The 144,179-nt window shown below is 29.1% G+C and overlaps 2 protein-coding genes across 2 annotated transcripts; both read left to right on the forward strand.

Moving 5' to 3' along the window:
* Positions 1 to 5,280: 5,280 nt before the first annotated feature.
* LOC107439052 (uncharacterized) lies at positions 5,281 to 91,586 on the forward strand. Its single transcript, XM_043047282.2, has 7 exons — positions 5,281 to 5,394; positions 51,515 to 51,618; positions 74,236 to 74,285; positions 81,530 to 81,663; positions 82,101 to 82,395; positions 85,900 to 86,100; positions 88,089 to 91,586. Exons 2-7 carry the CDS (start codon positions 51,543 to 51,545, stop codon positions 88,254 to 88,256), a joined length of 924 nt encoding a protein of 307 aa, XP_042903216.1. The 5' UTR covers positions 5,281 to 5,394; positions 51,515 to 51,542; the 3' UTR covers positions 88,257 to 91,586.
* A 7,339-nt stretch (positions 91,587 to 98,925) lies between these two features.
* On the forward strand, positions 98,926 to 131,070 carry LOC107439069 (cleavage and polyadenylation specificity factor subunit 2). The gene is made up of 16 exons (XM_043047283.2): positions 98,926 to 99,271; positions 102,081 to 102,245; positions 105,803 to 105,962; positions 106,519 to 106,624; positions 108,882 to 109,127; positions 110,005 to 110,093; positions 110,832 to 110,930; positions 111,318 to 111,443; positions 113,583 to 113,750; positions 114,781 to 115,088; positions 118,250 to 118,335; positions 120,088 to 120,365; positions 122,399 to 122,570; positions 126,537 to 126,589; positions 129,373 to 129,507; positions 130,835 to 131,070. The coding sequence occupies exons 2-16, from the start codon at positions 102,097 to 102,099 to the stop codon at positions 130,925 to 130,927; spliced, it is 2,268 nt and encodes a 755-aa protein (XP_042903217.1). The 5' UTR covers positions 98,926 to 99,271; positions 102,081 to 102,096; the 3' UTR covers positions 130,928 to 131,070.
* Positions 131,071 to 144,179: the final 13,109 nt, after the last annotated feature.

Genomic DNA, 144,179 nt, shown 5'->3' on the forward strand with positions numbered 1-144,179 from the left:
TAAGCTTTAAAGTAATTACTTATGTGTATATAAAAAGGAATTTTATAAGACATTATTACCTTTGTTGGAGATCAGAATCTTTTATCCTTAATTTTTATTCAAAGAAAAAAAAATTTTTAATTTATTTTCTTTCTTTATTTTAAAAGTTTTAAAACATAAAATATATGGTTAAAGAGAGTGCATCCATATTTAAATGACAAGTAATGAACTTAAAAGAATGATGCAGTTTCAGATGATCTCACATTGAAACTGAACTCCATTTAATGATTAAATTTTATGTGATTAGATCCTATTAATCAAAATAATAAAACTCTTTTCAAATGATTATTAAAACAATCAAGTGTCATGAATAACTTTTTGAAATACTAATTTTAGATATGGAGTAAGACATATTTATAAATATTACTTCTCAGTTATAACAACTTATTAACAGCTAGAGTGCAAGAGCCACATAAAAATACATTATTTTATAACTGGTAAAATAAAAATGTTTTTATGATTTCGCAAAATTTTTAGTATATAGCAGTTAAAAACAAAGTAAGTAATAATCTAAGGAAGTTATAAAAAAAGATATTATCACTGAAAATAAGTTTTCAGTATCATAAATCATTGTTTAAAAACCAATTATTGGATTAACTATTGATTTATTTATTACCATCCTTATTACGAAATTTTAAACTGCTATTCATTAGATAAAGAAATATTTTGGATTATCACTCCAAAATATTAGTAACATTTTAAATATTATTTTTTATGAAATCATTTAGTGTAAAAAAATCGGCATATTTATGAGTATCACTTTTAAAACTCTTTAATACATTGTAATTCAAAAAACTGCTCATTTAAAAGGCCTCTCATTATGTAAATAATTGAAATATTTGAAATACTCTGAAATTATTCAGTCCCAAAAAATTTCTTAAATTTTATTTTTTGTTTTTTTTACCAATAGAATATTTTTTTTAAAAAATATACCACTTATTGCATAAAAAATTGACATACTTATAATTACTGTAAAATTTTCAATATCCTGATTGCTTTTTAAAACACCACTTATTAGGTAAGCTATTATTTATCATTACAGCAAAATTCAAAATGTGATTATTTTTTAAAACACTACATTTTAGATAAACAATTAACGCATTTACAATTATTAGTCCTACAAAATCTCAGTATCGTAAGTTTTTTTAAAACACCTAAATAATAGGTAATCATTTATATATTTTTATATATCACTCCTACAAAATGTAAATACCTTAACTACTTTTTCAAAATAATTTTATAAAATTTTTTATTGAAAATTTTAAGGTTATATGAATGTTTAAAATTCGAAACTATTTTTTATGAATTAATTGCATGAGCTCAAGCTATTAAGCTATGGTGACTGTTGTATGCATCTTTTATGTGGTAATGAGATTGATCTATTTAAACACGTGGGATTCGTTGTAAATACAAAGAATAACTTAAAAAGTCTTTTCAATTTGAAAAACACAAGTTTGCAAAAGACTGCAAGAAAATATTTCCAGTGTTACAGTGCGGTTCGATCCCACTACATCCCCACTTCAGAGTGATATTGTCAGGACAACGAATTTACAGGAAGGCCCCTATCATTTATTGCAAGCAAAACAACCGTACATTTGTTAAAGTTACCAATGTATTATTCTTCCACCAAACGCTCTGTAGCGTAGAGGTGGCGGGTTCAATATAGTTGTGCTGTCTTTCTCATTTTTGTTCGATCTGCTCTTCAATTTGACAAAAGACAAACCATTTCTTGGGTACACGAGCTTGCATATGTGTCTAAACCAAATTTATTTATTTTTTACTCAATCAGGAGTACAGGGGCGATTGAACCCGTTTATCTTACTTACATCTTATTATCTCAGCTTAGAAATCGTAGCATTTTTAGTAAAAAGAAGAAACTGCTCGGTCAGGGAGACCTATAAAAAAAGAATGATTAAAAAAAATAAACCTTGTGTAACGTAAATTAAGATTCATGCATACAAAAAAAAATAAACATTACTACTCCAAGTATTTATTTATTTTTTTATCTTTACATATACATATACAGGCTCGTGTTCTCTTTACAATTTACGATATATGGGAAGACCTACTCAATCTGAAGAACACGTAGCTCAAATCAGAGAAAGATATTACAAAGATGTATCGATTGTAGCGTTGAAGTAGTGGGTTCGAATCCCACAATGTGACTAGATATATATGTTTGTAATATATTTCTCTATGAATATTTCAACCTGACTAGGGCTTATAAGCTAAACTTTGTAATGAACACACAGGCCTGGATCTGTATGTGTAACAATAAGTAAATAATAAAATTTCCATAAATAGATACTATAAAAGAGGCAGTGGGATTCGAACTCGCTACCTCGATGCTTCTATTTTATGAAAATGGGACAGCTGTGAAGTTAACCTACTGACTTAGTTTAGTTTAGTCCAGGCATTTGTATATTTACAAATCCACATTTTTTTAAAGGAAAATAGATGTTAGCTTATAGCTTAGATAAAAGTGAAAAGAACGAAACAACGAAAAACAAAGCCAACAAGCATTTATTCAAAAATTAGAGGTTATTAAACTGAACATTTGTGTTATCTCAAATTATATCGCTAAAAATACCAACTTCTTGGTTAAGATCGTCAAATTTTACCATATTTTCTACAAGACAGTATGTTAATAAAATAATTTCTTATTGTTAGTTTTATAAAAGAATTCATTACCAAAGCGTTTCGGCTCAAACTACAGTGTTTCCATCTACACAAATTTTTGTTACACTGAAAATGTTTCCATATTCTGGTAGTTTTGACCATACTTTTTTCTTAGTGCAGTTATGGTTCCCAAAAATTTGAAATTCAAGTTAGATGAACAATATGCCACTAATTGAATCTTAATTTTCATCATTAAATGTGTCCACAGTTGAAAGTTGAAACCACATTAAAAAAGTTATGAAATTTTGTGTAGGACATGCTCAGACAACGGAAATTTGTTTGAACTAATAAGAAACTAGTTTTAAACTTTGCCACTAAAGAGTGCTTTTTTTTTGTTGAGAATTACGCTTTTTGAACACATTTACAATACTTAAAAATTTTTATTTCATCGTAACGTGTTCAACATAACGGCAATCCTTTTTAAACGCCATCTGGCACCATGAAATGAAATGAATGTTACACAGCTGACAATATTATGAGAAATACAAAGCCATGTCGTGAATGTGATCTTTAAGACCAGGAAAAGTTTATGCATTACTATTAGATGCTTCAAATATTTCCAAAGTCAAAAGTTGCATGAATTGAGGTCTGGAGTTTTGGAAGGCCACAGACTACAAAAGGGAAGGTTGAATATACGCTCTACTGTTAAGAGATTTTTTAGGACATTTCAGCACAAATTGTTATGTGTATAGAAGCTCCTTCGAAATAAAATTGCAGTTGACTCAAGTGATTGCGTATTTTAATGAATTATTCTAAATTATGAAGAAGAAAAAAGTTGGATAAAAGAATTATTGTGAAGTATGGGTAGAAAGTATGTGATATCCGTCATGTATTTACAAATTTGCAATTCATTTAAAAAGGCGCTCTTACGCGGTGACATTTTGAACTAATTTTTCATCAGCTAAAACAAATTTCTATTTTTTCCTCATGTCCTATGAAAATTTCAAACCTTTTTATACACGTCTGTTGACAAATTTAAAATAGAATAATTTAATTAAAAATGAAATCCAGTTCATAAATGAAAGGTAAAGCTTGTTACTACGTTAACCCATTAGTATCCTGTTTGATGAAAGTTTCTGAAAATGTATCATTAGCACAGAGGAATTATTTTTCGATATAAAGTTAGTATAAATTATTTTTTAATAAGTATTCTCTTCTTTAAAATTTCATTAATGTTAACCTTATTTATGAAATGAATTATTATTGTTATTTAGTAATGTTATTTATGAAACATTAAGTTAAGAATATATTTTTGTTTTCCAGACTGAATTAAATTTACCTTTACTTCATGTCCAAAAAAGGTGTTACTTTTGTTTCATATATTTTTTTATTTATTTAGTAATGTAAATTTTAGTTTATTGAAGTGAAGATATTGAAGTAATGTTCCATTCCTGAAATAAAAATTTTTCTATTCAAATTTCCCCCGTAGTATTGTTACTTTGCAAATTTACAGAACTTCCCCAAAATGTCAGCACATTACCGAGAACAATCTTATTCCCTACATGTAAATTGTGATATTTTTCATCAAAAGAGATATTTTTCATCTATCCTGTTCAATTTTAAAATATGTCTTTTTATTATATTGCTCTAAGCCCTTGAACTGTAAAAATATCTTTTAATTGAATTTCGTGTAATTTTATGGTAACTTACCACTTAACAACAGCAAACGCAAAGAAAAACCCTCATTCCAACTCAAATCTTCACAAAATCTTATCTAGTTGGAAGCGGGTGTTTGGATTTTTATTGGGAAAGTACGAACTGAAATATGAAGTAATTTTACATAAATCAAATAAATAGAGTATAAATATAATTATTAGAATTTTATAGGAAAGAAACAACTCGAAGTGTGCTTCTTTTCTGAAGTCGACGATAGAGATCCACTTTGTAAAGTTCTCTTATTTAATTCACATTTATTTGAAAGGAATAAATTTGTTCTGTAAAATAAACTTTATTTCTGTCTGAAAAACCAAACCCAATTTGTCTATTTTTCTAAATATCTTTTAATCGAACTAAACGATTTAAAAAAGAAATTTGCTGTATTTTATGGTTACTATGGTTACTTACAAATATTTAAAAACATTTCACCTCTTTGGGTTTGAAAAAAATGTTCCTAAAACGTATGAATTTGTGTTTTGAGAATAGAATTCAAGCACGAAAAATTTTACTTTATTTACAATGATTTTTATTATTATTATTATATTTTTAACATCAATTCAATTTTGTTTAATAAAAGTAACGTGACATGGGGACACTATTGTTTTAGAAAATTGTTTTTTATGGTATTCGGTAGTAAAAATATTTTTAAAACTTAGTCATAGAATGTTGTATATCTACGAAGTTTTTAAGTAAGTTTCGTGACATTATTTTAATGTACAAAATATTATTGAAAACTTTCGAATCCTTAATGGTTTAACACAGCTTTAAACATCATGAAATAAAATGAATTCCATTTGGTTTGAATGCATATATTTTAAATGAACAGAGAGATCTTCATCCTCCTCCTCCACAGAATGTCCAGGTCATCACGCCCCTCCGCAGTTATAAAAGGGTTGACCAATCCACTCTTCTAAGTCCGTTTCATTTCCATCTCGAGTTCTCTAACCAGCCGGACACTTGTTTTCCCTCTTCTGTGGATTACACGATAGAACAAATCATTCTCTCGTTTTATGGATACAAGTGAGTATTATTTTCTTTACATTTGGCTGTCATTCTGTGTTTCATTTAAGGTTGTTTTCTCTTAATATCGATGATATCGTATTAATATTACGATGGGTTTTAGAAATCGTTTTCAAATTTTTAACATCTGCTCTTTCAATTAGTTTGTTTGTTTTTTTTTTAATTTTATCCAACTTAAAAATTGCAATGGATAGGGACTCAAGAAATGTCTTCATATTTTTTAATTTTTTAAATAGATAATCATTTTTAAGTGTAAAAAAAAACACAATTTTTTGAGCTACCGATTTTATAAATAATGCGGTTTTTAAATCATTTTGGAATTTTAAAGTTTTAATCTCTTATTTGGATTCAAAATGTTGCGCAACTTACAAACTAATTCTTTTAAATAACATGAAACCCTTCAAGAATCCTGTGATATTTTTAAATTTACTAAAAAAAATAGTACCTTTACAGTGAGAAACAGTTTGTTTTTTCAAACGATTTTACTGATGCTTTTTAGAGTAAATTTTTTTTAAAATTTTAAACATTTATTCTTTTAATGATTCATTGAATTCCACTCAACTCAAGCAGATTTTTTGTAGAAAACGATTCTTAAAATAGATAAATATGTGATAGATTTCATTTTTAGTCTCTCGATTCTAAATTTTTCTTTAAATGAAATGGATTGTATCAAGATTAATTTCTTTCGTAATTTTTATAGAAAACATTACGGCAGACTTTTCATGAGTTTGAAGATAATGGATAGGACATTTAAGGAATAACGATTCACAAAAATCAATACTATTTCTAATGTTTTATTTTGCCCTTAATTTAATATACTGAAGCAAAAACTTAAATTCCCGTTCCCATAAGAAATGAGTCGAATTTTAAACGAATTACAATAATTACATTATTCGTTCTTGTGAAAGAAGTATTTATGCATTATTTTTTGTAATAGTCTTCATAATTTACATAATGACATTTATTATCATCATATAAAGGTTTCGATAATGGTTTCCAATCTTGAATGACGTATAACTGTCATATATGAGGTAAATAATTCTAGAAAATGTCTTACTTCATTAAATTGAATGTTTAAAATCTAAAACATTTGCACAAATCCTCGTTAAAAATGATTTTTTTTTTAATTATAATAATGATATAATCGATGAAAAATGATTAGAGAATTACAACCAATTTTAGAACCAATTTAGTTTTGTAATTAGATACGATGTAGCATAACCCGTTTTGTTCAGTTAGTTTCATAGCAACGCCATGCCAGTGGCGCAAGATTCGAACACTTATTTTAACAATTTTATTATTAGAAAACAATAGTTTTAAATAATTTGATATTAAACCTGTGTTTAGCTATGTTATGCATCAAAACCTTTTTAAAACTAAAAATTTATTTTTTAAACTGATGCAAACCATTAATGCATTATGATGAACAATGATTACTAACAATTCTCTGATTTTACGATATAAAAACTAATTTCATATCATATCACTCCTATCATAATATCCTATCATAATTAATTCATCATTAAGAAAACTAAACAACAAAATTAATTTGCATTCTAAATTCTCTATTATAATTCAATTTTAATGGGAAAATAAACCAGTTTAACACCTTTTAAGGTTCCAGTAAATTTTCACCTCATTATTGACTGAGGTACCGATATTATGGTTCAAATTTGAACCAGTTTTTCTCAGATTGTGATGAAGAATATTATTCTATAATATTCACTTTATATTTAATCCTTAAAGTAAAAGGAAAATCTATGCATTTAATACATTATGCACTTAAAATTTTAAATAATCATTAGCTTATACATTTGCAATTTAAAATAATCTTCGGTTTATACATTTGAAGTTTATTGTAATCATTAGCTTATACATTTGAAATTTAAAATAATCTTCGGTTTATACATATGAAATTCAAATAACTATTGTCTCATACATGTGAAATTTAGAATAATTATTTGCTTATACATTTGAAATTTGAAATAGTTATTAGCTTATACGTTCAAAATGTAAAATAGTTGTTAGCTTATTTGAAATTTGAAATAATGATTAGCTCGCATGTGAAGTTTAATATAATCATTAGCTTATACATTTGAAATTTAAAATAAAAATTATGGTTTACGATTTTCTGTTTAATAACAAAACTTATATCGAAACTGAAATTTCATTATGGCTAAGTTAGATAAAAAAATTAATTACAATTTATTTTAAACCCAAAACTTCAATATGTCCTTTTTAATGCAGGAAAAAAAGCAAATTAGGATTGTTTAAAGTCAATTTAATTAAATGAGCAAAAAGTATATTTTGCCCTTAAATTCAATTTTTTCTGGCAACAATTCGTTTGTATTTTTTCATATATTCTGTTAATTTATTTATATTTTTTAATTATTTATTTAGTTTACTTGCAAACTGTTTTTTAAATCATTTATTTTAAGTATTAAAAGCCTTTTATTAAAGTCACTACAGCAATCACAAATATGTTAGATTATTGACATATAAAGTTTAAAAAAAAGAAGGGCAAGAAAATATGCAAATCAAAGAATAGCCAAGTGTCGTATAAGTGAGTTAGCTAAAAAGTGTGTTAATTAATCCGTGAATTAGTAAACCGATGAATTGATTCATTAATGAATCAGTGAATCAAAAAAAAATTTATTTATTTTATAACCGTTGTTGAACAGCTGACCGAATTTTCAAGATACGACTACCAACGTTCAACTCCGTTTCCCTGCAATTTTGAACCCAATCCAGAAGAAAAGGGAACTCCTGGATCAAGTATTGGGGGAAATTTACTTTCACAGAAGGCATTTTGATGGAACCAACCAGCATTTACGTTAATTGAAGAAGTAAACCACGAATCTCGCATGGTTAGTGTAACAGCAAGGGGCTTCTAACCCATAATCCGTCTACCACTGAGGATATTTTATGTCAGCACTGTAGTCGGCGAGAAAATCAAAGAAAAAAATGCATGATTTAGTGAATAGATGTATCAACTAAAGCAGTAGATCAAAATTTCCCTAACTAATATACCAGGGAATCCAAAATCGCTAAATTAGAGAGTGAATTGTATTAACTAACAGGCAAAATGGATTATAAATTACAAAAAACAATACAAACACGTTGTACGGATATGGGTGAACGTAATTTATTAAAGATATTTATAATAAATTAGAATATAGTAAATTTTTATCCACTATGGAAATGCTGTATTAATGCTGTATATAGCTGGTGAGAGTGAGTGTTTAATTGCTATTTTGCGTTTTTAACAAAGTTTTCCTAAAATGACACAGAACAGGTTTTATTACCCGATTGATACTGAAATAATTCTTCAAAAAAAGCAATGGTTTAAATAAATTTCATTTTAATTGAAATAATAGCAGCTGATATAATGATTGTATTGCTCATTATTAAAATTATAATAGTTCGGTATCTTTAATGATAGACTGTTGTTTTTCGTTTGAACTAAAGAACGATTATGTTCCTGAAAAGTTTTTAATATATATAATCTTAGCTTTTGAAATAAAATTGAATCGTTGTGGCTGCAGATTCAAATAAGTTTTTAGAAACTTTATCTTTATGCGATACCATTGTTTCAGATTCTCTAACTTCACGCAATTTAAATCATTCATTTTTTTCCTATCATTAATAACTAATTGTTGAATTGCAATGAATCGCGAAATGTCCATTTGTAAAAAGAAAGATCATAATAAACAATAGTATATTTTTTATTCTTGGCAAAATTGTATATATACAGTATTTCTTAGTCCTTGAAAAAGGGTTTATTTTCAGTTGTGATGGAAATCCCCTATAATCCATGTCCTTGAGGATAACAAATTGTTCCTAAATTTACAGTCATTTTTTCAACTCCTCACTCTACGGTAAAACCTTAAACTTTTTCAAAATAAAATTTTTCCTCTCATCTTTCTTTGCTGAGGTGTCAAACATTGGTTTAAAATTATGCTCCAAAATTAGAACTTTCTGAAGCAAGCAATAATAAAATCTCTGCCAATACAGATACCCTCTGAATTCCAACCATTTGAGATCTAAGAAACTATTAATGTGATTTTCATATTAATTTGAAGAAATTATAATCAACCAAACGCTCAACATTGTGCTTAGCATATTTTAATCTATATATAAAGGTTCATTTTTCATCCTTAAAAACTTTCCATCTGCAAAATGCAATAAGTGACCGGACATTTCCTAAGTGAGTAGACGTTTTGAAGCGTTCTAAGACATAATGGGGTTCAAGTTCGATGCAGCTTATATGTAGCTCTAATTTTAACCCTAATATCTCACTTCTTAAATTCGATTACAGAATACTGTGGCTGAACTTGAATGGAAAACATGATTCAGTTTAGCAGACAGCTTATGATGTTGCATGGAATTTGCTTAGTATTATAGTTCAGGATATTTACATTGCGTTTCAACCTTAGACCGATTTTTCTAAAACACTTTCTGTGCTCTCAAATACCTGGAATCAATTTCATTAGACAATACCGAAAAACAACAATAATTTAAAAATGTATCTTAAAAATATAGTTATAACACTTTGCATAAATGCTTTTTTCTCACAGGTACGATAAAAAAAATTTCTATTTTTTAAACTTTAATTTTTAGAGCTTATGTCACTTAAGCATTATCTGCATACTTAAAAATTATATCCATGCAATACAAGAATCTTGATAAAATATAATAAAAATGCAATACTTGGAAAATCTAATTAGAAATTATCTGTTGCACATTCTAATTAAACTAGCTGGTGACTGACACTTAGTTTTAAATTTAATTATGCTTAGAGTTCCTTTTTTATTTCTTAGCGTTTGAATCATATAGTTTAAAAGTGAAGATTTTTAAATATTTCTGGTGAATTACTGGAAATGAAGTTAACAGTAAGCATAATGTTCTTATGTCTAAGTTTTAATAATGTATATTATACATTATATAAAGTGCTTGCAATTTACAACAGTAATTACATTTATATTAACTGTTTACAAATTATTGGTTGTTTAAACAGTTATGTCTTTTATTCGAGTTACAGCAGAACTTGAATTTGCGAACATATTGTAAAGCTTAAATGTGTTTTCGTGCTTTCCCAGGGAGTTAATATTTTTCTAATCAAACAAAAACTAAAGCATAATTAGAGTAACTAAAATTGTAGAAAATTTTAAAAATTGTGAATAAATTACACTAAATTTAAACATTCGCTCTATTTATTTTGATTATAGTTATATTTTTTTATCAAACGCAGAGAAAGTAAGTTCGCTTTACATTTATTTATTTTTTTAAGAGAGAACTTTGTTTGTTTGTATACAAATCAGAATATTTTATATTTGATGTATTCAAAATGAGTTTTCTGCAAGTCGACTAAAGAAATTAAATTTCGTACGCACACCAATTATAGCATCCAAAATGTGTTAAACTACAAACAATATAATTTTAACTCCTAATACTGATATTATCTTCTGTTATACTTACATTTATTCTTAATAACATTCATTAAACATAATCAGTATAATTCTACGCTTTTTTTTTGCAAACAAATCTTTGATCTATTCCATGAATGAGTTTACGAACCGATATGAGCGATAATTATGATTAGAGCAATATCCTAATTGCAGAAACCATTTGGCAGAAAGAGAAACGAGAGCCGTCCTTGCGACGTCTGTCTTAAAAAACCAGTCTGGATCGTCGTTCTAGGACAAGCTGACCTCTCAGTTGCTGCGTTTTATCAATTAAGAAAAATGTGTTGGTCAAACAGATTAAGAGAAAGAGTTAGGAAATAAATGGATGCTGCCTTATGGACATTGTCTGCACAATGTCCATTCGTTAAGTGAGCTGGTATTAATATGAATTCATGGTTTTGGAAGGCTTCTTAAAATGGCGGATTCTTGACTTTTTCTGATGATAAAATGTATCAAAAGTTAACTATTTTATATAAAATATATTACAAATGAACATTTAATTTTTAATTATTTACAAATCATTGACATAAAATAAAATGAGTCTTATTATTTTGAATCACTTTGAAAGCTAATATTTTAAAGAGAGAAAGCGATCATAGTTTTTTGACCAAACAGTTTTCGAAATTAATTTCTACTTTTTTAATTTTGAATTGCTGTTTTTGATATATGTTATACTAATACAAAGAAACTTCTAAAGTAGCAATTTGTTAAATAAAGAATAGGTGTTCATTACTTGCCTTTTAGTTTTATCTATACACATGTAATAAAAACGATTTACATCTATAAAAATTATATTATGCAAAAATGAAAAGAATTACTATAATAGTTTAAAACTAAGAATTTGAAATATTCCACTTTAAATAATTTTTAACTCGTAGCAGATATATCACACAAGAAAAGGAAGCATTCCTGTATAAATAAACGTTTTCGAAAGTCATTTATATTTTAAGAGTTAAAAAAATGGAGTCAAAGTTCCAAGTTTAAAATGAATTGAATTGTATCAGTCAAATTGAATTTATCAGTTGAAAATTGTATTAGTTATTTGAAGTAAACGACGTGTTATTAGGACGTAATAAGTTTTGAAAAAAGATAGATACCAAATTTCAAGAATTTTTTTATTTGTTTTTTCAGCCAAATTGATAATACTCCTTATAAATTTCTCCTCTTCATTAAGGATGAGATTTTTTCTCGTGTTTCTTTAGTGAAATCAATATTTGAATGCCATGTATCAATGCTTTATTTAATTATCAACGATTTAATGGTGGGATTTTTAAAAATAGCTGATTTTAATCTGCATTTTAGTGAAATCAATTTGGGTTGATTTAGTCATAGTATGCCTGAGAGAGAAAAAAAAACCGCAATTCTCAGCTCCTTTTTTGGAGCATTCAAAGCAAATAACATCTGATCATATTATAAAATATCGACAAATGAACTTTGAAGGTGAGAGCCATTAAATTGTGCAGAATTAGACGGTTCTGTCGATGTGAAGCCCTTTTAAAAAACTAGCAATTTCAAAAACGGAGAGAACTAAAAGATTCACAAAGCAAAAGATATGATTTGGGGAACATCTTAGAATGATGGGAGTAGAGATAAATCATCGATCGACCCTCTCTGTTTGGAGAAAGCGAATGGAAAAGGCCTGCAGTAGACTGTAGTGCTGATTAAGAAGAAGATATGTTGTGCGTCGATCTCTTACATGCGATGCATTATTCTGAATTCTGTTATTATAAATAAATCTTAGTAAGATAACTCAAAGTATACCTTAAAACGCATTGAGTTTTATTTTTATTTTATAATCGCAAACGGAATCGTTCGATATGCCGACTTAAAACCCTTTAAAAACATTGAAATAAGAAATAGATTCATCAACTTATAAATTAATAAAAATTGAATAATTAAAACTTTAAAGTATTAATAATTCAAAGTATTAACTGTTTCAAAGTATTATTATAATTTCGAAATATTATAAATTACTTCGAAATATTTATAAAATGTTTTCAAAATATTTTTCATACAGCAATATTTAGAAAAATTTATTTCTTATCATTTTTGTTCACATTCTAGGATTTAATCTTAATGACTCGAGAGGGTGATCCCAAATATGCTAATAAATAAGTGCATCAGTTTGAACAGTTCCTGAAAAATTGAAATTTCGAAAAACTCCGATGTTTAAAATTCGATTTCTCAGGAACTATTCAACCGATTTTGCTCAATTTTCTTAATTTTGCTATGTAAAATTATCTTCCTTAAAATGATGAGAAAATTTTTATGTCTTACAAATCAAATTTTTTCGACCTTTATTAAATAAAATTTTAAAAAATTAATAAATATTTAAATAGAGTTGTTTTCTTGTTGATTAATCTTTGTATAAATGAATTTTATAAATGTGAGCAAAAAGTTTTCAATTTGCTTACAAATTTCTCGATATATAGCGAAATACGCAAAAAGTAAAATTATCATTAAGGGATCCAAACTTTGGAGCGCACTCCTGATCGAACTATTGGGGCCATATTTCCTAGATTGCGACAATCCCCTATATTTTGGGGTTCAGAAATCCGAATCCGTCAAAAAAAAGGTATGTTTATTCGGAGAAAGTACGCTTTTGTGTCTGATTACGTAACTTAAATTATTGTGTGCACTTATTAATTAGCATATTTGAGGTTACCCTCTGGAGCCATTAAGATTGACCCCTAGAACGTTAAGACCCGATCATATTCAGGGTGGTCCGTTTTTTCAGCTCACTGTACCACCGTTAAACAGGCAGATCAAAGACATGCCAATTAAAATATTGTCAAACAAGAATTAATACGATAAAACGAGCAGAAATACGGTAGAAAACTATTAAATACTGTTTAACAAGCAGATCAATTAAAATGAATTTTAAATTTTTGAATTTTCATTCGCAAATTCATTCCTGGAATCCTATTAAGATCATTTGCTTTTTATATCTAAAATACAAACAAATCTAGTGAAATAAGTTGCAAACTTTAATGTTGTTATTCTCACATACATTAATCATATAAATAATCATATACATAATTTTTTAGTTTCAATTCACTCCTGACAGAACAAAAGTAGCTATAATAAGAGTCAAACATTTTTGCTTTTTATATCTAAAACGCAAACAAATCTATTGAAATAGGTTCATTGATTTCTCTCTCAAATACATCACGGTTAAGAATATAAGTTTAAAATATACATTCAAAATAGGAAAAATATCAAAATAGCAGTGCTTTGCGCGACGCAAGTGCAAAATTTAGAGAAAAAAAATGTCATGTTTTCAAAACTGGAAAAGAATATTTCTCCCCATAACGCCGTCAAAAATAACATGAATGCAAAAAGTATTTATATTTCTAAGCATGCAAAATAAAATTACATACAAAGTAAAGAATAACCATTATCCACACTGAAAACTAATTTGAAGATAAAATAACTACTGCAGCGACTTTTTTAAACCTGGAGTCCATTTAAAAGAACATTCGTATTTTTTTAATGTAAAAAGAGGTTGTTATTACAGCTTTTGGCCTCAAATTCTCATTGTTTGATACTTTAAATCTTCTAGTGTTGCCATTTATAACTTTAAATAGTAACGAATTCTGCAGACGATTTATTTCCTTGCTAATAACTGTTAGAAAGAAATCATTAAAGAATACAACTTTCTTCTTTTTCTAAAAATAAAAAATTGTATTTGTATTGGATATATTTCAGCAATAAAATGCAATTTTTCTTTGAAATAATATTTCAGGTGTAGAAATCGATTATTAAATGTCTTAAGACAATACAAAATAATAATCGTCTACCAATGGAAACAAAAGTTCAGTTTTATTTCCTAATTTTGTTGTTTCTGAAATAATCACACACGATTATCATGCTTTCTAAGTAGAATGTAGGAATATTCAAAAATTGGTTGGAAAAAAGTTGGAATTGTAATCTTAGATTAATAAATAGCTTTACGAGTTTTACTCCCAAATGATATTTAAAAAAAAAACTCGAACCAGCTGCACATTTGTTGAACCGCTAATGGATTTCAGAAAAGATTCATTTGTAATAATTTTCATGCTATTGAAATATATTATTGAAGATATAACAAGTGTCATATATTACGTGATACTCAAGCATATTTCTAAGGACATTTTATTATTTTAAATGAAAACGATTAAAGCGAAATTTCTACGAAAAAGGATCAAATACATTCCTGAGAGATAATAACCTGTTGCAAAAGGAGAAATATTTTAGAATTATTCTAACGAAAGTATGCTTGCTTCCTATAACTTGCTTTTTAAAGATTCTAAGAATTGTATTTTTTTTCTCGCATATTTACTCAAAATGTTTTAAGTAATAAGTTAACTCATAATTTACAAACTCCTGCTTGAACTTTATTTGTCCCTTAAATAATTTTAGTATAGACTAATTTTAAACAAAACAATTGTGAGAAAAATGCGGAAATGGTGTACTTAAAATAAATTGTTTATAAAATTATATACATTTTTTCTAATTATCAAATAGAATTTCTAATTATCAAATAGAGCCAGATGTATCAATGACATTAAGTCTTGGATAATTAATATCGGCGAAAGAAATATTAAGAACAACAATTTTTATAAAATTCAACTTAAAATTTTTACTTACTTACTACAAACTATGCAATAATGAAGTTCATTGTGAAACAATGAGGTTAGTAAGAAAAAGTATGAAAATAAAAGTTTAATACTTTATTAAGAAATGCAATTATTTGTCTCGGGATTATTTAATCATAACTACACAAAATCAAAAATTACAACAAAATAAATTTAATAAATAAAGCATGCAACCTTTGTTGAGAAACAATGTATTAAAGTTTTAACATAAAAACTTTTATGTTTTTAAATTTTTTTTCAGTTATTAAGCTTATGAAATGCTATTAGTTTTATAAAAAAATTTAAATGTTTAAGCATTAAAAATATATATATATGCTAAGAATTACCCATTTTATACAATGTAAATATTTCAAGAATTAAAAGCTATTACATGCCATGAAATAACAATTAAAAACAAGACAAACATAAAGCAACAGACAAATTATCTACCTAACTTCAACCCTTTTATTAAAACTATTATTTAGAAACAAGTTTTAAATAAACACAATTAATGCAATTTGTGACAACATTTTGCACATCCATTTATTGTAATAATCTGCAGTTAAATATGAGAAAATAACAGCTCTAAATAAAAAAAAAGAATTCTATCCAGACGCAACAGAAAGAAGTCCTTTTTAACATGCATGTCAGAAAGCAAAAAGTTCTCGTGGCAATAATTACTCGCTCCGAAATATGATTTGGCCTCTTTGAGTGCATCACTTTTTGTCCCCAGGCAGTGTCTTCCGTTGCATACAAAAAGTCCAGAGTGACCTCCTTCATTCAAATCTTATTCTCGAGTGATTACGAACGCACTGCAATCAAAAGAAGCGGAGGAAATTTATTGAAAGTAATGAGAATAACGAAGAGCGTTAATAAAGTCGAAACCCTATGAATTATTCATACTACTTGGAAGAAAAAAACTAAATATTCAATTCGTATCTCGAGAGTGATATGGAAAACAACACGTGCATCTTTTAACAGTTTACAGTTACACTTTTTGAAACTTCACAAATTGCTATAACTGTATTAGTTTCTTAATTTTTTTTATTCAGGATCGTTTGCTTTTTTTTATATTCGTTGCATTTTTCTGGCAATATTCCTTCAGGTTTAGCACTATTTCAAGTTCCGTTCAGTTTGAACTGTCCTGCAATCTAGAAAACGTCTTATGGACAGAATTTAGAATTATGAAAGCAGCAAAAGAAGAAATCTGATCTAGAATTCTCGCGTCCTCTCCTTTTATTTAAAATGCAAACTGCGAAATTTCATTCGTTTCTTCATTTATTTTTTTCACCGAGATCGTTTGTCCTTTTTTATTGTAAGTTTTCTTTTCCTTTTGGAAACATTAAGATTACGGCTATTCCACTTTAAGCTTTACTTCAAATATTGTCCATTTTTAACAGCACTATACTTTGCGAAGTGTTTTGTGAACAGAATTCGGATTTTTAAAAAGAACGAGAGAAGAAATCTGATCGCTACTCATCCGTTCATTTTAAATGCAAACTGCGAGGGAGGTTTCAGAACATTTTCTATTCAACTTATGAAACGAAATATTTGTTTTAGATTTCAACTGTTGTTGTTTTTTTTACTGATACGCATTTAAAATTTAAAAAACAGCCCTTGAGGAAAATAGTTGGCTGAATTTTGCAATCTCTAAACTATCTCAATGAATAATTTACATTTTACATTTACACGATCAATATCAATGGAATTGGCTCGTCGATAAGTTTAAAAGTGGACGAAACTTAATCTAATAGTAATAATTACTGTTACAAACTGATGGAAGTTGAAAAAAACCTGTTATTCGTGATGCGAAATGATTTTTCATAAACAGGTATGATATTTTATATTTAGAGATACTTTTTAAAGTAGACTTAAAAGGATTCCCAAGAGATGATATTATGCTTAACCGTAAATACTTGTATGCCCTTTTGTATTCATAAAATAGATGTGTATAACAGTCTCTTCGTACAGCTTTATATAACACTGAGGAGAGTCATGTGTAAACATTTATTCATAAAACACGAAGAACTGACCATAAAATAATTCAGTTTCTTAACACAATCGCGCGTAATAATTTATGCGCATCCTTAGGTATATTGAACAAGGAGCTGGTTTATGTAATAAATAATTTTGTTCAGAAGTTTTGGGGCTCTAAATGAATGCGGCTAGAATGAGCAATAGTAGCAAATTGAATTAGACGAAAAAAACTAAAATAGGAGAAACATTTTCTTCATGAACATTTTGAAATAGCTAATGTAAAATTTAAATTAATTTTGCTATAACTTTTTATGTGAAAAATTAAATATAAGAAATTTTCTCAAAATTTGCGCGAAATCATATGAAACTTACATTGAAAAGTCCTATGACCGATTTAGGAAAAATAAAATAAATAAAGTGTGGAGAAGCAACTTCCAGATTTTTTTGGAAATGGTTTTTAAGATTCAAAATAATAAAAAAAGACTTATTCCTCTCTAATTAGAGTGTTTAGGGTAAACATGAATAAATTGTAAAAATTTCGAAAAATAAAAACATCTTTAAAGGATTATTTGAAGACGGTAAATTAGTTTAACTAATCCAAAAATTTTGTGTTTATACTTTAAGAATAATTACTTAAAATTCCTTGTATTACATTCCTTGTATTCCTTAAAAGTAATTACATTATTTCCCTTTCTGAAAATTGAGAAGATTTTAAAAGGTCAGTGTGTTCCAATTTTAATTCCAAATATTTTTTAACATTTTGAAAGTCATTATTTATAAACAAAACAAAAAAGTTTGAAATGGAAGGCAATAAACAAAGAATTTCATCAATGTAGAAACAAAAACTTAACTCGAAATAGAAGAAAAAGCCATTTCACTTTGAAGAATCTGTACGTAAGTGCTAAATATCCATTTATCGTGAAACATTTCTATTTTATTCTCTATAGCGATATTTTTATAGAGTTAATTGAATATGATATATATAAAGAGAGAGACTTAATGGAAATATGAATAACCTCCGAAGGTCCAAATGACCCGAAGAATTGGATTACATCCTCTCCCAAACGTTACAGAATGAAAAACTGAATTATATAATGTTCAACATCAACTCATTCACAATATATATTTTGTTAAAAATATAATCTAAAAATGTTTTAAATAAAGAGTTGACCGCCGATTTCTTTTAATGATTGCAATCAAGATTATTTTGCCAGTGGTTCAATTAATATGGTAATCAAAATGAACCATCAAATAAATTTAAGGATTTTTCTTATCTCTTTTCGTGTGATTGTTTCCTTCCAAGTATGGCGCTTGGCAGAAAAAGGAAATGTAATCTGGTGGGCCACGCCCGGCACGAAAAATAAGAATAAGAAAAAGAATTTTATGAAATCGTTTGAAAAGTTATTTCCTTTATATCTAATATCGTTTGGATGGATCGTTTTCGTTTTCTTTGTTTGAGAACTGGATCAAAATGAGGGAGGGGGAGGAATGATTCCAATCAATTCATTGGTAATGGTTGTAATTTTAGATCTAAATATATTCGAAAGTAAAACTGGTCTTTAAAATGCGTTATTGTTAGGGTTACGCTCCGGTTTTAATTAATTTTGTTTATTTCTGGATGAGCAGATTTAAAGCTTCATCAATTCGTTTCTAATTGTGATTTACAGCGTTAACAGCTTTTAAGAAGCCTCTTTACTCGAAAATGAAATTTGCAGGGATACAAAACTAGAGCTTTTGAATTAATCAGTAAACTAACTATGATTGTTTGCTTCACGCAAGGCTTTACTAAAGTATGTTAAAAAATATGAATGCTAGAATTTTTATCGAAACGCAAGAATAATACAATTATTTAATTAGCATATGCAGGCATAATTTATTAATACAAGAACTTATTCACATTTTGTAATATTTCAAAACATTAATTTACTTTGAAAAGTAAAACTTATGATTCACTCAGAAAAAAAAGGACATAGAAATGAATGCTCATTTGTGTAGATAATAGTTTCAGATGCCCAAATAGGTGAAAATCAAAAATTCCGTTGAAAAGGCTCAAAATTGAGCAAAAATATCTCAACATAGCTCCGGAACAAGCTTAGTTGAATTTGAAAATCTCGTGTACTCATTACTGAGCATAGTAACATGCTGAAAAATTGAAAAAACAAGTCATCTACATTTGTAAATCTACATGGTGGTAAGGTAGAAAAGTGCTGATTACCGATATGAAAGCATTTCTTATTCGGGAAATAAATTAGGAATGTGTCAGTATTGAGACCATTCAATTTTGAGCATGTCACTATACTCTCACTATGTCACTATGGTGCTTGTTTCAAACTTACTAAATCAATTATAACTTTTTCGCTTTTAGACCTATCAGTTTTGCAATAATGGTCTAACATATTTCATTCAGAAAATTTGGATGCAGATTATAAAGTTTTTTTTACACTTCTACACTAGAATAACATTCGCATTTAAATGAAGAAATTGACTATTTAAGAAAAACTCTAACATTTATAATTTTTATTAGATTTATATTGCTGTTTTAATTTCTTTAGTGATTGGGTATAAGTGCGCCAAAAGAACGGACCACCCTGAACAACTTTTGATCAAATGATCGGGTCTTCACGTTTTAGGACTTAATTGTTCGAGGTGGTGATTTCAAATATACTAATCAATTAGTGTTACAAAACCAGACCAAAAACGGAATAAACATTCCTTTTTTAGGGTGAATTTGGATTTTTGGCTCTCAAAATACAAGGGATAGTAGCAATCTGGAAAATAGGGTCCCCATAGTCTTATCAGGAGAGCGTTTGACCCCTTAACGTTAATTTTACTTTTTGCCTATTTCGCCATATCTTAACAAAATTTTTGGGCGAATTGAAAAATCTGGGTACACAATTATAACATTCGCTTATCCAAATATAATTCCATGCAAAAAAAAAATTTTAGTAAATATTTATCACTAAAATTATCAATGCGGAGTCATCTCAGAAACTGTTCAATTGACTTTACTCAAATTTTGTATTTTGCCATGTAGAATTACATACTTTTAAATGATGCAAAAAATTTTACACTTTACAATTCAAAACTTCTTGACCATTATTAAATAAAATAATAAAAATTCATCCGATATCAGAATCCATCGAAAGAAAAGGTATTTTTATTTAGAGAAAATACGTTTTTGTTTCTGATTTTGTAACTTAAATAGAATCTGCACTCATTCATTAGCCTATTTGAGGTCTCTCCCTTTAGCAATTAAGAATGAATCCTAGAACGTGAAGATCCGATCATTAAATCAAAAGTTATGTAGGATTGTCCATTTTTTTTTTTTTTTTTGACGCNACGCACTGCTTTTACATAGTGAATTGAAAAAAACTTTCCTTTTCACCTTGTTGTTAATAGTGCAAAAAATTTATATCAGGTAAAAAATAAATGATAAAAAAATGGAACTAAACTTTTAAATTTTTTTTTTTCATTCGCCCATCGACATTGAAATTTTTCTAAAAAAAAAATCTAATTTAACTCGATTTCCTTATTCTGGTACATTTCTTTTAATCGAGTCATTCAATCCCCTTTTTAATAAAGTTTAAAAGAAGCAATATTTTGTATTACATTGCAACCTTAGCGTTCTAAATACATTGAAATGCAACCCTTCAGAACTATGGATATTCAAGAAGCTTCAAATGAGTGATCTGTTTATTTATTAAATGTTTGCCCTTAACGCAAATTAGACTCGACGGGACATCAACTGACCTATGCGAGCTCAATTCTTATGCTTCCTGCTTTTTTATAAGAGCGCTTCCTTATTTCCACATAGTTCGGAAGATCAGGCATTCAAAATCATTAAAAGGCAAGTAAAAAACCACTTAAAATGCTTAAAATAGGTGTTAAAAAATTCGCTTACGAGTATATGTGTATATAAATGTGTTGAAACGCTCTAAATTTTATTGCCAGAAGTTATGAATTTTTACATTATATGCCATTTGTATCGTTAAGTCTGTTTATTATTCGTTGTTTTATTCATAAAAGATTTCACGGCCTAATGCGTGTGTCCAATAAACGGAAAAACAGATTTTGAAACCACTCAACAGATTTCAGGCCTTAGATTAGAGATTTCCAAAATGTTTTTTTACCTCATCTAAGACCTATGGAGTAGCTGAGGTGTTAAACTTGGCTGCAAAAAATTTTAGTGCATCTTAACACCAAAATGGAAGGCATTTACAGGAAAAGTGGTGTCGAGAAAAGCTGGAGATAATTCCTTAGGGTAATGAAAAACAGGAACGTTACTTTTAGTGTAAAAAAAAACTCCCTTTTCCCATATTTCCGGTGTTAAGTGACAGTCCTACTGTAACAAGTAGCAAAATTTACAGAAACAATACGCAACACAATATTCACAAATTCAAAATAGTCTGTGGCGCAGTAAAACTGTTATCGTAAAAATTAGATCTAACACGTGTACAATGTGCAAAATAAAAAACGGACCTCCCTGATTAACCTTTGATCTAATGGTTGGATCTTCACGCTCTTATTGATTTGAGGGGTTGACCTCAACAAGTGCACTAATTAATTAGCGCAGACAGCATTTTAAGTAACAAAATCAGACACAAAAATGTACTTTCACTGAATAAACATACCTTTTTTTTCAACACAATCAGATATCTGACCCCCAAAGTGTTAGGGGTAGCCACAATCTGGGAAATAGGGTCCTTACAATTTGGTCAAGAGAGTGGTCCGAAGTTTGAACCCCTTCATGTTAATTTTACTTTTTGCCTATTTCACCGTGTCTCGAGACATTTTTAAGCGAATTGAGAAATTTTTGCACGAAATTATAAAATTTGTTTATCCATAGATAATTATATGCAAAAAAATGAATATAGTCCGTATTTGTTACTTTTTATTACTTAATTATATACAGATCAAAAAAAAAAGTTTTAATTGTAAGGTATAAAATTTTTAACATCCTATTAAAGAATGTATTTTTACAATACAAAACTTGAGTAAAATGGGTTCCATTAGTTCCAGAGAAATAGGGTTTTAAAAATACGACTTTAGCAAAATCAGATTTCTCAGAAACTATTCGACTGATTTCGCTAAATTTTTGCATTTCGTCATTTAAAATTACATTCTTGAAAATTATATGAAAACTGCATACCTTACAATTCAAATTTTTTTAGACTAGTATGAAATAAAATAATAAAAAATATTAAATACCCACAAAATTTATTTTTCGCAAGAAACTATCTTCGGAAAAACAAATTTTATAATTGTGGTCAAAATCTTTTCAATTCGCTTAAAAAAATTTCCAGCTGTGACAAAATCCGCAAAAAGTGAAAATAACATTAAGGGGTTCTCTCTCCTGACCGAAGACCCTATTTCTCAGATCCCCAATGGGTCAGAAATCTGAATCCGTCAAGAGAAAGAAATGCATGTTTATTCCAAAAAAAACTTTTTGATTTGTCTGATTTTGTAACTTAAAATATTATCTGCACTCATTAATTAGCATATTTGAGGTCACCCTCTCGATATATTAAGATTGAGTCTTAGAACGCGAAGATCCACTCATTAGATCAAAAGTTATTGAGGGTGCTCCATTTATTTTTTGGAGCACTGTACAACAAAATTAGCACACGTAAGATAAATAAAAATTATAGCGTTATAGCTACCGGAAAATCGTTAAAATTTTTTTCATTTTTTAATTAAAATATTTTGCAAACTTTCAAATGAATGAAAAAATCCAAAATTGAAAATTTTAAAAACTTAAATAAGTCCCTTTATAGTCTGTAAACAAACAGAAAGAGTTTTTGGAAATTAAGGATATATTTTATAAAGGATTCTCGTCTTTTAAATTCTTTATTTCTCAAAATTATTTGGAATTTTTCAAAGTTATCGTTTATCATTTGCTTGTTTGTCTACAGGATGACAAAAACAAACTCCGTTAACAAATAAATCAGTAATTTTATAATAAAAATGGAAAAAAATTTGTTTTCTCCTCTCAATAATATTTTAGTTAACATCTGATAATCCGCAGCGCTTTTCTGCTCCCGGAAATAACAGGAAAATTTACAATAACAATAAAATATAATACACATACGAATCAGTTAAGCTACTTTACGATGCTATTTTATGCGTGCATTATTTATTATGCATATACACACTCATTACTTTAAACAAATTAAGTATTTAAATTTAGAATAAGTATATAACAGAAAAAATATTAAGATAAATTCCAACTAGGCCAAACAGAAGCTAATGTGTAGAGCCCGGATTTCGATGACCTAAAATGGAACTAAACNAATCTCAACTAATGCCCTTAAAAAATGCAAAAAATGCCCTTAAAAATGCAAAAAATGTCCTTAAAAATGCAAAAATTGAGCTAAAAATGCCATGCAATACTTGATCTATGCTCATTAAAGTTTGAAAAATACGTTTTATGTCCCAAAATAACAAAAAAAGGGAAATATATTGACTCCAAAACATTTTCATTTTGTATAGAAACTTTATTGAATATAACAACATCCATATCATAATATTACTAAATATCAGAATTGTATTGAATTATTAAATGTTTTTTGACATTTTGAAATGTGAACGAGCGTCTCTTGTCTGAAAGTAAATTGTTATACCTGGAGAAGCTTCTTTCAACGTCTACTGATGTTATTGGCGCGTACTTGAAAAAGACGGTCTCACTTACTGGCAATTCTTCTTCAATTTGAAAAGATGTTGCTTCACTTGTTAATATCCAAGAGATTTTCTTCATTGTTTTGAAGTCAGTGTTCTTCTCCAAAACTTTGTTCAATTTAGCTGCTAATCTTTGTCCTATCTTTCCCCTTGCTTCTTGCAACACTTGACTCACTACGTTAATATAATTTATTGCATCGCAAAGCTCCAAATCTTATTTCTCCAAGCTTGTAATTGTCGTGGACACAATAGCAAAGTTAGACTTTATAAATGCTAAGTTTCCTTCGATTTTATTAGAGACCAACACGTTCAACGCTATCTTAATTGATGCAGCATCTTCTGAATCAAAACTACTGACGATAGACTTCACTATCTTAAAATTTTCACTGAAGCATGCATCCAACCAGGTACCACATCGTGTGATTACTGGTTTAGAGGGCAAAGCTAGACTAGGAGCAAATGTTTCGAAACATTCTTGACGATATGGGGCTTTCAGAAAAATCTTTTTCGCATTTGACACCGGACTGTCTACACCAGAGTAATTTACACGGATCTCTTCGGCAACACGATGAAGTGCATGTGCAAGACAAGTAACATGAACTAGTTTTGGATAAAATCCTTCAATTGACTTTCCAGCTCTGACCATATGGCAAAACTTAGATGGTTTGTTTTTTAGGCACTTCTTCAAACACTACGTAATCTTTAATTCATCAAACTAATATATAATGAAAACTAATGTATAGGAGATTGCAGCTCACGCTAATGGCACCTTCCACTTACTAAGATACTTGAAATTTTGCTTAATCCTGTTAATATCTGCTCTGACTGTTAAGAGCACTAGCAGGAATAAACCGGTTTTAAACACAGGTGTTCATTTAAATACACAATTGTTAATTTGTGCTGTTGAAAATTGTGACGCACAGGGGTATATTTGAATACAATACACAGGTCTTCAGTCATTTGACTCTAACCCTTCACGAAGTTTTCAAACTTTATTTCTTATGCCTCCCCACAGTTTCTTTCAATAGAGGACAATAATAAATTCTTTGCTAGAAAATTGTAATGTTCTAAACTGTACAAATCAGAGAAAAGGGGAAAGTTGTGACAAAGAATTACTTCTAAAGATTTTATATCAATCAATAACATAATGGGAAAACATAATGGCATGCAGTTGGTATTGAGAGTTACAATATGAAATGCAAAATTATAAGGCAAATATCGGATTTCATGTAATAAAAATGCCCAAAAAAATAATAAAAATGAGAAAAGTTAACAAAAAGCTTAAAAAATGCTTTAAAATACAAAATACACCCCAAAATTTTTAAAAAAATGCCTTATAAATCTAAAAAAATGCTCTAAGGGACAAAAAATATCCAAAAATGCATCAAAATCCGGGGCTTACTAGTGTGAATTGAATATTATAAAATTATTTAATAAAATAGACAAAAGGTATAAAAATTAAAATACAATTATCCTTAACTTACATACACACGCAACTTACATACACACATTTGGTAAAAGTGGAAATCTGCTGCTGCATACGCTCAAAGTAACCAACTCTCGCCCATTTCGCACTTACTTGTAAACTATCGAAGTGGGTGCTTTCTAAAGTGGCTTATAAAAAGATAATTCCGTGTAAAAAATTATGTATAATAATTATTTTTTATCATTATATTTAATAATGGTCGAAGAATATTTGAAATATGGAAGGTATGCAATTGTTTAAACAATTTGAAACAATGTCATTTTAAATGACAAAATACAAAATTTAAACTCTATCGGTCAGATTGTTTCTAAGAAATAAAATTTCAGAAAAGTAACATTTTCATTTTTTCAGAATTTATCGACCCATTTTCTTCATACAATGCATTTTGACACTTAAAATGGCATGATTTAACATTATGTAAAAGTTTATATACCTTGAAACTGATCATTTTTGAAAAATGAATAAATTGAAAAACAAATAACAAGTTTAGTTTGCACGCAGTGTACAGTTAGCGGCTATACAAATTCTCGAAATTTATTTATTTGTTTTTTCTTGTTTATTATTTTTTTGGTACAGTTATTTATAAAATATTTCACTCAATAACTTTTGATTTAATAACCAGATTTTTGCGCATTTATTCATTTTTTGCCAAATAGATCGAGTAGTTTCAGACCTATAAAATTTCATATGAGTCGTAAATTATTTTAATCTTCATTTATTGAGAACTATTCCATTTATTTGCTTCAAGTTTTTTTTTTATTAATAATCGCAGAGTTTAAAATTGTTAAAAATGTGTATTACTTACAAATCAAAAAAAAAACGTACATAATTATTATTAAATAAACCATTAACATGTAATGAATAATTGTTTAAAAAAAACTATACTTAGAATTATTCTTGCATAGACGATATTTGTAATTTTATACACTTAAAATATTTTCGAGATATTGTGAAATATGCGAAAGATAAAAATGACGATAATGGGATTCAATCTTTTCTCCTGACTGAACTATTTTCCAGATATTCCCTATTTTAATGATCAGAAATACAAATAGGTTGAAATAAGGAATGTTTATTCAGAGAAATTACCCTCTGTTGTGTCATTCCATAACATTATTAATAGTGATTAGTTAGCACTCATTCATTAGCACATTTGTGGTTAACACATATTGAACCCTTAAAATGGGTACTTCTGTTTTGAAAATCCTATCATTTGAACAAAAGTCATTCGCTGTAATCTTTTTTCTTCATTTTTGCTCTCTGTACTTATTTAAACCCTATTTTTAAAGAGTAATCACACAATTATACTTTATAAATAGGGATAAATAAAGTGGGTGATCAGTAAATTCATGGAAGTCATTTCATTGCATTAAAATTTCTGTACATCTAATAACACTTTATTGTTATACCTACAAACCAATTTATGCAATTCAGCGATTAAACTTTTTCGCACTCTTCATGTCAAAATCACTTTTCGATCATAACATCAAAAATGAAAATATTTTTAATAGAATATGCAAGAGTGTTTCATGACTCCCATATCTCCTCTCGACAAATACATTGAGAAGCCCAGTTTCTCTTCCTTCGTTCATCAATATGAGACACGTCCGTTTAAGAAAATGGACACCAATGAGAAAGAATGTTTTAGAAAATATGGGCCATTTTAATGTTCAACCCAAGTTCAACAACTAAACGAGGAATTTCGTACTTACTTATTTAAACACTAAAACCAGCATTGCGGGACACTTCGGAGTACATTACAGCTTCGTTCTGACGGCAGCGAAGAAGTAGTTTTTAAAAATCTCGAATTGCACAACGTCAATCTAATATTCTTATTATAAATATATAGGATCCGTGAGAACGTTGGAAAAATAACTATTGGCCTGTAATAATTAAAGGAGACTAATTTATTTTTTAAATGTTATCATTTAGGAAAAATGGACGAATTTAGTTGAAATCCTTAGTTTATTCTTTAAATATAGAAAAATTTTAAAAGAGAAGCTTGAAAAGCAACAAATGTTACGTTGATTTTTTATATACGAATTTTGAGTGGTATCTAGAATGAACGATTTATATCGCTAATATATTGTAAATTAATACCCTGTCGGAGGGTTAGGGAGTGTGGTGCGGAGGTCTGGGTATCACTGCCACCCTCTGTGCTCCAATCTCGATAGTAGTAGTTGAGTGCTTGTGCATGTGCCAGTATTGTCTTCGGATAATCATCGATCACTAATAATCCTCAATAGTTTATTTTCTGTTGCTCCAGTGACTTTAACAACCAAAGCAAAACATTACTATTTAAGGTAATTATCACTTGACGATAGATAGTGCACTTTCTCTCTTTTTTTTTCCTTCTGCGTTCTTGCTATATTACTATTTTATCATACATTACTACTCGATTAAGCGGCTGTGGAGTGTGATGTGGAGGTAAAATTTTTACTTTTACCATCTCTTCTCCAACTTAAATTGTGGTTGAGTAGTGTGCGCCTGCGCCAGTATTGTATTCCAGTCCTCATTCAGGACAAATCCTAGACAGCGGACAATAGCTCATTTGTGTGGCTCTTCAAACAAGCCGAAACACTAGTACCCATGATCATTACTACAGGATGACCCACTTTTTCAATGAATTACCCAATTACTCTTTTTCTTATTGTTCTTTACTCATTAGCGATATCATTATTATATCCTACTACTCACGATCTTTACTACATCCATTCATTCACTTTATCCTTCACTTCCCCTGTTCTTTCTTTTTTTCTGTACTTCATTCATTAAATGACAATGATAAAAAATATTAAATCACGATTATTATTATCGGAAAATAAGAAATAACCCTCAGATTCACCGAATCACGGATTTGTTTTTTGTCATCCTGAACCCTTATTCATTCGCTATATCAATAGTTATTTACAATAACGGTAACGATGCTAACGTATTTTGCACAAGAAAAAAATATTAAATTATGGTTAAAAATTCATGCCAATAGATTAAAACTAAATTCTAATTCCCTTTACTTATATATAAAAAAAAATAATTGAAAGCGAATATTGAAAAATAAATTATCTGCATAGGTTCATATAAATTTTAATTGCTATAACTTTTTACTCCAAGTTCAATGGTTGATGGAGAATATTTTTACGTTCACTGTGAAATGAATCGATCTAATTTAGAAACCTAAAAAAAAATTGAAACTGTGTAAATAAGGAAAGTATATTCAAAAACCATATCCTACGAATCATAAGCAAATCTACTTTTCTCCAAGTAGGCCGGTTTCCGTTTGTTGATCGAGCCAGTTCCGCTCCGACGATTTTTAATGTCAGGGATTATCTTCCCTTAACCCCCCTCCTCTCTTCCTAAACGGAAGAAGCGAAAGTCAATTAAACGAAGAAAATTCCAATTTTCATTAATATTCAATAAACTTTGATACCCGGTTTTCGATAGACTGATCTTTTCGGATAAAGTTTAATTACATATCAGAGAAATATTTCTGTTCCTCGGAATGGCAACAGTCACGGTTGAAATATCTTTATTGATCAGTTTTGTCAAAAGGTGAGCTTTGTATGTAATTAATTTGAATATAATCGTATATTGGAGTAATACGCTTGAATTCTTAACGGCGGTTAAAATTAAGGTAAATATTTGTATCATTGAATTATCTGGATAATGAATTTAATAAGTTTCTGTTTATCTTTTGTTGAAATAAGCAATATTTATATATCAAAAATGTTAGTGAAAGATATAATTTTTTTTTCTACAAGGTAATCAATTGTTTGTTTTGATTTGGAAAGACTTAATAGGCTCTGTTATTATGGGCGTACCTGGCAAATACAAACATTGAATACAAACTTTTTTTAAATTTATTTGTTGTAAATTTATTAAGGTAAATATAAAGATTATTTAGTTACCTGATTAATTAATTTATTATGATTTTTGTTTTATGTTTATCATTTTTGAAATAAACTGCATTTTCAAATCATAGTGAAAGATCGTAACTTTTTTCTTGTAAAAATATTAATAATTATTTATAAATAAGTAATAAATATATAAATTACGAAAAACAAAACAGTGCTCATTGTATGTACAGTGAGCAAAAAAAAGACCCCCCTGAATAACTTTTGATCCAATGATCGGATCTTCGCGTTCTGAGACTCAATTTTAAAGGTTTGAGGGGGTGACCTCAAATATGCTAATTAATTCAATCAAACGATATTTTAAGTCACGAAATCTGACACAAAAGCATACTTCCTCTGAATAAACATGCATTTTTTGACGAATCCGGATATCTGACTGACCCCCAAAATATAGGGTCATAATTTGGATCCCCATTGTTTCGTCAATGTTAGTTTTACTTTTTGCGTATTTCGACATATGTCGAGAACTTTTTAGGCAAATTGAAAACTTTTTGCTTACAATTATAAAATTCATTTTTTTGAAGATATGAAAAAAATAACTTTTGGTAAATATTTATTATTTTCTATTATTTCATTTAAAATTAAGTATCTGATATTACATCTAATATAAGTATGTGATATTACATGGCTAAATACAAAATTTGAACGAAATTGGTTAAATAGCTCCTGAGAAATCGAATTTTAAAAAAGTCATATATTTAAAATTCAATTCCTCAGGAACTATTCAATCTATTTCGCTCAAATTTTGTATAATAGGACTGAGCACGACTGTCGCAGGATTTTTTCTTTTTTACATACAATATGTCGTATAAAATAACGTTGTTGTTATATTCATATATTCGTAGAAGTATACTATGTAAATAAAAGTTTTTGGTCCGATATAAGAATCTAAGATAAGCAGTTATACATCATTGAAATTTCGTTTACTTACAAAATGAATTATTGATAAGTTTTTGAAAATGAATGAAAAATACAATTTCAAACTACTTTTATATTTTAGTTCAAATTTAATTCCGATGATTTGAAAAACTTTTTTAGTTACTATTAGACGATAGTTTTTTATAACTAAAACGTACCAAAACATTTGTTTGCTTGCAGTTAGAGAGTCAGAAAAAAATAATATGTAAGAGAGACACCGATGTCCCATCTGCGTAAGAGGGTTAGCTTGAACTACAAAAATGTAGGTTAACACTTTTTACCCTTGTGATCTGCAATATCAAGCGATTATAAAACTGGTGTCAAGTAATAAATTTGGAAGAATTTTCAGAAATGAATGATGTTATTCAGGGTTATTCCCACAAAAGAAAACAAATAAATAGATTTTTCTTACACCCTAAATAATAAAGGAAGTTTCGTATAATTATCTCAGGTATTACACATTCTTTTTGAATAATATTAATAGCATCTACTATTCATGTATTTGCTTTCGATTATTGATTTATTATATCAACAACGGTGAAGTGGCAACAGTTAATCACTCTTTGATTTTTCCTCAGAATCAAGGATAAACTCAAATCTTGTTACCACGATCTAGTTTATCCTTGGCAGAACAAACCTTAATTTTATTATTCTTGTTACAGTATTCTTTCGTTTAGATTTATTGTATAAATAGCAATTCATTTTTATTTCATACCTTGAAACATGCATAAAATTCAATCTAGCTTCCATTACTAATGGGGGACTGCCTGCAAATAATGTCACGATTTTGGGGGAGGAAGGGAGTTAGTATAAATGTTACAATTTGTGATAAGGCCGAGAAAGGGGATAAAAAGAAATATGACATCACATATTTTGATTAAAATACGAACACTAATCAACTAATTTAATGATTTTATAGTATTATGCTTTTTCATGCACGTTTTATGCATTTTGTATGTAAACATTAAAAAAAATTTAGCAACTTTTTTTGAATTTTTATTGACTTCATTTTATATCCATAAAAGTCGATGTTGATTGAGATTTAAAATTAAAATTAAAAGAAATTATTTTTCGGGTATTAAATAACGCTGGTCATTATCACAAAATTCGAATAATCTCAAAAATTTCAGAATACTACTGTTTACAATTGTTCTTTAATATCAATTTTAATACTATTGAATATTATGTTTTGGTTGTAAGCCTTAATGTTAAACAATTTATACAAAATACGTAGTCAAATTATTATTATTGTTGTGTTTAAAAATTTCGCTAAAATACAAATTTAAAAGCAATATTTGAAATATAATCTGTAACGCTGTATTTCACTTCTAAACAGCAAATACATTATATAAAGAGACATAATATAGAGTGACGTGTGACACTTTGTCACCAGAAGGAGAAAATTTTGAAAAAAGGTGTGACATTACATATAATCAACTCCCGTTCTGTAAATCAAATATGTTCTTTTTAAGGAGATCTTCGCAGTCAAATTTTCAATAAATCAATTTTCAAATTTTCAATTATTTTATTTTCACATCAATCAACAATAAACCCGATTTCATATGCAAATTGTTGTCTCCTAAATTTACAGTTTGAAACCCACTATATGTGAGGGAACATATTTAAAGCATTCTTTACATAAGTCTTCGAGAGAGTTTGTTTGTTTGCTTCTTTTTTTTTCTTTTTTTTTATCACTACATATATTTTAATACTTCCAGCCTTATAATATTTATAAAAAGTACTTACTTACTTCTTTTAATAAAAGCTATGTTTTATTTCAAATATTCGGGTATTGATTATTAATGAAAAGCTTAAAATTGAGTGTTTATCTGCACTTGTTTAATACTCATGCATTTTTCGTTACACTTAAAAGAAATTCGCACCAAAAAAATCCCATAAAACTAGCATATGTAGATATATTTGAAAAATTAAGTGAAGTATATTATTTCATATTTGTAAAAGTTCATTATTTTTTGCACAGCTTTATTTAACTAAAATAAAGTTACAGTGAATCAATTGAATTGCAAATAGTCCTATAAAATATATAAAGCGGAACAAAATAGGCCTTTAAAAAATTTCACTCAGCATATACGTACAAAATTTGAGTTTTCAATTAAAAGACAAAAAGGACTTAGTTCTCTAAAATGGTCGCTTCTTCTTTAACAAAGATCTTAAAATATTGAATTTTGATGAATTTGGGATTTCATTCGATAGTTGTTAGAAAATAATTGAAACTTCTATGCTATAGAAACATAACTCCAGATGATATTTAAGGCATCCAGTTAGTTAAACTTTGAATGACTATAAACTTTATTTAACGACAAAAAGACAATAAATAATATTTATCATTAAAAGAACGATTCATCCTATCTAAAGATAAAAGCATGCTGAATTTTATTTAGCGATAAAAAAAACGATAAATTCAATTTAGCAATGAAAGAACCATAACTAATACTTAGCGATAGAAAGACGATAAATTCTATTTAGCGGTAAAATGACGATAAATTTTGCTTTGTAGTGGTGAAAAAATAATTAATTGTGCTAAAGTAGTGAAAGTCGAGAATTTCGATAGCAAAATTTCGTCCTCAGAGACAAGAAAAGAAGTTAATGAAACTGAATAATAATTATTATTAAGTTTTACTGAATTTTAGTAATATAATTACTTTAGCGTAATTATAACGAAATTAATATAATATGATGCAATTAATTATAATTAATATATTTATTTTGAATTAAATTTATTAGACTGTGAATAATAAATGTCACTAGAAAATTAATTTGAATATACTACACACATATTTAGAGGATTTTTAACACTGTAACACATTTTCATGCCATTGTAAATGAATCACCGAAAATCCTTGAACTCAAAAAAAAAAACATAATAATATTAAATGAAACCTAATTGAATTTTTATAATGTCATTAGAAAAGATAGATAACTTTTATAAAGTTCAAATTTCATGAAATTTCGTATTAATGAAGAAAGGCATTGTTTTCCACTCTCAACTAGCATCATTCATTTTCCTTGTTTGAGGGGATTGTCAGTCAGTTATTGCCGGAGGAGGTTAAACAGCATTTTCTAACAAGGAACTGAAGAGAGTTTCATTATTTATCATATTATTACTTGTGTTTATTATTTGTTTACACAATATCCATTTTGCAATAAGGACATATTTATGCCAATTTATTAATTGTAACCGCTTATGTTCTTCACATCGCTATTGTCACACAAACAAAAAACAATCAAAATAATTACATGAAATTTATGTTTTTATTGTGCTATTGTTATGTGCTGCGATTGCTGCGGAAAAACCCGACATGTTTTCATGTGTAACAAAATTTTATAATACAAATAATGAAAAGCATTTATTTCTTTTAAGTTTGAGATATTTTTGTTATGTGCGATTCACAAAATACCACTAGAGAAAGATAAGTCAGAAAATATTCACAAAATGTCACACAAACATCTTAATAACTTTTGATCTAATGGTCGAATTTCAACGTTCTAAGATTCGATCTTAATGATTCGATTGCATAACTGTGTATGTACTAATTAATTATTCCAAACGTTTTAATGAGTGACAAAATCCTTCACAAAAAAGTACTTTCTATAAATAAACATTCCTTTTATTCACCCTTTTTAAGATTTTTGAGATGATTTTAAGATTCTGATTTTTAAGATAGGTGCTATTGCCCGATAAACACTTTTTTCAGTATTCCCTACACTGATGTTTTTAAAAAGTTTAGTGCCATTGCCCGATATTCCTTATACTAATGCCTTTTTTACGTCAACTGCTAATGCTCGGTATACATTTGCCCCACTGTATTCCAAACTCTGTTTTTCCAATTCACTCCAATCGGATATCAAAATATCGAATAAATATTAAAATGGAAATGAAATGACACAGACGTAACAAATATTTCGGCCATTTACCAAAGAGACTGTTGGATTGTGGACATTCACCGGTGAGGGTCGACATTTTAGAGACTTTAATCTTTCACGGTAACATACGTATTTCTTATACATTATCAATCGAATTAAAAACAAATGTGATAATTTGTTTTTAATTTTATTTAATTAATTCCCAATTATCTTCAGAAATGAAATTAACTAATTGATCGAATAACCACTTACTACATGAAATTCGTATTAAACTGGTTAGTTTAAGAAATACAGATATGTAGGCATGCCAGTTATTTATAACATTTTCATAAAATATCAAAAGACAAGAACGTATGTCAAAGTACCTTTTTTGCTGCAGGAACAATTCATATTATTTCATTTAAAAAAAGTATGTTCAAAACTACCAAAATATGATAGAAATTCTGGCCCATAACACCAAAAATCGAGGTAATTTTTAAACGATGCACTTTGTTTTCGTAAAATTAACTACAAAATATGGTTATTTAGAATGTGATAAAATTTTATAATTTTATTTTTATACATTAGAGCATGTCATAAAAACAATTTATTCGGTTAAATTTTCTTTTCAGTTTTCTAAATGTGTGGTAATAAGAACTATAATTTTGAAGACAAGCATTTCTTCTAAACCTTTGCCATATGAGAATAAACCATTACTGTATGAAAAATTTAAATACCATATATTTTGGTTTGATTACCAGAGTTATGGGGGGGGAGGGTTATCGGAAATGTCTTTACAATACAGTACCGTAATTTTAGCGGAATTTTTATCTCCGTGTGCATTCAACTCGCAAAAAAACTTTAGATTACAATTTCACTAATTCAGAGAAATTTTAACCTCATGGCCTGATAGAATGAAAAATATTCTTAAATTGTCTTTTACTATTAACGTATGAATGATTTAGAATAACATTCAATAGCATCCCCAAACTCTGTGGTCAACATACATCACAGACTCGTAATAAAGTTAAAAAAATGTTTGCATCCTTTTATCCAATTGGATTCTTGATAACTCACAAAAGTGATCAACCCACTGAAATCATTTTTTTTAATGATAAACGATAAGTGATAAAAAAAAAAACTTTCTTCTATAATTAAGAAAATAATCAGTTTATGAATATCTTTAACGAATATAATTTTAAAATGCAATCACATATGTTTTCAAAGATTCCATTAATTTTTCACAAGAAAAAAAAATTCGTAATCATTTGACACTTCATTTTTTTTAAAAATAAATATAAATAAATTTTCCTGATTTTTTTTCTCAATTCCCACTATTTATTCGATAATGCAGACAAATATAAGTTTAGAAATTTTCTTTATTTTTTAGTTCTAAGGTTGAACGAATTTGGGACTTTTATATTTTTATTTTTAAAACAACAACTAGAAATCTCATAACATTATCTTTTAGTAGTTATGGACGCAAAAATAATAAATTGTTCCAAATTCACAAAAATAGTAATTTAATTTAACTGAGATCATTGTAGAATAACTTAAATCACATTTTTCTCACTCCAGCTCTTATTAATAGCAAAATTTGTCCTTACATTTTATTATGATTAGAATATAACAATAATTTTTTACCAGCTTGAAATTTCCTTAATGTTCAGAAAATTATTTTTAACGTGACATTTAAATACAAATATCTTACTTTGTTTGTTTAACCGAATTAAAAGTTTTCTTTTATTTTCTAAGCTACAAAGGCGAAATTAAATCAAATATGTTTAATAAAAAAGACCTATTTTTAAACGAATGACTCAAAACTTGCTAAAATACTATTTCATTTTTAGTGGCAAGCTGTAAATTATTAAAACCTTGTAACTTTAATAGACTAAATCATTCATTTGAAAATATCGTTAGCTCATATCTTTTCTAAAAAACATATTTTCTCCTAAGACCTTATTTTTTAAATTTATGAAGAAAAAAAAACTTTTAATCTAACAACTCACCTTGTCGACTGTATTATAAATAGAAAAAAGCGTTATTTCGGCATTTATAACTCTTCAATATTCAAACAACTACTCTTTATACCTCAACTAAATGCTATTTTCCCAACTAAATTGAATTCCTTAACTACTTAACTCTTTCTTAACTACTTAACTTCGATCGAATATGCTTCATAAGAGATCTTTTATCAAATGAATGCTTCAAAATTATTTAAACAATATTTTATTTTCAGTAACAATTGATGAACTACTAAAATCTTACCACAAACTTTCAACTTAAGAAATTTAAATTCATAAAAAAATGTCCATTAATAATACACATTTAATGTTTCTTTGTATTTTAACTGGAATATAACAAATGTTTTTTAATATTATATTTTATTTCATATTTAGACATTTATTTCTGTACTCCTATTAAATGCATTACATTTCATTTGCATAACCGGATTAAAACTTATTTTAAAGAACTACCAAAGTAAAGTTTAATCGAATTAATTTCATAAAAGATCATTATTTTTATCTTTAAGGTAATGTTTAAAACAATTTGCTCAAATTATCTATTATTTTGAACTTAAAGGGATTCAAAACTGGGCTTACTATTCCTCAGAATCATTTATTTGAAAATATGAAGGCATTTACTTTAACTTACATTCTTCTAAAACAAATTTCACTTGCTCTAACTCACCAAAGAGAGAAGATAAATTCTAGCAATTTGCATCTTTAGTTTTGCCGCAATTAGAATAAAACATAAATTGGGCAGCTTATTTATAATTTCTTCTTTCATAAATGCCTATAATGAGAGCTCCGCAATCTTATTTACTGATTAGATTTACAATTTTCCTTAACTTAACACTTTAAATGGTTTTTAACTGTTAACCGTGCCCTGAAAGAGTGATTATGATCAGCTTTTTTCACTCATTTATAATTTATCAAACAATTATTCTTTAAGCCTCAATTAAATACAGCAAATATTATATGCCGATCCAGTTTTGAAGTCCGATTTATTTCTTAATTACAAAAAGCAAAATTTAATCAAATATTTTGAATAAAATATTAGTTTTTCAATGAATACATCAAAACTAACTTCAATTATATTTCATTTTAAGTAGTAAATTTGAAATATTAAAAAAATACCTCTCTAGCCGTCAAAATCATTTATTTGATATAATCTTTAATTGCATCTTTTTAAAACAAAATTAACTTTCTCTAACTTACGAGTGAAAAATATTATTTAAAATTTTTCTTAGAATAAAACATATCTCTGACCATATTTTTTTTCTTTCATGTGCATATAATTATAAATACTTCCATTAAGAGTATCTTAATCTCATTTACTGATTAGATTTACTTTAACTTACAACTTTGATTTCATTTTGACTGTTAACCGTGGCCCAAAGGGATGATTATGATCAGGTTAGAAGCTCATTAGCATGAAGTAAAAACGAAATCTCATTATAAAAACATCTCTTTCGAGAATTAAACAATTGCATTATTAGTGGAACTTGTTATGGGCGAAGAAAATTTCATTTTCGACCAATTTTTATTTACATAATTGCATCGTTTTAATTTGAGAAATTAAATCAAAAAATGCCCTTGACACAAACATAACGGATTTGTAATCACCTTGGAATTGAAATAGAATTTTTTTTATTCCATGTTATCATAAAAATGAAATCAGCGCTTTCATGCTTTTTAACTGTACTGATATGTTTTGAACTCTGATATTATATTTGAGTTGGCCATGATGAAATCGTGGGTTCTTGAGGCTATAAGAATCAATCAAGCTTTGTGGAAAAGTATGAAACTTAATTCATGGGAATTTTTTTATTCAAATTTATATTTTTCTTATTATTATTAAACGACCCACTGACAACTGGAAATACGCAATCAACTATATGTTTCAATCATATTACATCAAAAAAATTTCAGTTTTCATAGCTATAACAAATTGAGATAGTTCTTAAATTTTCGTTTTACGTCATGAAACAATGCATAATAACAAACTTTTACTGCAACATTTACATTTTATTATCTAAATGCATAATTTCAATATTTTTCATCATAAAGCAATACATATTGATAACATTTCACAGCATTGATTACATGCATTGATCTCATAATTTATAATTTACATCTTTAAGCAATATAGAATGTTTCAAAGCATCAACTCCATTTTACGTGGGGGGCCAACTGTTTGGCTTTTCTTAAAACATTTTAAAGAGTTGTCGTAGACTACTAAATCCTTCAAAATGTTTGGTAATTTTGCCAATATTTTAAAAGTCTCCACCAAGAGAGAACGCGTTTCATATGGACTTTTGAATCCTTTTCTTGCAGTGGTGTGCAATATAAATTGAAATCAAATTTACAAAACAAAGAATTATACATTATAACATAAACATGGTACTACCACTAGAAGAAATTTTTCCGTAGAAAGTTGGCAGCCCTGATTTTACAGCATATAACAACATATAGTATTCGCAGCTGTATTTACAGTTTGAATCATGTAACATTTAAACACATTTCATTGAAACATTGAAAACAACATTGAAAACATTTTAAACACATAAAAATGAAATACAATACAAATAAATAAAAAATATATAAATAAATAAATAAAATGAAATAATAGCTGAATTTTCTTATGCTCGGCCAACCGAAAAGTACCCAAATTTTACTATGAAAATATAGCCAAAAGTGTAAATGTGTATACTGTTATTCAAAAAATAATCATTAATCTTATATATATNATATCAATTTCGAGTAATTTATTTTAATTATGTTTCTAATTAGGTTTTCTTTTCGAATCTCATATATATATTAATATATATATATATATACGTTTCTTGACTTATTCACTTTAACTATATGTAATAAAAAGAGTTATGAAATATATGTTGCTTGTCCCCCGCCCCCACCCAAACATCTTCCCGGTAATTCTATTAAGATTTATTTGTGAACATTAATTTTGCTTAGCAATCATTTTTTTAAAATAGCATTTAAAATTAGATGCATAGTGTTATTACAACAAATTTGGTGAATGCACAAAAGTAATTTAATATTTTCATTCACCAAGCAGACTGATATATTAAATACACAATATGAGCATAAAATTCTTAATCATTTAAGTAATCTCTTTACATCAATTTTGTAATGCAATCTTTATGTAATTTACACCAGAAAATAATAGTTGTAAAACAGTTAATAAATTGAGACAACAATTTACTTAATCTTAAACGTCCATATACAAAATTATTTTAAAATATTTTAGCAACTAAGTTGCCATATTAAAATGTATGGTATTATAGTGTAAATTGAGGATATATTGTTCATGGTAAGTTCTTAATGAAGTGCAGAACCGTTACCTTGGATTGGCCTGGAACTGGATTTGTGCAAAAATTAAGTATATTATATTAGACACTCGAATTTTAAATATAACATTTCAATTTCGATGACTTTTAGAGAAATTATTAATATTCAAAACAACTTTTATCCATGAATTTGCCAAAATTGGGATTTGCACATAGTAAAAATTTAAGTAACAAAAATTGTTTATGTAAGTAAACGCATTAACTTTAACTTTCAATTAATTCGAGGATTTTGCATAAAATTTAATTATATTAATTGGATATCCATTATTTTTAATCAAATTATGGAAAAGTTTGCCAATTTGTTTTTTCATGGGATGAATAAATATTACAACAGATTCTTTTAATTGAATTTATTTGATTAAGAATAGCATTTAAATAAATACTTTCAGAAATATTAAAATTCTATGCATTTAGTTTATTTATATTGAATTTAAAATCATTCATTTTTATTGAATCTCAACATTGCAGACATTTTCTTCTTTTTTAACGTTTAGATTCAAAAAAAACATTAATATCGTCATCATGATTTCGAAGCAACAGTAATTCCTCCTAATAAATATATATTCTTAATCTTCTAAACGTCACCTTCTTGAAGACGCTACAATAAGGCATATATCAAAATATTTATTAGAACCAACAGCACATTGAACACCACTATAAACTCAACACATGGAGCACAAAGCAAATATAGATTAAAGCTTATATTGAGGAATATACAACTCTTTTTGCATTGATTTGAAGAAGGAGGAATACTCAATTTAAAGCATATTTAGAGAGAATTTTATACATTGATGTGGAAATCTATGCTTTTATTTGAATAATATTTTCCTAAATAAAATTTTTAACAGCATTTTCACCGATACACAATTACAAACAGTTTAAACATATAAAATTTCACAATCTTTGTTGTAAGGTAATTAACAGCCACCACATAGACTGCTGACCTTAAAATCCTACCACAATTATCAAAATAAACATGATGGATGGGATAGGGTGCCCAGCTCAAAAATCAAAAGAAGAAGAAAGTTATAAGATAATAATGTTCGTAAGCATTCGCACAATTTATAGTAGTTAAGGAAGTTTCATTGTCATTTCATTTTCATTAAAAAAATTCTTTCGCAAAGGGGATAAAAGTTGACATCTGCTATGTAAACAATTTTGAACCAGTAAACAGTTTAAACCTTGAAAATAGTGACAACTGGATTACACAAAAGTCGTTTTCCACAACATCTAAAACCAAGGATAAATCCTGCTGAATTCCCTAGAATGTTCTTTTACAATGAAGTAGCTGCCCCCATGTTCGTAAATCAATGACAATAAAATTTATAATTAATAGTGAGATATGATACACATAAGAATCACTTAAGTTACTTTTACGATGCAATCTAAATCAAGAATCATACATTTAGGATGCATCTACAGAATAGTGTGTAAAATTAACATCGTAAAGTAAGCTCTGTGCAAGGAAACTGACCCATATATATTGAATTATTTTATGCAGATTTAAATCATTGATATAGAACTAAAAACATACTTGCATTTTATAACAGTTCATATGAGTAGTTTTACAAATAATTGACCACAATCAATGTTATTTTATGAATCAGTATATAGGATTGAAACTTATTTAGTGTGAAATAGGCTCAGTTCATCACTTAAATCCTATTATATCCGACCGAATCACATAAATTCTATCAGTTTTTCACCAGTTATGTAAATAAACCACCATCTTGATCTTGCATCTTAAAATTGCACAATTATTTGCCTTTAAACCAAAATGAATACGTTTAAAACATATCCTGGCCTCATTTTACACGTGAATTCAGTTGAATATTTTGAATTTAAATTTAATTAAATCGAAAAACACACCAACGAGCAACAGATTAGTTTATCAGATATTGGTGTTATGATTTACCTTTGAAGTGTATATTCAGTATTAACTTGAAATAAAGGAGTCATTCGCCCAAAGTTTTTCAACACCCAATTCGGATACACGACGTAAAAAGAAATTAGTTCAAAAATTAAACATAACCATAGTGCAGAAAGAATATTACGATGAAATAGAACTAGAACAGAAGAGGAAAGAAATTATAAAATTATTTTACACAGTTTACAGAACCTTAATGAAAATATAAATATCCTTATTGCACACATAAAAAACATGCATATTTTAATTTCTGTATATGAAAAGCAACTGTGAAAACGACCACAAACACACACCAACTGGTTGTAAACAATTATTGACGATATCTAAAACCCACCAACATTGGAGTTCTCGGAAGCGAAACTATTAAACGTATAATGGCGCGTCATCTTGGAGCAAACTTTTTAAATTTTAGGTGCTTAAAGCTTTCATACACCCTTTGAATGAATTGTATATAAAAGCTCGATTTGGTGTTAACTTAAAAAGTGTTTTTATATCACATAATTCTTATGGTTTGTTATACATCAAATTCGAAGCGATATGGCACGATAGTTTTTACAGTGTTTAAAAAATGATTTTTAATACCTATTTCTAATGCGACAACATTCTTAGAGTTCAAAAACTATACATTTCAGCGTGACGTTATTCTTCATACATGTTGTCATTTTATTTGTAATAAATAATTGCATAATGTAACTAATAATAAACAACTCATTTATTTTTAAGCATTCACAGAAAATGTGTCGTCTCCTTGACTTTCTAACCAATATTAAATTTCTTTTATGTTATCGGAATGTTTTATTTCCTCCCAGATTTAATGAGCCGTTCAATATTAATGTGAGTTCACATAATGTAAAACTTCTGAGCCGAAATAAAGGGAGTTAACGCCTCAATAAACTTTGAAATTATTATTGCCTTTGTATAAAATAATTCTCGGCAAAGAAATATCGAATGAATGCTTACGAACAAAATATAAAAATAAAAAGTAATAAATGAACGGCTTACTCTATAATATATAGATTTTGTTTTATATATTTTGATACGAAAAATAGTGATAATTCTTTTTGTAATCTATGTGACATTTATTTCGTTAAAGAAAATTGTTTGTTTTTAAATATTTTAAAATGAGTTCTTAAATTTTAGCTCTTCGTGTATGAGCAAATCACATGCATGAGGAAATTGTTGCCATTTTCTTTTTAATTTTAGAATCAGTTTATAAATGAAGTCAATCATTACTTTTACAACTATAAAAAAGTGATCTAGGTTGACGTCAATAACTAACTAGGCAATTTTAATTCTTCCCAATTATCCAAGCTTTTTCTTTTTTACATCTTCTTTAAACAAAAAATTCTTTCTACGAAGGTACCCTTAATTTCAATTTATTATAGTAATTTGTCTTTTTTATTGAGAAATTAAAACTATGCATCTTTCATCCCTTTCACTTTAGTTCCAAAGATGTAAATGAGTGAAAATTAAATAATTGAAGAAAAAAAATTTTGAATGAAAGGCAGAAATTTCTCCAAATGTATGCATAACGAATGCAATGGGTAGAATCATTTTTAAGAAATCAAAAAGAAATGTATAAGAATTTCCATTCTGTCCAGTTTAATTTTTTTAAAGTGAGGCAAAATGGCAACTCTCTCCCATCAAATAGGTGCAGCGCTCCACTACGGTATGAAATTTAACTGCTAATTAGACGATTAACTTATTGTTTTTCTTTTATTACTTCTAATACCCTTTCTCCGCATGAGGTGAAAAACTCTCAATAAATCAGTGCTGAACAACACTACGAAATTATGCGTAAGACATGAACCTACAAAACTAATAAAGCTTCTTATTTTTTTTTTTTTTTTGTCCTCGCTGGTAGTTTTACGTTATTAAATTAAACAAAACACGTTTTTCGTAGTTCAGCCCATTAAAATAACTGTATTCAGTATCTTTTGAAAGAATGTTATTACTCGAAGCTAACTCATGATGGTCAAAATTTATCGCAATGAAGCGATTTTTTCTCGTACTTAACCCGCAAAACACTTCTTTCCACATTTCAAGTTTTAAAGAAAGTTTTAAATTCAACCAAATATGCTGATTTGACCGACATTAGTATATTTGGTATTGAATAAAATATCACCAATTATCATAATACCAATAGTGCCCAATACTAAAATTAATTTAACACTCAATAATAGTTGGATAATTCTTGTGTCTCCTGAACCAATTAATACCATTTCTTCATTTATTTATTTTTTCAGTACTTAGTTTTTTTTATTTCATTTTTTAGGATAATATTTTTATTCTTATTAATGGATAATTATTTTTAAATTAATTAAGCAACATCGGCACTAAAAATAGTATTTCGAGTTTTTGCTTTTGGTCTAAAAGATATGATGCCATTTCTCCATTAATTATACTTTTTGGGATCTAGTTTATCTTTATTCCAATTAGTACCTTTTACCGAAACTAACCAATTTCACTCAAACCTCTATAAAAATGCTTGGATGCTTTCTCTTCAGACTTTGGCACTATTTGTCTTATCTTCCCAATTACAATTTGATATATGTAACTTAATTTCGCTCCATTTCTCTTGTTCTTAAATTTATTTCTACTTTGGTAAAATGCATATTCACATGCACCATTCACCCCTTTAAAACCAATTGAAAATAAAATACAGAAATAAGAGTTACTTCTTCAAAATTCTAAATAAATTTTCGATAAATTAATATTTTAGATTGGTTTTTTTTCTCTATCCATAGAGAAATTTAAACTAAAGGAAAAAATTTAACAGGAGTAAATAAAAATGCGCTTGAAACACTAATTAGAAATGCAATTTAAATATTTGGAATTGTTTCTCAAGTTTAATGCTTCTGCATAGATACACAATATGAAAAAACAGTAACATAAATTCAGGCAATATAATATTTATTCAATACTTTCAAATGAAATAAAGGAAAAAGAGCTCGACTTACAGCTATAAATTCTAAAGAAAAATCATTCGTTTATGCTATGAATATAATCGCAAAAAAGTTAATTAAATATGACAGAGATATTACATTACAAGCTGTTAACTTTTCAAATGTGTTAACTATTCAAATGTGAGCAGAGACTAAACGTTTACTTTAAATATTGCTTGAGGGCACGGCAGACCGTTGGGCGAAAAAAATTAAAAGGAGCGTTGTGAAGACAGCTCAGTACAATGTTCTTAGGCATTATTTATTATTTTAGATACTTAAAAGTTTAATAATTGTATAACATTCTGATATAAATTTCAAATGTAAATTTCAAATGATTTCCTGTTAGAATTCTAATTAAATTGTTTTGACTGTTATCGTAAAAATACTTCCAAAATAAAGAGTTATGCAAGTTTTAGCCTTTAAAAAGCAATACTCTTTTTAACCTTTTAAAAGCTTTCTCCCTTTAGCAGAAAAACTAAAGTTTTTAATAAGTTATAATCATTTTTCTACATTATTTCCTTTCTATTTCTAAAAAAGATTCAAAGCGATTGGAAATTGATAGCTCTACCATTACCCTTGCTAGTATTCATTTTTTTATTATTATTATATTAGTTTAATTCAAAGGATTACAAACAAAACAATCAGTAAGTACAAGTAAAAATAAAAAATAAAAATTTTAATTTTTAATGATATCAAAATCCTATCTATAGGTATCCTTCATAGCTAAATAAATTAAATAAAATTCAGTATGTTAAAAAAATTTTAAACTGAGTTGTTTTTGGTCTCTCCCATTTATAATGGAGGATTTAAACTTTCTGTCAATTTTTTTCTTTTTTTAGTTTCATTTTACTTAAGCAATGACTCGTTTAGTTTTTTTTTTCCTTTCTTTTAAGATATTAGACAAGATATAAGATAAGATATAAGACAGTTTTCAGGAAAAGTAAAAAAATCTTAAATTAATTTTTATGATAGTAAAATTCTGAAAAACACAATCTTTTTCATTGCTTTTTTTGGTGAAGAATGATGTTATATGAAATAAAACAAAACTTAATGCATCATTAAGTATAATTTAAGCCTTTAACTTTAATTAAATAAAAATTAAATAATTCTTAATAAATAAATTTTAATTAAGTATATGTTAGTTTTTTCTTAATTTTATTAATTTATTTTTAATTTGACGTCTTTTAGGAATAAAAAAACGTAGAAATTGTTAGAAAATTATGAATCTCACCCTATTTTTGAGATGGGCACCAAACACAGTGTCAACTAAACTTCAAAAAGCGAACTCTTAAATTATTTTGATATTGATTAATGCCCTGAATAGATTGATAAATTGTTATTGGAGTTTTTAAATTGATGTCAGAAACATTATAAAACAATACAGGGTACGGCAAGAAATAACCCGGACATACAAGTTTTAGCATAACTTTATTCAAAATAAATAAATTAACAAATTATGACAAATAATTATAAGAGTAAACTTTTACAATAAATAAATTTAATTGACTTCAAAGAGACCATCTTTTTGTAACGATGCAGAAGCGCAAACGCTTAATGTAATTTTCAACAATTAGCCGCAAGCCTATCTCTAATGATTTATCACTTTCTTGCCGAAGAGATTGATTTTTGAGAGTCCTCACTTTTATGTGTTTAAGTGTGCAGGTCCTAGACTTTAAAATAATTAACCATATACTGTAATCCATGTGATTGAAATCTGGTGAGAAGGGTGGCTATTCTTCCAATGATATCATGACTCATAGGTGGGTCTTTCACCATTTTTGTGTCTTTCTGGCCTTGTGGTAGATTATGGACAGAACCATTAATTCGCGGGGTGGATTGTCTCATTTTCATTTGAATTGCTCTCGTAGGTAACCAACAACGTGGTAAATGTCCAGCTTGTTTTGTTTTCTTCTTTTCGGCGTAGTATGAAATATGGAAATTATTATATAGTTTATCTAGGTATTGTATGGCAATGGTATATTCTCTTAGAAGAGACCATGAAGTATTGTTTTGTGGATGTAAATCACTAGGAAAAAAATCGTATTATTTCCCTTTCTTAAAGAAATTTAACTGTATAAATGAAAGAAAAAAAACTTTTACTTCTTCAAAAAATCTAATATTTTTTTCAAAAAAAAAAACATAATTTTTACTTCTACCAGCCCAATAGCCTTCTTATTAATAATATTCGATTCAACGGCCCCTTACCTAAAAAAAAAATTATGTAAGAAACTCTGGACAAGAACATTCCTAGAAATATCCTTTTCTCTTTAAAAAGCAGTGTACTTAATACCGGGAAATGAGTCTCACAGCCCTTCTTGATTATTGTAAAGAATTATCCGGTTATTATAATTAATGCATAGTTAAAACTTTATGGCTCTCTTAGTATAGAAGGCAAAAATAATCCACATGATATTGTACTATAGAATTGTGTAATCAAGTTTAATATGATTAACATTGCAAGATAATTCAAACGGTATTTTAGTTGAACCTGGACCAAACATATAAGCATAAGAAAACTGAATAGTAAACGCATTTTCCAATTGACTATTTAATTATCTGGCATAGAAAATTAAGTTGAATAGAAATAATAGATTAACTCGAATATTTCGTTTAAAGGTAATTTCAAATAGCGTTTAGTTCTTCCCCATAATAAACTCTAAAATTTAAAAGTAATCGATAGAACGATAAACCTCACCATTTTTTTTAATATTTAAGAAATGACTTTTTGAAAAAAATCTATTTTAAAAATGGATACTCGTTTAAAGTTTCGATGAAGTGTTAAAATAAAAATATTGTTACTCTCTTTTGCAAATTTCAAATAAAAATTGAATTCCGCTTTCTATGCTTAAGAAAACTGTCAAATTATTCAAATTTTTCCAACCCTATATGACAGATTTAATTAAACTTCTCGAAAATCATTAATTTTTTATGCAAAAGAAGGCATTATTAATGACATTCAAAATATTAAATTGTTTTGTACTTTCTTTTAAAACACCTTTACCTTGAAATCTGACGTTCAAGATAAAGAAAAATGCAAATAAAGCTCTTCATTTAAATTAAAGCATCGATTTAAAGCCAGACATTCACCTATTTCTTTTGCTCCAAATCGAGTTTTCTTTTACAATTTAGCAAATAATTAATTCTTTAATTATAATTTAACACATCTAAACACAAATGAATCCAATAAATCATTTAAAAAGGGAAATATAGTGAAAAATATTTTTAAAAGAACTTGAATTTTTATTTTTATGTAAATCAATGTCAAGCACATCCATTACTAGATTTTGGGAGGAAAATGTGTCAAAATTCGTACAAATGCACAAACGTAGCGCATTTTCTACCGATGAGATCGTACTTTTGCAAATTTTAAGCAAAATTTTCTCGAAGCAAGGACTGGGCCTGGAACGTCCCATTGCTTTTATTTATTTAATATTTATTCTATATTTTTTTTTAAAAAAAAGGTTAGCTTTAGTTGAAGCGGTTTTTTTCAGTCAAAATTTAATAATTTTTTGAAGAATCAAGGAGATAACTTTTTTTTTTTCTGAGAAGTGTTTTTTAACACCAAAAAAGATTTTCTATTTTGAAAGTTTATTATTTGATCTACCAAATAAAATGCTCATTCAAGTTATATGGATATGTTAATGGGATTCCAAAAATGACAATGTGTAAAGCAAATATTCTAAAATTTATTTGAATGCTGCAAGTTTCCAGTCTTTAACTAGTCCTGTTATTTTCTTCACTTCTATTTATTTTACTTCTTCTTCGTCCATTTCTTTTCTTTATTTCTATTTCCTCTTCTTCTTCTTCTATCTCCGTCTAATCCATATCTTCTATTTCATTTCCTTCTATTTTCTCTTTTGTTTCTACGGCTTTTTCAATATCATTATTTTCTCATTTTCATTCCCTTTCTTCCTATTAATATTATTCGATTGTTGATAATTTAAAAAAAAAACTGGAATAATTTAATGTTACAATGATTTTAAACACACTTTTAAAAAATGTTACTCCGTACCTGTTAAGGAATTGAGATTTTGTGGTTCCATTATTTTATTTGGTTAAACAAGACAATTAAATTGGAAATAGTATCTATTAATAAACTGCTGGAAGTAACGTTACTTTCAAGCAATCTAATGCTCGATGTTTCATCCTTTTATAAAAAGATTCACTTTAAAATTTCCTTCCACATTGTGTTCAATAATTAACAAGATACAGGAAGTTACAAATTAAATACATTAAAGAGATTGAGGACTACAAAACTTAAAAGAAAAACATAACTCTGGCTCACAAAAGCTCACAACTCCGCCAATCAAAGCATAACTGTAGTTTAAAAGTCCTCATCATCATTCTTTGGTGTGGACCTTCTTCATAAGAGTTCTTCACACTCCAATTTTAAATACATTGAATATAACCTTCCTCTATAGTGGATTGCAAATGGTTAACTATAAAAATTTGTTTAAAAAAATAGTTCCTATTAATAAATGCTTGCATGTGAATTTGACTTATTGAATAATATCTGGTTTTTCCTCGACTTCTTAAAATTTGGAATTGCCGCACACGATTAAACTTTTAAATATAGGCTTCAAAATTTTACCTTTAAAAAATGTCGCAATCCTATTTTTCACTTTCTTGGTTTGAAGTCTATGCTTTCATTGCATATGTTAAAATCGAACGGGAATAGTAAAAATAAATTCTTGTTATCCTCCATACCACTTGAGGTTTAACATCCTAACCAGTATATGACAAAAACGAAGTATGTACGTAGTAATCTTTACAAATTAAAATTCTTCGTGTGAGAAAATATATAAACGAAAATTTAAAAGCAATTTCAACTTGAGTATCAGATTAATTCCAGCAAATTTGTTCCTCGGAACACTGAATACATTTTAGAGATTAGATAACGATAAAAATGATAATCATTCGGGGAAAAAAGCAGGCATGAAACTGACCAAAAAGATAAATAACAATCTCATAGAAACAGTTTTTAAAAAAAAAAACTCAAAATACATCTAAAAAGTGACTGCTCCTTTGATTTGTTGCGACATTTCAATGTCGCATAGTTTTCTCATGAAGGTTTAATTTACATTATGGAAATCTTTTTTTTTTAATTCTTCGCTCAATTTTTATAATATAATTTTTTTATGAATTATTTGTTTCAGTTTCATAGGAGGTAATTCTAAAGCTCTTTTTTTTTCAATGGAATATCAACAAAATGTGTTTTAAATATTCCTCTTAAATAATATTTAAGTTGGTTGGTGTCGTATCCTCTATTGAATCATATTTCATGGTGTGCTTGAATAGTTTTTGTTATTTCTATGGCATTAAAAGAATACAAATCCTCTTCTGTGGGGTAGTTTAAGAGGTGAAGGCCTGCAGCGACTGCAGGGCAGTTAAAAACATGATATGGTGTCAGTTCCACATTAAGACAGTTGCCACAGTTTTGATATTTTCTAGTCTTATCTGTAGAAATTTTCATGTTTTTATGATGTTTTGTTCTTAGTCTGATGAGAGTAGTGGCTGTCTTCCTATCGATGTCAAGATTAGTTATTTGATCGTGGGCTTTGATTTTTAAAGGGGTGAATAGTCTTGACTTTGCAAAAGCATTTGCATCTGCCAACGTGGTTGGGATTGAATTTTGATTTAGATCTCTGGCATTTTTAGCCAAGGAATCAGCTATTTCATTGAACTCTATGTTCACATGGGCGGGAATCCACTGCAAGAAGCAATTTTTCCGGAGACGCTGAAGTTGTCCAAGTTGTTAATATTTAAGTTAGATTTTAAATTTTTAAGATGCCACTCTGCTGAAAATAAAACTTGTTATTTGAGTATTTCGCTCTTAATTATCAGCCCTGCAGCCGACAGCTGGTCCGCCTCACTGAACCCTTCGCTTCGCATATTTCGCATTGTTTTTCGTGTGTATTAATTCCACACTTCGCTGTCCCCTGATGCTTTCTGGTAAAATTACTTCCAATAAGGATTTTAAGAGGAAGGTTAGAAATCAGACACCTCGTCAGTGGTCAGCTGGACTATCGATACGAACTCACCTCTCCGCGGCTTCCCCATACCGCCTTTCTCGCAAACTGAATGGCCACAAGGGGACTAAATATACAAATGGGGAATAAAATGAACAAGTCATCAAAATCCTGCGAATGAATTGGGTTTGTATGAAGTCCGATGTTATAAGAAAGTCTGTTTGCAAGGCCCGTGAAAAAAAGGACCTCGAGGTCCATCCCGGCTAAGTGTCTGTTTTAAGAATGACCTAAACATTCTTAGAATTAAGGACTGGAAAATAGACGCCAAATGCAGAAATGCCTGTAGAAAACTTCTGGAGAAGGCCGGGGCTTACTTCGGGCTGCCAAACCACTGACGAAGAAGATTAAATAAATTATCAGCCGATCGTCACTTTTTTCGCCGGAAATGCAGCTCGTGCTTCTAATTATTTATTTTTTTAATATCTATGGAACTATTATAGATATTTTATGGAATTCTGAAAATTATTTTATGTCATGTTTGTTCCTTTTTTTTTGATTCAAAAATGAATCTTTTAATGATTACCATATTTTGTGAAATGTTTCGAAAGAAATTCCAGACATTGTAACTATCAACCGTTCTATTAAATCGCTTAAAATTTTCAATTTTTTCAAAAGTAGCCTGCATGTTTTTTTTTCGTTTTTTTTTTAAAAAAAAAATCCACTCTATGAAGTGCTACAACTTGTCACTGGCAATGGGTCAATAGAAAAATTTCCTAACTTTGCATATCTGCACGCATTCACCGCTTCACGACCTCGTCGTGATTTCCAAAACGCTTTTTAAGCGTTTGGAGCGTTTAGCATTATTCTGGAGCAAAATAAGGTTGAATTTTTTATCATGTTGTCAGAAAATAATCCTTGTTATGCTGATTCATAAAATTAATAATCTAATATACTAATTAATGCTTTTAAACTAACTAAATAATGTTGTTTCAGAGGCTGATGAGAGCAAAGTTAGGGAAGGATGAAAGGATGCAACGTTGGCCCGACGCTCTACTGGGTACTCGTCGTCACCGTCGCTCTCCTCTACACACACTCAAGTGAGTACTAATTATACTCTGAAAATGGAATTCATTTAAGGGGATGATTATACAAAATGGAATACCTTGATGCTTAATAGCGATTATTAGCACATGTAATTTGATGATGTTAGCGATTATTAGCACATATGAATGCTTGCAATTTAAATATTTCCCAGGTCAAAATTTTTGATGGTTTTCCATGGATGGTCTAACATAATCTTGATGGTAACCATTAATAATTCTCTCATGAACCATCATATTTTTTGATGGTAACCAACATAAATAACCATCATCCCAACGGGCTGATTTACGATGGTCCAACATAAGTAAAGCAACTTGTTTTGATGGTTTGTTTATGTTAAACCATCAGAAGTTTCCATCATAGTTTCTTTGAAACGAAATGTTGGAACTATCATGAACAATCATCATCCCAATGTAAGAATTCAGACTGATTAATGATGAGTCAACATAAAAAAAAACAAATTGGTTTTGATGGCATATTCCGGGGAACCAACAAAAATTCCCATTAAACCATCATGGAAATGTATAGTTGAAACCATCATGAACCATCACGGCTTCTTGGCTCATGAGAGTGAAACTTCTCCTGATGGTGAACCATCATAGAATTAAAGTATCATTTTCCATCATGGAGTGATGAAAGGCATATTAAAAACCATGAACGCATAATGGAAAATGTTGGAAGGTGGTGGTGGCCTTCAAATGTTGTTGAACCATCATGAATAGCACTGAAACCAACATAAACCATCAAAATGATTTTATGGGACTATTAAGAATTTTGACTTTTATGGTTTCGAAATTATTTTGCGCATATTAAAGTAAATTGTTCATGAAATCTACTAAGTTTTTAATATATACTAGATTTTTAACTTTTTTAGTCTATTATTCGATTCGTGTTACTTTTGTTCGATGACAAACTTATAATCAGTAAACAAGTTCTTTTCGCTTATTTTTCTTTATTGTCACACTGCCATCGGTTCCTAATACTACACAGATGCATTCCTTAAAAAGACGCTATACCGGGGAACAAATGCTTCATGACAAATTCCGTTTCAACTCCATTGGTAATTTAAAGTTTAAAGTCCATTAAAAAAAGAGTAAAATAGACCATGAAATGTTTTCAAAATATTAAAATGCAAACAAACTATGGAAAGATTATGCTGTAGGGAATCTATATGCATTTCGATATTTTGAAAAGAAACTGATACTTGGTATATAGCTTGGTTAATGGTTTACTCTAGGTTTACCCGAACTTACTTTCCTTTAAACTTTAACTTACTTATGTAGTTGAAAGAGAGGGTATTGTGCCCTCTTATTAAATGTTTGTAGTGTATTGATGATTCATAAACAATGTCTTCTATGTAAATGAAATCTTCTTTTAAGGGCACGACAGTCCTGGATGGACCCTGGTCTTGTCGGCAAGACTTTTCCAATCGTCTCTGCAATTGGTTATTAAAAGAACTGAATTGAAACATGGCCTATATTTGGTCTTTTTTTACTTACTGACAAAATAATTGCTTTTGCATTTTGCTCTAACGCCATAAAAGCCTGTTTAAGAGCATGTGTGGTGTGAACCTCTATGGCAATATCGTCTACTTAAGTATTTAAAGCGACTTACTTAAGATGACTCCCCTGGTGTTTATTTTAGAGTATCTTAATAACCTTTTAAAGAGCTATTTTAAACATAAAGCAAGACTAGCCATGAAAAAAATTTTATCTTCATTTTGATTCAAAATAGAGATGGAAAAATTTAAATTTTATTTTGGAAAAAAAAGAATCTTTATTTGAAGTACTACAACGTATTTTGCTTCATCTCTAATAGCCTGATGACACCGGGAAGAATGAAATATAATAATTTGAGAAATGGAATTATTTAAGTTTAGCTAATTGCGTTGGTATATGTCTTTCAGTTTTGTATTTCGCAATGCTGTTCAGTACTGATGTATTAATTGCTTACTTTTTCAATGAAGAATGGATATTCAACTAGTAATAATGAGACTACTAAATAGTAAATAGTAATAATAAGAGCTTAGTTCATGTAATTTTTTAACGTAATAAGTTATATTTATCGGAAACAAATTGTTAACTTCAACTTAACATTATTGGATAATACAGGCTGGAATGTTTCCCCTTGTGCTAAGAAATATGTTTACGAAAATTAATAGTACTACAGAAAAATAAAACAAAAATAATTTTGAAAAACACTTTATCGGTGTTTTGAATTCATTTCATTCTATTATCAATTAATCATTTTACAACTTAATCGCGAAGGAGTCCCATGGGGAATAATATCGTTTTTATAGTAAAAGATAAGAGTATCATAAATTATGTGTGAACATTTAATAAAAGCCGACATTATTTTTTTCATTTGTTTACTCTCTTGAATAGCTATTTATTTATCTAAAACATAACAAAACACAGTTAATTTACATTTTCTTTAAAAAAGAATGAAAAAAAGAATTGTGTTGCATCAAATATGTATAGATATATATAAACACAAAGAAGAATTATAAAATAAAATGAAATAAAATAGAAAATTTTTTAAGGGGAAAACGTAAAGGTTTTCTTCAGGACGCATTCCCTTACAGTAGTAAATGCGATATTTTACAATAAAAAATAATTATCCTAAGGAAAAAAATTAATCTTTATAATGCGTTCATGTCACTAAAAGCAAAAATGCAGTTGAAAATGAGTTTGAGATAAAAAAAAAATTAAAAAAAGAAACAGAAAGCAAACTTTCCGAAGTGGAGTAAGTAAAAATGCCTTAAAATATAAAAATAATATATATAATAAATATATTATAAATACATATATCTATATATCTTGTATATGTATGTATGTTTATGTTTATGTATGTATATGCATACATATTGATTTTTTTTATTATTATACGTCAACGTCACACTACATCGATGAAAATGTGTGTTATTGGGGACGATATTGGATCACCGGAGACATTATTGTCACCACACTTTAAATCGGAGACAGCATATAGGTGTTAATCAAGAATAAGTATCATTATTAATAAATGAATTTTTTTTTATATTCTCGGCTGTTTTATTTATTTTTTATTTATTGTTCATTTATTTTTCATTATTCATTTTTATTTATTTTTCATTCACCATTTATGTTTTCTTTTGGTGATTTTTTTTGTATTTTTCCCTTTTTTTAATTATATTTTTATGAATTTTAAATTATACTTTCATTATAAGCATTATAAGCGTAAATAGTTTTTAGGTTATGCAGCAATGGCTTGTAAACGTAACAATAAAGTTGTAATAATTGTGAAGCGTATGTAACATTTAACGATATTTCGTACGTGTTTATAATGGAAACAGTAATTAGAACCAATACATTAACTTTCGAAAACAAGTCTTAAAGTTGTATGATTTCCTTTCTTCACATTGTTGCGATTCGAATGTTCTTCCTAATCGGGACACTGATTAGATTATAAAAGATAAACAAGTAATCCATTCTTTTTTCGAAACGGATTCATGCAAATTAATTTATCTCTTGTTTTGTTTTTATTTATGGCTTCTTGTTTGTTATGAATTTTTGGATAAACTTAAAGAAACATTGCATATCTTACTTTGGCTTCAAATATTTTAAAGAGAAGTACTCGTGTAGTAAAAACTAAAACTTGTTATAAATTATAATATAATTAATTAAACATAATTTATTAATAGGTAATTATAATAATAAATAACAATTATTTATAATTATATTTAGAAATAAAAGTGGCTATTTTTAATTAAAATTCGCACCAAAAAATTTTAATTTATTTTTAGTAACTATAATTACAAATAATACGGAATTTCTTCTTGAGCTAGGTTTTAGTTCCTTACCTCAGAGAATCTTGAAATGGAAGTTGATATATTTTCTTAATAATTTTGTTTTATTTTCAAAATGAATTCAAAAATTTAGTTTTTTGAGAAATGAAATCATGTAGAGATATATCAAAATTTGTTTTCAAATGTCTCATAATAAGCTAATCCGCTCTAAAGTTCCCCATACTACAGTATAAATATAAATGTGCATCAAATTAGTTAAGCCAATAATATATAAATTAGTATAAAATTGAAAAATTCATTCTGAAATATTCCAGATAGAAAATAAAGTGAAAGTTTACGTAATACATGCGTAAGCCTTTTTTCCTCTTTAGTATATAAACAACTAATTTTACAATTAGAATCTTTTAAAAAGACATTTCATGGATACCTGATCACCAACAGCCCTATAAATAATCATGAAATAGACTTTAATAGATTTCTAATGGAGAAAAAATATTTGAAAATAAGAGAAATAATGAAAATTTAAGGTGAATTTTTGTAATAGTTTTTTATCATAAATACTAAATTCGGTTTTATTCTAAATAAATTGGAAAGGTAATTCATCAAAACATGTTTATAAGTCAAGTTTATAAATCATAAAGAATTTTAGTATCACCAAAAATAGGGGCAACTACTTTACTCCAAAGTGCGATGCACACAACACCACACAACACGGTACCAACTGCATCAGCAATTGGTACCGTGACAAATAAAATAAATAAAAATTTCTTTATGCTTAAAGTAACAAATAAAACAATTATACCTTTAACTCGCTTATATCACATCAGAAGACTTTCCCTAAACCTTACTTCTCTGAAAAGAAAGATAAATAGCACATCATTTAATTTTTACTTTACCATATTCAACCAAAACAGTCAAATAGCCATAAAACAATTATATTCAAACTGTTAAGTGTGAGAACAACGTTTATTGGTTGTTGTTTGTTTTTTCCTAATACAGTTTAACAACCAGATTTCTATCCGCGCCAACTAGGCCCATCTTAGCAATTTCATGCCGTGCAGCTGGGTGCATATAGTTTGCCTAAAGTAAAAAATCCCCTAGCCATTCGTCTGAACCCGTGGATGTGACTATGGTAACAAGGCATGACTATTTCAAGTAGGGGTGTGGAGTCAATGTTTAGAACAGGTTTTGGCTCGGTTCGGCGAGAGAAAGGGAATATTTTTCTTCGATCTATTGTGCTAGAATGTCTTACTGAAATGTGTTATCCTTGTTTCCATAGGCCATCAGACTTTGTGGCGAGAGTAGTTCTTACGGTAGACAAACTATACTTTAGCTGAGAAAACAGCTGGAGTAGTGAAACAACAAGAATGATCTTTACACTAACCCTCTTTGGTATTCACTAACACAAAGGTTTTTAATTACAATAAGATAAGAGTCAGTAAAATTATTCAACGCAAAGTATGAATCATCCATTTGAGATGCAGCACTAATTCTTGAAATAAAATTAGTTTATAAATCAAGCGTAGCAGAGTAAAACGAATACTGACGAAGGCTTAACAAAACCGAAGAAGATAGAAATTATTTAATACAGTTCACAGAGACTCAAAAACTAAAATTAGGAATATCCTTAATATAGAACCAAAACATACATATTTTAACGTTAGTTTCAGTAAATGTATAGAACGACAACAATCAGCAGTTGTATCTACAAATAATATTTAAACAATGATACTTCCGAAAACGAAAATATTTAACGCATGGAGTGCAAGAGATAGGGGTTAGCTTTTTTGCTTTTTAACTGTTTAGATTTGAATTCTTCTACAAACGTTCGATTTGGTCAACTTGGAAAAAAAAAATTTCGCATACTCAATATTTTTGGGTCGAACTTGGAGTACACAGTTTTTACATCGTTTTTACAGTTTGGATAGTACACGGTTTTTAGATCGTAGTTTTGGAGTGAAAATTTAAACTTATACTTAATCTAAAACTAATTTTAAAAGAAGATGTTTAAAAAATTAAACGAATGTTTACGTATTGCAATTGTCTGCCCTTTTTCATCTTTATAATACTAACTTATTTTTAATTTAATTCTAATTATTCAAAAAAAGTAGCATTCAATGAGTGATCTGATTTTAAAAATGTCATCATATAACGAAAGATAATCCTAAATGGATTTTGATGATCAATAATTTAAAAAAAACACATTTCTTTAAGCATTTTTTTTATTCGAATTCTAATATTTTGTACTTCTGAAAAATAAGCTGGAACTAGGATTCATCAAAACTTGTTTAGGCTCTTTAAAAAATTTTAGTGAATTTCAACACTAAGAAAGGTGGCAACTGCTTTACACCAAAGTGGTGCTTCATTATATCAAGACCATTCCTGAAAGCACCAAAAAAAAATTTTTACACAACTTGCTGCAAAATAGCCGTCACCGTTTTTAGTATTCAAAAATAATTAATAATTTATTTTTATTTATAATTAAGATACGATACGCATAAATGTCCGTGAAGTTTTTTTACGATACAACATAAGGTAAGAATAATTAACTTAAGATGCATGTCTTCAATATTTCTTAAAATTAAATTAGTTCGTTAATAGAACAGCAAAGAACGAATATTAATATGAATTTGAACTAGGCCCAACAAAACCCAAGCGAATAGAAATTTTATACAGTTAACAAATTATTTTATACAATTGACAAATTTAAGCAGATCTTCTTATGGGAACATAAATATCTTTATTATACAACTAAAACATACACGTAACAATTTTCATGATTATTTTGTCAAATCAATCCGAAAAAAAAAAAATAGAAACAACTTGGCAAATAACAGACCACAAACAATATTCACGCACAATCAGCTAAGAAAATTGAAATCACTTGGTATTAAATAGACTACTGTTCAATACACTAACTTAGTCCAACAAGGGGATTGAAATTTCTTCTCAAATGATCGACTTATGACCTTGGAACTCTTCCATACGTGCATGAGTCGATAGCTAAGCCTATTTAGGCTTCAATGGCCGCCTTCATAGATCGAAGATTAAAAAAATTCATATCTTCAGAAAAAAATTTTATAATTCAGTAAACTCACTCATTATGTGTAGCTGCAGTCTTCTGTAATCGATTAAGCCCCTTCTAAAATAAATAAGATAGCAATTTAAATTTATTTCTCAAAATTTATGGAGCGTTGAAAAACGGCAACACCACATTCTCCGGCTAGTTGCCAGACACGAAGAGGCATCGGACGTGTAAGCTTCATCAATTATTGGTGTTTAGATTTAACTACAATCCTTTAAAGTGTGTATGAACGCTCTATTCTGTATTCACTTAAAATAACACAACTTTGGGGGTTTTTTCAACATCAAATTCGGACAACACCGCAGTTCTAGAGTGTACGACGTAAATAGTTTGGCATGAAAAGTTTGTAAATTACTTAAAATTTTTATTCACAATCAAAAATAATCAGTGCAGAACATAAGAATAATGTGGAAGTGAGCGTTTTATATGCATGCGTCATTTTTTTATACAGTACAAACATATTACAATTTGAATTTTCTTCTAATCGTGGCTTCTGATGATGCCTAATGAATAAATGACCAAACATAGATCACGAAAAAGTGATCTAGAAACGGATTTTAAAACAGTTCTTGTTATTTTAGTATTTAACTTAATGAAAGTGATACAAATACTTAAATTTCACGGTTATATCTTTATAATGGTGTTTTCGTACTAATTTGGCTTTTCGAAAATAAATAAATCAGACTAAAATACGCAAACACATTTGAAAAAAAAAATTAACTATGCATCACGTGAAAGTTAATTCTTACAGACATCATATAGGAAATAAAAACGAAGAAGAAGTTTGTACTATATTTTACGTAATCATGAAACACATTTTGGATAGATGTCCAATTGCCAAACCAATATTTGAAAATAAAAAAGTATTTTATTTTTCTGATAAACTCCAACAACAACCCATTATTGTACTTGTTGTTGTAATTATTACTATTATTATTTAAAAAATCTATTAGGACTAGGATTCATTTATAAAACGCAAATAATTTTACGACAAAGATTTATTATTTCCATAAAATTTAAAAAATAATTCTCAATAGCAAGGAAAATAAAGGGAAAGTTTCTGTATAACCATTTTTCGTTTTATAGAATACAATAAACAACTTACAATCCGAATGACTTAAAAAATCACTGTTACTGATGAGTAACGTGATAAGTTAACTCATCACTATAGGTTATCATAAAATCTGATATATTTCTGATCAAAAAATAATATTTTAAACGTAAGAAAAATATTTAAACATTCAGTAGAATTTCGTAGTAGTTTTTTCATTATAAATTCAAAAATTATGATTTTTGTCAAATCAGTGGGATCTAGGATTCATCAAAAATTGTTTATAAGACGCCAGTATTTTGGTGGTGAAAATGTTTGAATTAAAAAACAAAACAAAAATCGACAACTAATTCTAACAAAGTGAAAGTTTGCTTTCTAACATACAATACAAACCCTATTAGAACTTAAAAAAGAGTCTTCCGATGATTGACCTGATTAACTGATCACAAAAGGTACTCATGTAATCCACTTCTCTTTTGTGTCACTAATTGCCCGCTTTCTTCTTGCTTTCCCTAATAACGATGGCGGCCAGTCAAAAAGATCTCAATCTGGGACGAATAAACCCTACGCACTCACTGAATTCGACTCACGTGTCGGATGAAGGGGAGTGGTCATCTCTTCTTCCTCTTGGGGGTACAAAACGATGGACAGAAAGGATTGAAACTGTGTCACATCGTGTATAAATAAAATACAACGATCCGTTCGTATTTTTTACTGCTTCTACAAAGATAAGATTTACGAACGCGGATTCGTTTTCTCGATAAATCTTATTTCTCAGTCGAAAAAATTTATATTTTTCTTGTTGTTTAAACACACCTTGTTGAGTTCATTGACTATTGTTAAATGATGATCATTTCTATTCTGGTTCTGCTCGACTTAGTTAGAAACAGGTGTGTGGCTAATCGGGAAAATTAGTTTTATTTTAAATGTATTTTATACGAATGTCAAAGTTATTCAAAATATCTTTTTTTCTTCTTACTTAAAAGGTAAGAAATTGAATTCAATAAAGATTTATTTTTATTAGTTATAATACAAAAAAAAGTTCAAATGTTAGATCATATCTCGTTATTTTTATAAAAAAGTTTATAAAAGGTATAAAAAAAACTGCTATGGATATTTTTCAAAATAGTAATGTTCATAAGTATCTGAAAGTTGCTAATAAATAAGTATACGGTTTATAAATATCAATAGCATTAATAATGATTAGTAATCATCAATAATGATAGTAGTGACAAGTAGGTATCGATGTGTTCAATAATTAGTAGGTAATAAAATAATTATTAAATATCGAAATGGATGATAGGAATATGTTTTCTAGTCAGTAAGAGCGCAGTTAGTAACAATAAATCTGGTTAATAAGAATCCATATATTTATTAAGGACATAGTTGATTAGTATCTATATGTTTAGTATGTTAAGAAATAATTTATCAGTACCAATATGTTTGGTTAAAATCGATATAGGTTGATAAATAAAGATATGTTTAGTTAGAATCGATAAGCTTGATAGTAATGGTATTCTTTTAAGTATTCATTTGGTTGATGTGTATCAATAGGGTTGATAAGTATCAATATGGATGAAAATATGAATATGATTGATAAGTATGAATACGGTTGATAAGAAACAAAATGGTTAAGTAGAGATATGTTACACATTCATATAGCTGACAAGCACCGAAGTTGATAAGTATCGATACACTTTATAAGGAACACTATTTCTATTAAATAACGGTATGGTTAATAATTTTGATCTAGGTAAAAATAAATTATTTCCGAAACCATTTAAGTATTTAACAAAATCAAATTTCTTAAACAATGTCATTTTTAGTTGCTCCAAATATTTCTCTATTTAATTCTACTCATTATATAGTTATAATAAGAAATAAACTATTACAAACTGAAGGTAGCTAAAGAGGGAATTGTTAATATTAATTCTCATATAAATTTTTTTTTAATTTTAAAATAAAATAAATGACGTTATTTAGGAAAAATTTAGTACATTTACTTAGAAGTTTTCTTATTTTAAATAGTAATTTGTTTAAGATTAAGAAATGTGCACTCGTGCCGCTGATGGAAAATATAGTAAAAAAGAAACTCTTCTAAAGAATATCCAAAGCATTCAACGAAATAAATGAAAACAACATTCGGTGATGAATAAATATTTATTAAAATTGACAAGAAATAAATTTTAAATGTCAATACCATTTTTAAGGCAAATATTAAGTTTATGTTTCCCTATAAAAAGAATTTCATAAAATTATGCACATGTTTTATAAGACTTAATAGACGCATTATTTTCTCGATATCTCGAGTTCAATAAATAATCATGATATGATAGTTATGAAAAAAAACTTCTTGTAGAGAAAAGTCAACTTTTTTTAATGTTTTAAATTATCCAAAATTAAAAAAAAAACTTCAGGACAGATGAAATAATCAGTTTGTTTTCTCAATTATGTAACAATGATCATTTAATTCCAGCGGAACAGACGTTAACTGTACTAAAGGTTTTTAATGACATATTTTAATTAAGTTTTTAATTTGTTATTAAAAAAACATTTTTTTTTTACTTTTTTCTCACTAAATTAGGTTTTTAATGTGTCTTACTTAATTTAATTGACTTTATGGATTTAGACTTTAATGGATGGGATAAGACTTTATTAGATTTTAAAAGACATATTTTAATTTAGCTCATTTTCAAAACGTTATTGTTCCTATTTTTACTTGATATAGTGATTAAACTACTTGTTTTAACTACATTTGTAGTTTATATAATGTATATTTTCAATACATTCTGAAAAGAGTTGTTTTAGCATTGAACCGTAATATTAGTACTTCAAACCATAATACTATGTAAATTTGCTACAATGTTAATGACCCGTTCAATTTGGACTATACAAGGATGAAAAATATCGGGAAAATTACCGTACTATATAACAACAATATCTCTAGTTAAAAAATATTTTTTTTTTAAAAAAAACAGAACTTAGCAAATGTAATAACATAATTTTGTCCAAAATATACGTATCATTCAATTGATAAATTTTTTTGTTTCTATCGTTACGGTTTATCGGAAATACTGTCTTTCAAAATTATAGTTCTTATTACCACATATTTAGTAAAACATGCAAAACTGAAAAAGAAACTTAAAAGAATAAATTATTTTTATGCCATGCTCTAAGGCATGATATTAAAATGACCAAAGTTTCCAATTTTTAACACATATTAAAAAACTATATTCTGTTGTTAATTTTTCCAAAACCATTACCTAAGCACTTCAATAAAGAATATCTTGGCGCTTCCATAGAGCCAGAAACATGGTAAATTTTACCATATTCAGATAGTTTTGACCCTACTTTTTTCTCAGTATTGTATCGCAATAGTGGAGTGGAATGTTCACTGTATTTTGTGTGCAGCAAATTCGCTCGATATTTTTGTTCAACGCTCTCCAAAATTTCGAACAAAGTTTCAAATAGGTAGCATAACACAAAATTATAAGCCTACTTAACATTTATTTCATTTAGACTAAAATAGGCTAAGCAACAAAGAGAATTTCTTGAGTGAGGAAAGGAAGATTTTTTTAAGTAGGGAAATAAAAGATTAAGAAACTTATTTAGCAATTATTTAGATACATTGTTTAAGAATGCTTTATGTCCAGGTTCTGGCAGATTGCATCAGTTAACGTAACTAGGACAACTAAATTAGAAAAAAAATGTATATATTATCTTAAATTGAATGCTGTCAAGTATGTGTAACGAATCGCAAGGTTGTTTCGTAATAGAATGTTTTTAATTGTGCATAAAAAGTATATGAGGATCCATAGAAGAACATTCAAAGCATCCTTCTTCAACTCATACTAAAATGTTTAAATTCTGCGAAACAATAAAATGATAACAAAAATCGTTTGAGGAAGGAACATAATGGAACTTCTTTCCACAGCTTTTTGCATTGACGATAATTTTAAGTAATATCTATTCGCTATTGTTGTATAAATTGGAAATTATGAATGTAAAATAAACTTGATTAAAATCCTTTTGTTTTATTCTACCATCGTTAGTTATCAATTGAATAACGTAGAGAATTTGAATAATAAAATAATACAATTACTATTTAAAATAATAATTCATTCCAAAACCCTTAAATTTGTTCTAAATCATCCTAATTCCAAAATATACTTAGTTTAATGCATTTACTGAACTTCCTATTCACTGTTCTTTATTTTCAAAAGAATTTATGCATAATTCAGTGAATTTAGTCTAAATACAACCGAGATTCATTTTAAATTCAATTTATAATATACATTCTAAATTTGCTCTAATCCAATGCTAAACCTATAATGTTATTCGGAAAAATTCATTAGTCATACTTAACTTTTATTCATACTTTATATTTACTTGAAATGTCCTCCATTTAACATGCTTATCAAAACTCATATTCATTGCTTGTTATTTTTAAACACTATTACTCTATAATTGTCTTACTTCATTGTTAAAATGCCTAAACTAAATTATCATGCTCAGTCCATTCTTAATAAGTAATTACAATAAAAAAAACAACCTAAATTTATATTAAAATAACCGAAATTCAATCTGAAAAAAAAACATGATATCTAAATGTAATCTTTAAATATCATTATTTTCATGCATTTGCTAAAATTAAAAAAAAAAATTTAAAACAAAAATAAAAAAATAAAAAACATTTCCACTGCTTTTTAAACTATCAGTCAGTTTAAATTCTTTTGCAACAATAATCCGAAATTTGTTGTAAAAAGAACTGAAATTTAATCTAAATATTCAAAAAAATAATTTCTGAGTCTATATTAATTTATGATTTTATTAATTAATATACCGTGTACATTTCTTCTAAAACTTTCATTGAATCTATCCTTAATTCATCCTTAAAATATCCCTATTTAGTACGTTCAATAAAAAAATTAATTCTATACTCATTATTCTCTAAAACTATTTATTGAAATTTTTTAAATAGACGGTGGAAGTTAAAAAAAAAACGTTTTCTATTCAATTTAAAGATGGCTCTTTTCTGGAATTGAATAAAGAAATCCGCTTGACAACAAAAACGATTTATTCTAAAACTTTTCTTCGAGTGATGCAGTGTTGTCCTTTCACAGCCATAGATTACAAGAAAATGACACAATGTGCGTGACGAGGGCAACTTGAGGGTCACTCTTAAGTCACCTGACCTTCCGAGATTCTTATTTGAGAAAAGTGCTTTTCAATTTTAAAACATTTCTTCCATTGAAAATAAAACTCTAAAGACTATATTGTGTTATTGGAGGAACAAAAGTGTATTTTTGTCGAAGGGCAGAACAGATATTATGAATGACGAAAGTAATTTCCACCTAGAATTTCCCCTTTTGATGCTTGAGATAAAAGAAAGGAGGTATTCTTTTTGAAAGAGAGAATAATTATAACTGCCTATTGACTCATTAATTTTAATAGTTTGGTTTGACTTTGTGATGAGCGGCGACCTTTCTTCATAAAAAAACACTCTTCAACTAAACACAATCCTTACTACATACAACTCAGGTTAAATTACCAACCTTCTATGGTAATGATATTTCTGGATTTAAAAAAAATCATGATTTAATAATATCATGACATAAAAATCCTTTTCTCGACTAAGTATTCTTTTCAGATTTACTAAATGTGTTAAGAATTATAATTTTGAAAACCAAAATTTCCACTGAACCGTTACCATATAAACGTTAAAATTGCCAAATGAATGGTTTAAATACAGTATGGTTAATAACTGTATGGTAACTCAACCAAACTGTAATTTTATAACCGTCATTGAACAGCCAACCCAGTTTTGGGTTTACAGATACAAATGTTCAATTCTCCTGAATCAAGCCTTCGCGTCGGAACTAACCCACAACTGCGTTACATGGAGAAGAAAACCACGAAAACCTCCCACGGTTAGCCTGAAGGCAAGGGGACTCTAATACATGATATATCTACCACTGAGGATAATTTTCGTCAGCACTGCGGCGTGTCTTGTCTAGTTAACTATACACTAGATTTAGTTAAGTGCCACTTCCCGGTATGCCCTACATCAATATTTTTTTTAAGATTCAGTGCCACATGTACATTGAACCGGTACTCCGAACACTGATGTTTCTCCTAATCTGTCCTCAGAAGATATTAAAATATCGAATAAATATAATAATATCAATGAATAAATTAATATCTAATCACATATAACAAAGATTTCGGACATTTGCCAAAGCGACTATGTAATTGTTGGCATTCACCGATGAAAATCGACATTCTCTTGATTTCGATCATTCGCGGTAACATTCATGAATCATGAGTTCCTAACATGAGGATACAATAATCTTAAAAACTTAGGTGAAACTAGAAAAATAAATAAAAAGACAAGTTTTTTGCTTTAACAACAAGAAAGAAGAAGCTATATAAAATAAATGCTTAATTTATTTTCTAAACTTACTTGAGGTATTGAAAGAGTTTTATAACCATTTCTTTATAATACAAAAGGTTTACAGGGAATTTTATTAAAAGCGATAGTTTAGTTTTTTTCTAAAAAAATTACTTCAAGTTTTACTTACAACTTACTGATTAAAATTTATATTTGAATGAAGAGTCATACAGTTTTTTTTTCATTAACAACACTAAATATATAATTTTTTGTATCCCTGCTAAAAATGAAATCAAACACGAATGGAATTTTGTTTTTAAAATCTTCCGAATCATTACTGAGGAAGGTATGGTTGAAAACCTGCTTGATTATTGCAGAAAAAAGATGAAAGTTGAAAGGCGGTCGTTAAAAACACCTCCAAGTTTCATAAGGCAGTCAAATCAGTTTTATGTTTTTCACCTGTCTTTTTCATTTGTTATTCATTGCATTTTGGTTAAGGTTTTTGGCATTTTCTTACTCTTCACGCAAAGAAAAAGAAAATTAATTCATAATTTCATTCTTGACAAGGAATTTAAAAATATGTATTAAGAGAGTCACAGCAAATTTAATGCTTTTTTTAAAAAAAAATAATAATGCTTTAAAGAAAATCAATACTTTCTTTTTGCACTTAAAATATTTTTGCCAATTTTTTTAATTGATAAGTAATCAATAGCTGATCTAATAACACATAATTTATCAATTTAATTTTTAATTGATAAGTTATCAAAAGATTTGTGACAGTTTTCGATTAGTTGGACGCCAGTATATTAGCAATTTCTATTTATTTACTTGAACACAAAAAAAATAATAAACGCACCCAAAAATTGTAAATTTATATGAGCATGTATTATGAAAGATTAACTATGAAAGATTAAAATGAAAGATTAACTATATTTTTTTCATTTATTTTTTCTGCAACTTTATTTTAAACAGGCAGATGTTGAACATATATTTAGTTTAAACTGCTTAAAGTATTAATTCTCATCAAGTGTAAGAAAAGTTATTTTGAGCTTGGTGACCACCAAATAATTTTAGATATCAAAAGAAACTTAAATAATAGATAATTTATCAAATTCATCTTTAAGAAACTGCGAGCATTAAAAATATCAATCTTTTTAATGTGTATACTTCTTTCCTTCATTTTTGTCAAATATTATAAAAATATTAGTTAGAAGTGATCAATCTAGAAAAAAAAGATATAATGTTTCAAAAACAATAATATTTTATTTCCTAATGCAGACTATTTTTTAACAATTTATTCAATTATTTTTAGTTTTATTTTGAAATGCCTTAGAATTTTATTTCAAAATTTCATCAACTATTCCGTTTCTGCTTGATTTTTAAGTGTTCAAAAGTTTTCTTCTTTTTTCAACTATACCATCTGTACATTATTGACATTGTTAAGAAATTCAATTAAAGAATTAAATAACATTCAAACTCACTTTAAAGCATTAAATAATATACGAATAAGGATTAAGATTGCAGTTAGCAATTAACAGATTAAGTTAAGCTCGTGATTTAATCCGCACACATTTTCTCACATTTCAAATGAGTGAAAAGGAAACATTCGGTAAATACAAGGAAACATTCTTTTAACAAGGAAGAAAGTCTCTCACAAACTGAGCTAAATATTTATGTACGAAAAAAGTTAACTGTTCTTAAAAATATAAATAAGCTTTTTTCATCTATTTTTACTTTAGCTATTCAAAGATAGTTACTTTTTTTAATTTAAGCTTTGACAATTGTGAATTTTCAAAAATAAATTTATCATAATTTTTAAAGAAAATATGAGCAAATAATTCTAAAATTCACAAATTTTTAAGGTCACTTAATAATTTTTTACTCATAATTTTATTATGTGTTGAGATTATGTTAAATAATTCACCAAATGCGAAAAGAATAAAATTCTGCAATTTTAAAATCATTTATACAGTAACAGATTAAGTAAAAATTAAATCTAAAATTAAAAGAAGTTAACTTGCAATTTCTAAGGATTTTCAAGATGTCTAAATAGTTAAAATTTTGATATAGTAATTATGATTACAATCATCATTTCAATAAAATTAACGTCAATTAAAATTATAATAAACATTAGTTACAATTATAACAAACATTAGTTACAACTATAATAACAGTAAAATTTAATTGTAATTAGAATTACCCTAATTGTTTTTAATATTAAATCAGTAAATATTTTAGTTATCAGCAAATTTTTTTTTATGATAAGACTAACAGCAATGTTTATTAATATCAGCATTAGCTACAATTACTAAAGAAGAAAAAAATTTGCATTTATACAAATACTTGATTTTGCTTAATTCGAATCTGGGGATATCAAATCTGAAATTGGTTTTACTCCTAAAGCTACAGATGTCTTTAAAAGACATATTTTGTCTAAATTAGATCGAAATGGGAAAGTTTAAAAAGGTTATATATAACAGTGGGTCACGTGAATGTTAGGTCACATTTCTAGGGACATGAGAACACATAACCGGGATTAAAATTGCATAGGAATTCATGCCTGGAAACGTCAACATACGCGGCTGGAGGTGCCATCCTAGTATCATGAAGTACACGAATAAACAGCTAAAGATCAGCATAATGTTTTTAAACTTGTACTTCTCAACAAAAAATAGATTAAAAATATCATTTAAAAAAAACTATAGCTTGGAGAGAAAAACCGATTGCAGATTTGAAATCAGTAATACGAAAGTATGTCAGACCTGTTAAAAAATCTCATGCAACAGAAAAGTGTTCACTAGTGTTATTAACAAAATAACTTTTGATTGTGTGATTGATTAGCATAGAGTTGATTACAATATAAGAATTATAATCGAAGTTTATTTTAATTATAACCAAGGTTAGCTAAGTTTATGTTGATTATAACTAGGAATATAATGAACACAAACTTTAAATACAACCAGTGTAAATTTTGTATTTTAATGAGTCTATCCATTAGGGTATATAACTTATTATAATCAGTGCTATAAATAGTGTACTCATAAAACAACCATTCAAGTCGTTAATTTAATACTCCTTAGTTTGATTTTAACNCACTTTGGGAAACACTGCATTAGGGTATATAACTTATTATAATCAGTGCTATAAATAGTGTACTCATAAAACAACCATTCAAGTCGTTAATTTAATACTCCTTTAGTTTGATTTTAACTGGAATGACTCTGCGGAAAGTAATATATTAATGTCGAAAATACGGTCTATACACGTTACTGTAAAAAATATGCAAATATTTATTCGTAAATTTTGCACAAATTTCTAAATAACTGATGCATATTAATTTCTTCTCAAAAACGCAAAATATCCATTAGGTTTTAAATGCAGTGCCACGAAAAAAAAGTTAGTTATTGTAATGTACAACTTTTGTACAGATAATTTGTAAGCTAACGAAAAATTATGACACTTTGATCTTATGTGTTGATTATGATTATAATTTGTATTAATTATATAAAGATACAAAACTAATTTTAAATTATAGTTATAAACTATAATAATTGCAATTAAACTGGTGTTGGTTAGAATTGCAATAATAATTAACGCTAATCTTAATTGTAATCAACATTAATATATTTATTGTCCATACTGATTACAATTATAACTATCCAAAAACCCGTTCTTCGTAAGGAGAGATTAACTAATAAATCAGAAGAAATCATGAACACAAATGAAAGGGAAAATTTTTATGAATCCGGTTGCATCAACATGGGTATATTTAAATGTAACAGAATTGTTTCGCTTTAATCTTAACATAACGCATTAGTTTTGAGTATATTTTCCTGATTTTCATTTCAAATCAGACAGTGGTAAATTGAATAAGGAAAGAAATTATTAGTCCCATCTTCTAGTAAATCGATAATAAAATATTTTGGATACCACTTCTCAGTTTCATTATAGGTTCCCTGAAAATATCCCTCACCATTTTGTTCCACTAGGCTCTTCAATTAATAAAGCTTAAATAATTTCAATTATTTTATTTTATTATTTATTATTATTTGTTGCCCCTCCTGATGGCTTTACGTCATTAAATTAAGCAAAACACGTTTGTTTGTTTTTTTAGCTCACCCCATCGCAATAGAATTTAGCGGCATTTAGCATCACTTAGAATGATGCTATTGCTAGCAGCCTTATTATAATTGTCAAAATTATACAAAGTACTTATACGAAGACACTTATTTTCTACGGTTCCCCATAACAAATTCCCCATTATCCTTTCCACCATTAACTTTTCTTTTTAGTGCATAGCTTATTTTTTTTATTTCAATTAATTCATATTACAAACATTAATGCAGCGTCATTAGCGCCAATAATAGTATAGTATAATATGCATATTTTTTTGGATCCACTAGACAAATGAGTACTTTTGTTCTTATTTTTGCATAGCTTATTTCTTTTATATCAATAGCTTATATATTAGAGCATAGCTTATTTCTTTTATATCAATAGCTTATATATTAGAACATAGCTTATTTCTTTTATATCAATAAACATTTATTAACTAAATTAATTAGCATCGTGGGTCGTCAATAATAGTATAGCAATTTTTTATGTTTCTCCTAAGCGAATTACTACCACTTTTCCGTTCATTTTGCCTTTCAATACGTAACTAATTTCCTTTATTTCATTTATTGTTGCTTTTAAAATATTTACTTTTATATAAACAAGTTTTAAAAGAATTACTATAAGCAAAACAAGCACGTGGTATCAGATAACTTTAGAAATATTAATTTGGTGACACTCATGCTACCACGTTAATTCATTGAATTTATCATACACATCGGAAATACTAAGATACGTGGTCTTTTTTGATCAAATGAATCTATAAGCTAGCAAATATCACTAATGTTATCTTTAAAATATTTGGAAATATATAATCATTTATAGTTAAATTTAAAATAACGCTTATCTAATCAGAAAATTCCATTTTGTTTTTCGCTCATCAAAAGTTCGTCATAGAATGTTCTAATGTTGACAACGACCTTACTCTTATTTCGAAATATCAGTTTGGCAAATTTCATCTCTCTCTGTCGGATGGTTTAGGAGTCTATAAAGGATACACAAACAAACAGATGCGACATTCATTTTTATATTTATAGATTAAGCTTGATTAAAGTAGTTATTAATCTTCATTATAATTATAATTAACGTTGATTATAGTCCTAGTCATCTTTAATTTTCATTCCGATTGTAATCAGCATGTTTCTTTTTACTTTGCATCAATTAAAATCAACATATCGGCAGACCAACAGCAATCATTATATTTTAGATTACACATTATCAATACAAAATAATATTCTGCAGTGAAATTAATATAATTTCAATAATTTTGTAATTTGTGTTAAATTCATTCTCAAATTTTTTGAACATTTTTTACAGTAACGTGAAGATTACTGTATTTTAAACATCATGTGACATCATTCTTTAGAATGTATTATTTATCCAAACTGTCATTTCAAATTCAGGTTAAAATCAGAATATTATGTATTAAACGCATATATGAGCCTTTTTTTTTAAGTAACCCATATATAGCATTGAAGCTCTTCAGTCATCAACCTTTTCCGACAATTGAGCGTGAAATTGGAAGTTTTACCCACTTTTTCAAGAAGAAAAAAAATTGACTCGAATATTAATTCTTCTCTTCCTCTAATTTTTTTGGTAATGCTTCGCTCTTTTTTTTAATCGTGCGTATCTTCTGTTGCTGAATTCGAAGGTTTGGTACACATTTCTAGGTAATTAACTTTTTGACCTCCCGAAATATGGCTTACGGATCTTTGTGGATGCTTGTGTGATTTGATGCATGTAAAAATGTGCCTAAATATAGAAAACTTATTTGGTTTTTGCGTATCTACAAAAGTAATTGTATTATTTTAACACGTATTTTCTAACGTTTATCAGATTTTGATTTGACTTCTCTCGTCATTTGTATTTTTGTTGCAACTCTTTTGCAATACTTTTGGACAACAAATTAATCAAGTGTTTTTCCTTAGCTCTGTCAACTTTTTTCTTTTTTTCTTTCTTTTTTTTGCAAATTATTATTTACGTGAAACATAAAAAAAAGATTTTTATCTTTTTCGTAATGGGTAAAGAATACTTTTTTAAACGAAAATCTTATAGATGTTTTTAAAATGTTTCGAAAATTTAATGGTGTATTCTAAACTCGAATTTGTCTAATGAGTGATTTTAAATTACCTTTTTACCTCTCAGATTAATTCCAATTTAAATCCATACTTGCTGTAAAGTAATCCACTCTCCAATTAATTCTCACTAGTGTTTTATGAAGAAAAAATGTCTTCACCTCAAAAATCTTACTTATTAAAATCATATTTAAGTGTAAAAACGTTTAAGACTATAGATGTGCCCCTTTATAAAAATGACTAGCACCTTAACTTACGAAAAGTATCTATAAAAATTTAATAATCAGGTAGAGTATCCATTTGACAATAGAGTCGAATCGCAGTTTCATTTATAGGATGTTAAAAACCATAAAATATTTGCTGATAAGTAAGAGAAGAATGATTTGAGAAAAGTAGAAGTTTTCGGACAGTAAGAAAATATGTATGTCAAAAAGTATAATTTGAATTGAATGGTTTTTATGCGTTTGGTGATTAAGGTGAAGAACCGTTTAATCAGCAAAACAGCATTAAAACGAAAAATATACTGAAAGGATCAGAAAAAATACTGTTACTTTTTACAATGTAATTACATATTTTAACATTTCACGCACATTATTAAAGGTATCTTTTGTGCCCGCTCTAAACATGCACACATAATCAAGTGATGCATTCTCACTTCGAATATATACAAGTCTTCTTACATACATTGTCACACTGAATTCAAGTATTTATAAACATTACATAAATCTATTCTAACATTTCTTACAGCAGAAAAGCTCCCATGTGTGTCCCAAATTATACTCAAATGTCCTGTTTGTTTTCTCAAATTAATTTCAATTTGCACTCCAAATTGATTTGAAATGTCTTATGTGTGTTTTTATTATACTTATTTTCCTTCTATAAGCCTTAAATATTTGTTTCCAATAAGAAAGAAATTTTCTTCTACTCAAAAATCCATGTCTCATATATACATTTTCAAAATGTTACAAAAGTTTCAACAATCCCCACGCGGTACAGAAACAATTTTTAATTCCAAAAACATTCTATTTTTCTTATTTCTTTTTTCTAACTTCTATAGGATGTATTTGAAATGTATTTGAAATATAATATTGGAGAAGCATACCGTTCTGTTGTGTACCCTAATAGGTGACGCGTGCATCGCAACGAGCACTTGTTTCGTGTCTCGATCGGCATTCTATAGGAACAACTGCTCTCAGTTGCAGTTGAGTAGGTAAACTGTACGGTCAGTTCTGTGCCTTTAAAATGTTCAAATTTAACAAATCACTTGCCATACACGAGATATGGTCAGTGATGCGTTTTCAGTCCGCGAAAAAACCTGTCTGCTGCATTCATATATGGGTAGATTTCTGAAGTTACGATTTGGGAAGTAGCGAAATTGTTCGCCCTGCTGGTAGGGAATTTTGCAACTCTATGACAATGATTCTCTCTGCAGCTCGGATCCCAGCTTTATTGAACTCTTTTGGCTGGGAAGTTTTGGACCATCCCTTCCTAAAGCCCAGACCTAGCGCTAAGTCATTTTCATATTTTCCGATATTTCAAACGTAATTTTGACGGCAATCACTACAACGAGCACGAATACGTGAAAACGGCCGAAACCTCTTGGTTAGCAGAGCAGGTGGTAAATTTGTATGAAGAGGGTATTCGAAATCTAGTTGCAAGGTATGATAAATGTTTAAGCAAGCTTGGCAACTATGCTTAAAAAAACGAAATTAAAATTTAAAAATAAATTTGGGTTTTGAAAATTTTATTTCGTTTCATTTTTATTCTCAAAAGGCCCTTACTTAAACAACCCTCGTACTTTGAAAATTGTTTTTCCAAAATATTCCATTTCATTTCATTTTAAATACATCATAATGAATTTCATTCCATTCAAATTCATCATGAATTTCATTTTTTGTGGAATTTAAGCAAATGACGCAAAATTTATTTTAAAAACTCTTAAAAATGAATATTTGAAATTAATTTCAGATCTATGCCTGAAAAATTGAAATGATTATATCGCCATCAAAGCAGAATACTGGGATTTGAATCGTGGAAAACATTTGTTACGCTCTTAATATTTGTTACGTTTTGAAGTTTTGTGTAATTAACTATTATTTATTTTTTTGCAGCTATGGCGGGTGCTATAACAGCTTTCAAACTCCGTAGGAATTTCACAGCTGTAAGTAAATTTATTATAATTTATGTTCATGCTAAAATATTTTTTTTTCATGTGATGCAACATATATTTGAAGCTAAACTGTAGGAAATGAAACTATTGATCAGAAACATTCGTATAAAGAAATCTAATTTCTGAACTGAAGGAATTAAAGTGAATCTTTAAATCTCAAGCTCATTTATGCACACTACTAAGCTACTAGGTTCGCTGCCCCTCACCAACCCCGATGATTGTTTCGTAATAATTATCGTCTCTTTGGCAGAAAACAGTTTTTCCACTAAAGCTAATATTAGTCACTTAACATTTATGCATTAAAAGGAATTCAGGTTTTCTTACCCTTGTACCTCCACTTCCCACGTATTGTTTTCCATCAGATTATTATTATTATAAATATTTAGGTGAACAGAAGTATTTTTTCGACGTAATCATTTTTAGAAATAACATTTATATTGTTATGGCATTATATTGTTCAAACAAATTTGATGAGTTCGCATGAGTCATTTAATATTTTCACTTACCAAACGGGCGGATATATTAAATACTATTTTCGCTTGCATCTCATTGTGCATGAAGCTGATCGCTAAGTTCTAAATCATTTAACAGATCTCTTTAACTGCAATTTATAACAGTATATTAATGTTATTTGCTCAAAAATAATAATTATAAAACGGTTAACGATATTGGACCAACTTTCTTTATAACTGTATCTTAAAATGTAGCGCAGAATTGCACTATAATAATAATCAAAAAATTTAAAAAGTAATTCTCTTAGTTTTAAACTCGTGAGTTAAAAGCGTAATAACAGTAGTAGAGGAAAATAACTTTAAATTAGGGATAGAAAAGCAATGCCTTCATAATTTTTATTAATTTTATGCTGATGACAACCAAAACAATCTGGAAATGAATGAAGAAAAACTGATCCTATCACCTGATTTTCCGGCCAATAAAAATGCACTGACAACGATGAAAAACTGCGACAATAATAAGAAAGGAAGTCTCCTTATAGAAATGAAACCTAAATGTTTGAAATTGTTACGCATATTACAACGCCACATTATCTACAATTTGATCTTTGTGAATTCGAAAGGTTCATACAACTATAATGTTTATGCACAATACTGAATTTGTATGCTTAGAGATAAATCTATGAGTTTAAAAGGCTCGCTCATATAAATGAATCCTTTTTTTTTTTCAATGCCCACCTCGAGAATGACCTTTCGTCATACAGGCATGTGAAGGGCAGATTTGTTGACCACTCTTTCAGGGGCATCCTAATGGTGAGCCAACGTTGCTGCCACAGTAAAGACAGATAGTATAGAGAAGAAATCATTCATGACTTGCTCGGGATTCGAACACGGAACCTTTCTGATGCAAGCCCAGTTCCCTGACCCCTACACTGGTCGGCTGTAAATGAATCCCAAGTTTCTTAATTTTTAATGCTTATGAATGAACCGATCTCATAGTCAGGAATAAATGCGTTCAAATGAGTCAGAAGCCCTTATACATAGAAAGGAATTTATAGAACGAAAAATATCAAGAGAAAATGTGAATCTACTGGTCAAAATCTAGTTTTTACAGAAAAGATTTCAAATTTTCATGTATATTGATGTATCTATAGGTCTAACAATCTTATAGATTGATATAAATCTATAATTTAGAAAGCTTCGTGCACGAACCTTTTTACCAAAAGATCTTATTTATAGCTTTATAAATGCATAAAAATTAATCTATTGATCTGAAGCTCTTCTGCAAAAGTCAACAACACTTAAACTTAAAACAAAATTTCTAATATATACATACGTTTGAATCTTTTGTGCTAAATAGGTAAGATGCTCTCATACACAAAAAAGAATCTATTGGTAGGAAGGTCTAGTGCATAAAAATTACTTTATAGATCCAAAATCATCATATATGAAAGTTTGAAATATTATCTGGAAAAAAAAATAAACTTACTTGCTGAGGATTTTAAAAAAGGGAAAATTTCTAATTTCCGATATTTGAAAATTTCTTTAAACTTTAGTTCAATATTCCACTAATGGTGAAAAAAATCAAAACATTTTTGCATAGTTCATATAGAATATGTATACACGGGAACCACATGAAAGTGCCAATCGAGCATAGAAAAATGGTTTTCAACCTGATTTTTAAAACTCAGTTTTAATAAATCCATGTTCTGTAGCTTTTCAGTCAGAATTTCAAATCAACATTTTTAGAAATATTTCGATAAAGAATGGTTAAATAATAATTTATTTAATTATTATTTCACCAAATTCAAATAAAGCTGTCAAATAACCATAAATAAGACGGTGTTCAAACCCTTAACTCTAAGAAAAACCGTTTATTAACTGCTTTCACCTGATACCGATAAATAACCAGAATTTTACCTTATGAAATCACTTAGTTCCTTGCACCTGACTACATATTACAGGCTAGAGGGCTAATCTGTCAATTTCATGATCGGAAGAACGGAGCGTCAGCATCACAATATTTAATTCACTCCCTTCAACACATGAAGAATTTCCAGTGTCCTTCACTCTCCAATTTGTGACCCAGAACTATTAGAATACGATACTCTCATTCGCGCATAAATAGCGACAACACAAAGCTGCTTAACAAGAAAACAACTCTGGACTTTCCCAGTGCTCACGATTGATGGCACCAACAGATAAAAAATATAAGCCACATTCCATGGCTCATTTGACAAAACACAACTCAACCTAACACCAATGTCCATTGCATTGCATAAACCAACTCCTATGTCCAATTAAATTTCCCCATGATAGTTGTAAATGAAATAAAAAACCATATTGCTTTGTATTCATGGTTTTTAACCATACTAGCTGTAAACGATTTCAAAGACGTAAAAGTAAAAAATAATGTTCTTTACTGTAAACTTTTTAGTTAATTGGCTGGACAGACTGCTACCGATAATTTTGCCGTAATTTTAGAATCAAAAATTTAATAGTGTACAATTCCTTTTTTTTTCTTTTTTTTTTCTTTGAGTTATGACTGTTTAAATAAAACTTTCTCTCTCTCTCTCTCTCTCTCTCTCTCTCTCTACATATATATACATAAATATANATTGATAATAAAAGCGTAACGAATGATCTATATAGAATTTTTAGATAAAATCCTTCGAAGGAATTATTTTTTGAAATATAAAAATCCTTAAACGCAATATAGATTTGTAATTACAGATAAACAAACAGAATATAGTAATTAATATTGAGAAAAGCCCAGGAGGCATAGAATTCACCAAACTAAACACAATCAACACCAATTTTGGTGGAAATGGGTTCAAAACCAGTGTTAAGAAGGAGGTCTCACAGTATAGAAATGTCTGTAATAGAAATCTATTCAAGGCTATCGAATCCGATAGCCTTTGAGGACAAAGTGTAGGTCAAAGGGTGGAGACTGACCGCTTTGCAGAGGCGTTGGGTGCAGCAAGTGCCGACGCACTGACCTTTCTGGTCAACTTCATCTCTCCATTTATTTGAGCGGCTGCGGGAACTTTTACTTTCATTAATTGATCCTACAATTAAATTTACGATTATCTGCATTCATTTCACAAAATAGAATTCGCAACATTTGCCTCCTATTTAAAACCTTCTTTTTTTGATAAAATAGGTCAAATTTATTAGCGTTCAGAAATGTACACTTTAAAAATATTTTTTGCTGTAAATTGTGAATCAAAATTTGTTTTATAAGGGAAAATTCTACTATGTTTAGGGAAATTTCTCCTGTATAAAAGCCGAGGGTAAAAAATCTGGTATCATCTGGGAGAATCAAAAATCGATGCAAAAGAGGTGTTTAGAATTTTCAACAAAATTTTCCTTAAACATTTTTTTTATTGTTGAAGACATGATCAAATGTGTGGCTACCATTAATATTTCGAAGGCTTTCCTTGAAGAAGAAAGAACTAAATCTAGTTTTTACGAACTCGCCTTCTTCGAAGATTTTTGAGTGAAACTAACCCGCATTTTTGTTACATGGAGAAGACAAACGATCAGTGGTTAACTCGATGACAAACAGACTCAAGCCCATAATAAATTGACCACTGGGGATTACTTCCGTCAGCATAATTGGTGGATGTCATTGCGATGAGATTTGAACAGCCTCACCTCTAGTAGGAGAGAAAGTTTCGGCCCCTCTATTTCAACTGTCACCACTCTGCAAAACAGTCACCCTTATACTATCTGCGAAATGAATAACTTTTTTTTTTCATTCTATTGTTTTTAAAGTATCTGATTTTACCTATTCACTTCATAATTTCAGTTTGATTTCAAAAAGCACAATTTAGTGTTTCAATTTCTCTACCTCATAAAATCTTATGTTTAAACTGATACGTTAAACTAATTTCTATTTTAAGATATATGGTGAAAGGGAAAAGATATCGCTTTATATTAAATTGTAAAGAACACCACTTTAAAGTACAATTTGTACATGACTCAGAAACTTAATAGTGAGAAGGTGTGTTGTGAAAACTGAAATGCAACTACAGAATTGAGTTTTTATTTGTTAGTAAATTTGTTTTCAAAAATTGCATTGCGTTCGAAATATTAAGTACTCTCTCTATTTATCTATCTATCTATCCATCTATCTATCTATCTATCCATCTCTTTTTTTGTGTTTGCTTTAAGCATTGATTATTTATTGTGGAATTTTTCTCTCTCGAGGGCTTTATTTTATAAGCTCATGCCTATACATTATAATAACAAGTAATACATTACATATACCTATACATTATATATACCTACATTATACAGCCTAACCCCGCTATAGTGAAAAACGGCTTATAGTGAACTCCCGAATATAGTGAACAAAATGTTCGGTCCCGTGCCTTGCTATACGAGTATAATGTTATTTTTTGCGGATATAGTGAACCAAAAAAGTGAGGAAGTTGGATATAATGAACTTTTTTCTGTCTTCGACTAAATTTTCTTCTTCAAAATAAATCCATATGCCAATTTTTAAAACCATCTATACAGGGGAATGTAGCGATAAGCATTTTTTCTTGTTTGCGTTTTTTATTTCACTTTCCCATCCCTAAACAAATCAAGCAGATATTTCCAACCCAGGCAGATGATGCACCTATAAAGTGTCAGTGGGATCAATATGCATATTCTGTCAGATGGAATGAGCAATTATTCATTTTTGGTCAAAGGGTTAGACATTAATCTGTGTTTATAAGGCCCTTATTTCAACACCTTTTTGCTTTCAGTTCAGTTAAAAAGAAACCTACAAACAAGTTACTTAAATTTAACTATGGTGAGCAGTAAACGTAAAACGTTCTCCATTGATGATAAAATGTGCATAATCAGAAAAATTGAAAATAGATGTATCAAGCTGATATTTGCAGGGAATAAACTATCCAAATCTACAGTTTGCAACATATGGAAAAATGGGCAATTAACAATTTCTGCTCACGAAAAAAATTTAGATGGCCGAAAAAAGTTGAGCAAAGCAGATCACAAGGATGTTGAAGAAGCATTACTGAAGTGGTTCAGCATTCGAAGAAGCCGCAATTTTCCAGCATCTGGACAAATGTCGATGAATTTGCAAAGCGATTTTGTGCGTCTACTTTTATATGCTCGAATGGTAGATTAGACAGGTTTAAAAAGCGGAATAACAGAAATTCAGGAAAAATTGTCGGTGAGTCGGGAAGTGTTTCCATATCTGATGTTGAGGATTGCTCATCAGCAAAAGATTATTCATTTTTTTTTTCTATACGCAAGACGAAGAGTCATAAAATATAACACAATTTTTTCTTCTACATAATATTTTTCAGTCATTTACTTGAATAATGTGTAATAAAAGGGAGGAGTTTGGGAACCATTTGTTAAATTGTCTGCGTAACGGATATAGTGAACTCCCGGTTATAGTGAACCGGTTATAGTGAAGGTTCACTATAGCGGGGTTTGACATATCTATACATTAAGCATACCTATACATTATATAGACGTATACATTATATATACCTATACATTTTATATACCAATACATTATAAGTGCCTAAACATTATAATGATTGTAATCCAATCTTATGCAACATAAAACACCGTAAATCTGTAATTTAGATTTCTTTACAATCCTGATTACAGGATTACCTTAATTATTCGTAATAGTAAATTACGACTACCATGAATCGTGGATCATAATTACTTTTAATCATGATAACCTTAAGACATGACAAAAATTTAATTTATAAATTTTCATTACTTTTATATGTAAGTATAAGTAATCAATATTAATTATACTAGTACTTTTCAGTTACTTGTAATCGTAAATCATGATTATAGTCACAATTACAATTGTAATCCTAACTTTTTATTGCCTGATATCGGAATTATAATTGTTTTCGTAAACTATGGTATGATGTAATCAAGATTAAAATTGATTGACTACTTCAATCATCTTTACATCTAATAGTAGAAGTAATCTAATAGTAGTAGAATGCTAGTAGTAATCAAGGTATTACAGAATAAAGATTTCATTGTAAAATTGTAATTATTTTTATAACTTGTAATGATTCATTATAATTGCCTGAAATCATGATTACTTTAAAAGTTATAGACTACTTGCAGTCATCTTAACTTTCTAATAGTAGATTACGATTGCTTGTAGTAATCAAGATTATATAGAATGAAAATTTTCTATAATTATGATTACTGTTATTGTTTGTCATGATCTATTATAATTACTTCAAATTATGATTATTTTTAATCGTGATCGCGGTTTTATTATGAAAATATCGCAATTACAATTGTATTCGTTAATTATTCTTATTTTCAATCATGGTTACTTGATTACTTTCATGCTTACATGATAATTTATTGTAATAAATCATAAATACTTGAAGTCAAAATGGCACAGAATTTTTATTTGTATTACATTTAATCACAGAACATAATGACTTGCAGCAGTGAATACTTACAATCAATATGTAAAAATATTTTTACTTCTAACCATGATTTAATGATTACGTAAGTTCTATCTTGAGGGCTGACCAAACTGGCGCGCATACGTACTTATATCTGACCGGGCTCAAAATTACATTGTTATAAAAACCGTCTGGTGCTTGATCCTGATTGGGTGATGTCTTATCATGCTTACAATTTAATTTTGTTCACTTCAAATCATGATGCAAGTAAGTAACTATTTTTAATCAATCGACTCTCTGATAAATGAAAGTGCTTGTCAAAAAAATACTTTCGGTCAACATGTCTTTATATCTTTTGATTGTACAGGTGGATAGATTGCTGAAACCAGAATCGAGCATTCGTATTCCGAGACGACTTCCGAGACCCCCTAAATTGCTCATCTTCAGAACGAGTACTGAAGAGGAGACCACCACAGAAGATTACACATCAGCAGATGAAAGGTATTTTACAATGCAGTTTCAAATAAAATACAGTAAAATAAAATTAAAATAAGCATCTTAGAAACTACGTTTTTCAATGTTGACTTAAAAAGACACTTTCGAAAGACCTGGGAGAAATTTTCGATAGTGATAAAAGTTGATTACAGAAATGGCGAGCCCTCCTACATACCTTTTTTTACCCTTTTTACCTTTTTAGCTAGCTTGAAAAACGTAGTTTTTAAAATTTTGCTTTTATTTTATTATTTTTCTTCTTTTTAGTTTTCTGCCTGTTAATTTTCTCAAGTAAGGTGCTGTTTTTTTAACCATGTCTTTGCACAATGAATTAATCCAACTTGGTACCGCTCTTTCGTTACTACAGATCCGAACGAATATTTGGATCAAAAGTTGACATTTCATCTTGCAATGACGTTTAACGTAACTGATTTTTTTTTCTTCAGCACTACAACAAGTGATACGTCAAATGACGTTGAAAGTGCTTCAGACAACAGCCTGTCTGTTGTGTGGCCATTGCGAGCTCGACCCGCCAAGAGATTTCGTATTCCCACTCCCACAACCCCCACGCCTCAATTGCTTCTGAAACTCCGTCAGCCAAAGCCCACGAGGCCTGCCATATACAGTTTGGACGGATTTGTGCCGAAGCCATCCATACAGAGGATAGTCTCCACAGAACCTCCTTTAAATTTCAAGAAAACTGATCTTCAACTTCTGTCCAGTATACCCAGAAGACGAAAGGTAAATTTCTTTTTACGGGAATCTTTCTTTTTTAACCACTTATGAATTATTAAAAACAATGGAGAACAACAGGAATTTATAACTAAGCGTTATCTTCATGTTTAACTTCCGATCTATACTCTATTATACGAAGAAGAGAGCGTATTGGCATATAGGTAAATGGAGTCCTAGCTCCCAGCGTGATCCTACATCAACAACGTCAAATTTCCTTTAAGGAAACTGATGAAAGAATTATAAATGTTGTTTCTTGCAGACGATTTTTTCTACAGCGAAACAAAAGTAAAAATTCTTTATCTCGCACTTGATTTGTAAAGGGCATGTCAGCATAAGACGGACCATTTTTAGTGGTCCAATCAAATCCAACGCTCTTGCAACGTCATATAACTGTTTTTTTTTGTTTTTTTTTTTCAAGAACAAATTTTTTCCTTATTTATCAAAATGTGTCGCCAAGTCTAGGATTCCAGTTTGACTACAAAACCATAATCTTTCTTTAATAGTTCTATGATATATATCGTAAAAGATAGCACACATTAGATTTCTGCCTCACGTGTTTAGCTTTTAAAATCTTTTATATCATTTTTGAAAGCATATTTATATCATTTGATAACGACATAAAGCGGAGCTATATGCAGTAGCGGATGATTACTTGAATCCTATACCGCATATGGTGTTTTCTTAACTTGTAACGCAGTATAGTAATACACATGGTTAAAAGAGGTTTTTTTTCTCTCTCTCTCTTCTCTTATAGTCAATTTACTTAGTAGTGTAGTGAGCTACTTTTTAAAACGAAATAGTGTAGTGAGTAGTGCGATAAAAAAAAACAATAGTTTGTAGCGATTCCTGGCAACTACTTTTAACGTTAGTTTAGTAACCAAAACATAGTTCTAATGCAACTAGTTTTTCGAATACGATTGATACAAATTTTTGCGGATCTGCTTATGGGCTCATTGAAAAAATAGCCATTATGAATGATAGCTAATTTATGATACCTTTCAATGCGAATGCACTCTTGAAGCGTTGATGCTCGTTGAATGGAAGGAAACCTATTTTCTCTGTAGTTTTTCTTCTTAATTTTTTAGAGGAAATAAAAGAGCAACAAACACTTGGACTATTAAGAATTAAACTTAAATTAAAAGAAAACTTGAACCCATTAAGAATGAGTCTCAGAAAGTGAAGATCTGAGCAATAAATCAAAAGTTATTTTAGATAATCTTTTTCTTTTTCACTGAACTCTTATGAAATATTATTATTATTTCAGTGAAATAGAACATATTTTCTCTGGAACCTATTTTTGATGCACTTCATTTCTTAGCGGAAATATAAAAACAATGAACAAAATTACAAATATTTGATAAGTTCCTAACAATTCTGAAATTAAATATTCACTGTCGAGAAAGGCATCATACATTTAAAGAGCAAATTCCCAAGAAAAAATGGTTAAAAACTGAATCGTGTGAATATGAATAATATTTTTTAATAGTTCCTCGCGTTTAAAGAAGACAGTTTTTTATTCAAAACCTTTTTGAATGTGGGTGTGGATCAAGTTCGCCAGTAAAGTTCCCACACTAAAAGTAACGAGGTATTGACTATATTTCAGAAGAAGTTTGTAAGTTGACTACAAAAATGGCTGCTACGTCTTTCGAAGAGCAGCTTTAAAAAATCTTATGCCAAATGCCTGACTGGATGTTCACGGAAATAACGCTGAAAAATATATTTGTATGTACATAACGCTCAATAACATTTTTTTTTTTCCTTTCAGTCTTGTCTTTTTTCTATGATCATTCCGGTACTATGAATTCACCACCTTCAGAATCGATTCTGATATTAGTAGGGGACATGGGGCTAAAGTGGACATCTTGAATAACTTTTTTATTTCTTGGTCAAATCTCCTCTGTGAGGTATCGTAAATTGGCAACACTTCTGCAGTTCACGCTGCGAATACTTTAATTGAAATCTGCAAAAGAAGGTTTGTTGGGGACAAAAATAGATTTCGAATTTTTTTTATCAACTTATTTCATTTTCAAAATTTAAATAAAGGTGATATAAATCCGTTATAAAGGATACTGCTTTTTAACTATTTTAATGTTAACTTTTGCTCTGTATAGTTTCAATCATTATCAATTGTTGATCAGCATAAGCAAACATATGTCTTGGAGAGGCTATAGTGTAGGTGGTGGATTTTTTTTCAATCAAAAGTTAGCAGGTTCAGTTTGTTTTTTTACATCGCAATGATATCAGATCGATACAATTCAATTGAAACTTTTTGACAACACTTCTCAATGAGAATAAACAATTTCGGGCTAGTCAAATTTTATTAAAAAATAAATAAATAAAATTAATAAAAAACAGTGTTATGCTTTGTGTTGATAGAGTGGAAGTTGTTTTTAGATTTGGAGAGATTATGATATTCTCAATTCCTAAGAAAACAAAAAGATGGATATTGTTCTTCTAATTATAAATCTTTCATTTTTCCAAAAAAGAAAAAAAAATGGTCAAATGGAAGAAATGGTTATAAACTTCTATCTCTAGTGACTAATAGAGCAAACAGGAGTTCATCTCCATACATATTTCAAGTTGTCATTTCGCTTTTTTCTTTCTTTTTTTTTTTGATAAAGTTTAAAAAAAAAATTTAAAATTGTGCATTAAATAAACCGAATTTAATAATGATTTTCAAATGTTTTGTTTCGTGCTCAAAATGTTTTCTTAGTAAAGTGAAATGCTCCATTACACTTTAATTAATATTTATTCTTCAATAAGGTTTAGGTTGAAACATTTTAGCTTTTCTAAGTTGTAATAAATGATAAGTTTGTTCACTTAGTGGTGATAAAAGCAACCTATTATGGAATAACATTTCAAGTTCAGACTTAAATCAGAATACAGGTTAAAATTATTGTTATAAATGCTGCACGAGATAAAAATTATACTTTATAAGGTCTTTTGACACATTTCCTCGCTATCTAACCTTATTTTTAAATAGTGTCCTTATCTTTGTAAATTATATTATAGTTGCTCTTATATGCGTTATTACGCAAGAAATAGTTCAACGAATGTGAAAAACATTGTTTGTTTAATGTATAATCCTAAGTTTGACAGATATGTTTGATTTTATTTTGTTCTGAGTAATATCTAAATTTTAATACCACAATTTATCGTCTGAAAATATTGATTCTTCTTGATACATCATGATATTTTTTTTTAAATTATACTTCTCTACATTTATTTCACAATACCCCAAATGAAATGTATCAATTCTCTCGATGATATCATATACGTTGATTATCTTTATTGATTATGATCACGATAGTATCGTCATCGATAAGACTCGTGACACTACCGCATTAGATATTTACCGTTTTCGATAACTATCATGTTTGCAATATGTATCGTAAGGAGTAAAAGTCACGATATATCGTTTTTTTTTTAATATCCTTAATACGGTGCTTAAAATATTAACATATTCCAATATATCGGTCAGCTATATAAGTATAATCTTTTTAATTCCAGATGAACCGCTATAGTAAAGAAGATGATGACAATGAATATGAGTATGTAGGCCGGAGGAAAAAACAGGTGAGCCGTTACACGGCCTTTGCAAGGAGAGGCGTCCCTGGAGAAGACTACCCTGTCTACAATTACATTCCCCAGACAGATTTCACGTGTGGGCCGCAGCCAGGCCTCTATGCTGACCCCTTCACCGACTGCCAAGTACGAAATCTTTTTTTATAGTTCATTAAGATCAAGAACATATTAAGTATAATCTTTTAAAGAATCTGAAAACGAAATGTACAAGTTTTCAGAATATGAAGGAAAAAAAATTTGTTTTTGGTGATGTAACCTTGTATTGCAAAATTGTATTGTCTTTTTTTAATTATTTTCTAAAATGAATTGTTTTTAAAATCGTGAAAAACTCGCAAAAGGGGGATCTTTAGCAATAAACTTCTAACTGAAGCACAATAGCAAATGTTGCATAAATTTACAGCAAATTGCTTAGTAGCATTACAGGTACCGTAGTTTCATCATTCTTGCTTGTTTTATTGTAGAAAAATTGCTACAATGCTTACAACGCCGTCGAAAAAACTTTTTCTTCCCTTTCATTTCCAAAAGACGAAAAGATTTTTTCATGGTGTTTACAGGATTTTGCAAAGTAGTGGCTTCCCAGGCCGATCAGTGCTCCCTAATACTCTATAGCGTGGAGGTAGCAGGTTCGAATCCTTCCGTAACACTGAATGTATTTTCGTTCGGTCTTTCTTTGAATTGTGCTATCTGTTCTTCAACTTGACAAGCTATATATGAGGACACTGCATATGTATGTGTATCCATAAAAAATAAATACATTTGCATTGAAGAGTGTGAAGATCTACTAAGGCTTTCTCATTAACGCTGCAGGGTTTTTTGTTTTATATTTACTAAAAGTAGCTTTGTGAACTTACTAGATGCCTCTTGCCTGTAATGCTACTAACAGTTTCTTGGTAGAATTACTAAAGAGGTCTGTGTGTTCTTTACTAAGCTCAATTCTGCAATACTATCTAAAAAGATGGAAACCGCGTTAATTGCTAGAAAAAGTCATGAAAGCCCAGTTTCTTAAAGATTTTCTAGCAATGCAAGCAGTTTTTTAATTTTTATTTTTAAGAGCTTAAACATTATTTTTTAAAGATTCATCCCCGAAATATTTTGCCAAATTTAATTACTATTCGTTTTTGCCCTTTCATTTTCTAGATCATTATAAGCCTTAAACACAGTATTTGAAAAAAAATCATTCAGCTTCAAAAGCGCAGTAGAGTCAAAAACTTAGACACTAAAATGACAGATTTTACGTGTTTCAAAAAAATAAAAAACTCAGGTTACGTTTAAAGGAGAAAAACAAAAGAATAAACTTTCTATAACTCAGAGTTCAAACCAAAAAAAATTTGGAGCTGTGATTATCTCTCAGGTAATTCATTGTAAAGCACTGAAGGTAGTAACTTCGCCTGAGAAGTAAATGCAGTCACTCACAACTCACTGCTGAGGGAATACCTTTCCTTTCCCAGAAATATTTAAGTAACACAAACAAAATGTGGAAGATAATTAACTGTTTTAAGTCTAAGTAAATGACCGATGCCAATTAAAAAAAACTACAATTAGCTACTGATGACATTGTCTGTAAATAACAAAAATCACTGCATCTTAAATAGCATTTAGTTCTTAATTGCTGAATCTGTAAAAAACGCTTAGTTTTGAAGTTTTATTTTATTTTATAACCGTCGTTAACTCAATTTTGAGTTCACAACAATCAATGTTCAACTCCGTTGTCTTGTAATTTTGAACCCAATCCAGAAAAAAAGGGGGATCAAATATTGGAAGAAATTTACCTTCGAGGTGGACTTTTTGATCGAACTCACCCATATTTGCGTTACTCGAAGAAGTAAATCATGAAAAACTCCCACTGCTAGCCTAACAGCAAGGGTACTCTAACCCATGATCCATCTACCTCTGAGGATATTTTAAGTAAGCACTGTAGTCGATGTGAGCCGAGTGCGGAATTTGCATCTCCCAGTCATCGCTGGGCTTCGAACACGATTCATCTCATTGGAAAACGAGCGCTCTATCTCCTGAGCCACCACGGCTCTTAATTTTTAAATTGTAATTACGGATTGTCTGTTTATTCCATATAATTGCTATTTTGTTTTGTGCAGTACTGGTTTTATATTTTGCAGGCATGGCACATGTGTCCAGGCGGTAATCTTTCTCCGCGCCACAGCTTCTTATGCCCGAATGGCACTATCTTCAATCAGAAGAAGAGAATCTGTGATTGGTGGTACAATGTGGACTGTAGAAAGCGTAAGGTCAGATCTCAGAACAGTCTGGGTGAATCCAGCTCATAGTTGGCTTCTTTTTTTGTTTCACTTTCTGATATGCCAAATACCAAGAGTTTAGAACTTTGCATATTTGAATTGTTTTATTTTACATATTTTATCACTTATTTGCAAACAATGTAAAATATAGTGTTGTGTTTGTTATTGTCAGAAACTATGCACATGTGTGTGTGTGAAAACTCGCTTCATAAGCTGTATTACGAAGTACAAACTTGTACTTGTTTGTTAGGTCATTCAGTCTGAAATGCCTCTTTTTTTTCTTCTTTTTTCTTAATTGACTTTTTCGGGAAAATGGTAATCACTGACCCAAGTAAATAAATTTTAATATCCTTTTCAAAAACCAATGCAAACAAAATATAGACCTCAGGAATCATATTTAATCCAAACCCAAAGACATTATCAAAATGAGACGGATCATTATCGAGTAAAATAAAAAAATCAATATCAAACGTACCTTTTAATACCTTTTAAGAAAAAATTCAATCTGCTGGTTAAACAACCTCCATCAACTTGTAACGTATATCTAAACAAAAAGAAAAAAGAAGAAAAAATAATATTTAATAACTTTTGTTCTAATGATTTTGTTTTAACTGACTAATTGTCAATCTTAGTAGTTTGAAGAATTTAACCCTCAGATATGCTAATTGATGAGGGCTAATATAATAATAGTGCTATTAATAAGTAAAGAAATAAAACACAAAAATAAACTTCCCCTGAATACTGTTATAAAAATTTACAAGGTAATAGTAGTTGCAACTTCATCCACAAGCGTTATTTTTCTAATGTTGTTTCAATATCTTCTTTAGTAAAGTGGTTTTCAGGAAATCTAATCACCGTTAAGTAAAGTCTACAAAAAATTTTTTTTGAAAGATAGTGTAGTTTCAATAAAAATAAAGACTTAAAATGTGCTATTAAAACATTATTTAGTGTATTAAAGTAGAATTAATTATCACAAAAGTTAAGCTAAGGAAATATCCAATCACATTTTTAAATAAAAAAGCTGGGAAAAAAATCTGTTTGAAGCTGTAAGAGTAAAAACAATAGCAAATTTAAATTAGGGAAAGCGCTAAACAGCTCCCCAAGAAATTCGTCATCAAATAAATTAAAAAAATTCTGTAATTAAATTGATATAGACCAAGAGAGAAACAGGAATGCAAAACAGGAGTTTCTTTAAATAACTGATTAACGAAGTGTAATTCATGTCTCGAAGTCCCATTTAGAAAGAATTAATATCATTTGCTGAAAGAAAGCAAAAAAACAAAGAGAAAAAAAATCATACCAAGGAAAAAGAATATTACATTTTAAAAAAACTTTAAATCGAAATAGAAATAAATAGAAAATAAACAAATAATATAATATTTTTATGTATTTTTCGTTTAAACTAAATTGAATTTCTATAAATTGAAACATTAATATGCAAATATTTAAAAATACACTTATATTAACTTTTCATTGTGGTCAATTTTTTCTGATTTTCAGATTATCTGTAGTTTTTATATTCCATACATATTTTTATTACCTCATATATTCTTTTAAAAAAAATTGAAATGACAGGCATATCTTTCTCAAAGACCTAACAACAAAAACGGAGAGAGAAAAAACTTTTGTAACACGAAAATTTTGATTTGGTTTTAATTTCTCTAAATGTTGTATATTCTATGAAAACTATTATTTATTTAAAAATTTATGGCTTTATTTTTGTTATCAATCGTCGAACAATTAAATAATTGACTTGACTTTAGAGGCAAATTCTACTCATTCACTTCTGAGACCCCCAATAGATTGAAAAGTAAGAATTTTTATTTTTATTTTGTTTCTATTAAAAAGTGGATTGTTGATGTAAAAATATAATTACATTTACCGAAGTTTTAAATGACAATGAAAAAATATATTCAACAGTTTTATGGACAGTTTTATGGCCTATAAATATTTCATTATTGGAGTCTAGGGGATTTGGTTTCACTATCAAAATGAGAACATTATAAAAATATTCTGCAATATGACAAAATGCAAAAAATTGAATTTTATCATTTCTTATTTAACAATCAAAAAAGGAAAAAGTTACTAATTTTTTTTAAATATTGTATCGTATTTATGAGTAATAATATGCATTGCACTAAATGTGTTAAGTACATATTTTAAAACCAGGGCTTCCCAAACATTTTTCCATTTGACGTCACTTTAATAATATTTTACATATTTAAGCTATTTGTCTGTTTTAAAAGAAACACGGTCATTTCCTTGGAATGTATAATTTAAAATTGAAACTTTTCTTAGGGCGCTTAAACTGTGTCTTTTTCATTTAAATTGGTGAAAGAACTACGAAAAACGGCCTTGCTTTTAGAGTAAAGTTCTGGAGAGTTGTTTCAAATGAAGCGGGTATTTTCTTCTGTTATCTACCACTTTAGCTTAAAGCAAATATTCGACAATCTTTTTTAAAAAAATTTGAAAATTACAAACAACGTTACTGCAGTAAAACATAGAATTTTCTTAAGACAACATACCGCTCGGCAAACTGTATCGAGTTTAAGCAATTAAAGTTACACTGCAGTAGCTAAAACTGAAATTGCTAGAAATTTATTATAAAAATACTACCATTATTCAAAATGACACCATAAAAATAACAAGAGGATAATTAAAGTATAAATATAGATTTTTAAATAGTAAATTTTGGTTGATATAGATTTTTAAATATTATATTTTGATCGATAGAAGCGTCTTCTTACTCATCGATGATCGCTTCATAACAAAATTATCTTAAACTCATTTTATTATTTTAAAACAATGACTTTTCTTTTCAAAATGATACTAAACACTATTGCGTTCATATGATGCCATCAAACTTCTTTTTTCCTTCAAAATGATACAAAATGCTATTAAGTCAAAATGGTGAACGTCTTGAAAAAATTATTTTTCCATTCAAAAGTATACTATTGTGATCAAAGGGTGAATACCAGTAAATATTTTTTTTTCTAGATGAGACTTAATTTATTATTTGTTATTTCTATTTATGCGGTAATAAACCTAAAAAAATATTAACTTTTTTTCTTTCGTCCATATCCTACCCATGAAAACTTTAAGTGTATATACTTTTAATTTATTGGATGATGCAATCTTGGTGAATTATTGCCAATCTCGAATTATTAACTTTTCATTACCTCAATAAAATTGAAACGTTGTAATTTCTTCGAACACACTATTGTTGTTATCGTTTGTTATTTTATTAAATATTTTTATGTTGATTATTGGTGTAACATTTGTACATATTTTGGTTGTGATGTTTTTTTATGTGCTTCCATGTTTTAAGAATATTTTCAATAAATCCTTTTACCTTTTCAATGAGTTTTTAATGTGTGATGGATGCTTTGAAGTAGCTTTAAGTATACTCATTATGCTGTGTTTTCGACTTATGCTCTTAAATTTTCTAAGGCCAAAAGTAATCGAGATAAATATAGCGTCTATGTAAGTTAAAGGTGGTGTAAGCTTCCTAAGATCACTCTAATAGCCGCCTACAAAAAAAAATCGGTGCCAAAGAAATTAACTTGTAAATGGTCGGAAATACCGGCGAAAAGTTAAATTGGATACCAGATCTTGTTAACAATAGGAAATGGCAGAAAGAAAGTTGACTATGATGCCACTGTTGAATGAAAGTTAACTATGAATGGAAAGAGATGCCAGATAAAAGTCAACTACCAAGCTATACTTATTATTTTGTAAATTGTTAGAGATACCAGAGAAAAACTATAAAATTAGACTTATTATCATGTAAAATATGGAGGATATAAGAGGAAAGTTAAATACGATGTTAGACTATTATTATTATCTTGTAAACGGTAAGAAATTCCACAGAAAAGTATAATAATACAAAGGCGTTACATTATTTTTATTTTTTTAAACTGTTCGAGATACCAGAGAAAAGTTAATGACAGGGACCATGGAGTAAGAGGGAAAAGGGGGCCCCTGATATTTTATCGATGAAGTCCTTCTGAAATTACAGTCCCTTCTGAAATTGCAATTTTTCAATAAATATTTCTTGTATATAAAAATGGGTTATATTTTTGTCTTAATTATATTTTTTAAAAATAAAAAAATAACTATTTCAAGAGAGCTTCAATATTTCCTTGGCGGGAACCATACCTTGCTCACAGGGCTAAAGTGAATAGAAGGGCTGGTTCACTCCTTTGAAGAAACCCCCTCCTCGCCAAACCTCCGATTTTCGCCTGTGACGACGGTGGCGCAAAGCTTGAGGTCTTACTTCAAGAACGAAGCGTTCGGTCTAACTAACTTCAACTAATATTGGAGCATTCATTTTTGTGACATCTTCCAACACATTCTTTGTCTCCTATAATGATTTTCTCAGTTTTGTGAAGAGAATTACAAAAATTTAAAATTATTTATGAAATGCCAGTTTGTGCGATTGCTACTTACAAAATTTCGGATAGAAACACAAAAGGAAAAATATAATTTTCCACGTGTTCCCTAAAGTAAATGAAAAACTATGTAAGGAATGGCTTCAACATTGCAAACGAAATGATCCAGTTAATATTAAATATGAACGAATATGCAGTAAGCATTTCTTAAAACAAAATTATGAAGATGATATGAGAAATAGTTTGCTTGGATTTCCGATTAGAATGATTTTAAAATTGCTTTAACTCTACCAAGTGCTCTCTTATGTAAGGGAGGATTAATTGTTCCTTCAGTGGAAGTGTGTCAGGAATTTGAGAACATTTTTCAAAGTGTGCATGGGACAGAATATCAAAAAGTGTCATCAACGAACTTATAAATGAATTAGAGGGACGATATCCCGCAGTGAATAAAACAGCAATACGCTTATTTTGCATTTCAGAACTTTTACAAGAATTCGCCATCTAAATTGAAACCGCCCAGCTACTTCAAAAAGAAAGACAGACGAAAAAATCAAAAGATGAATAAGTCAAAGAAAATAAAAACTTAAATGAAAAGTATAGATAATTAATAGTTAAAATTCTCCTAATTTCATAACGTAGCTTTCAATGTAGTTATTCCAAATATTTATTTTTTTAATTATAATTATTATAATTATTTTTTTAATATTGTATCCGCACGGATTTGTAGCGCCACCTAGTATAACTTGTAACACAGAGAGAGAAAGAGTGTGTGTGGAAGGAGAGCTGTAACGAGCTACAAAAAAGCTCTCTTCCAAATAATAATAAATAAATATTGTGAATTTACAGTCCGCTTATTTTCTGTTTATTGAGCGAGTTCATATTTACCTGAGCGTCGACAAATATAATTACATTCTTTTATTTTTTTAATATAATTATATTCTTATATTGCTTATAGATATTCAAATTTAAATGAATATAATATATATATTATATTCTCTTAAATTTAAATATCTATAAGCAATTGCAAAATTTCCAATATTTTAATGAACCTAAATTATTATTTTGTTAGAATAATTAGCTTTTAATGTTGTTTCCTAATGATTAAGCATAAACAAATTGCCATAACAGCATATTTTAAAATCAGGATTCCAAATTTGACCCAAATTTGCAAATTATTGTTATCGAACAATATGTAGCTAAAAAAGTGCCGATATGTGCATTAATTTTTTTTTTAATAATAAAAGTTAAAACTGAAAATTTTAAAACAAAGTATTTATAGCGCCATTTACGACAACTAGCAAAATATTTTTAGTAGTTTAAAATGATATTTAATTCAATATTTTGGCCAAGAAAATTCTTTTGAAAGGAATACTTTTCTATACTTTTGAAAGGAAATAATATGTTAATTGCATAAAGTTTGAAAGCTAATATCAAGTAAAAGTCGAACTTATTTTTACATAGAGAATGATACAAAGTTTTCATAATATCTTTGCTTGCGATCTCAGAGATCTGTGTGCAGCGTGACGTTATGAGGAGGGAAATCGTAGCTTCAGCTCTAAGAGCGGAATGAACTACTAGCCCTTCTTTCTTCTCTTTAGCCCTACTCGTAATTTCAAATATCATGGGGAAAAAACAGTTAAGAGTGAGGATAGAAAAGATCTTTGGTGTGAGGATAGAAACGGGGAATTTCATTCGAGATCGCAAAGCTCGAATGCGCCATCTGGGGAGAAGACCGGTTCCATGTCTGGACTCTTCCCTCTCCTCCTCTTCTCAGTTGCATAGGAATGCACTGCGATATTTTCCCCTTTCTTAATATTTCTCGTATTTAATTTAACTGTCAAGAAGAAAATTTCAAAATTCCCACAATGCTTTCTATTAGAATTATGTTTAATGTAATTTTCATTTCAATATAGTTTCATAACTTTAAAGATTTTGAATTATTTGAAAATCAAGACAGAAATTAAGTTAGTTCCCTCTCTTATGACTCTCCAATGCTAATGGTGAAAATTTGAGAAGTGTTGCCGCCATAAGTAGATAGTTCTGCTCTACATCACCTGTAGCCCATTTCGATTACTAATCACAGAAGAGTTCGAGCTCAATTTCGAGGGTTCAAACCTGACCGAGTGTGAAGATTTTATATCCAAGCCCATTACAGACTAGACATACCGCAGGTAAAAGCCTAATTTTATGGTCTCGCCACTCGGACTAAGATGTCTAAACAAGAAAATTAGTCATTAAAATCTTTTTTATAACTACCTGTCAAACAAAAGAACGAAGAGAAAAACTAAGCCGTTTAGAACTCCAAGATGACTCAAACAAAAATTGAAAAGAACGATCAATATCTTAAACTAAATTTAAAAAATTTACTAGTCTTAGCCTCACAAAGCAAAAACATCGAACAGAAGTTGCAGATAGCTGGAATTTTTTTTACCACATGAATATTACATTTTTTATTCTTAATAACTATACCAAAAGTTTGTTTTGAAGTTTATGAAAATTTTATCATGAGTCCGAGGATGCTCCTAGTCTTTGAATTATCCATGGAATCCTCTGAAAAGTTGGACTTCTGCCTGTTGGTCTGCATATTATTTCTCTCCTACCACCCATCAGAACTGATTGAGGCTTTCCCCGATTCATCACCTGTTGACACGCCCTCTGGAGACTCTCCCGTCTCTCATATGCGAATTTTAACAAATAGAATATAAATTACGAGTGTATTGCAAAGCTTTATTTTTCACTAACAAGGCACTTTTGATTCAAGCTGTTTGAAGTATAAACTACTTTCTATTCCTTACTGAAGGTATGCAAATACAATATAAAATGTAATAAACAATATTACAAAATGGTATATACGTACGCATTATTTTTATCGTGTTTGAAATAACATAATAGTAAATTAATGATAAAGGTACAAATTTCCTTTACTTAATATCTAAATTTTAGTTAAAGAACATTTACATTATCGTAAAAAAATTCAGAAAAGAATTTTGTTCGATGTTTTCCCTTGTAATGCCCTGTATATTTTTTGCGAAAACAAGTTATGTAAGTGCATGGTGTAGTTTTTTATGACTTATTCATCAATATCTGCAACCTGATTCCGATCTTCTACTCAATTTTTTGCAAGCAAGCTCTATCTCTAGATTGTGAGTATTAATATCTTCCTTGAGTTTAAGAAATTTGTTTCTGTATTTAATAGCTGATGTGCCAACGCAAATGTATTTTTTTTCTGCAATATGAAAAATTATTGTCAAATTTTGAAATATTAAATGCTTTTCTTGTTTCACCTCCTAAAAAAGTGTCTATGAATTTTGGTTTTGTTTCAAGTTTTTTCGTTAGTTAAAATTTCAGATACTGAAAAAACTGAAGTTACGTAAGTATTTCTTTTTTAATTTCAGTGAGAGAAGAAGGGGAGGAAAATTTATGGAAGTAAGTAAATTGATTATTTTTAGATTATTTCCTTTTCTTATTATAATTATTACAAAAAATGACACGTTGAAAATTCAAACATTAAATTAATTTTAATCTTAAATAAATCTTTAAATAAAACTACAGTTTTATTTTATTTTTAAAAAAATGACATGGTGACAGGAATGAAATGTAGTATAAACAAATAATGACAAATAGTTATATTTTAAGAAAGAAAGAACAAAAAACGATCCAGGAAAGGACCATAAGACCCAGTGAATGCTAAGAAAAATGAGCCAACACCTTTATGCAGCCACCACCTGAATGCACAATGCCTTCCTGACAACTTGGGCCCATGGCTACGTGGGATTTGCGCCACACTCCAACTCTCCCATCAGAACTGCTGTTGACTAGCTGAAATCATGACTAATTTAACCAAAATACAGTCTACCTGTGATCTAGGTCCCGCAGTGGACTGATCGTTAAGACACGGTTCCCAGCAGATCACCGAAGTCAAGCATCACTGGCTGCGGTCAGTGTACGGGTGGTTGACCAATTGGATCAGTCTGCGTAGGGACCAAGGATGTGCGGTATTGGTCCTCGTTAAACTGTGCTACCGTAAAGTGCTCGACTTCGCGAGCAGGTCGTTGGGCTACCGAAGCGGGGGTGCCATCCCCTCCGCAGAGGATCAAAATTGTGATGGCATGTCTTCGGATCATCCTCCGGGATGATTCCCAGACCGTCGCCAATAGCCTATTGTGCAGCTCTAGTGCAACGTAAATTAACAACAACAGCCTGTGATCTAGGGTTTAACCCATATGCATTCAGAACCCGAGAGGGGCGCTGGACGAGGTGTCGTGCTCTTAGTAAAAGCACTCTAGTCGATCTTCTGCCGGCATATCCTTTATTTCGCCACATTGTTTAAACGGACACATGCATTTCACGAACCACATGGATGCTTGCTGTTATTTCAAGTAATTTTATTTATCTGCTAGCACTAAGGTGACCTGGCGTTCTTTAATATTCAGAACAGTCCTCGAATTTCACTGATTGTCCTCAAAAATTTCTAAACTCTTTGAAATCAGAAAATGCTCCAAAATTTGAACATGTGTCCTCAAATTTCTCCGAAAATATTGCTGTGAATACGAAAAAAATCCAAAATGCTTACATTTTGTCTTACAAAGACAATAAACAAAAAGTGATGTTTCAAAACTGCTCAGTGATGAAATCAAAGTTGATGAAGATAGTTCTGCACATGGTACTAGCTATCAATTTTTAAAAAAAATCTTTGTGGCACACAGAAATCAATATTTTTCGTAAATGTGTTGAATTGTCCAATGCTCTCACATCGTAAAATATGTCAAGGATGCTCCACTGATTTGTCCTCAAATCATACTTTATAAAGCTAGCCACCTTTCGACGCACGCGTCAGCAGTCTCGGTCATTAAGTGCTGGCGGTCGGCCACTACGTTGTCCATCCATAGTGAGAGGTTATATTGGAAATGAGGTTATCTTGGCACACTCTAGGGATCTAGACTAGCAATGCTCGATTACGCTATCTGGATAAAATCCATCTCCCCCTTTTCTCTCAGTTGCATAGCAATTTAATACGATATTTTCCCCTTTCTTACTATTTTTCGTATTAATTTTGTCAAAAAAAATTTTTTATCTGCAAGATGCTTTCTTTTAAAACTATGTTCAATGTAGTTTTTAGTTCCATATATACAGCTTCCTAACTTAAAAATCTTTTAATCTTATTGAAAATCAAGTTCAAGACAGAGACAACCATGGATAGAGGGTTCTACTCTACGTCACCTGTAGCAAATTTCGTTCACCACAAGATCAGTTAAACGCAAAAAACTCGCCTTTGGATGGTTGACTGAACATTAACAATAACAAGATTCCTAAGACTGGCAGAAATTTAGAATACTTACGGTTGCATACCTTCGCTTATGTTATGCTTAAGTGGAGATGTGTGATCAGGCCAATATTCTAGGAAGTTTTAATGTGTGATTTGTGTTTAAATGTACTCGTAATTTTACCATTCATAAGAATTCTCCATAATTTATAAATTCCAACGTGTCGTGAGCCTAAAACAAATTTAACCAAATTAATATCACACAACATAAGTAAAGTGTAAGGTTTGCCATGTTTTGAGCTTTATCCCTTATTGGCTATAAAAGAGTAAAGTATTAATGATTGTTATTTTTTAAAAAGTATCATAGCATGCTAGCGGAGTCTTCCAAATTCATATGTTGTTTGATTCGTTGGAATTTAAACTAAAACAACGCGTTTTATTGTAAACTATACACGTATAATAAAATTGAATATCGTGCTTTTTCAAGATTAGGCTTAAAAATCAATCGAAAATGGTAACCCGGAAGTCTTAAGAAGAATTTTAACCCCTATCGCTCTCTGTGCTTCGTTTTACACAATTAACCATCCATGCGAGATTTGTAGAAAATATTTACCCTCTAAAAACTCGCCTGTAGATATTTGGCTGAACGTGGACATAAACAAGCTTTCTAAAACCAGAAGAAATTCTGAAAACTTCCGGTGCATCTTTCCGCTTAAGTTATGCTTACGAGGCGATGTGTGAACAAACTTAATATTCAAGAAAGTTTTGTTATTGTGATTTGTGTTCAAATTTGAGGGTAATTTTACCATTTGTAAGCGTTTTCTGTAATTTATAAATTCTAGCAGTTCGTGAGCCTAAAACGAATTTAACAAAATTAATAGCACCTCATAAATAAGGTGTATTGTTTGCCATGTTTTCAGTGTTATCCCTTATTTGCTGTATTGCTATAAAATATCTCTGTTTGTTAAATTTTGGGTAGCATCATAGCATGTTTGCTGAGTCTTCCCAATTTATTTGTTATTTTTTTCGTTGAAAGAAAATTTCTCCCAGAAGTCTTATGACGAATTTTGATCACTAGCGTCATCTGTGTCATCTTTGCATGGTCAACCATTCATATATCATTTCTTTAGAAAATGGCAACGTTCTTTTGGGCATCACTTTCAATTTTTTGATGTTTTCAGAAGCCGAAATTATTTTTTCATACGTGTGTGATTTGTGAATCGCTGTGTGGTGAACTGCATATCTCGATATTATTCGAAGTCATTAAGCATGTTTATTAAATTCATGGGTTAAACATATATTAAAAATGTTAAAAACATTTCGTATTCTGTTATCACCTCATCGGAAGGCTTAAGAAATAACTATTAATACCGAGTGTTGGCGTATTTTAGGTAAACATTAGTTACATTGTATCTTTAAAAGTGGCCGTAAAGAGAGTAAATGACGCTATCTACTTTATAGACTACAAATATCTCGATTCCTTTGATTGTTTAATGAAGAATGGTTGGAACTTAAACTCAAAATATGTCACGTGTTGATTACATATATATTTCGATTTGTTTACCGCTTGAAAGTTTATACCATCACCACACTAAATTAATTACTTAATGATACTTTGGGGAAATTTCCATATCGTGATCTGATGCAGAATAATCGCCAAGTACTTGAAAACAAAACATAAGGTGCCCAACTCAAGGCCACCCAAACCTCGAATTTTTTTTTTATTTATAAGAAGATAGAGAACTAAACTGGAATTTTTCACATTTCTCTGTAATTTTGAATGGTAAATAGCCTAGGAAATATTTAGTTGCACCAGAAACTTAAAAATTCCAATGCTGATTTTCCAATACCAAAAGTATTTTTTTTTTTTAATATGATAGGTATATATTATCAGTTAATATTTTAAAAAAATGAAAGAAAACTGTACTACCGGGAAAAAAAGGATAAATTTAATGTGTAGCAAGGGTTACCAAAACAAAATGTTCATCTGAAGTTAAAAATATTTTTTTAAATCTGAAATATCCATTTAGAAGTGCTGCTTACCAGTATTTTTACAATGGAAATGGAATCTAACCTATATCAACGTTGATATCTTAAGACAGATCAATAAAATTTTCTTATTAGAATGTTTCTTTGTTTTTTTTCTAAAAATTTTCAAAGTTTTATCAAATAGTTTTGATGTGGTAACAATGACATTAACTTTCTATAATATAGAGAGATTAAAAAAATTGCATAATCTTGTATGAAAAAAATCATAAATATAGTTTTTTTTTATTGCATGCAGTTTAAAATTTTTGAATATAATTTAAATGCATTTTGGACAATTTAGCAGAGTATTTTTGTCTAGGGTGACCTGGAGTAATTCCTGATGAATAAAAGCAGACATCTATTTTGTGAAAAATCTATTCAAAATAGAATTTTAATATTTACTGGAAGTTTGAAGCTATATGAGATGAGTCCTATACCAACTCTTATTTGAAAATCTAATTAGAATTTAAATTTTTAATGATCAGGAATTTCCCCTGGTCTTGATCATTTCTGGGGTAATTACTGATCACCAGTTTTTATTGTAAAGGGGCTGTTTGAAAATAATTATATAATGGTAATTAGCAAATACGACATCAAGATAAAAAAAAATATATACCAAAAAGATATGTTTAAGCAGCTAATGAAACGATTTATTTAAAAGCAAAAAAGAACGATTAACGCTTTAAATTTTCAAAAATCTTTGCATCCTGCCATACATTTTAGGCAATCAGCCAACTCATTCTCATGTTCTTCTGAAATATAAGAAAGTTCCCATATGGGTTACTTTTCCTGGATTTTTTAACTTTATTAAGGGAAAGTGTAAAGTTAAGTAAGGTATCTCGACTCAACACCTCTGGCAGCAGCTCTCACATTGAAATTTTCATTTTCAATCATTAAAAGAAATTCACTAATTTTGCTTTCTAGAAGCTTAGTATCCTTTTTAGGCTAATAATTTCTCACCATATTTATACTAAGCTAATTTATAAACTTAAAAATTATTCTAACAATGTACACACATAAAATTAAGATAGAAGCAAGATGACAAACCAAAAATGGTGTAAATCAGAATACAGTCTTGTATACAGTTAAAAACAAATTTTGTTAAAACAAAAATTCCACTTAATAAATATGAACTGTTATTTACGAAAAGACAATTAGCTATTTATGACCTATTTTATATACTATTTATAAGAAGAAATTACAATGATCAGGAATTACCCCAGTGATCAATAATTACCCCATCTGTAGGGGACAACATTTGATATAGTTTCCTATAATCAATTATAAAGTGTACAGTTGATGTGAAACAATTAAACAAAAGCTTACACTACTTTTATATCAAAGAAAAAGAAAATAACTCAAAATATTTATTATTAAGAGAAGGAAGGGGATCTTTGCAGAAATGTGCACATTTTGAAACCCATCTTTGAAATGGAAAATACAGAAAGCAGTTTAAAAGATACTTATTTTGTTAGATTAAACAAAAAACTATTATTAAGTAAATGTAGTTATACTTTAGTAAAGTGTACAAGCATTCTTGTCCATGTCTCAAATTTAAAAAAAAATAATTTTTTTAAAATAAAACTTAGGTGATCATTATTTACCCCAGAAACAGAGTGATCCTGAATTACCCCGGGTCACCCTACTAGTTTTTCTTCATGTATTTTTTAAATAATTACCTAGAAAATATTATTGAATAGTCAGTCATTCTCCTTATTAATTGATTTTATCTATTTAAAAAAAATTGGTTTGACATTTTATGTAAAAAGGAAAATTTGACAAATATGTATACGCGAATGTGACTAATGTGTTTAGCTCATAGTTTCTATTGCCACCTAGTCATCTCTTAAAATATGTTCTGATACTTTGATTTAATAGTTCTTTCATTTTAAAAAAAATATTGCTTTTTTTACTAATCTCTAGCTTAATTGATTATTTCCGTGGTGAAAGTACAAAAAAATGCTTTTCTTTTTCTAAAAAGCTTTCTAATTTCTTCATTTAAATATTAATTTACAGTCTTCAATATGCATACTGCTTATTTAATTAATCTACTTGTTAAACTTCCTTTTGAGAAAATGTAATCCATTTAAAATATTATCATATTTAAGTTTTATTTACTTTTGAATAATGAATTTTCTATTGATATAATTTCAATTCTGTTCTTCTTTTCAGAAATATATTCTTCAGGATGACCTCAATTATCAAATTACTTCCTTTGTCTGGAGTTTATAGTGAAGATCCACATTGTTACTTGTTACAAGTGGACGAGTTCAAATTTTTGCTTGATTGTGGATGGGATGAAAATTTTAATATGACTCATATTAAGGAATTAAAAAAGTATGTAGTTTTATTAAATTGAATAATATGTCAAACTTTTAGATATAATAAAATTAGAACTTGGAGATGCATGAGAAAATAGCATTCATTGCCGATCCAATGTTTGCATTGCCATTTTTGGGGGGTATCGGAAAACATGATTAAAAGAAAACATTAAAAATTCTTCTACAGTAAGTTCCATTTTTTTTTAAAAACTAACATGTTTTTTTGTATTTTAAAACAGCAATGATTATTTCTAGATAATTAAAAATGTGGATGTCTTTTAAAAAAAGCAGTTAAAAAACAACAAACAGCTGAATTGATTATTTATAGGAAATAAACATCAGAGAATGCATAATTAAAGGAAAGTTCAATAACTGAGAGATTTGACGTTCATCGATGTGTGATTGGGAGAATTGCTCTTCACACGCTCTTGAAACCTTTGATCCACCATCCTGGACAATGCTCTTGTTAAAAACGTCAATACATCAGAGAACATCCAAAGTCGCACTAACAACACCGTCAGCAAACTCTGGGACCTCATTGGCTAATCGTGGTCCAAACTAAATCGTGGCCCAATAAGAGTTTAAAGAGCCGTTATTTTTCCGATTTCGGTCCTATATAGAACTGTCTGATTCACCCAGTATACAACTAATATTGGCCAATTTCAACAATGCCAAAATTATTTTCACATCAGCTCATCTAGATGCCTTTTAATTTTGTTTTATTCATGTGACTGCCAATTCTCTTGTTAATGACATTAGTTCCTCACCACCTCTGTATAGTATGTGGAAATGCCTTCTACCCTAATTTGTCCCTCTCAGTCTTGTTTATCTTATTCTGTTTTTTTAGGTTTATTTTAATTCATCTGTGACTACTGAGGATTTTCTAGTTTTGTCTTTGTGGGGAAAGTGGTTGTCGAAAATGTCAACCTTCATCTATGAAAAGATACCTCAACATAGAATCGAGTTTACCTGTCTTATATACTAGTGAATTGGAATTGTATTTTTGTAGTGGTAGGCACACTACAGCACTCCCCCACCAGAATTATATGCTGTTGTTGTTGACATATGCCTGTTTTAGGCAGAGGGGGTGCGATTGTTCTTGTTTTCCTGTGGCGCCATCTATGGCTAAGAATTCGACTTCTGCCGCACTATATGTCGCACCCGTTTGTAGGACAGACCCTTTCATTCAGCCACAGATCATAATTTTGAACTGAGTCAAAGAATGATCGATCTAAAATCCATTACCCCCAGAGGTGTTGATTTGTTATGGGAACATGGAGGACTTTTGCGACTCGGCAGATTTAATGTGCATCAGTCACTTTACTACACGGGGAATCTTCGGCCGGCAGGGTTCGAATTCTCGGACATGGGCCCAGCGCCCTACCGACCCGGCTATCCCGGCCTTACCAGAATTATATTTGTGATGGAATTCGATGAACGGATACGACTAGTTGATTCATTGCTGTTTTGGGAGAGCTGTATTTAGATCACCATACTTTTAAATGTTGATCGTGACAGCTGTATTAAGTTCATGGTTGTGCGTATTGCCATTAGCAGTCGAGTGTATACTGGCCGACGTTGCGTGTGATCGAGACTGAGTAACAACGATGCAAGGTGGTAGATAATGTCACAAGTAGCTAGTCAACTGTTTAATGGAGACCATTCATCGAATTTGGCGTGTTCAAATCAAAGTGGGAATTTCTATCAAGCTAGCTGTGTTCACATCACATCCAAAGATCACCCATGTGGGGATCTCTGTTTGGGCCCGATTAACCTCTGAAAATAGGGGAAGCATAGTAGGATTTTGGGGCCCCCCTAACTTGAGCAAAAGAAACTTTTGATATTTTTCGCCCATAAACAATACATTTAAAAAAAAACAAGAACCATGTGAAAACTATTAGAACCTTAGAAAGGAATACAGAGATCTTATGCAATCATGTTGGACCCTTCTTTACGTGCTTTATAGTAACAAAAACATGAGGGAGTAACTAGCACATATGCTAACGAAATTTAAATATTTCACTAACTTAAATTATAAAATTACTTGTTGTTATACAAAAGGTTCTTTGCAAGATCAGTCTCTTTTTTTACACCAATTTGTTTACTAGTGGCAAAACAACACAAAATTCTAATTCCGCATAAATTATTGTTACTGCACCAGAAAAATCATACCAAATAATTTTCAAACATGAAACAAAAATATTTTTTGTACTAATAGATATTTAAAAGTCTTGTGTGTTTAGTTCAGCAATAAAAAACAGAGTCAAATTAAATTGAGCAGACATGATAGAGAAAAAAGAATTTTAAAAAGAAAAAAAGAAAACTCATAGGTTACCATTACATAGGTTTTTTCTCACTTTCAAATTCGCGAAATGTTCAATAATATCTGCAAATTATAACCTATTTGTAATATCACTCTCTATTGCTAAAAGGGCTAAACCACTTAATTTATTGTTTGAAAGAGTTGATCTCAACCGATTTTTTATTCTTTTCAATGCAGAAAATGAATGTTCACTAGTGCAGATAGTTATTGGAATTGAGAGCATTATTCTCAAAGTTGTCTCTACATTTGGAAAAGTATGTCCAATACCCAATGTTTTTATCATTTTTAACTTTTCAACAAGTTTTAAATCATTCACAGCCAAATCATTAAATTGCAGAAATTCATCTGCGAATTCTTCTTCAATATCATCATGATAAACACTCTGAAAAGCTTTTGCGCTTTTTTGAATGTTGTCTTCAGACTAAGTTTTTGTAGACATGAATCCAAACCTGGATTCCAAAAATAAGTATGCTGATTTTCTTTTTTCTAGTTCTGAAATAATTGAATCACAAATTACATAATGAACTTAAAAAATAAAATGTTCCCTTTCTAAAACATGTTGACTGTTATTTCCAGTCTACATATTCAGGGGTCTGTCCAGGCCAAATTTACTACCGTTTAGCGGTAGTTTCACAAAATACTTTTTCTTAAAATTTTATTTTTGTATCCCATAAGAAACAATAAACCCATATTTTTGTGTTGATTTTTTAATATTATTTTTTATTTTCACAAATTATGCCTGAATTTTCACAAAAAAAGGTACCTCTCAGAAAAACCTGGACAGACCCCTGATATTCTAAGCAAGTGAAGTTTTTTTAGTTAAGTAAAATCTCACAGTTTCAGTCTCTTCGGATTTTTTATTTAATTAGTTATGAATAGTTTTCGCATGTGATTTTAATTCGTTCATTTTATATATTAATATATTCATGAGAAATTTAAAACGAAGAAAATTTATAAGAATTTTAAATGTTTAATATTGTGATAAAAGTTATTATTAGTACTTTTTTTCTTTATATGTCAAATCCTCTTTTTTTTTTAAATATAAAGTGCTGGAATGTATCGTTTTAGTTATGAACATGAAATAAATCTTTACTGCTAATAAGGGAATTATCTAAAATGTTTTCCTCGAGATAAAGATACTAGGAAGGTTATTAAAATAACAATGACACTAAATCTGTAAAAGATGCACATTAATATAATGAAAAAAAATTTTTTTTAAATAGTATGATGTGTGTTTTATTTTCTTACAGGCATATTCACCAAATAGATGCAGTGTTGTTATCCTACCCAGATATTTTGCATCTGGGTGCCCTACCTTATGTTGTTGGAAAGTGTAATTTGGATTGTCCTATTTATGCTACTGTTCCTGTTTATAAAATGGGACAGATGTTTATGTATGACTTATTTCAGGTATTCATAGTTATAATTTACTTATTTATTGACCTTTTTTCTTCAGAGTCCCTGTCAAGGGACAGCTAAAGCTTTCTGGAAATAAATTTTTTCTCCTTTAGAACTCAGACAAAAAAAAAAAATTTTTAAATTATACAATAATATATTTATTGAAAAATAGTAATGTTAGTAAGGGCTGTGCCCTTGTCATTTATAAAATGTGAGAAGCCCTTTCTGACCCCTTTTCTGGGTTCAATGACCCTTGACCTTTGGAAAAAGTGTAGTTAATCACTCTATGGCTATATGTCTTTTAGTTTAATGTTACTATTATTATATGATAAAATATTAAATCCTTACTAATGAAAGATTTAAATAGAAGCCAAAAGATTATACGAATAATTTACATTATTTATTGTTGAAAAGGGGTAAGGCCGTTTTTCTTGAATACGTGTATTTAATTACTATTAATTTGATTAAAGTATTCAATTTATGCTTTTAATTTTAAAATGCAGTTATAAAATATATGCTGCTATCAAAGTTAATAAATATCTCCATTATAGTGTTCTCTTTTTTTCAGTCTCGTCATAATACTGAAGAGTTCACCCTTTTTACCCTGGATGATGTTGATGCAGCTTTTGATAAAATAATACAACTGAAATATAATCAGTCTATCAATTTGAAAGGTTTGTAAAAATGTCTAAAAGCCCTCAGACTTTATTACATATTTGTCTAATACCTAGTGCTTTGTTTATGTTTTATTTTATTTATTTATTTTTTTATAAATAAATTCTAATTTTTGCTTTTTACAGAGATCAGAATTATCTGATTAAAATCTATTTATTCTAAGTGGCCACCTACCTGGAATTATCAGGGAATTTTTTTACACTGGAAAAGTAAGGGAAATTTATATAAAAACCTGGAAAAATCAGAGAATTTTAAAGAAAAACTGGAATTTTTTTATAGATTTTCTTAATTTAAATTATTTTATGATCCATTATACCGACTTTTTATAAACTGAAATTTANTTTTTATTTATCTTAAATATTTCTAATAGATAACTTTTATAATTTTTTCTCTTTATATTATTAGTGTGGGGTAAACCACACTAATAATATAGCTACGTTTTTTTTTTAGTCTCTCTATTTGCTATTCGGTGCACTTTGTGCAAAAATTACATTCACATTAAACTTTTTTTATTAATTCAAAACAATATATTTTACATGCTGAACATATTATTTTCTCCACATCCAACTTGTACCAAAATGTTAAAAATTCAAACAAATATATATATATATATATAAAGTCCTGCTAAGTTAAAATAAATGTACTTTAATTATTTTTTCAATATGATATATTAAAAAAAATATCATTTTAAATAAAATACTTTACAATTTTGGTATATTTGTTGTATCCATCCTATACTTTATGAAAGGGGGAAAAAACACGTTAACCTGGAAATGTTAAGATTTTTACCTGGAAAAATCATTGAAATTTGAAACCTGATTTGAGTGGCCACCCTGTTATTATTAGTTTGAATGTTATTAGATGCCTACCAACTGTTAAATACAATTGATATTTTTCAATAATTGAAAGGTTGTAAGGTACCTTTCTTACCTTAAAGTCATGTGTTATGGCATAGTTAGTTCAGGACACATTAAAGTATGCTGTTGATTATGAAAAAATAACTTTTCTTTTATGTGTATGGAGCAAAACAAACAAAAATATATTTAAATGAATCTTAAAACTTGTTGATATTGAAAATTGTCTGTTATTATTCAAAGCTACTTATTTAAGGGTCATTGCTCTTCCCTTTTTTTGTAAACATATTTTGTATTTTGCTATTTTATACCCACTAATTATATTAACAGCCCATTGTTTTAAACTAGTCCTAATATTTCTCAAATGCTCGTTAAAATATTAGTATTTAGATTTTGTGTTTTATGAATATGTATCAAGAATTTTTTATTGTAGGAAAATATTTATTGATTCACTTAGTTTGAATATGATTTTTTATTTTGAAAAGTGTTAAAATATGTTATAACCATTAACTATATCTGCGTCATTTTCAACAAAAAAAAATCTTTGTAGAAGATTCTAAAGAGATTTAATAATTTTAAGTTTTTTCTTGACTGAGTTGCCTTAAAGGTGTGATATTCTTCATTGTTAGATAATCAAAATATAAATCTTAACTCAAAAAATTATATTAAGCATGTAGTTCGCAGACTGTTTGTTGGCATATATAAAAAGAAATTTTTTGGGTGTTAACATTATTCCTTTTCCTTTATCTGGGTGTTTGATCTGTACTAATTAAAAGCTGTGATAGATTTTAAACTCTTATTGACTTAAAATTCATTGATTTGTTTATTAATAGATAAAATAATATTATGAGTGTGAGTGTAGTTAGATAGGTGATGAGATTTCATATTTTAGATTGGGACCTGCTTTTGGTAAAAATGGACCCGGAAATTTAAAGGACCTGTAATTATCCAAGTCCATCTAGATTGTAGAAAATGATGGTGCAGTTTTTGCTTTTGTCGTTATATAAATTATCCTATCATCATCATAATATGATATAATTAACATTACATTGTTATTTTTTTAAAGCAATTTTAAATAATTTCTTCACAGAAAGGATAAGCAGGAATGTTTTTATAATTCTTGTGCAAAATAACACTATTCACCTTTATATTTTAAATTCCAAAATCAAACCTTTCTTGGGTGATATTTAATTTCTTGTAAATGATGGATAAAAAAAATTATAAAAGATTTGGTAAATATTTTTATCATTACAATAGCAAAAAAAAGCCTTTTTTTAATGAAAAATTGTTATTTACAGGAAAAAAGTATGGTCTGAAATTTTCCTATAATACATATAAAAATCATTCTCCAGGTTTCTCAAAACATTTTATTTCTAAAGACTAGTATATTTTAAATTTACAGGTAAGGGACAAGGCATTGCGATAACTCCTCTACCTGGTGGACACATGATAGGTGGTGCCATCTGGCGAATAGTCAAAGACGGTGAAGAAGACATTGTATATGCTGTTGATTTTAATCACAAAAAAGAAAGGCATCTGAATGGCTGTGTGTTAGAATCCATCACTCGACCATCTTTACTCATTACAGATTCTTACAACTCTACCTACATTCAGCCACGGAGGAGGTTTAGAGATGAACAACTCATGAGTATGTTTGAACTGTTTTATATCAATATCGATTTCTTATTTTAGTAGTTGAAGGGAGAAGGCTTATCATGAAAACAATTTATTAAATCGTTAGTGCACATTCTTTTTTGGAGACTATTTTTAAAATGTATCACAAATTTAAAAGAGTTATTTATGAGCATTCATTTCTTTAAAAATTTATTGTTAAAGGCACATATTAAATATTTGTTTACATTGTATTATTTTCGACTCGAAACACATTTTTCATAAAGTTTAATGGGGAAATGTTAGATTAATTATTTGATAATTTATTAGCATTCAAAACTAGTTCAGTGGTTACTGTTTCATGAAAGGGTTTTAATTTCCCCCTCCTAGAATTTCAAAAAATTTTAGCTTTCAGTATTTTTTTAGCATTTTGTATTACATCTCTAAATATTATAGATTTTTCGATTGTTTCAAATAGTACTAAAGATTTTCAGACAAAATACTTGTTTAGTATTCTAACGAATCAAATTTGTCAACTGAAGTCACAAATATCAATGTGCAAAATATGGAAAATTGCAATTGGTTAATTAAAAGGCCAAAAAATATTAATTCAAGTTGGTATCAATGCATAGTTACTAGTTGTATTAACAGTATTATTTTACATTTTTAACCAAACATTGGGTACTACAGACTTAGCTTTAACTCTGTGATAAGAATATTTTACTTTAATACTCTTCCCCAGTGTAATTTTATGAACAGCGGGAGGGGGGAGGTATAGAGGCAACTTTCCTTGTGATGTGCACGCTCATTAATAAGTGATATTAATGGAATGTCAATATAAAAATATTCTGGCCTATGCATTTTTTTTGCTATGTTGCTTAAATTATTTATATTCATATATAATTTTTTTATAGCGAATGTTCTCCAAACTTTAAGAAATGATGGTAATGTTATGATATCAGTAGATACAGCTGGAAGAGTTCTGGAGTTAGCTCACATGATGGTAAATGTTAACATTCAAATGATTTTGAAGTGATGAAAAGTTATTGTTCTTATATTTATTTATATGTTATTGTGCTTATTTCAAATTTTAACTTTGAAACTAACTTTCTAGCAGTTTCGAATATTTTAATATCCAATTCTTTTGTTATATTTTTAAATGAAAGTTTAAGAATTTTTTTTTCAACTTTTATAATAGTTAATATTATAGAAATTTAGTAATTGATTTTTTTATGTGAATTAACTAATGGAAAATATATTTCATTTAGCTTGTACATTTTTAAAGAAATAGCTTCTTCTTTAAACTTTTATGTGCTCAAAATTAACAATTTTTTGATGTCATCTTCTTTTATAAAAAGAAATCGTTGTAGGTACATACATGAAATACATACATATTACAATATTTTGTTCCAGAATTTTTATTTTTGATTATTGAATTTTGAACTTAAAAGCTTTCCTTTCTAAAATATTACAAATCTTTCCTTAAATAGGATGATTTAGAAACAAAAATAATGAAATTTAAAAGCTATATTATAGCATAAATTTTCTATTATATATGATTTAAAAAAATTGTCTTTGGGACATTAAATGATATAGTTGTGATTTACTTAAATTTAAATTCAATATGTATACTTCAGTATGTGTTTTAATTATATATATTTAATAGAATGTTTATTATTGCGCAATTTAAGGAGAAATGTGTAAAATATAAAACTTATGTTCCATAATGTTTTTTATTTAGGATCAGTTGTGGAGAAGCCAAGATTCTGGGTTGATGGCATACTCATTAGCACTATTAAATAATGTCAGCTACAATGTTGTTGAATTTGCAAAATCTCAGGTACATATCTCAATAGATTTCCTAATAAATATTTTATTAGGTTACTGTCTTTCTTTGTTTTGACTTTTGCTGGACACCTGAAGTTCTAAAATTATACCCAATTAAAACAATACGTAATTTGGTAAGTAATGTCAGTAAATTGACGTATTTGATGCTGTTGATCCACAGAACGTTACAATTTATAAAATTATTATTTTTTTAAGTTTATTCAGAAAACTTATTTAATAATTTATATTTGTGTTACATTATTATAAAATCTACTGATATAAATTCCATTTTGGTTAGAATAACTTTCAGTAAAAGTTTCAAACAGTAGAAAACTTCATATATAAAGTAATCACTGATGCCTTTTTTTTTTCTTTTTTAATGTTTTATATTATGTTTCAGGTTGAATGGATGAGTGATAAAATTTTACGTTCATTTGAGGGTGGACAGAAAAGCAACCCTTTCCAGTTTAAACATCTACAGCTATGTCATAGTCTTGGAGAGCTAAATAAAGTACCTGAACCAAAGGTAATTTTCAGTACTTTATGTCGTTTTACTTTTTGGTATTCTGCAACGTTTCTGTTTTCTTTCTCAGTATCTTTATAGTTGATCCCTTAAGTACCCTTTTTTTTTCTTCTTTTTTTTTGTCCATTTCCTCCCCATTTTTTTAACATTTGGTCCCTAACATCAGTTTAGATAATAACAAATAGCCAGCATGTACTCAGGTAAATATTTTATTTTCATTCTTTTGTCAAACAAAAATAGGATTTCTTCCACGTTTTCCAGTTTAGAGGAATTAATGTTGATTGAGTGAATTCTTGTAAAACTGTTTTCCAGTATAATTTGGTATTGGTCCAACACAAAGGACAAAATTGTACAAAAGCGCATTCAAACTTTTTTTTTCTTAGGTCATGCAACTCGCAAAGTTTTGCAATCAAATGCTAACTGCCCCCTTAAAAATATTCTCGTGAGTAGCAGTGGACCAAATGCTATTAAGACGAGAGTCTTCTGGCTGTACGAGAGAATGGGTCGTGCAGTTTATACAAAGTTCATAATGCCTTTTGAGAAGGATTAGAAACAATGTGACAAAATTACAGAGTTGGTATTTTTTTGACAGTTGGTTAGCAAGATGGAAATAATTTTTTCTAATTAGGAAAGAAGAATATAAAATGCATTCCTATTTAAATGACCGACTCACGTGAACGCTGAAGGATAGTTTTCAATATATAAAAATGTGGTTAGTGGAATGTGTTAATGTGAACAGTGGAAAAGTGAGACATAGATGTAAGTCTTCCGTCTTTCGAAAATGTCTGCGGACGGAAGTTGGGCTGAAATAAAGGGGACGGAAGAATTAACAGAAACGTCCAAGAACAAAAAAAATTTCTGTTCTTAAAAAAATAACTTTTCAATCTTTATTTTCTGTTGATTCGGTCCCTTTTTCTATAGTTCAAAATTGCTTAACATCCTGATTCGTATTCTTAATTTTTTCTTATGTTCTCATCTAGCTTACTTATTTATAATGTTTCCTAGATCGGGATCCATAATTTATATTATCATTGTGTGAGGACTCTCCTTTCTAAAATTTATGAAGGAAGTAAGGCTTGTCATCTATAATATTGCATGAGGTACTTGATTAGTTTAAACTTATACTTAATTTAGTAAAGAATTTTGTTCAAAGAATTCTATAGACATTTTTTGAATTTCAAGTCTATGTGCAGTTAACATTTTGTGATTGCAATATTATATCCGTTTTCTTTACTTTATGATTTACTCTGATCATATCCTATTCAAAGTTAAAAAGTAGTCAAAGTATGAGATGAAATAAAATATTTTTATCTCCAAGATGTGAGTGATTACGAACTGTGAAATTTCTAAATGGGAAAGTGAAAACTAACACTTAACATATTTCTAACTGATGATGTCATAAATTACCTGCCTCTATAGCCTTTTTATAGGATACTGAGAAAACTTTATGCTCAATAATGTAACACCAATAGTTACCGTATATTCCGGCGTATAACGCACACTTTTAATACAAAAAATAACATTGGAATCTGCGGGAGCGCGGTATACGCCGAATATAAAAAATTATGGATTAAAAAAATTTAAATATAGAAAAATACTTTTATTTTAAAGAAATAACATACCTTTACCTATGTACTTCATTGATTTTCGTTATTACATAAATAGTTCATTATATTTGTCTTCCGCTATCAATTACAATTATTAAAAATTTTTTGTATTATAATTACAATTTTTTTTGTATTATCTGTAAGGTGGGACCTAAACATGTCCCACTCTAAAAGGCTTTGTGGTTTTTTAACGCAACCAGGACGGATTTGCCAGATGTTTTTTACCCACAATTTAACACCATTTTTGTCCATCCAGAATCACATTATTGCTCTTTCAATTCTACCCTCACATATATGTCAAATTCAGTTCTTTTGTTTCTCCAAAAAGATAGGGAAAAATACTTTTTATTTACGATCTTGAAAGACGAGATATTGCACATGTACAATCCAAATTTTCGCGCGCGTTATACGAAGAGTATATCTTAAAATTTAAAAAAAGCAATTAGAAATTACGGGTGCGCGTTATGCGCCGGAATATACGGTAGCTTCTTTATTTTATTTATTTATTTTGTCTTGATTCTGTCACCCATTGTAGGTTGTTTTGGCAAGCATGCCTGGAATGGAATGTGGTTTTTCTCGAGAATTATTTATCCAGTGGTGTGGAAATCCTAAAAATAGTATCATTCTCACCTCCAGGAGTTTGCCAAATACGTTGGCCAGGACTCTTATTGACTTTCCAGAACAAAGAACCGTAGAACTCCAGGTCAGGTACCATTTCTGTTTTAAAGTGTCATTTAATAGCTTACATTTTTAAAAGAAAGTGTGAAAACACAGTGTGATTTTAAAAATTGTGAAGTTAAAATCCTGAGACAAAAGAACCATTGCTCCAAAAGAATTGAAATTTCAACAGTATTCTCCCAAAACAAAGGTAGTTTTTTTTTTTTCTTCTTTAGCTGTGATTAAAAAACTTACTGATTTATGTAAAGTAAAGCTTGTGTATGGAATGCATGCAGTGGTGATGAAAAACCCTGACACAAAGGAACTAAAATTTTAATAGTATTTTCCCAAAGCAAAGGGATTTTTTTAGCTGTTGTTAAAAAACTTACTGACTTGTGTTTAAACATATGAATTAAGTTTTGAAATGAGCACACGTATGACGTGCACTTAATGGTAATAAAAATGTAGAACAACTGGCACCTTGTGTTAATTTATTCTGTGAATGTCCTCACAATAACTACTTTGTAGTGAGACTCTATTATCAGAATAATGAGAGCAATATAAAGAATACTGTATATTTTGGTGGTTTTATTAACTTATATTACTTGACCATGCACGTTCGGCAGATCCACAACATCTATCGAGATACCCTTCACGCTGTTGTGAAGCATGGAGTTTGACATCTGGACTCTGCACATTTAAAACCTCTTTCATTAATTGAGTAGTTCATTACAAATGCCTTACTCTGTAATTAGATTTTCTCTGTCTTTTGTTCTCCATTGTTGATATTCTTAAATTATCTGTGCAAGTTTTTTTTTTTCCAACTACACCTAAAAAAAATTCCCATCCTGTTGAACTGTCAGTTCTATTGGATTATTGGTTTTCTTGTTACAGCGATTTAATTTCATAAGTTTTTTCAAGAAATCACCTGATATGAGCTTTTTTGATGTACAATTTTTTGAGAAAAAAAAAGTCTTAATTTTTCTGGAATCTAATTTATTCAGTAAATTTGTTTTATCTACTTAATAGTAAAATTCCCAAACTTCGTAACTCATGCTCGGGAAAAAAATTTTTAGATTAGAAAACGAGTCCGCCTTGAAGGTTCTGAGTTAGAAGAATATTTAAAAAAAGAAAAGGAAAAGGAGTTAGAAGCCGCCAGACAGCGAAGTGAGAGAGATGCCGAATTTGGAGGTTCAGATTCGAGCGAGGAAGACGAAGATGAACTGGAGGTAGACAGAGGCGGTAGCGCCAGACACGACCTCATGATGAAAATAGAAGGGAAGCAAAGGGGTGGAGGTTTTTTCAAACAAGCCAGAAAGTCTTATCCCATGTATCCTCTGAAGGAAGAAAAAATTAAATGGGATGACTATGGAGAAATTATAAAGTAAGATAATTATATACAGTTTTATTTGTGTTTCGCATGCAAAGCATTCTACGATGTTGAATGTTTTTCTGACTATTTTTCCTGATTAATAATAAAAGCTAAATTATGAACATTTGGGATTTTTTTTTCCATGTCTATAATTTGGTTGTGAAAACTTGCTTTGCAATTTTGTAACTATATTTCTTTTTCCTTTTTTGTCTTTCAAAGTAAAAAAAATTTTGACATGTTTCGTGTGCATGTAAAACATATTGCAGTTATTTTAACAGAGTGCATAACCTTTTTATAAAGTACTTATTTGTTTATTTTAGTTCTAAAGGCCCTCAAAGGTGCTTTTTTTATTGGGTGTTTGTAAAAGGTACTTTATATTCTCTTCTCCAAGCCAAAAGAATTTTTTTTCTACTTTGTTATGTCGATTGCAACAATAAATTATGTAAAAAGCATTGAGCCTTAATCTGTTCCTGTCTACCGTCGTAGATACCATTCAAAAGTACTGATCATTTTACATGATGGTTGAATTACTCTGGAGTCTGTATGCTCATGACTAGGCTGGATTCTTCGAGGAGGATTCTTGCACTCACAGAACAATCAACTATCATCATTTCAAATTTTTGTTTCCCTTTGATTAATGTGATTTAATAAGAATTGAGATTTTTTTTAATCATGAAAGCTTAAATGCCTGAGAGACCATCCACAAGTTATATAAAATAGACTTTTTATTGTAGTCTCGTTTTATCGGATTTCTTAAGAAAATTTTCTGAACTCTTAAGTTATTTTATGGCAAGGCAAGATTCTAAACAGAATTTTCAAATACCGTAAAAAATCTTGCGTTACAGATTTGTCGATTCAAAATTCTGTAATTGTTTTATCATTTGATTTAAAATTATTGAATAATCTCAAATTTGTTAAATAAAATTAATATAGGGAACATATAAAATTTTACTTCTGACAAAAATGTTTAGCATCATTGTCTTTTCATTTTAACATTAATGATTTTTTTTAATTATTTCATTAAACTAATACTGATCCAAATTACAAAAAACTTTAACAGAGACCATTCACTAGTTTTCATTTGTACATTTGTTATATGAATTTATGAAGACTTTTTTACTTGAATTCTCTAAACATCTCTATAAGTTCAATATGATCAATAATATTATTCTTGTGATGTTTTGTTAAGTATACATTTATAAATAATTTTTGTTGAATTCTAAAAAATTTTCCCTGTACTTTAAGTTTGTTAAACCAATTGTAATTTTTTTATTAAAATTAATTTTTTTAAATAATTTAATAAAATAATTATATTATTATATATGAAGAACTTCAAACATTAGGGGAAAAATTTAAAGTGCTTAAAAGGTGTTTGGTTTTTTGTTGAAAAATTTGCCCTGTTTTAAGATTACATCTTTTTGCTGATATTGTCATCCAGCCTAATATCTTTCAATCTTTGTGACCCTCTATCCAAAAAGGGTTGTGTTTCTCAGAATTGGTCATTTTTATTAAAATTTCTCTTTTATATATATATATATATATATAAGAAGAGAGTGGAATGATAACACATATCCAATCACAGAAGACTTCTGCTTAGTAACGCACAAAACAGCCAATCAAAATTGAGAATGCAGTGTGTGAAAAGGTAATAATTTTTAATAAAGCTGTCAAAAAATACAAAATACAAACTGACCTCAAACAAAACTCAGAGGACTTCGAATCAAATAATTAAGAAAACTCTACTATTACGTTTATAAAAAGGAAGATTTATTAGCTCAACAGCAAAATTATAACATCGCCATTCCAAAAAAAAAAAAAATCTCACACTTGCTACGTAAAGCTATAAAAAGACCGAACTATTATTTATGCAAACGATTATATGTGATTATTATGAACTAGACTTTATGCAAACGATTGTTTATGATGTCATCAGATGAAAGTGTCATTAACACAATATTATTCAGTGTTTATTAATAATTTTGAGTTGCAATGTAAAAAGATAGTTGTTCTAAAGCTTTATAATAAAATGTTTGTTTTGATAGAACGCAGTTATTTATTTTAGAATTCCAATATATTTTTATAGCTTTGATAAATCGGGTAGAGTTATTGGAAGCACGAATCAACACTCTCACTAAAAACTATTTATATTCCAAATTATCAAAATATATTGAACAGAGTTTACTTTAAAATACCTATATCTTTTATAAAAAATGCATTGCCGTGAATATCTTAGGCGATATCAACAGCGACATGATTTAGCTACACAAAATTAACTGGAAAATAATTGTAGTGCTATCAATGCGCTGCTAAGAAACGTTGAAAAGGTAAGACGTTTAAATGAAAACGAATACTTTGGTGTACTTACAAATACTTCTGATTGAAACTAAAATATTTTGTCATTTCACAGTATTGAAGTTAATTGAGCCATTACTTGCAATGATATTTGCTTTTGAAATATTACTTAGAATCAACTTATTAATATTACATGTTTTAATTTATTTGTAATTTTTGTAAAGTTTTTTTTCATCAGGTTTTAATTGTTTTTAGTTTAAAATTTAAATTACTGGGGGGGGGGGAGATAAAGCACCATATAGGGTGCGTCCGGCATCCTATAAGATCAACAATGATTTGCGTTAGGCTCTACCACGAGTGCTTCGTATACGGAGATTAATCTCCGGCTAATGCCCTATAGTAATGTGTTAAATAATATTGCTTCCTCGCTTTATATAAGTTTATAATGTTGATAATAAGTTATTCTGACATTTTACAATCCTATAATATTCTCTCTATGTGATGTTGGTGCAGAAAAATTGCCAGCTAATCTCCAGGAAAACAACTTTAAGTTTGTTCGCGGAGCGAACAAAAATTTAATTGCGTAGTAATTATCGGGGGTTGGTGAGCAGGGGGCGGAGCCCTCTTGTATATATATACATATGTGTATATACCTGCTAAAGTATATAAATTTTTTTTTTTTTTTTTNTTTATTTTTTTTTTTTTTTTTTTTTGAAATTTATTTAATTTTACCTATTTTTAATACTTATTACTACTTTACCTCACTTAATAATATGATGCGTTAAATTCTGCATACTTTTTCCCATGTCTATTGTGGTGTATTATTATACACTTACAATTTATATGTGTCATATATTCATGTCTATATTCTTGAATTTCAGACTTGAGGACTATATGATTTTAGAACCGTCAAATCTTGAAGAAGAAAACAAAGAAAATAAAATAGAAAATGATGACTTAGTACAAGGTATTTCTTTTATTTAATAAATTTATTTTTCGTGGATAAATAGCTGCAGTTGAAAATCCAGATTATTTCTGTAACCAAGAATTACTCAGCTAGAATTTCTAGAGCTAATCCACTCATATAGTGTTCATTTATTTGAATTAGAGGTTTTAAGTTTTTCCTATAAAATTAGGAATTTAAAAGAAAAAATTGTATCCTTGTTAAACAATAAGTTGTGTTCTATTAAAAATTATGGTGTATTCAGGGATGAGATTTTTCCGCTTTTTAGCTGATTTCCGCCTTTTTTACTTTTGTCTCTTGAATTTCAACTTCTTTTTTTATCAAAAACTCCAATTCTCTATAAGTTTCAGTTTTTTCTTTAAAATAAATAATACACCTTTTCTGAAAATTCAGCCGTAGAAATAAAATAATTATATTTCTTTCCGATTTTCAAAGATAAATATAAAATTCAAACTATCCGTAGCTGCCAACCATTCCACTTTTACGTGCAAAAAATAAGATTTTCCGCATTTTTACCTGCCCACCGGATGGCTAATATTTTCATGATTCAGAGGTCGCTGGATTTTTTTTTTTTATCAAACATCGATTTTCTTATTTACTTGATTTAAAAGTTGTGCATTGCGATTCTTATTTATGCAATTTCAATATCGTACATTGCAATTCTTATTTATGAGATTTAAAAATCCAATATTGCTATTTGTATTTGCGCATTTTTAAAATCCTATGTAGCGATTCGTATTGCCTTCAGTTTAAAATCCAATGTCGTGATTCCTTTATGAGGTTGTAATATCAAACTTTGATTTTCGTATTTGCACGTGATTTAAAAATTAGGCTTTGGATTCGTATTAACGCGATTTAGAAATTATGCATCGTGATTCGTATTTACGCGATCTAAAAATTTTTCGTCATGATTTGTATTTAAAGATTTTTGAAATCTAATATCGAGTTTCATATTCACATGATTTCAAAGTCCTAGATCGCTATTTGTATTCACGCGATTTTAAAATCCTCTATCGCATTTCTTATAACAGGTAAAAAAAATTCTTGAATTAGTTACTGTATAGGTGGCAGTTATTCTGTCGACGATTATTGGTGTATATATAGGCATTACAACATCAGCTAAACTGGATGAAAATATGTTACTGATATTTATGCTATAAATCATGTAATAGTATTCTTTAATAAAAAAATTAAATGTTAATGCATGTTCTCAGTAGTTGAGTGTGCTAAACTAGGCAGTAATAATTTACTCCTTTGTGACACAAGAAAAATATAACTTCCAGCTTTATTTTTTCAATTTGTAATTTTAATTTTTACTGAATGTTAAGGGTCGATTAAGGGTAATTATTCATATATTAATAAATTAATCCATAATTAATTTTATATCTACTCATAATTATTTATTATCTTAAATCGTCTAGAATTTATTATTAAACAGTTTAAAATGTGTGCCATTTGGTATTATTCATCAAATTTAAAAAGTACTTTTGCATAAATATGGTTTTATATTCATTGATTAAGCTCTCAATTTTATCCCTCAAAGCATGGATGGTCTTAAAGTTATTTACATAAACATTAGACCTTAGAGACAATGTCTCACCAACAATCAGGTATGCTTATCTAAATGAGGAAAGTTGCAACCAATACTCAACAATAAACTTTCTTTCTTGTCGTTTTAATAACCCTGATTTTTCAGCTTTTATTCTTTATCACAAAATTCAAATCTATCATATGTTTGGAATCTCTTTTTTCCAGATATTACAGAAGTCCCAACAAAGTGTGTTGCCCTAATGCAGACACTGGATATAAAATCTTCTGTACAGTATATAGATTTTGAGGGTCGATCAGACAGTGAGTCCATTAAAAAAATTCTCAGTATGATTAAACCTAGAAGGCTGATAATCGTCAGAGGGACTCCCGAGTCTACCGAAGCCTTGGTCAATTATTGCGTTTCCGGGGCTGTGCCCGGAAAAGTGTTCACGCCCCATTTGCTAGAGATTGTTGATGCAACCACGGAAAGTCATATTTATCAGGTGAGTCCTTATTTTATGACTTTTAAATAAACTTTGATACTTTGTTGAATGTAGAATTTGTTTTCAAGTTTTCTTAGGACTAAGATAAAACCTTAAACATGTATGGCATGGCAGTTTTGAGTTTTTATTGCTTTCTCTTCTCATGAGTGGTCACGAGAAATGGTGACCCTTGGCTAATGCCTAGAGTTGCCATTTCTTTTACTAAAAGTACCGTTCAAAATCCATTTCAACTTTTCTACTTTAGGAATTAAGTTTCAATAATAAAGAGTGAGTATTGCCATTTGAAAACTTTGTCACTATAACTGACCATGAGAGCTACATAATTGTTTTTAGCATCATACTTGATAGATCCATTCTTAATACGATCCATTCTTAATACATTCATTCTTACACAAAATTTGTTCATTCAAATGATATGCTTCCCAGGGGGTCATGTGAGCAAAGTTATTTTATAAACACCCTGTTTATATTACTAGTTCCTACAAATTTCCACTGATACATTTACATCTCCTTATTAGATTTTTATTTATTTCATAAAATGAATTTAAATAAAAGTTTTCATGTAGAGAAAGTGTTTTGTCACAATTATTGGGAAATATACTATTTTGTGGGAGAGATGGAAACACTGACTAAAACATGAGATCAAGTAACTGAATCAGTGTACCAGATGCACAACCGTCTTGAATTAGTGGCCACTAGAAAAGCAAGTTATTTAGTCATGTTGACGGCAAATACCATTTTTTTTTATAGAAGCATTAATGTTTGAAGCATATATTATATTTTCTGAAAATTAAATACTTTTGATCCTAAAAAATCGTTTTATAAAAAGATTTTTCTTTTTAGATTTTTCCTATTTATCAAGAGTTTATCTTCTGTTAATGCTCGCAAAATAAAAGTGTAAAAAATACATACAGTGAAATGGGCTCTATATCATAAAGTGATTATTTAAATGTGCCATTAGAAACTCGCACGCGGTAATAGTATCATAATTAAAATAACTGGATCATGTGTGAATGTGTCACAATAATCGCAATTTACAATTAAATCAACACCAATAAACGTAATAACATATAATAAAACTACAGAATTTTCAAAATTGCGTGTTGAAGTGTAGCAATGACTGCCATAAAAGATCAAAAAGTTATGAATTAAACGCACGATTTATATCTCACAAGTCGTGATGTCTTATTAAATGTATTGAGATTTTAAAAACCATGTGAAAATTAGTAATTATAGCTGCAAAAAAAAGTTAAACATTTCTTGAATTTATAAAAAAGGATCCAAAAAGTGATTACTCATATCCAAAATTCACAAATCGAAGTGTCATGTTAAAAGTATTGGGTTTTTTAAATCCACCTGGAACTTCGTAGTAATAACCGCTGAAAACACAATCGAGAAACAACATAGATCTACTATAGTATCTGGATGAATTAAGCACGTCAAAAAATATTGACTCAAAATTTCTGACAATTTTTATTTTATTTTTTTTAATTTTTCATTGTGTTCAGAAGCTAACGCAGACCGCAGCTCGTGCACTCCTACTTTACTTAGTTTTAACTTTGTGGAAAAGAAAGATAGTTCTTAAAAGTGTCTGTGTTCTGTCTAAACTCATTGAAGGTGTGTAAGGATATAACTAGTCAAACTTGGAACTCCTTTAAAACTTAAGAGGAAAAATTACTTGCATTACCTATTTTAATGTTGAACTATCACATTTTATATTTACTTCTCCATTAATCATTTTTCCTGATTTTTCAATGTTGTATACTCAAGTTTAGTTAACATTGAAAAAAATACGAATACTTCAATTTATTTATTTTTATTTGAATTTATCAGTTGCAAATTTGGATTGAATAAAGTTTTTTTATTACCTTCAAATGTAAAATATGAAACCTGTTTAAATAGCTACCCTCTGTTGTTCAGAAGTCAGTAATAATTATGTCTCTAAAGAAATTACATTGTTATTGGTTTCACTGCCCTGGTTGGGCCTTCTCAAAACAAAATTTCCAGACTATTCAAAATTTATTTACTTTTAGGTCAAACTGAAAGATTCTCTGGTTAGTTCGTTAGATTTTGTTAAGTCCAAAGACGATGTTGAACTTGCTTGGGTGGATGGAGAAATCATAATGGAGGAGGAGGCTGACAAAATAGTTATGAATAACACTGAGAATCCAGAAGAAGATGAAGAAACAGAAGATACAAAAAGAAGTAAATTATTTATTTGTTTTTCATTTTAAGTAATAGTTATTGACTTAAGATAATGAACCGAAATCGACTATTGTTTGTCTCAGCCTACGAACACTCTCCAGGGCTGATTGTGCTCCGGAAAAAAATCCGGAGCTAACCGTGATTCGGAAGTTTCCGGAGATCGAAGGTTCAGACGTTTAAAAAAATCATTGATCACAAAAGTTTCCGGAAATCAAATTTTCAAAGGTGGAACTTAAAGACACAGTTTATTTTATTTGTTTGCAAGGGTGAGCCAGATACTTTATAAGCTTATATTCAAGATTAATATTCATTTTTTATCAGTAAATAGTTATTATAATCATTAACTCAAAAAAGAAAGACATATTTGTAAATTTCAATTACTTCTCCAGATCATCATAGGTATGTGTAAAATTTTAAATGTATTTTAAGTAAACTAAGAAATATTGAGAAAAGGGGAAAAAACCTTGTTTAAATTTTTTTCTTTTTTTTTTTCATTTGAGTTGGACTTACAATCACCCGACTATCTCAATCAAATCGTCTCCATGCGTAGAGCTTAACGGATTGTAAATAAACTATTACATACCCTCCAATATTTGAGATTTTGAAAAGTATATTTCCGTGTGATTTTCAAATAAAGCAGTTTTTCTTTTTAAATAAATATAATATAGATTTAATATAAATTTTATCAGAACTTAAAAACATGACCACTTTACTATCTGACCTTATCTACCTGTTACGACTGGGAGATGTTAAGGTTTTGGCATCGCAATGTATCGCCACTCCAACATCGCTATATTTTGTTGCATCGCAGTGTTTTTGTACGTTAATGGTTTACATTTAGTACTGCGTAAACTCGCAACTAGTAAGTTGCATTTTTTTTTTTCAATGAGCATTGCCTTTTTTATTTCTCAATATTTAAGGACATGGATGTCTGCAAAATAGCGGTTAAGAAACAATAAATGGCTGCATTGATTGTAAAAAAAATCAGCAGTATTTGCACACACACACAATTAAAAGAAAACTATTCCATAACTAAGAAACTCAACAACACTTTGATTCTCAATCACATTCGGATTCATGTAGACAAAGTGATGAGTTGCGATGTATATGAAAGAAGTTAACGATCACTGCACACTTACAGAGGAAAATGATCTTCACGTGAGCTTGCAGTCATCGATGTGCTATTGGGAACAATGCTCAACATTGTGCATGTTGACAACAATGCCATCTATACATCGGGGAATATAGTATTCATCTCAGTAAATCATGATTTCTGGTGCTCCAAACATCTGTGGCGACTTAACTTAATCGTAACTGCGACAGTTACGATTAGTAACTGTCTCTGTCCTTCACCAGAAGAATCCTAACTGCCATTGTAGAATCACGCCCTGCTCTTGTTTCATATTTTCTCTTCTCATACTTAATACTAAAATGTAAAATAAATACTAATTAAATGTAAAACTCAAATCTATTCATCTCCTGAACACAACCAACCACCACGCATCCAATCGGCGATGATTACATAGAATTGATATTTTCCCATGCATTGACTTATTGCCCAGTCCTACTACCTGTTTAAGTTATTTATGTGTAATGGTGAACATTTTTTTTCTTCTGATTTATTAAAATATCACCTTTTCTACCAGTAGAAAAAAAATTTCCTGAAATTACGGAATTCCATTGTAGTTGGCGGGTACCTTATTGTTAACAAACTGTTGATGAGATAGGTTTGATTTATGATCTTTGTTAGGGCAAGCAAGCATATTTTACATATAGACGTGCGAACTCACCCGCATTTTGCTGTAGATTTTTCTGCAAAAGCCAAAGTTGATGTGAGGATATGAACCTCTTTTGCCCGACAACATCATTAGATAAGTAGATAGCAGAGTGAATTTTAGCACAATGGAAGAACTTAGGCAAATACAGCTGCTTTATAAACATATATTTGACACAAATTCAAATTATTTCATGAAAGAACAAGCTAACATACTAACAGCTACGAATCCCATGCCAGAACACGAACTCCTTTCTTAAAAACTTACATTGCAACTTATCAAAACAAAAGGAGAGAGAAAGCTTGACGAAGACTTTTAAACATCGAGATTTGGCATCATCGACCCATTATGAGCTACCGAGCATCTTGCATATATTATTTTACAAGTATGTGAAGAGTTGAATAGTAACTGGCTTCTCCCGTGAGGAAAGCATTCTCTCCTGAGCGTCGTTTGTTAGCACTTTCGATAAACATCAAAATTTATTACATCATCCTGTGACTTAACTAGAGGTAAACAAGGAGCATAGATTCAGCTGATTTGACATTATTAACATTGATATTTCCAACAGAAGTTTTGTTTTCCTTTCTGTAACATTTCATCCCCTGTTTACCAAACTACCAACTGACTGCATGTCCTTTTTTTCCACTCTTCAAAATTCACAATCCTATTTGACGTATAAAACTCACCAGATTCTTCTCCCTTTTCTTTTGTGTGAGTAAATAAATGAGATGTTGTCTGTGCCAAATTTCGAAGCAGACACTTGTGTAAAATTTCTTTCATTCCTATATTTGTGTAATTTTTAATTCAAAATATTTCATTAGAAGTGTCAAGTATGTTGCATAGCTTACCTTTTTTATCCTTCCTGAATTCTTGTTGAGGAATGTTAATTCTGCCAGGTTGGCACGTCTGTAGTGTGTAATAAATTTCATATCTATTTTAGGTAAAGTGTATGACAATTTGCGATTTTTTGGGAGAAAAACAAAATTTTAATGGAATTTTTTTAGCTAGACCTTATTTCCTTAAAATATGTATCTGTTTTTAAAAAACTAATACAGTAGAGTCTCGAAAGTTCGAGTCTCAGAAGTCCGAGGTTCCGCTTAATTCGAGGTGCCAAATTTGATCAGAAAAGTGCAAAAATCAGAAAATCAGAACAAAATCAGAAAAGTGCATGGATGAATCGAGAAATTTTCAAACAATGGTTTCTAGAAACACGGAAGGCATTGAGAAAAAAAAAATTTGCCTTGCAAAGCAATTTTGTTTTTAGATAACGCTCCATCTCATCCGGACGATGATGAGCTACGTTGAGGTGAAATCCGTGCTATATTTTTCCCCGCCAATGTTACAAGTTTGATTCAGCCAATGGATTGGAAAATTTAAAGAAAAAATATCGACACCGTTTGTTACAACATTTAGTTCAGTCTGATGATGAAAGTGTTGCGGATGTTTTGAGGAATGTAAGTCTGAGAGATGTTGTCTACTGGATAGCAGATTCTTGGGAAGAAGTTCAACCTACCACAGTAATTAAATCGTGGAGTGGACTAACTTTCTACCTGAATTGGTTACGCCTATTGAGAAAATTAATGATGATGATAGTGAAACAATTGTTTTGAAAGATTTGGTGAAGGAATTACCAGGCTGCGAAAACACTAATGCAGTTGATCTAAATGAATGGCTAAATAGTGACGACAAGCTGGAAATAACAGACTCAAGTATTATAGAAATGATGGAAGATGAGGAAGAATATGAAACAGAGGAAAACGACTCTCCGTTATCAGGAAAAAAAATATCTCATAGTGAAGGTTCTGCAGCCTTAGAACTAGCCTTAAAATATGTGAAACAGCAAACTGAAGCCACCCCTGCAGATGTTTTGCTTTTGAAGCGTTGGCTGACTATCGCATCAACAAAGAGAAGTAATATACTGACGCAACAAAGAATTGACAATTTTTTTAAATTGTAAAGAATCTTTTACATCATTATACTAAAGAATAAAGGATTTTAAGGTAATATGTTCATTTTATTTAATTTCATTTGTAGTTGTTAAAAATTTTCTATTTTTTCGGAAAATCCGAGTTTTCAGTAATCCGAGGTAGTGTCAGCCCCAATTACCTCGGATTTTCGAGACTCTACTGTACTTATTTCAATGCATGCTTATTTTTTCAAAAATAATATTTGTTTCAATCTATTTCTTTAGGTGAAAGTGAAATAGAAAAAATACCAGTTCTGCAGCCTTTACCTACAAGTCAGGTATGATATAAAACTTAAATGCAATTTTTTTTTTCTCAAATGATAATTTTCCATTTTACTGCTACAAATAAATTAATCTTTTTTATTTTTAAATAAAAATAGCCATCACCTATAAAGATGTAAAATAAAAAAGAAATTTCCGGGCTTCCAAACGGTTCTTCTTTTTTTTTTTAATGTTTTAGTTTTCTTTTGAATGAGTTCTAAAGAAGTGTTTCAACTACGTTAACTGCAAGGCAACTACAATATAGTTCATGTATCTGCAGTGTTTGAAGACATATATATTAAAATTGGTATGGAAACCACTTGACATCTTACCTAGCTTAGCTGGGTTGTTTGTGAGAATGTGGCTCTCTCAAGCTATCCGTATTTCTAGCAATAAGAGAATATAAAATTTGTGATATAGAAACTTGATCCTTCAGTCTTATCTCACATCTGAAGTTTTGCATTAAAATGTTAGTTTTCTAGAAATTTCAAAGGTCAACTGACGCTTGATTTCGTCGTGAGAGAGACCTAATCAAAAGTTCAATTGCAAAACAACTTATTTAAAGAAATATATCAGGGCTCCCACTGTCCTTAAAAACTGCTTAATTTTTATTTTGGAAAATAAAGGCCCTTAAAAGTACTTAATTTTGATACAAGGTTTTTAAAACAAAAATTCATTCTTTTATCACCTAGAATTAGACCATGCATTGAGTGTAAAGCATTTCAGAGAGACAAGAAGGGATGTGTGTGCATTTCCTTTCATTAATGTATTCTGCAATTTGCCTAGAATGATACTCTATGAGGAGAGTGCAGCATTCTAAGAGAAAAGAATAGAGTGTCGACAAGGGGGATACTGATCCTGGAAGAGATGGTGCTTTTTTTGGGGGGGGGACAGTTCTAAGATACCGAAGTAGAAAACCCACACTGACCTTCAAAATTCAAGAAATTCAGTTCTACTGGTAACACATGTGCTTATGAGAACGAAGTAAAACCCTAAGGAAAGAAGTATCAACAACGGAAAAAAACTTTTGAACTAGAATCCGTAAGGAAAACTATTTCCAAAAATCTTGAAGAATAAAATAAATGCAGATAATTTTCACAGTAATAAATAGCTATAGATTTATAATAAGTTTTAACATTTTTAAAAATTCATGATTGTGTTGAAAATTAAACAGGTCTGTAATAAACAGGGGTTGAAAAATCCCAGCCTGGGTTTTTGATGAAAACCCCAAGCTTTTACAAAAATACTTATATTTTTATTCCTGAGTATTAAATGAAAATGAATGATTTGCTACTAACAAGAAAGTAAAATATTTAGTAACTATTTATGACTTGTTTTGTTGCCTTGTAATTGTTTTTTTTAAAGTTTTAGATAGTTACGCTATTATTTTTATTTCATAAGGATAAGCAGATTGTTACTTAAAAATTTAAATCTTCTCAATTAAAAGATGTCTATTATTAATGTCTATTAGAATAAAATTCAATTTAGATTTTAATAGTCATTTTATTCAGTTAACATTGCAACTTAATGCACTTTCTTTTTAAATTTCTTTTCTACTCTACATTGCTTTGAAATTAGTTCATGTTTTTCCTTAGATTGTTTAGTAATATTTTGTGAAAATTCCTTATAAGTTTTGGTCGGAAATAATTTTATGTGAAGCTCATCACAAAAGTAAATTTAACACATTCGCTGTTTAGTAATAATTTCAAAATGGTAGGGTACATGCCATTTTCAATATGTTTTACTTAAAATTTTTCAATATTTTTTTACAGAACTTTACCTTATAAGGTGATATTACAGAATTACTTTATAATAAAAGAATACTACTTTCAGTTTTAAACTGTTCATTTGCGATAAAAATTAAATATCAAATTATAATAATAGTATGGAATAATATAAAGAAAGAAAAAGGATGATATAGAGATATTAATAAATGATGAAAATATAAATAAATTATCAGTATTTATTAGTTAAGGAACCTTATGAATTTTCTAGCCATAGGAATGCCTTGATACCTTTGAAAAGTCGTTTTGGACCCTTTTATTTGTATGTTTCACCTAGAACTAATAAAAAACATTGGTTCATAAATTATAAATCTTCTCAAGCATAATTGTATTTTAATTCTATAAAAAATTTCATAAAAATATTTATTGCATTGAATTTTTAAAAAAAATTAAGTTAAGCCTAATGAAGAAAAATAGTAGAATGATTTAAGTTGCTATTAGTATGGCCCGTTTTTATTTGAAATAGGACTTAATTTAACATGACATAGTTAAGAAAACTACTCCCATACATAAAATTCAACTTATTAATATTAATTATTTTATTATCTACCCTTATAAATGAAACATTTTATTGATAGAAAAGAATTTTTTTGGCGTAATTGAATATTTAGCTAGTTTGGCCCGTAGCTGAAGGTGTGATGCATGTTTGCTAGCGAAATATTAAAACTTGTTGTAATAATTTTTTTCAGTGTTTTTCTCCAATTTCTTTATTTACTTTTAAAAAGAAAACGTATGAAAAAAATTGCAAATCTGTTGCAAAATGTCATTAACCCTTAACAATAGGAAAAAAATTTTTTGAAGGAACCAGCCCTGGTTTGCAAGAATCGCCTAGTCCTACTTTAGCAATTATAATAAAATTGTTTTTTATTTGTTGATTTTTCTTTTAAGAAAGGTGAATAATTGAAAGTTTTCACTTTGTTAAATGAGTTAATATTAAAGAGTGTAGTGACGAGATTTGAAACAATGACTGAAATAATGTGTCACCTCTGTTTTATTAACTTCAATTTTTGTTTCAGATATCTGGTCACCCCACCCTATTTGTCAATGAAGTACTGCTTTCTGATTTTAAGCAAGTTTTGATGAGAAACGGTATAAATGCTGAGTTTGCTGGTGGAGTATTGTACTGTAATGATGTTGTTGCTTTAAAAAGGGTATTCATCCATTTTTCTTTAACATTTCATGAATTCTTTAAATCTAAAGGGAAGGAGAGAAGAAAAACAAAATATCGAAAATTTAAATTCAAAAAAGAAAAAAAGCACTAAAAAGTCCTTTACTGAGGCAGGATTGTCCTAAATGTTATTCTCCAATGTTCTGAATCTTGTTCAAAGTTGCAGAAATTAATATAAAGCAAGTGTGATGTTAATAGTTTATTTAGTTCTGGTGATAAAATCAGAGCATATGCACACCTGGAAAGTCATTGAACAAAATTTGTCATGATTTTAACTATTTTTTTAATAAAGATCATAAAAAGTCATGGGTTATGGTCCCCAAAAAATCTAATTTATAAAATGGAATTTATCCCCCCTTCTAATTTCATAGTGTTCTGATGCTGCAAATGTCTAAATTTGTAGCAAAATCTCCACTCATAGTCTAGTCATGTTCTATTAAAATATAAAATGTTTTTATCAGAAATTATTTTTTTATTAAAAATTATGGTGTTCTTTCAAAAAATGAAAGAACATCATTTCTAGAGTGAATTATATTTTAAACTTCTGTGATTTCAGAATTTTTTTATTTTATCAATTTAGAATTCTAGTTTAGGCTTTTTATTCTACACTTACTTCAAAAAAGAAATAAAACAGCTTTAAATAACTACCTATATCTGGCAGTATTTAATTATTTGCTTTTGTATTTTTTTCAGCTATTTTATTGCTTCAACTTTTTCTTTACTGTGTTTTTTAAGTTTAAAATCAATAAATATGAAGATGCAAAGAATAACATTTTCGTTATACCTATCATTTCAATTAATGTTATTATGATGCTTTATTAAATTTATTGTTGTGTTTTTCTGGAGAAAATAGTAACTTTGGTTAGTCATGAAAAATTCTTAGATTTATTCATGAAAAGTCATGGATATGAAAATCTAAAATGTAGCAGATAACCTGTGAAATAAAACATTTCAATGGTAAGATTACCTCATATCGTTCGTGTGTTTTATGTAAGTTAAATTATATTTTTTTTAATTCAATGAGCTGTTACATGTATTGTCACTTATTAATAAATGTATTTTCAAAAAATATTTGCTGTCTCGCAAAAACTGGTTGAGTCGATTTTAAGAAAGGTGTTTTTGTGCTTGTTTACAAAAGATTACATTTAAATTGATTCGTGAGAATCGAACCAAAAATAGCGCTGTTTTTCACAGCATATTTTGATTGCTATGTTATATTTGTTTTCATTTGTGAAAATGTTACTTATAATTTATTTTATTATTATTATTCATTTACTTTCTTTTATTTACATGTAATTTTTTTTTTCCAGAATGAATCTGGTCATATTGATTTTGAGGGAGTCCTAACAGAAGATTATTTCAGAGTCCGAGAATTATTGTACGAACAGTACGCAATTATATAGTGTATATTTTAGTGTGATTTCCATATCATCATTTGTAATTAGCATCATCATCATTATGATTTTATTTCAGGATGTAAATAGATCAACAATCATTCGTGTTCAAAACTGTATCATCAAATTAAATTATTTTTTATAGTTCTGTCTATATTAGTTATTATTCATTTTTATCCTCATTTTCTGTGTCTTGGCCATAAAAAAAATAAGCATTTTAAAAGTTACTGTTATGTTAGGTGAAAAGCTGTTATAATTACTAATACTGCTGTTGTCTTTTATAAATTAACTGCATGCATATAAACAGCATTAATGAAGGTGCTTATTTGTGCTTGTTGACACACTCATTCCACTAAAGAAATCGAAAATCTTCTTTTTTTCCCCCTATTATTATAGCTTTCTCTCTTTATAACTTCATATTTTAATCAATTATAGCTTTTTTATTAAAAAAATTGTTTTCATCAATTCAATCATTAGTTGAAGCAGAATTTTTTTTTTTTAAATATATATTGATCTTAAGGGATCACTCACTTTCAACGCATGTATGCCATACTCTTATATCACTACCCTTTGTGGTATCACAATTTTTCCATTATTTACTAATTATGTATTTTAACTAATGATTTCAAAGAAATCTGATATCGAAAATCGGGGGGCCGTTCACTAATTGTTACAAGCATATTTACTTGATTTTTTTAAAATTCATTCTGGTAACTCATTATTATTATGAAGAAAAAAATAATGATTTTCCAAATACAAAATTATTAAATTGCAGATTTAGACAAAATTCATTAAGTTTGGGAATCATTTGCTAATCTAAAATTTCTAGGTATGTGTGCAACATTCATGTAAGACATAACATTATGGCATGAAAATATTTATGTCGCCCATTATTTATTAATAATCAGGGATGTGATTCTTTCACGGATTTCCACTTTTTTTTTTCAAATTTTTCTCGCTAATTTCAGCGGAAATTTTTTTTGCACTAGTTAAAATATTTTATGAGGAATTTAGCTTTCCTCGGAGCGAAAGTATTGAAGTCTTCATTCCTCCCTTTGAAGTTTCTCTAAAAATCATTTCCTTGGGATAAAACTGGTTGACCTTTATACAGGGATGAAATTTTTCCGCTTTTTAGCGGATCTTTGCTTTTATCTCTCGAATTTCAGCCTTTTTATCAAAAACTCCGATTCTCTAAACGTTTCGGGGTTGTTTTTTTTTATAAATATCCCGCTTTTTTAAAAAAATTCAGTCGTTGAAATAAAGTAATTATATTTATTTACGGTTTTCAAAGATAAACAGAAAATTCAAACTACGTACTAGCTGCTATCCCTTCCGCATTTTTACTTATTTTAGCTATTTTCTCCGCTTTTACGCACAGGAAATAAGATTTTCTGTATTTTTATCCGTCCCCCGGATAGCTCGTATTTTCGTAATTCAGGCGTGAGGAAGAAGAAAAAATAGAGGTGGAATTGCGGTGAAAATATTTTCTCATTCAATTAATCTTGTAAATTTTTAGTTATTATGTCTAAACAATACAAACAAGCCTTTTAGCAGTCCCAAATCTAGACTCTGCAAATATCTCGATTCTTATTCACGCGATTTTAATATTAATCATCGATTTTCGTATTTACCTGATTTCAAAGTTTCGCATTTTGATTCTTATTTACGCTATTTAAATATCGTACATTATGATTCTTATTTACGAGATATAGAAATCCAATATCTCGTTTTGTATTTATGCATTTTTAAAATCGCGATTTTATTATCAAGCATTGATTTTCGTATTTACCTGATTTAAAAGTTGAACGTTGCGATTCTTATTCAGGCGATTTAAATATCGTACATTGCGATTCTTATTCAGGCGATTTAAATATCGTACATTGCGATTCTTATTCAGGCGATTTAAATATCGTACATTGCGATTCTTTTTTACGAGATTTAAAAATCCAATATCGCTATTTGTATTTAAGCGCTTTTAAAACCCTATGTAGTTATTCGTATTCACGCGATCTTAAAATCCAATGCCGTGATTCGTTTTTGCGATTGTAATATCAAACATTGATTTTCGTATTTATACGTGCTTTAAAAATTAGACATTGGGATTCGTATTCGCGCAATTTTAAATTATGCATCGTGATTCGTATTTACGTGATCTAAAAATTACGCATCATGATTTGTATTTTCGCATTTTTTAAATTCGATATAGAGTTTCATATTCACGTGATTTAAAAACCTCATATCGGGATTCATATTCTCTCAATTTAAAATCATGCATGTGATTCATATTCATACAATTCTAAAATTAATGATCGGGATTTATAATCACATGGTTTACAAGTTTAAAAATAGTTCTTTTTTTGTCAAATTTGTGTGTGTATATATAATTATATATTGATATCTATATATACATATATATTTATTTATTGATATATATTTATTTATGTATACGGGGATCTGTTTATTTTTTGGAAATTTGAGTCCGTTAACGGATCCTTCACAAAATAATTTATCTTTTAATCGGACCCTTCACAAATTTGTTTATCTTCATTATTGTTTTGTTAATCGAATAAACCCTTCCCAGGAAGGGGGGGAGGGAGAAAGACAGGTGTAAACGAACTAAATTTTGTCTTCAGCAGACCCTTCCTCCTTTATTCATCCGAAATTAATATTCAGCAGTATAGGCTAAATACCAAATATTTATGTGTTGCAATAGCTAATTTAGTAGCTGCAATTGCTGTTTATTTTTTAAAATTTAATTTTTTTTTTAATTATAATTTTACACTGTTGAGCATAATCTTGTGCATGTCTTAACAATTTAAAAATTCCTTGAAAAAGTTTTTTGCAATAACGGACCCTATTTGCACAAATTCACAAAAGCGGACCCTGGTTGAAAGAATGTGACTTAACGTTTATTTTATATTCACAAGTTACGAGTAATTTTTTTTACAAAAACGGACCTTTCACAAAATGTCTAGACAGATCCCTGATATTTATATATGTATATATAGATATATAATTATTCATTCAGTCTTGGATTTCCTCTTTTTTACTTTCTGACTACTCTCATCCCTGAATAATACGAGTTAGACGACATGAATAATCTGTAAAAAAGTTAAAATTCGTTCAAGTCTTATTAAAACCCTATATGCGTTCATGTGTTTCACTTTCATGAGTACAATAAATGGCTGAGATCATGATATCCGACAGAGGTCACTAAAGAATTACAGTTGTTGTTTTTAATTTACGTCGCACTAGAGCTGCACAATGGGCTATTGGCGACGGTCTGGGAAACATCCCGGAGGATGATTCGAAGACATGCCATCACAATTTTGATCCTCTGAGGAGGGGATGGCCCCCCGCAAGGAATTACAGTTAAAAATTTCAATATATTAAATTGACAGTAAAGGATAGAAAAGAATGATTTTGAAAACTAAGGTATAGCAGCACAAGTTAAAAACTGTTTAGTGTACAAAATAAACAAGTGTACATGTACACCTTGAATAACTTTAGATCTAATGATCAGATTTTCACGTACTGGGACTCGATCTTAATAGTTCAAAGAGCCTATGTCAAATAAGTTAATGAGTGAACACTATTTAAGCTACACAAATATTTTAGATCAGATAATCTTCGAATAAACATGTTTTTTTTTTTTCAATGGATTTGGATTTTTGATCCTCAATATATAGGGGTAGCCAAAATCTGAAATATTTTTTTTACGTAGGCTTATCTTTGAATAGACGAATTTTATAGGTGTGTGTGCAAAGTTTTCCATTCTCTTAAAACGTCCTCAAGATATGACGTACTGAAAAGGTGAAATAAGCAATGTATTTAGCCAGTCTCCAGTGGCATAAATAACACACAGGCGGTGCGAAGGGGGCTAAAAAAAATTTTTTTATTGCGCATTTAAGTTTTTGACGCGCCAAATCTGAATCAAGGTGTTTTCTCGGTCGTTTTTCCGGTTCTTTATTGCTTTGATTTACCAAAATTCAAATTTTTTTTTAATTCGACAAAATGATGATTCTGGAATTTCAGTAATCACCTATGAAGCTCTTTATGTGTGTCCAGTTTATATGCTTAAGTCTCGACCTATTTAATGCATGCATTTATACGAGCTTCGAAATGAATAATCACTTCTGATGTGCTTTATTTGTGTCAATACTATTTTCTAAATACTCTCTTTCTCTGGATACTATTTCTCCAAGTACATATATCTTAACTAAGTTTTGACTTATTCTCGTTTTTCCAAGTATTTTTTCCTACTGTTTTTTCAGCGCTTATTGCTACACGTTTCCGCATGATTTTGTAAATCCCGTTAGTTTTATTCTTTCATTACTACAGCACTCGAATCGCGCATTTGTCCCGCAGTGGACTGATCGTTAAGACACGGTTCCCAGCAGATCACCGAAGTCAAGTATCACTGGCTGCGGTATTAGTCCTCGTTAAACTGTTCTCGACTAAAGTGCTCGACTTCGCGTGCAGGTCGTCGGGCTACCGAAGCGGGGGTGCCATCCCCTCTGCAGAGGATCAAAATTGTGATGGCATGTCTTCGGATCATCCTCAGGGATGTTTCCCAGACCGTCGCCAATAGCCCATTGTGCAGCTCTAGTGCGACGTAAATGAACAACAACAACGAATCACGCATTTAAATGTGCAATTTATTTGTGTTGATTTCATCACAAATCTAAGAGTCTTATTTTATTTTGTTGTTCTTTCAGCAGTTATTACTACGCTTTTCTAAGATCTTGATATGTTTAATCCGGTATTATAACTTACGATTTCCGAATCGAACATTTTAATCAGCCTTTTTAACGTGCGTTATTGCGCAATTTCATCGTCAATCCAAGTTTGTTTGTTTTTTTCAGTTGCTACTAGTTATCTTCGATATTTTTAATTTAATATTATTATAACACGCAAAATAATTTTTTTTTTTTTTGTTCTGTTTTTGAACTTAGTTTTTAACTTTCAGATTTGAATCCGTTCTAAAGTTAGACATTCATAAAATCTCATATAATTCACGAAATATAAATGTCTCAAAGCAAAAAATATACTGAACTAAATGTTGAATCTTACTTAGAGCTATAACGCGTTCGTTTATTTTAAATCATTTTAGAGTTTATACAATTTCTTTAATTAAAATATTTAATTTGCATTTAAGTAGCTCTATAAAATATTTATCTATTTTTTAGTTTCATTCAAGAACATTCGAGTGAATTTATCTTAAAATAAACATTACTCTTCCCCCTATATTTATAATTATTTTTTCTTCACAAATCTGTTTTTTGAAAAGAATTAATTTGGTATTCTTTAGTTTTGAATTGACTCATTGTTAGTGGCTCAAGGAGAAGACCTCAAATATACTAATTAATTAGTGCAGACGATATTTCAAGTTATAAAATCAGACTCAAAAACATCTGAATGAACATAACTTTTTTTATTTCAACCGCTTCGGGAAATCGGGACCCCATAGTTGGATCTGAAGAGCACTTCTATGTTCATTTTACTTTTTGCGCATGCGAGAACTTTTGTAGTGAATTGAGAAACTTTTGCACACACTTATAAAATTTATTTATCCAATTTAAATACTATACAATAAATAAATTTTAGAATATATTATTATTTTATTTAATAATAGTCAAAAAAATTTGAAATTTAAGGTACGCAATTTTTAATATTTTAAAATATGTAATTTTACATGGCAAAATATCAAATTTGAGCGAAATCGGTTGAATCTGACCTGGGAAATCGAATTTTAAATATACGATATTCTTTAAAATTTTATTTCTCGGGGACTAATCAACCCATTTCGTATTTTGCCATGGAAAATTACATACTTTAAAATATTGCAAAAAAATGATATACCTTGCAATTCAAAACTTTCTCGACTATAATTAAATAAAAAACAAATATATTCCATGATTTATTTTTTGCTTAGAATCATTTTTGGATAAACGATATTTATAAGTATGTGCAAAAAAAAAATTTCAATTCGCTTTAAAAGTTCTCGAGATATGGCGAAATTCACAAAAAGTAAAATGAATATCAAGGGGTTCAAACTTTGAACCACTCCTGCCCAAACTAAAGGAACCCTATATTTTGGGGGGTTAAAAATCCAAATCCGCCGAAAAAAAGGTATGTTCATTCAGAGAAGCATTTTCTTCTTCTTAGCATTTTTGTTTCCTATTATAATTTTTAAAAATTTAAGAGAGAGCGTATTAATAAATCTTGCAACAGTATCCGAGCGCCGTTTGATTACCGGTCCCAACTGCCACTGGCTAATATTTCTAATGATTTATATTAGATTATTACCTCTAAAAGTTTTGTAAGTCAAGACTTCGGTTTATAAATCGGTACGAAAAAACAAGTGCAGTTGAAAAGAAGAGTGTCAACCCTTGTTTTTAAATTTATAATACTGAATTAAGTTACTAAAATTTCTAAATTACATTTTTTATTTGTAATTTTAATTGTTATGTAACTCTTAAATAAATAGAATCNTCCTTCGGTTTATAAATCGGTACGAAAAAACAAGTGCATCGTTTGTGCAGTTGAAAAGAAGAGTGTCAACCCTTGTTTTTAAATTTATAATACTGAATTAAATTACATTTTTTATTTGTAATTTTAATTGTTATGTAACTCTTAAATAAATAGAATCATCAACTTACAATGTGCACTGTCACTTCCTTTAAATGTCCTAATTTATCAATAAATGTTCTGAATTCAAAATTTTGTTAAAATTATCAAGAAGAGCAAATTTCTAAGAAAGACTTTCAAAAAATTTTAAAATTTATTATAATGCCATGTAACAAAATGAATCTTTCATATCGTGTCGAGTATGGTTATTAACTTCCTTTGTTGGTGACTCTTGATTTGATGACATTCTATGTTGTAGAAATCTCTCTTTTGCCTCTTCATCCCTACGTTTTTAAAAGGGAAATCGTCGTATTTTTCTACGACTTAACGATTTTCCGGATTTAGACTATTTTCTTCTCCTTTTTTTATAACAGAAATTTTTGTGCAACTTTTCAAAAAAATTCTTACTTTTTTTTCTCTCCAGTGCAAGTGTCATTAAAACTATCATCAATCGTGTATCTGCGAATCCGTATTTTATTCTATAACCGTCGTTGAACAGCCGACCCCATTTTTTGGGTTTACAACTACCAATGTTTAACTCCGTAGCCTTGTCATTCTGAACCTAATCCAGAAGACGAGGGAATTCCCGGATCAAGTGTTGTGAGAAATTTGCCGTCGTTGAGGACTTTCCGATGGAACTAACCCGCATTTGCGTTACATGGAGAGGGAAACTATGAAAGCCTCTCATGGTTAGCTTGGCGGCTGGGGGACTCTAACCCATGCCATGATCCTCCTATCACTGATTTTACGTCAGCACAGTTGGATGCGGAATTCGTATCGATCAACCCAAAGATTCTACGTCAAGCAGGAGTCGAACCAGCGATCTATGGATGTCTATGATAATTTCTCTACTGTCCACCAGCAGATATAAAAATTTCTCTACTGGGGATAATGCAAGCAAAAAATAAATCTAACATTTGACAAAAGAGATATTTTCAATTGTTGAAATATGACTTTTGAGTATTTTTTTTTAAGTCTTTTTTGAGAAAAATATATATTTAATAATGATTCAGACTCAAAATTTCCAGTGTTTTGTACATATTTTTTGTAATTAAATTTGTTAAAAAAAAATTATAAAATTATTCAAAAAATGAAAGCTAATTTCATTATATTTTATAAGAATACAGAATTTCCCCTCACTTAAACAACGCGTAGGAGTAAACAACAAAGTTACGTGCGAATAGTTGTGCATAAGTTCCTTACTTTAAAAACTCTACAATAATTCGTCTCATAAAATTTAACGGCTATAATGTTTATTATATATTCAAATAAACACGCGAAAATAAAATTATGTCTTATTTATTGCCTTTCTAAAAAAATGGTTTTAAAAAAACTTAATATGATGCCTTACATATATTGCTTAATTAACAAAGTAAGCTGTTATTTGAGTAAAACCTTTAAAAAGAGAATTAATATTACTTTCCTTGTTTTAAGTAACTGGAACGTGATTGCAAACTACTTTCACTTCATCGCTAAAAACTTAAAGAATGAAATAAAATGTAAAAAATCTTTCCTTATGTCTAAATAAAAAGTGAAGTGAGGAAAATATGAAGTGAAATGATTGCAATGAAGTAATTATCGTTTGCGGAAACTCTTTATTTTTATTATTCTTACCTTCTTTTTTTAGTAGGCTTTGTAGAGCTGTAACTTATTTGACAAGTTAAAGGTCGGTCGAAATCACAATACGCACTTGAAAGAGTGGTTGCATTTTCCCTTTCTTTAAATTATTTTATTGGAGTTGTTTTATTTATCTTATCAATTCTAAGTGTTCCTATGAATAATCGTACACTTGGCTTAAGTTCGAAGTCAGACAAATAATTGAAATAAAAAAAACACATAAAAATTTATATATACATTGCATAAAATGAGAATATAAAAATAAAATTAGAAAAATAAACACATTCAGGGTCGCAAATTAATATTTTTGAAAGAAAAAAAGAAAAACGCTCCCTAAGTTTGACGAATCTGGTAAGGAATTACTGTTAAAACATAAAAACCTTTTTGATTGCCAAGTTGGAACTTAAATAATCACCTTTCAACTCTCTCCTGGTCAGGACACATTTCGAAATTCGGCGGAGGCTTATCAAATTTAGATAGCGCTTTTCTTTTTTGCTTGAATATTAATTTAATTGCGACCCAAAATGAGCGACTTTTTTTTGATTGCATGAAATCAAAAAATACGTATTAAAAGTGGTCACTACGGAACACCCAGCATGTACATTTTTGCTCAGCCGATGAGCTAAGTTATTGAATCGTTAGCATTTATTATGGATAAAATAAGATTCGTTTCAAACAATGTGAGAATCTAAATTTGATTATAAAATAAGACAGGCCAGTGGTCGGGGGATAGAGCGTTCCCCTTCCAATGGGATGAACCGGGTTCGAATCCCAGTGATGGCTGGTCGATACGAATTCTTCTACCGGTTCGTACCGACCACAGTGCTGACGTAAAATATCCTCAATGGTAGACGGATCATGGGTTAGAGTCCTCTTGCCCTCAGGAACCGAGGGAGGTTTTCGTGGGTTCCCTCATCATGTAACGCAAATGCGGGTTAGTTCCATCAAAAATTCCTCCACAAAGGTAAATTTCTCTCAATGCTTGATCCGGGTGTTCCCTTGTCTTCTGGATTGGGTTCAAAATGACAAGGCTACGGAATTAACATGAGCAGTCGTAAACCCAAAATTGGGTATGCTATTCAATGGTGGCTATAAAATAAGGTATGCTTTTAAATCATATGGGTGGCTGACAGAATGAAATGTCCACTTAATTTAAACACACATTATTGCAAAACGAGAGTCACTCCTCAGGGAAAGACTGTTAAGAACACGGAATTTAAAAAAATCATCTAAATCATTGGTTCTCAACGGGGGCGATACCGCCCCCCTGGGGGCAGTGGGACTATGCTGAGGGGCGGTGAACTTGTTTTNATGATGCTATTTCTCGCGGCCAATTTTCGTATTTAAGAAATGCCGGCCTCTCAAAGTGCACTCTATAGGATATTTAAAGATGATAGTTCAGCTATACTATACTATTTTATTTACTGTAGCATTATTTGTTTGTAGAGCTGTTCCTGAGCACTATGCTGCAAAACACGAAAAACACACTTGTAGTGCGTTACTTCTGAACCCTGGGTTGAACATTAGAGGCTACAAGTTCGATATGAACTACGATTAAAATAATGCTCAATCAAAATGAAATATTAATTTAGACCGCATATATCGGGAGAGCATCTATTTCTTTGGTGGCGTTAGCATTGTGACGCATAGCTTGAAAATTCTTTTCTCTTTTTTTAGGCTACTCTAAAAACACAGTTTTTACTTTTTTTTAATTTTATTTTTAGCACATATTTTATTCTTTTTAGTTTTGTGACTGTTAATTTATTCATTCCGGAAAATGATCGAAATGTTGAAGGGCGATACATTTTGCTTACACCTTTCAGGAAACAATTGTAACTTACATTAACAGCAGTAACTGTAATTAATCGAACAATAAATTATCAATGTTTTTTTTTTAAATTTACTGTGAATTCTACTTGATGATAAACAAAAAGACTATAATTATGCTGATAATGGTCAGTAAGTGGCGGGAACTTATCATTAGGCATGGAGCATCAGTAAAGATTTGAATGCTCTAACTACTCTGAAAGTAGTTAGACTTTCGGTTTCGATTGACACTAAATTCCTCGACACTAAATCAGGGCTTAAGAGAATAGAAGGGCTAGTTCACTCCTTTGAAGAAACTCTCGATGCGCCAAACCTGCGATTTTCCCCCGTGACGTCTCGCTGGTGCAAAGCGTGAGCTTTTACTTCAAGAACGAAGCGTTCGGTCTAACTAGCTTCAACTAACATTGGAGCATTCCTTTTTATGACATATTCCAAGACATTCTTTGTTTCCTATAATGATTTTTCTCAGTTTTGTCAAGTTAATTACAAAAATTTAAAATTATTTATGAAATGTCAGTTTGTGCGATTGCAACTTATAAAAATTCTGATAGAAATTCCACGTGTTCCCTAAAGTAAATGAACAACTATGTAAAGAATGGCTTCAACATTGCAAACGAAATGACCCAGTTAATATTAAATATGAACGAATATGCAATAAGCATTTCTTAAAACAAGATTATGAAAATGATATGAGAAATCGTTTGCTTGGATTGCCGATTAGACTGATTTTAAAATTGCTCTAACTCTACCAAGTGCTCTCTTATCTAAGGGAGGATTAATTGTTCCTTCAGCAGCATGGATGGAAGTGCGTCAGGAATTTGAGAACATTTTTCAAAGTGTGCATGGGACAGAATATCAAAAAGTGTCATCAACGAACTTATAAATGAATTAGAGGGACGATATCCCGCAGTGAATAAAACAGCAATACGCTTATTTTGCATTTCAGAACTTTTATAAGAATTCGCCATCTAAATTCAAACCACCCAGCTACTTCAAAAAAATTAAAAAGTCAAAGAAAATAAAAACTGAAATGAAAAGTATAGATAATTAATAGTTAAAATTCTAGTTTCATAACGTAGTTTTTAATGTAGTTACTCTAAATATTTATTATTTTTTTAAATTATAGTGTAATTTTTTTTAATATAATTATATTCTTTTAAATTTAAATATCTATAAGCAATTGCAAAATTTCTAATATTTTTATGAACCTAAATTATTATTTTGTCAGAATAATTAGCATTTAAGGTTGTTGTTTCCTAATGATTAAGTATAAACAAATTGCCATTAGCAGCATATTTTAAAATCAAGATTCTAAATCTAACCTAACTTTACAAATTATTGTTATCGAACAATATGTAGCTAAAAAAGTGTCGATATATGCATTAAATTACTGAAAAGTTAAAACTGAAAATTTTAAAATAAAGTATTTATAGCGTCATTAACGGCAACTAGTAAAATATTTTTATTAGTTTAAAATGGTATTCAATTTAATATTTTGGCCAAGATAATTTTTTTAAACTATGTGTTTGAAAGGAAATATGTTATTTGCATAAAGTTTGCAAGCTAATATCAAGGAAAAGTCGAACTTATTTTTACAGAGAGAATGATACTAGGTTTTCATAATATCTTTGCTTGCCATCTCCGAGATCTGAGTGCAACGTGACGTCATGAGGAGGGAAATCTTAGCTTCAGCTCTAAGAGCGGAATGAACTAGCCCTTCTATTTTCTTTAGCCCTGCCCTAAATTCCTCGAAGCTGGCAATATATTCCGCTTATAGAGGTAAAAAAACGTTTTAAAAACTTATTCTGTTATCCGTCAAAGAGTTCCAGACGAGATTTGAAAACTCTAGTCCGAAAAGTGGCCAGTATTGAGATAAATTCTGATTAGAATAATTAAAACTTGTATGTAAATACTCAATACGTGCTCCAGTAGAAATTTCAGAGCTCTATATGGTCAGAAAGAGGTAGAAATGTCGATTGTAACATTCCTTCCGCACAGACAAGACAGCGAATTAATGGAAACGTAATAATCCAAATTAATTTATCTTTAAAATGCTGCTTACAGAACTACAGTCCTGCAGCATCGTATTGTAATAATTTTTTGAGAGAAATCAATTTCTTAAGCTTTGAAAAAGATTTTCCCCCCTACTTAATACAATTTTTTCTGCTCTGTAGCGGAAAAAGGAAATAAATAAAAAGGTCCACCCTAATGCTTGTCCCTTGAAGCAGAATCACGCTGTTATTTTGATTGACAGACTGCCAAATTATGTCTTAATTCTAACGAAGACGCTGAAAAGATTTAAAGCACTTGAATTGAAAAAGAAGAGTGAAGAAATAAAATGAGCAAAAAACAAATTCGCCCGAAATTGACGTTATTCAAAGTTAAAAAAACAGTAAGTGTAAAATAACCTTAACCCCACCCGACCTAAATCATTTCCTGCAAGTTTAAGATTGTTTTTCTTTCATATATATTTCGTCCTTATGCGAGGCAGATATAAAAATGCAGTACTTGTTTTTATAAACAATTGAGTTGAAACATGCCTATTTTTTTTATAAAGAAAATAATTTATTTTAATAGTAATAAATAATTTTTGCTAAAACTGACTGCGGAATAAAACGCCAGAATAAACAATGTAATAGTTAGTTCGAGAATTATTAACTGTTAGGAAAACAATACTATGCTTAGTCGATCCGCCGAAATGCAACTGCGGAGATGCTGAAAAAGTCATTTTTATCTGTGAACTTAACCCCGATTTTGCTTCGAAATTCGAATTTACTCGAAAGTTATTGCAAATGTATATGCCTTTTCGAGACTTTTTTTTTCTTCTTTTTCCTTTTTATTTTGAACTAGCTGAATACCAGTTCTTCGGTGAATAAAAAATAAATAAAGGATCAATAAATCAGTAGTGAGAAACACTACGAAATCATGCTCATAACTGAAAAGCATATACCGACGCAGTTAAATAGCTTGGTAGAAGAACCTAGTAAGTGACATTTTTAGGGCAATTAATGAATCACTGCTTTTAACTTCCTTTAAATTTTAATATAGCTAATCACATACATTTTTAGTGTGCTAACATGATTTTTATTTCGAATTAGGCAATAAGGTTTTAATTTTTAGGTGATAAGGTTTTATTTAAAATTAGGAACAATAAAACAAGAATTATTAGATCCGCATTCTACTAAAT

The sequence above is a fragment of the Parasteatoda tepidariorum genome, chromosome 10, assembly GCF_043381705.1.
Source record: "Parasteatoda tepidariorum isolate YZ-2023 chromosome 10, CAS_Ptep_4.0, whole genome shotgun sequence".
Taxonomy (NCBI): domain Eukaryota; kingdom Metazoa; phylum Arthropoda; class Arachnida; order Araneae; family Theridiidae; genus Parasteatoda; species Parasteatoda tepidariorum.

Bases quoted from the DNA above. Each gene is read 5' to 3' on its own strand.
- LOC107439069 (XM_043047283.2), top strand. From the start codon at position 102,097: ATGACCTCAATTATCAAATTACTTCCTTTGTCTGGAGTTTATAGTGAA. The intron at 106,625-108,881 runs GTTTGTAAAAAT...TTAAATTTACAG, and splicing joins TCAGTCTATCAATTTGAAAG to GTAAGGGACAAGGCATTGCG. The intron at 110,094-110,831 runs GTAAATGTTAAC...TTTTTTATTTAG, and splicing joins TGGAGTTAGCTCACATGATG to GATCAGTTGTGGAGAAGCCA.
- LOC107439052 (XM_043047282.2), top strand. From the start codon at position 51,543: ATGAAAGGATGCAACGTTGGCCCGACGCTCTACTGGGTACTCGTCGTC. The intron at 51,619-74,235 runs GTGAGTACTAAT...ATTTTTTTGCAG, and splicing joins TCTCCTCTACACACACTCAA to CTATGGCGGGTGCTATAACA. The intron at 74,286-81,529 runs GTAAGTAAATTT...TTGATTGTACAG, and splicing joins TCCGTAGGAATTTCACAGCT to GTGGATAGATTGCTGAAACC.